We start from the raw sequence: 144,179 nt of genomic DNA, 5'->3' as shown, positions 1-144,179 counted from the left end.
CCTGCAATGTCCCCCGCAGCCCCCTGCAATGTTCCCCACAGCCCCCTGCAATGTCCCCCGCAGCCCCCTGCAATGTCCCCCGCAGCCCCCTGCAATGTCCCCCGCAACTCCCTGCAATGTTCCCCACAGCCCCCTGCAATGTCCCCCGCAGCCCCCTGCAATGTCCCCCGCGGCCCCCTGCAATGTCCCCCGCAGCCCCCTGCAATGTCCCCCACAGCCCCCTGCAATGTCCCCCGCAGCCTCTTGTTATGTTTCCCGCAGCCCCCTGTAATGTCCCCAACAGCCTCCTCTAAGAAGTTCCCCCCAGCCACAAATAATGTCCTCCTAAGTCCCCAGCCATGAGTAATGTCCCCACAGCTTCCTCCCTATGTCCTCAAAGCCCCCTGTAATGCCCCCAGCTTATAATGTAAAGTGTAAATGTAATGTAAAGTAATGTATCCCACAGCCCCCCCTTCCCAGGTCCTCTTAGCCCCCTGTAATGGTCGCCACAGTCTCCTCAATGTGCCCTCTCCCCCTCCACTGTATCATTAAAAAAAACAAACATACTCACCCAAGTCTTCTCTCTCACTTCCATCTGTCTTCTCGCAGGACTGAGGCGCGGCGACGTCATCACCCGGCGTCTCCTGCTCCCGGCAGCTTTAGTGAGCTGCTTGAAGCAGGAGACGCTGTGAGATCGCGTCTCCTGCTCCCTGTAGTGGAGAACGGAGCCGGCGGCTCTGTTCTCCACTACAGTGCTGAGATAATTTGCCCAGACACCGGGACATTCGGGGCACGGGCCAAAAGATCCGGGGCATGGGCCCCGGATCTTTTGACCTAGCGACGCCCCTGCTCCCAACTATGGATTAAAACCAAACCAGTACATCTATTCCAGAAGGAATAGATATACTGGTTTGGTTTTAATCCTGCATCATGTTATAAGGCCTCTTGTAGGTCATGCATGATGTCAAGGGAGATGCCTTACAAGGTAGCTAAAAGAGGCGTGGTTTTCCTTATCCCATTCTGGAAAACTTTGCATATTTTCCCATAATCCCCTAGTGTAGCACCCATGGCTGTAAGACTCCACACGCCTACATGGTGGCCTTAGTTGGCAGTCTCCGTAAGGAGAACTCTTACTTCCCAAAGCTATCACACTAATGCAATCTCAATACAGATCACACTTCTTTTCAAATAAGTGAGTTCATAGTCATGATGTCATATGCTATATAAAGAAGCTGACATCAATCTCTCATTAGCAGGATTTATCTTTGGAGTAATTCCAGTTCATTCACTTAAGAAATGCCAAAATTATTAAAAGCATGCTTAGAGGTTACAGAGGACAATGGTTGCTAGCCAAAATAAAAAAAAAAACTTTAGTCTTAGATCACTAGTCAGGGATGATCATGTGTCAATTTAACAGAAAACAGCTTAACAGAAAAAGCATTAACAATGCATAAAGGAATCAATAAAAATTTAAGTTTGCCATGAAAAATAATTCCTTACACGCCTTTGTAGCTGGATGTAAAAATATGTTTTTGGTGTAAATGTACAACATTACAGTTGTTTTATGATCAACATGGAGGAATCTGATGCAGAAAGGTTGAGCTCCAATCTCTAACAGTAGCAATAACACTCTGTATAAGTTCACCAGAAATTCAACTGAATAAGGCTGATTTTTATAAGCAAGGCCATGTTTTCTTTTATGTGTATATCAATTTATGTACAGTATGCTACATTTCACTTTAGAGTTCGGTAAACCATGGCTACTGTATATAAATCAGTACTTGAAATAACAAAAGAGTGTATTGCTAGCCACTTGACTGCAGATCCCCTAGAACTGTGCATCTCATAGGCTCATATAGCAATGTGTGCTCAAGCAGCAGCAGTGTGGTGTCTGTAACAAAAGCGTAATGTAGCATGGAGCTTGTAAAAGAGAAGCACAAATGGGTCTGCATTAGTAAGCCTTTGCTGTGCCTAGGGAAGAATGATCTGCGTAACCATAGTGGCAGACAAACTATTGCCAATGTGTACATTTCGCATGGTATGGTGAGAAAAAAGCATTTCAATGATTAAAAAAATAAAGCTTTTACATTTCAACAGCTAAAATACTGCATATAACAATGGTGTGACAGAAGGGTAACCATAGGAATCTGTTCCTGGTAACTCCTATGTATCCCAGCTTACATGCAAACGTATTAAGGTAGTGAACAATTCAGTGATATAAGTCTTATTCTGTTAACCTAACCAAGATTAGGACCAGGGCTGGATCATTTTGGCACTCTTTAAGCACCAGTGCCAGGTTCCGCAATCTGGATTGTTTCAGAGGGCCCCGGGCCCAGCTCCAATGATGAGCTGGTTCTGGGTTTCAGTATGTAATCATTTCCATAAATGTTTAGAAGAAACACATGCAAGTGATTCTGCCTCCCGCACCAGCAGTGGCATATACATGCCTCTACCATGCAGCCTCTTTAAGACACTGGAGCATGGCAACAGCACTATGTTCTGCATAATCCACATGAGGTTGCTCTGATTCACTCCTGTCTAGACTACTGTAACTCTCTACTAACCGGTCTTCCACTCACCAAACTCTCTCCTCTACAATATATTCTTAATGCAGCAGCCAGGCTTGTCTTTCAGACTAAACGCTTCACGGATGCCTCCAGTTCATGCCAGTCATGGCACTGGCTGCAGTCTCCTTTCAAATACAGTATAAAATAATAACCCTCATCCACAAAGCTCTGCATAATGCTGCACCCGGAAGTTGAAAACAGAGATTGTACAGAGATGTCTATATACTTGGTTATAGAGACTGTACTAGTAATTGCACCAGAGGATAGGTGCCCCATATGTTGATATGATCTATAGAACCTATGGTACCCCTCAGAGGGAGGGGAAAAGATATGAGGCAAGAAGCAATACAAAGATTGATAAAAGAAACAAAATTTTATTATATATACGGTAAAAACACATAGCCAAAGTTTGACATTTTGTAAAAGGGGTTGTATGACAGGGTTACAAAGTTACAGGGTGACCATGCAGCAGAAATAGAAAACAGTCATACCCGGACACAGCACGTTGCACAAAAAATTGGGCAATTTAAATGGGCTGGTAGAAAAATATACAGGTGTATTAATGGCATGGGTACATGCACATTAGTAATGGCATAGCAAAGCTCATGCCTAGTATAGAAATCGCCATGTAGGGCATATGAGTACCAGTCCTTACCGTGTGGATGAGTAGATGTGCAGGGTGTCCGGGGATGCTGCACCCCCCTACCCCTCCTCTCTTATCTCAGTCTATCGGCCAACTTGTGCTCTTAGATCCGTCAGTGATCTTAGATTAGCCACTACACTAGTGTGAACCTCCCACTCGCGTCTCCAAGACTTCTCTAGTGTTGCACCCATTCAGGCTAACACCTAACCTCCAAAGTTTCAAATGTGCTCTTAAAACCCATCTCTTTAGGCAGGCCTATCACACTCGCTAACTGCATGAAGTTTTAACTCTTTTTTTTTTAATAACCCATCCTGTGTCCTCCTCCCATCTATTATCCAGCAACCAGCAGGCACCAGGCTTCTCTGCAGTCCCATTCACCCTGGACTTTGTATATAAGATGACGGCTGATGACTGGGTCAAGCTACAGCACTTCTATTTATTATATTATATTTTGTTCTATTCTAAATGAATGGCCGGACCATTCATTTACCTCTTGTGTCACCTCACTCTTCCTCTTAGGCTACATTCACACTGCCGTATGGATGACGTATATACAGCCGATATACGTCCTCCATAGATGGCAATGGGCGCACGGCACCCTACCGCACGTGCGCTGCACCGTACCGCTCTGTACCCGGGAAAAAGATAGGACCTGTCCTATCTTTTCCCATAAAACGGCGCCGTGTGCCATGGATCTCTATGGAGAGGGGCGGAGGTGAGCTGCGCTCACCTCCTCCTCCTCTCCCCATGCACTGCCGTTGCCCGCTACAGTACGGTACGGGCGGGCAACAGCAGTGTGAATGTAGCCTTTGACTGTAAGCTCTTGCGAGCAGGGACATCACTCCTACAAATATTTGTGCTCTGTCGTGTTTTATTATATTTGTATTTGTCCCCTATGATTTGTAAAGCGCTTCGGAATATGATGGTAAATAAAGATGATTATTATTATTATTATAAGAGCTAAAGATGTGGGAGGTGAGTACTCACCTTGCGACAAAGAGGATGAGCCCCTAATGAATTACTGAAGGGGGCACCTGCCTAATTGATTACAAAGGTGGGTCCTGACTAATTGATGACTAAATGAGCCCTTTATAATTGATTACTGAGTGAAGCTCTGTCTAATGGATTACTGATGTACAGGTGGTCCCCTAGGACACCCGATTTACAGATGACCCCTAGTTAAAGACGGACCACTCTGCCCACTGTGACCTCTGGTGAAGGTCTCTGGATGCTTTACTATAGCCCCAGATTGCAATGATCAGCTGTAAAGTGTCTGTAATGAAGTTTTATTGCTAATCCTTTAATTGCTAATCCTTTCAAAACATTTTGAAACTCCAATTGTCACTGGGACAGAAAAATTTTTTTTGTCTGGATCTACAATTATAAAATATACAGTTTCGGATTACATATAAACTCAACTTAAGAACAAAGCTATGGACCCTATCTTGTAAGTAACCCTGGGACTGCCTGAAATATAATGCATTATATGGATTATTGACTTTGGCTACATTCAAATGAACGTATGGGTGACGTATATACGGCATATATACATCCCCCATACACTGCAATAGCCTTGCAGCACCGTAAGGGAGCGGTACAGTGCAGAACACCTGTGGCATCATTCCGTAGCCCGTAGAAAGATAGGACATGTCCGATCTCCCTACGGAATATGGCGCTGTGCGCTGTGTATTCCTATGGAGAGGGGTGGGGGTGAGCTGCCCTCATCCCCTGCTCCTCTCCGCAGTGCCCATGTATGCCCACCGTACTACTGTACGGCGGCATACATTGTATGAATGTGGCCTAAGGAGGGCTGTATATGACACGGATTACTGACTGGCTGTATATTAAACGGATTACTGACTGAGTGGATTGTATATGACATGGATTACTGACTGAGGGGCGCTTTATATTACACTGATTGCTGACTGCCTGTATATTACATGGATTACTAAGTGAAGGGGGCTGTAAATTAGATGGATTACTAAATGAGGGGGCTGTATATTACATGGATTACTGACTGAAGGGGGTTGTATATTAACATGGATTACTGATTGAAGGGGGTTGTATATGACATGGATTACTGACTGAAGGGGCTGTATATGACATGGAATAATGACTGGAGGGGCTGTATATTACATGGATCATACCTCCATGACCCTCCCCCTTTTTCTAAACCACACCCATTGTCCCACCCACAAGCATAGTACATAGTACGATGCCCATTACTTTGGACAACCTCTCCCCTCCCATGGACCCATAAAATACCCCCTAATGCAACTGTGCAACATACAAAACTGCTCTTTAACTTTATCCTCCCTCTACATTTGGTTTTGCACTTTTATTTATCTCCCCAAACTTACACATAATACTATTTGTACAGTCATGGCCAAAAGTTTTGAGAATGATAAAAATGTTAATTTTTTACAAAGTCTACTGCATCAGGCTTCATAATGGCAATTTGCATATACTCCAGAATGTTATAAAGAGTGATCAGCTTAACAGCAATTAATTACAAAGTCAATATTTGCCTAGAAAATTAACCTTTTCCCCCAAAACACTTTTCAACTTCATTGCAGGTCAGTGATTGCTCCATTAACACAGGTGTGGGTGTTGATGAGGACAGAGCTGGAGATCAATCTGTCATGATTAAGTAGGAATCACACCACTGGGCACTTTAACCCTTTCACGACCCGTGACTTAATAGCACGTCACAGGTAGGCTGAGGGTGAGTAAAGAGGGCTCACGAGCTCACGTAGCTAGCACCGATCGCGGGTGTTTACCCACACATTGCTGCCAGCAAAGCTGCCGTCGGTTTTTAAAAAGATGGCGGTGCATAGGTGCCGCCATCTTGCCGAGGACCATCGCTCCCCACCTTAACGTCTTCGGGGAGCGGCGATCCGTCACCATGACAGGCTCAGGTCTTCCGAAGATCTGAGGCTGTCACGTTTTTATCCTTTCATTACAATGTGCAGTATATGGTAGGATCAATCGGACAACCTAGGGTTAAAGTACCCTAGGGAATCAGAAAAATAGTAAAAGTTAAAATTAAAAAAAGTTTTTTAAAATGTATAATAAAAAAACCTAAAAATTCAGATCACCCCCCTTTCCCTAGAACTGATATAAATATAAATAAACAGTGAAAATCATTAACACATTAGGTATCACTGCGTCCAAAAATGCCCATTCTACCAAAATATAATAACGGTTTTTCAATGCATTTAACCCCATAACGGAAAATAGCGCCCAAAGTCAAAAATGGCACTTTTTTGCCATTTTGAAAAATATAAAAAAAATCAATAAAAATTGATCAAAAGGTCATACATTCCTAAATACGGTATCATTGAAAACTTCATCAGAAGTCACAAAAAATGATATCACCTACAGCTCTGTACACTGAAGTATGAAAAATTTATTAGCGCCAGAAGATGGTAAAATAAAAAAAAAAATTTCTGCATGAGTTTTTAATTTTTGTAAATGTATGAAAACATTATAAAACCTATACAAATTTGTCATCCCCGTGATCGTACCGACCGAAAGAATAAAATACACTTGTCATTTGTGGTGCACAGTAGAAAATGGCACTTTTTGCCATTTTGAAAAATATAAAAAAATCAATAAAAAGTGATCAAAAGGTCGTACAGTCCTAAATATGGTAGCATTCAAAACTTCATCAGAAGTCACAAAAAATGACACCACCTACAGCTCTGTACACTGAAGCATGAAAAATGTATTAGCGCCAGAAGATGGCAAAATAAACTCTACATGAGTTTTTAATTTTTGTAAATGTATGAAAACATTCTAAAACCTATACAAATTTGTCACCCCTGTGATTGCACCGACCCAAAGAATAAAGTGAACAGTGAAAGCCGTAAAAATCCAAGCCCACAAGAAAACGTTGCAAATGCGTTTTTTCACCATTTTCACTGCATTTTTATTTTTTTTTCGGCTTCCCAGTAAAGGGCATGGAATAATAAATACCATCTTTTTTTACGCAGAAAACAAGCCCTCACACAGCTCTGTACGTGTAAAAATAAAAAAGTTATAGATTTTTTATTATGGGGAGTGAAAAATGAAAATGAAAAAACAGAAGGGCAAGGTCCTGAAAGGGTTAAAAGGAGGCTGGTGTTTGGCATCATTGTTTCTCTTCTGTTAACCATGGTTATATCAAAAGAAACACGTGCAGTCATCATTGCACTGCACAAAACTGGCCTAACAGGGAAGAGTATCGCAGCTAGAAAGATTGCCCCTCAGTCAACAATCTATCGCATCATCAAGGAATTCAAGGAGAGAGGTTCCATTGTTGGCAAAAAATGCATCAGGGCACCCAAGAAGGACCAGCAAGCGCCAGGGCCATCTCTTAAAAGTGTTTCAGCTTTGGGATCAGGCTACCAGCAGTGCAGAGCTTGCTCAGGAATGGCAGCAGGCAGGTGTGAGTGCATTTGCACACACTGTGAGGCGGAGGCTCTTGGAGCAAGGCCTGGTGTCAAGGAGGGCAGCAAAGAAGCCACTTCTTTCCAGAAAAATCATCAGGGACAGACTGATATTCTGCAAAAGGTACAGGGAGTGGACTGCAGAGGACTGGGGTAAAGTCATTTTCTCTGATAAATCCCCTTTCAGATTGTTTGGAACATCTAGGAAACAGCTTGTTCGGAGAAGACAAGGTGAGCGATACCAGCAGTCTTGTCTCATGCCAACTGTAAAGCATCCTGTACCCATTCATGTGTGGGGTTGCTTCTCAGCCAAGGGAATCGGCTCTCTCCCAGTCTTGCCTAAAAACACACCCATGAATAAAGAATGGTACCAGAAGAGCAACTTCTCCCAACCGTCCGAAAGCAGTTTGGTGATCAACAATGGCTTTTCCAGCATGTTGGAGCACCTTGCCATAAAGCAAAGGTGATAATTAAATGTCTCAGGGAACAAAACATAGAGATTTTGGATCCATGGCCTGGAAACTCCCCAGATCTTAATCCCATTGAGAACTTGGGGTCAATCATCAAGAGACGGGTGGACAAACAAAAACCAACAAATTGTGACAAAATGCAAGCATTGATTGTGCAAGAATGGACTGTTAACAGTCAGGATTTGGTCCAGAATTTTATTGAGAGCATGCCAGAGAGAATTGCAGAGGTCCTGAAGAAGAAGGGTCAACAAAACTTATGGCCATGACTGTAACTCCTCATATGGTGTGACCCTCATTCTCTATCTTCCTCTACCTGTAGCTTCTTATCCTCCAGTGTCCTCTCATGGCCCCCTGTCATCCAGCCTCCTCCTCCTGTCCTCCAGCCTCCTCCTGTAGCCCCTGTCCTCAAGCCTCCTCCTGTAGCCCCTTTCCTCCAGCCTTCTACTGTGGTCTCCTGTCCTCCAGCCTCCTCATCCTGTGGCCTCCTGTCCTCCAGCCTCCTCCTGTAGCCCCTGCCCTCCTCCTTTTTTCCAGCCCCTCAGTACTCTACTCTCCTCCTGTCCTCCAGCCCCTCTGTACTCTATTCTCCCCTTGTCCCCCAGCCTCCTCCTCCTGTCCCCCAGCCTCCTCCAGCATCCTGCTGTTCTCCAGTCTCCTCCTGCTGTCCCCCAGCTTCCTCCCATCCTCCAGTCCACACTGTTCTCTATCCTCTTCCTCCTTCAGCATCCTTCTCCTGTCCCCCATCCTGCTCCTCCAGAATTCTCCTCCTGTCCTTCAGCATCATCCTCCTGTCCTCCAGCCCCTCTGTCCTCTTTCCTCCTCCGGTCCCACAGCCTCCTCCTCCTGTCCCCCAGCCTCATCCTCTTTTCCTCCCGACTTCTCCTGTCCTTCAGCCTCATCCTTCTGTCCCCCAGCATCCTTCTATCCTCCAGCCTCATGCTCCTGTCCTCCAGCCTCATCCTCCTGTCCCCCAGCATCCTCCTATACTTCAGCCTCATACTCCTGTCCCCCAGCATTCTTCTATCCTCAGGAACAAAGCATAGAGATTTTGGGTCCATGGCCTGGAAACTCCCCAGATCTTAATCCCATTGAGAACTTGGGGTCAATCACCAAGAGACGGATGGACAAACAAAAACCAACAAATTGTGACAAAATGCAAGCATTGATTGTGCAAGAATGGGCTGTTAACAGTCAGGATTTGGTCCAGAATTTGATTGAGAGCATGCCAGAGAGAATTGCAGAAGTCCTGAAGAAGAAGGGTCAACAAAACTTATGGCCATGACTGTAACTCCTCACATGGTGTGACCCTCATTCTCTATCTTCCTCTACCTGTAGCTTCTTAGCCTCCATTTCCTGTCCTCAAACCTCCTCCTGTAGCCCCTGTCCTCCAGCCTCCAACAGTGGTCTCCTGTCCTCCAGCCTCCTCCTGTGGTCTCCTGTCGTCCAGCCTTCTGTCCTCCCACCTCCTCCTGTGGCCCCGCCCTCCTACTACTTTAATGAATCTGGTGGGCAGGCTCCAGACATATAACTGTCACAAGGAGCCTGCCTAATGATAAATAACCCTCAATGTATTTAATATTTAAATGTAAATAACATATTTACAAGGGCATTGTATTATAGGGGGACTGTATGTATTTAACCCCTACGGGACTCAGCCTCTTTTGGCCTTAAGGACGCGGCCCCATTCTTCAAATCTGACCTGTGTCACTATAAGTGGTTATAGCTTTGGAACGCTATGAGATATCCAGGGGATTTTGAGATTGTTTTCTCATGACACATTGTACTTCAAATTTGTTTAAAAATTTGGATGAAATCTTTTGCATTTAGTTATGAAAAAAAACAAAATTTGGCAAAAATTTGGAAAAATTCTTTATTTTCAACGTTCTAAATTCTCTACTTTTGATGCAGATAGTCATAGCTCCCAAATAAATTCATAACTTACATTTCCCAAATGTCTGCTTTATGTTGGCATGGTTTTTTAAGATTCCACATATTTTACTAGAATGTTATGAGGCTCAGAATTTAGGTATCATTTTTCACATTTTTTGTAAAATCACCAAAACCCGTATTTAGATGGACCTGCTCAACTTCTAATTGACACTGAGAGGCCTAAATAATAGCGAGACTCGTAAATTACCCCATTGTGGAAACTACACCCCTCAACGTATGAAAAACCACTTTTAAGAAGTTTGTTAACGCTTTACGTGTTTTATAGGGGTTAAAAAAAAATGGAGGTGCAGTCTGCAAATTGTAATATTTTTTCACAATACACCCATTTTGGGTGGAAAATTAAATGGATTAAATGAATAAAGGCTCCACAAAGTTTGTTACCCAATCTCTCCCGAGTACACCGATACCCTATATGTGGTGGTAACCTGTTGTATGGGTGCACGGCCGGGCATAGAAGGGAAGGAGGCGCCATCCAGATCAGATTTGCTATGTCACATTGTACAGGCTATATTTTTTTTCTTTTTTTTATTGAGGACCTATAGGGGCTTATTTCTTTTGCCACATGAGATGCACTTTTCTGGTACAGAATTTGGGGGAATCTATAGGCTAATTGGTGAGATTTTATTAACTCTTTGTTGGTAGATGAAATGAAAATAATCACTTTTCAGGAAGATTTTTATGGGTTTTTTTTTGGCCGTTTACCATACCATAAAAATAGTATATTATTTTTATTCTATGGGTCGCCACGATTACAAAAAGACCTCATTTATATAGATTTTTTATTTTTTCCCATTTTTACTGAATAATTTGGCAAAAATGTTGTTAATTTTAGCATCACCGTCTTTCATATGCATAACTTTTTTATTTTTCGCCTCACAAATCTGTTTAATGGTTTATTTTTTGCGAGAAGGATTGTTCTTTTTAGTGGTCTTATTTTAGAGTGCATAACATTTTTTAAATCACTTTTTAGAGCATTTTTTATAGGGTATTAATTGAAAATGATCTTTTTTCTGGAGCTTTTTTTTGTTTTGTTTTTTACGGGGTTCACTTTGCGGATCTAATAACGATTCTGTTTTATTATGCAGATTGTTACGGATGCAGGGATACCAAATATGTGGGGGTTTTGTGTATTTTATTCAATTGTACTGAATAAAAAACAATTTGGAGAAAATCTTGTTCATTTTAGCATCACCATCTTTTCATATGCATAACTTTTTTATTTTTCGGCTGACAAATCTGGTTAGGGGCTTATTTTTTGCGAGAAGAGTTGTTCTTTTTAGTGGGCTTATTTTGGAGTGCATAACATTTTTTAAATTACTTTTTAGAGCATTTTTTATAGGGTATTAATTAAAAATTATCTTTTTTCGGAACGTTTTTGCGTTTTTTTTTCTACAGCGTGTACCCTGCGGGTCCAGTAACGATTCTGTTTTATTATACAGATTGTTACGAACGCGGCAATACCAAATATGCGGGGGGGGTTTGTGTTTTTGTGTTTTTGATACTTTATTAAGTGTTTTTATAGGAAAGTGACATTTTAGGGGCTTATATTTTAATGCATTTATTTTTTTATTTATTCTAATGTATTAACTTTAGTGTTTTTGACTTTTTTTTAATTATACATACTTGAAATTGAACCAGTGATGCTCTGATCACTGGTTCAAGTCCAATACACTGCTCTACAATACTATTTTATTGTAGAGCAGTGTAAACTGTCTGAGCAAGCTTGCGCATGCTCAGACAGTTTGCAGTCAGACCCGGAAGGGGTCTGACTGCCAGGGAGACCGGGCAGCTCCGGGGCACATGCCAGTCCTCGGAGCTGCCCAGAAGTGGATCGGATCCCCCGGTAAGCGGCACGGGGGATCCGATCCACAGCGCAAAAATCCTTACACGCCGCGGTCATGCTTGACCGCGGCGTGTAAGGGGTTAACACCCGCGATCGGAGCCGGCTCCGATCGCGGGTGTTAGCGCAGGCTGTCAGCTGTACTAGACACATGACAGCCGCTGCTTCTGGTACCGGCTCCGTTCGTGAGCCGGTGCCAGAAGCAGGACGTTATAGAACGCTAAGTATCTAGCCCAGGGATGTACTATAACGTCCTGGTGCGCCTAGGGGTTAATATAGGGGAATAAAATGAAAATATGGGGGGCCTGTGCAATAATTTAGTGGGTAATATTGATATTTATTCAGAAAATATACTGCACACCTGGCACAGTGTAGTCAGTTGTGATATAAGGGATATATATGACATATATGTATATGGGGTGGCACAATTATTCAGTCATTATGTAATGTTAATAGTCTAAGTCAGTGGTGGCGAACCTATGGAACGGGTGCCAGAGGTGGCACTCAGAGCCCTTTCTGTGGGCACCCGGGCCATCGCCCTAGCACACCAGACAGGACTCAAAGAATCTTCCTGCAGTTCCAAGTAACTTAAAAGATGCTATTTCAGTCATATTTTGATACTTACTTCGCTACTTGGGACTGTAAGAAGAGGGAGAATCAATAAACAGGGCCGAATTATCTTTGGAGGATCTCCTGCTGGCCCTCTGTGTACAGAGAGACTCTGGAAAGAAGCTAAAATGATGCAAATTTTCCATCTTTCTACTATGTTGCTGTCCTCAGATGGAAGAACAGGGAGCAATAAATTACTGCTTTAATTTTTGGTTGGCACCTCGCAATAATTAAGGGGGGTTTTGGGTTGCTATTTGGGCACTCGGCCGCTAAAAGGTTCGCCATCACCGGTCTAAGTTGTATTATTTTGGCCTTATACAGATGTTTCATTAATGAAATTGTCTTTTAAATGGTGGTGTTGATAGTTAATAAAAATGCAGTGGTAAAGGTCATTAATAAAGGAAGCTTAGATTTGGAATTTATTGGTAATACTAGTTTTTGTATAGAGTCTTTTGTTCATTATCAATAAGGTGGCATTTTCTTTATGTTGTGCTAATGATTTGGGTCGCAGTTTGGAGATATCATTTGGAAACTGTAGCACTTTAGAATATTGGTCTTATGGTAGTTTTCTTTGGTAACAGTATGGTGGTAATATATTTTGGTAATATTTGGTTGGTCATGCATGGAAATATGGTTAGTGAAGGTATGATTTTATGAACCAATCTAAAGATACCATTGTTTCTAATATCTCTAGTGCTCGGACTGATATTTGAAACTATAACTTTTAGATATATTGTTGGCAAAAGAAGCGGATTCTGCCAGAGGGGGCACACACCAGCATTTAAGTGTGCTTGGTTTACAGCTTGGTTTACAATCCAGGTGTTAGTTGTCCTTTAAATTCTAATGTCTCAGAAACCTCTTGAAGGCTGCGGATACACACTGTGGAAAAAATAGAAGATTAAGAATTTAAAGAGCCACTGTCATTTCCGATAATTTTTAATATTGTATGGAGGGGGGAAGTTGTTGCAAATTTTTTTACTTTGCAAAGTTTTCTAATATACTTCATTAACAAATTCTTCTTCGTTCGTAAAGAAACGGACTGCAATGTACCCCTTAGTTAAAATGTTACTAAGTTGCTATGCCAAATCTGTCTACCAGATTGAAGACATGTCTTTCTCCCCTGTTTGTTAACCCTTCCTGCTCTCCCCTGGCTGCATTATGCTGTGATCAAGCTGAAAGTGAGGTGGGTTAATCCTCCCATCTCAGAGCTGTTTAAACAAACACAGGGAGATTAGATGTGAGCTCATGCAGCCTCCATATACTGGCTGGACTGTGAATCTCTATGGGAGGGAGTAGCTTGAACTGAAGAAGAATGTGTTAATAAAATACATTAGAAAATTGTTCTCCACATCCCACCACACACAAAATAAAAAATTATGTCAAATGTGCTTTAACCCCCTAATGACCTGGCCCTTTTATATTTTATCCATTACATTTTTCACTCCCTACCTTCAAAAATCTATACCTTTTTTATTTTTACATATAAAGAGCTCTGTGATGGTGAAAAAAACGCATTTGCGCTGTTTTCTTGTGGGCTTAGAATTTACGGCTTTCATGCGATCATGGGGATACCATATTTGTATAAGTTTTATAATGTTTTCATACATTTACAAAAATGAAAACCTCCTGTACAAAAAAATTGGGGGGGGATTTTGCCATCTAGTACATATTTATGGCACTAGAGCCAAGTTCAATACATAAATACAGAACCAGAATTTTGACCAGATCAACAGTACAGCACGAGAACCAAATTCAGTAAATAAATGCAGCACCAGAATCTTGTTCAGTGAGTACATACAGCAGCGGGTGGAACCCAGCTAAGTTAAAAAAAAAAACTGAGTGTAAAGAATTATTGAGTATTGAGGGCAGATTTAAGAGCTCATGTGTAAAGCCAACACTTACTCCTTCCTTTTCTTCTTCTACCTTGTTGTTATTTGCGCTTCCTCCAGTCAAAACTTGCTCTGCAGACAATGACCCTAAGCACACAGCTAAAATAACAAAGAGGTGGCTGCAGAACAACCCTGTGACCATTCTTGACTGGCACAGTCAGAGCCCTGACGTAAACCCAATTGAGCATCGAAAGAATTGAAAAAGGCTGTCCACCAATGTTCACCATCCAACCTAAGGGGACTGGAGAGTGGATCTGGGGGGACTGGAGAGAGGATCTGCAAGGAAGAATGGCAGATGATACCCAAATCAAGGTGTGAAAAACTTGTTGCGTCATTCCCAAAAAGATTCATGACTGTACTAACTCAAAAGGTCCTTCTATTCAATACTCAGAAAAGGGTCTGAATACTTTCTGTACCCACTATATGTGTGGCCAAACAGGAGAAAAGATAAAGATATTATCCAAATTAACAACAACATATTGACCCAACAAATTCCAGAAATATAATTAACAGTGTTGGAAGATAGCAGGAGTAAATCTTTCAAAGGCTGGTTAATCCCAAGCGATCGCCTTGAAGGTCACTAAGGCGCTTGTAGTTCTTGTAGCTGGTCCCTTGCAAAAGCATGACCAGATTTTCCACAGTAGAAGCATAGCATGTTCTTCTAAAGCTATTCTCCTTATCAGAGCCGGATCATAGGGGAGGCCCCCACCACTTCGCTTTTAAAAGGGGCCCTGACCAAATTGAGGCGATTCGGGCGGTCACATGACCGCCCGAATCGCCAACAATGTATTTGGCATCGGGCTTCCCAGGCCGTGGCCAAATCCGCCGAGGTTTCTGCCTTTAGTCTATGGCAAAGCGAGGGAACAATAAGTTCCCTGCTCAGCCATAGACGATCCAATGTAAATAAAGATGGCGACGCCCTGCCGCTGGGTCAGGTCGCAGAGTGTGACATCACAGCATGTGATGTCACCGTGCCGCGACTCGCGGCGCGCCCTGCCATCTTTGTTTACATCCGTTGTCCACCCTGACACCGCGAGGGAGGATGAAGACAGAGCGCATCGTGGGAATGATGGAGGGTGAGTACAATTTTAGTATTTTATCTAGGACTGTATATATTTATTATGTGGGGGGGGTGTATAGCAATAATAGGATTGTGTATATAGTTGTTATAGAGGATTGTATATATTTATTTATAGAGGGACTGTATATAGTTATTATAGGGGGGTGTAAATAGCAATAGGGGAACTGCATGTAGTTATTATAGGGAAGGTGTATATAGTTATTATAGGGAAGGTGTATATAGTTATTATAGGGGGTGTATATAGTTATTATAGGGAGCTGTATACAGTGATTGCTGGGTTAGCTGTATACAGTGATTGCTGGGTTAGCTATATACAGTGATTGCTGGGGAAGCTGGATATAGTGGTTGCTGGGGGAGCTGTATACAGTGATTGCTGGGGGAGCTGTATATAGTGATTGCTGGGGGGGCTGTATACAGTGATTGCTGGGGGAGCTGTATACAGTGATTGCTGGGGGAGCTGTATATATTGATTGCTGGGTTAGCTTTATATAGTGATTGCTGGGGGAGCTGTATATAGTGATTGCTGGGGGAGCAGTATATAGTGATTGTTGAGGGAGCTGTATACAGTGATTGCTGGGGGAGCTGTATACAGTGGTTGCTGGGGAGCTGTATATAGTGATTGCTGGGGGAGCTGTATACAGTGGTTGCTGGGGGAGCTGTATATAGTGATTGCTGGGGGAGCTGTATATAGTGATTGTTGAGGGAGCTGTATACAGTGATTGCTGGGGGAGCTGTATACAGTGGTTGCTGGGGAGCTGTATATAGTGATTGCTGGGGGAGCTGTATACAGTGGTTGCTGGGGGAGCTGTATAGAGAGGTTGCTGGGGGAGCTGTATACAGTGATTGCTGGGGGAGCTGTATACAGTGATTATGGGGAAGCTGTATACAGTGATTGCTGGGGGAGCTGTATACAGTGATTGCTGGGGGAGCTGTATATATTGATTGCTGGGGGAGCTGTATACAGTGATTGCTGGGGGAGCTGTATACAGTGATTGCTGTGGGAGCAGTATACAGTGATTGTTGAGGGAGCTGTATCTAGCGATTACTGGGGAGGCTGTATATGGTTATTGCTGTGGGGGCAGTATATAGCGATTGCTGTTCCCTGTCTGGACTACATTCAATGGGGGCCTCCACCATATTTTGTGCCCAGGCCCCCCCCCCAACCTTAATCTGGCCCTGCTCCTTATGCTCTTGAGATGACATGGTCCAGATTTGCATAGGTTCTTTAAAGAGGACCTGTTGCCTGTAAAAAAGGCACTAAAGTAAGCAGATCCTAGTGCTACAACAGACGCAGCAGTGTTCCACTGCTAGCGTTATTGGAAACCTAGCAGACACTGCAGCTATGTACACTAGAAACGCCGGCCCGTGCTGGAAATGGTCCGGTGTATTCATGAGGGGGTGGGATTAGTGGCGGTGACTGCCGCATGACGCTTGGCAGTACCGTTTTTACAGGTGACAGGTCCTCTTAAAGATTTACCCGGTTCTTTTTAGGTGAGGTAGAGGATACAGAAAAAGAAGATAAATGAGCAAGGGTACAAAGACTGAGGGGTACAAAGAGTTAAAGCAGACATTCGTTCATGCTGACATATTCCATATAATGCCTGTTTTCTCTGACTGCAAGAGACATGGCCTGTTCCTAGGTCTTAGGCTCAGAATGCCCCACTAACAGATTTTTAGCACATCTGCCAGACCCAATCTGAATTGGTACCTGGGTGAACATCTCCTGAACTCAGAGCAATAGTCTTCCAACTTGGCTGAAAAACCTAACAGTGATGCGCAGAACAGCAGGCCTGTGGCTGCACAGCTTCGGCTTCGGAACAGTGACCGCACAGCCATCGGTTTGCTGTTCTGCGCATGCGCAGACGGCAGGTTTCTCGGACAAGGGTGTGCAGCTACAAGGAGCTGCGTGTTGAAGACATCTGGTAGGAGGGTCAAAAAGGATGGATAATCGGGCGTAAAGTAGCCACGCCTTGTAGCCTCAGCTCTGGCTACTCCACGCCCCAGGAGCCTCTTTACAAAATTTACATATTAGGGAATTAAAAGTTAGTAAAATATTGCAGGGACGTGAGGATTAGCCCTTAAAAGGCCTATCCTCACGTCCTATAGATGCACCTACCATCCAATATACCTTTATAGGTAGATCCGTGGTGGTAGGTTCCCTTTAATAACTGTTATAGCTGTTTATTGTAGCCTGGGGCTACCAAAGGTCCCTTTGTAACTAGGGGTTATCTGTAAGTCAGGTGTTCTTAAGTAGGGGACCGCCTGTACTGGGGACAGGGGCCTGTTGGCTAAATACTGGTGACATGGGCTACTGGCTATTTACTGAGGGCAAGGGCTGGATGGCTTTATACTAGGGGGAGGGGACTGACTAGCTATATACTGGCTGTGACCACTGCATTTGCCACCCTAGGCTTATACTCGAGTCAATAGGTTTTCCAAGTTTTTTGTGTTAGAATTGGCTTATACTCAGGTATATTTCCCTTGATATAAAGCAGTTAACTGAGCTTCAGCAAACCTAGTTTTATCAGGTTCCTTGTATAATAGCCCTAATGCTGAAAAAATGAATCCAGGACAATTCTGGAGCATCTGAAGCAGCAAAATAACCCATTCATGAGGACTTCCACATATTAGAAATACAATAATGCCTTCTTTCTGTGAGTCACATCCTGAGGTCTGAGGCGGAAATATAATTTACAACTATCCCTGAAGGAGAAAAACAGCTTCTTATTACCACTGAACAAATCATGTAGTTTGACCTTGGGCTCTGACACAGTGAGCCCTACATCTGAGCTTCCCCCCCAAAAGAAAGAACATGTCCATGTCTGCTCATTTGGTCTATCCTAAACAGTCGCCAATAACTGGGTGTCACTCCCTTCCTGCGCTGAAGTGAAAACACATAACAAGACAGACAAACAAATAACACAAAGGGAAGATCAAAAATCCAGGTCACAGCAAGATGGCAAGTAAAGTACAAAATCGATAACACAGAAGAATAGCTGAGGACAAAAGGTAATGTAAAAAAAAACAGAAGTATGCAGGAATATCAATAAACACTGACAGAGAGCTAGTGAGACAAACCAGCATGGGAAGATGGTGCACACGGAGCTTAAATCAGAGTACTTCAGGGGAGAGAGGCAGAAAGTGTGCGACCTTAACCCTTCCTGCTCCGGAGCGAGAGTTGCAGATTTCCAGTCCAGCAAACAGTGCGCTGTTCAGACTGCTGGCTGAAAAGCACCGAACAGAATTTTGCACCTTCTCAGTCATACAGCAGAAGACCAAGACACAGATGTAACACCACCATGATACAACAGTGACTAGGCATGTACAGGTAAAACACAATGGAGACCCAGCATGTTTGAGGTTCCAAGCTATTAAACATGTGAAGCCCCACAAGAGAGGGAAAACAGGATCCTGCAAAAAAAGTTGTATTGGATATACTGTCTTGATAGACCGGCACCCCTGAGGACCCCACGGATGTGTTTAGTGTTTAGCTAGTTTTTTATTTAGCGGACATAGAGTTCATAGTACTTACTGGAGCTATTTCAAGTGGCAGAATCAATGTGTGAATGTGAGGACAAGAGTGTTCCTTAGAATCTTGAATATCTGTGGTGGATGAGTGTATTGGTGAAAAAAATAAAATCGAAAAATTAAGAGAGACAGTGGTGTTATAAGGTGATAGAATCAAATAGACCATGATTAACAGACACTAGTGTTTACTAACAATGCTGCAACAAAGTAGCCCTTATTAACCCCTACGGAACTCAGCATCTTTTGGCCTAAAGGACGCAGACCCATTTTTCAAATCTGGCCTGTGTCACTATAAGTGGTTATAGCTTTGAAACGCTATGAGATATCCGGGGGATTTTGAGATTGTTTTCTCGTGACACAATGTACTTCAAATAAGTTTAAAAATTTGGATGAAATCTTTTGCGTTTAGTTATGAAAAAAAATTCTTTATTTTCAGCGTTATAAATTCTCTACTTTTGATGCAGATAGTCAAAGCACCCAAATAAATTCATATCTTACATTTCCCAAATGTCTGCTTTATGTTGCCATGGTTTTTTAAGATTCCACATATTTTACTAGAATGTTATGAGGCTCAGAATTTGGGAGCCATTTTTAACATTTTTTGTAAAATCACCAAAACCCGTATTTAGATGGATCTGCTCAACTTCTAATTGACACTGAGAGGCCTAAATAATAGCGAGACTCATAAATTACCCCATTGTGGAAACTACACACCTCAACGTATGAAAAACCACTTTTAAGAAGTTTGTTAACCCTTTACGTGTTTTATAGGGGTTAAAACAAAATGGAGGTGCAGTCTACAAATTGTAATATTTTTTCACAATACACTCATTTTGGGTGGAAAATTAAACATTTACAATGGATTAAATGAAAAAAGGTTCCACAAAGTTTGACACCCGATTTCTTCCGAGTACACTGATACCCCATATGTGGTGGTAACCTGCTGTATGGGCGCACGGCCGGGCATAGAAGGGAAGGAGGCGCCATCAAGATCAGATCTGCTATGTCACATTGTACAGGCTATTTCTTTTGCCACATGAGATGCACTTTTCTGGTAGGTAATTTGGGGGAATCTATAGCTAATTGGTGAGAGTGTATTAACTCTTTGTTGGTGGAGGAAATGAAAATCATCAATTTTTAGGAACATTTTTATTTGTTTACCATAACATAAAAATAGTATATTATTTTTATTCTATGGGTCGCCATGATTACGAAAATACTTTATTTATATATTTTTTTTATTTTTCCCATTTTTGCTGAATAAAAAGTAATTTGGCGAAATTGTTGTTAATTTTGCATCACCGTCTTTCATATGCATAACTTTTTTATTTTTCACCTCTGTTTAAGGGCTTATTTTTGTGAGAATGAGAGCTATTTTTAGTCGTCTTATTTTAGATTGCGTAACTTTTTAAAATCACTTTTTAGAGCATTTTTAACCTCTTAACGCTCAGCATCCGATATATCGGACGCTGAGCGCAGTGACTTAGCGCTCAGCGTCCGATATATCGGACGCTGAGCTGATGCCGGTTCAGCTCAAGATCTGAGCCGAACCGGCATCGGGAAAGACGGGGTGCCGGCTGTGACTGATAGCCGGCACCCCAGTGTAACACCCGCGATCGGAGACAACTCCGGCTTAACCCGTTAAATGCCGCGGTCAGCGCGACCGCGGCATCTAACATGTATCTGGGGGATCTTTCCCCCACGATCGACCCCCCCGAACCGTTTTCGGGGTGCGCCGATCGTTGCTATAGTAACTCTGGGGTCCGATCTGGACCCCAGAGTTACCTGCAAGAATTGCCAGTAAGATGGCGTCTGTGACGTCATCTTACTGGCACAGTGCCAGCCTATGCAAGTGCATAGGCTGACACTGATAATACTCTGCAATACATGAGTATTGCAGAATATTATCATGAAGAAGCAATCAGATGATTGCTTCTTCATGTCCCATGGTATAAAAGTGAAAAAGTAAAAAAAAAAGTTATTCAATAAAAAAATAAAGTCATAAATCACTAAAAATGCCCCAAACCCCCAAAACATATAAAGAGACATATAACTCAAAAAAAAGTCTAAATCATAACACAAACCCCACATATATAGTATCACCGCGTCCGTAACAACCCGTAGAATAAAAGTAAATCATTATTGAACCCGCACGATAAACGCCGTAAAAAAAACTGTTATAAACCCTCCAAAAATTATGATTTTTACCTTTTCAATCCCACAAAAAATGCTATAAAATGTGATCAAAAAACCATATGTACTGCGACATGATACTGGTGCAATGTACAACATGTCCCGCAAAAAACAAGCCGTCAACCAGCTCCGTAGCCAAAAACGTAACAAAGTTATGCCACTTGGAAGACGGCAATACATAAATGATAGATTTTTCCCCACATTAGGGTTTTGTTTGACAAATTTAGTAAAACGTAAGAAAATATATTCATGTTTGGTATCCCCGTAATCGTATCGACCCATAGAATAAAGATAACATGATTATTAGTCTATACGGTGAACACCAAAAAAAAAAGAAGTAAAAAATCCAGTACAGAATTGATGCTTTTCTACTCCTGTCCTCAAAAAACGTTCCTAAATTTTCAACAATAGGTGATACAAACCCCAAAATGGTAACATTGGAAAAAGCATCTCATCCCGCAAAAAAAATGGCATCACATGGCCCCAATAACGAAAAAGCTAAAATTTTATAGCCTTCAAAAGGGGCCAATGAGGAAACTAAAATCCTGGCAGCTGCAGCGCCCTCCTTCCCTTCTGCGCCTCGCTGTGCCCCCATAACACAAGTCACAGCCACATGTGGGGGGTCTTTGTACTCAGGAGAAATTGCAGAACAAATTGTATGGTGGGTTTTCTCTTTTTATCTTTTGGAAATGTGTAAATTTTAGGGCTAAATGAACGTATAAGGGAACAATTTGACCATTCTAAATTTCACCTCCATTTTGATTCAATTACTATGAAGATCTCAAGGGGTTAACAATCTTCGTAAAAGCTGTTTCTGATAGCTTGAGGGGTGCAGATTTGAAAATGGGTTGGTTATATAGGGGGTTTTGATGCTAAATATGTAAAATTTCATTCCAAACTGTATTTATCCCCAAAATAGTCAATTCTGAAAATCCGGAAAAGCGATATTCTATTTGCAAGCCGCGTGACATCAAAATAAATTATCCAGACATTTCAGAAATTATGAAAATGTAAAGTAGACAAATGGGAAATGTTATTCAGCAACTTATTTAGGTGGTAAATCGATCTGCCTGAAAACGCAATGATTTTGAATTTCGAAAATGGCAAATTTTTCCAAAAATTTATCATATTTTCTTTTTTTTTGTAAATAAATGCAAAACTTATCTGCCAAAATTTACCACTAAAATGAAGTACAACATGTGGGGAAAAAACAATCTCAGAATCGCTTTGATAAGTAACAGTGTTCAAAAGTTATAACCGTATAAAGAGACGCAAGTCAGAATCCAAAAAATCGGGCTGAGCCTTAAGCTACAAAATGGCTGCGTCCTTAAGGGGTTAAAGGGCATTAATAAAAAATCATTTTGTGTTTTGAGTTTTTTTTTTTTTTTACGGGGTTCACTTTGCGGATCTAATAACGATTTTGTTTTATTATGCAGATTGTTACGGACGCAGGGATACCAAATATGTGGGGGTTTTGTGTATTTTATTCAATTGTACTGAATAAAAACTAATTTGGAGAAAATCTTATTCATTTTAGCATCACCATCTTTTCATATGCATAACTTTTTTATTTTTTGGCTGACAAATCTGTTTAGGGGCTTATTTTTTGTGAGAACAGTTGTTCTTTTTAGTGGGCTTATTTTAGAGTGCATAGAATTTTTTAAATCACTTTTTAGAGCATTTTTTATAGGGTATTAATTAAAAATGATCTTTTTTGGAACGTCTTTTCCTTTTTTTTCCTCCGGCGTTTACCGTGCGGATCCAGTAACGATTCTGTTTTATTATGCAGATTGTTACGGACGCGGCAATACCAAATATGCAGTTTTTTCGTGTTTTCATGTTTTTTATACTTTATTAAGTGTTTTTAGGGGCTTATATTTTTATGTATTTATTTTTTATTTATTATAATGTGTAGTGTTAAGTGTTTTTGCATATTTTTACTTATACATACTTGAACTTAAACCAGCAATGCTCAGATCCCTGGTTTAAGTTCAATACACTGCTCTACAATACTATTTTATTGCGCATGCTCAGACGGTTTACAGTCAGACCCGGAAGGGGTCTGACTGCCATGGAGAACGGGCAGCTCCGGGGCACATGCCAGTCCTCGGAGCTGCCCAGAAGAGGATCGAATCCACCAGTAAGCGGCACGGGGGATCCGATCCATAGAGGGAAGACCCTTACATGGCGCGGTTATGCTTGACCGATCGCGGGTGTTACAGTGCGGTGTCAGCTGTACTAGACAGCTGACAGCTGTTGCTTCTGGTACCGGCACCGTTCGTGAGCCGGTGCCAGAAGCAGGACGTTATAGTGCGTCCTGGTGCGCTAAGTATCTAGCCACCGGGACGTACTTTAACGTCCTGGTGCGCCTAGGAGTTAATTATAAACAAGAAAAGTGAGTGCTCAAGAGTGACATCTAGTGGTTACTAGCACACCAATGAATACATCCACCAGCGATATACAATCTACTCCACTGTCCTGAAATAACACGGACTAAAGTAGATCCATTTAATCAAACACCAACATTCCACTTGGCCAACATTAAGGGGATTATATAAGAAGAAAATATAAGCAATGGCCCTATAAAATTGAATTGGAACTGAGGGAGAGAAAAATCCCCTCCACACTTTGTCCAGATGGAAGTACAGTGGCTATAAGCTAATATTAGCCACTCCAATAAAACACACAATCTCATCGCCACAACTCCTTCCACAATAATATTGAGAGACATTACCCCCTGTAGATTTTTAACATTATTTGCGAGTGGCACTAAATACAATTTTAATAGATTCCAATAAAGATTTAAATGGGGAATACGAATTTCCTTTTGTACCTCTTGACCAATGGGTCTTTTGTGAGGCCATTTTTGGGCCTTTTGTGTGATACAAGTTTAATTTGATGAGGACCCAGTCAAAGAAACTTACCCACAACCTATTTTGATGCTGATATTGATAATGAACATAGCATTTCATTGAAAAGGGATAGCCTTTGATCCTCTCCTTTGACCATTATCTATTACCTCTGTCAACAGGGCCGGGTATTGTTATGCTAAGGAGAGATTCTAAAAATTGAAATTTCAAAATTGCACGTAATTTTGTTTTCACCCCAGTAAAACAATTAAAGGGTTAACAAACTTTATAAAAGTTTTTTACATATGTTGAGGGGTGTAGTTTGTATATTCGGGTTTTACTATTATTTAGGCCTCTAAATGTGAAAAATCGCACCTAACGTTCAAAGCCCCATAATATCCTACAAAATGAGAGGACACATAAAATGTAAATGTTAGTTATCAAGTATTTTTGCTGTTATCACTATGTGTTGATAAAGTAGAACATTTAGAATTTTGAAAATCAAGAATTTTTCCAAATGTAGACCAAATATGTTTTTTTTTCATAAATAAAAGCAACTAACATGAAGTACAAAGTCTCCCGAGAAAACTATTTCAAAATCACTTAGATATGTTTAAGCATTCCAAAGTTATAACCCGGGGAGATTTTAAAAAATGGGCCATGTTAGGAAGGTGAAAAGTGGCTTTGGTGTTAAGGGGATAACCCCATACCACTGAATCCAATAGCCAAATCACTAGTATATATCAGCAGAAATCCTAGACCCCAGGGAACTATTTAATACTGGGTCTAATTCACTAAGAGTATACCCTTGACAAAGAATCCTACGTGAAACATGTGTCAGGGATCGGCTCCCTTGGTCTGTATACACATACTTAGATACTGCCTCTCGCTCCGCCCTGCTTGATTTTGTATACCTAGCAGGATTTTAGCTGATATTGGATTCAGTATAGTATGAGTGAGTCTCCAGATATATATTGGTAGTATACATTGTGACCTTATGTGGGCTCAGTATTTTCTGTGTGTTGTTCCTCTTTTTATGTGGTTTTTTGTTATCTAATAAACATGTTTTTACTAACAATATAATTTGTGCGCTGTCTTGGATTTCTTTGGTTAGGTACATTATTTAGTGTTGAAATCCTTGGGTCTATTCTAGGCTGAGTTATATATGTTTATTTCTCAGCATTGTTATAGGTATTGATTACACAGTAATGACGTGTAACTTCCATCACTGCCAATTACCTCAATGAGGTGATGTCTCACCACAACATTGGCCATACTGGATGCACTGCAACCTACCGTCTACAACCAAACATAGTGGTGATCACATGTAAGGCTACTAAGGGGAGCAAAATTTTAAATAACCACTAATTACATATTAGCTTATATTCAAATGACCCATTTGAATATAAATTATGCTTATTCCTGGAATACCCCTTTAAGGGATTAATGATCATTGCTGTCTGGTCCAGCATGCAGTGACAACTTCTTCCATCTCCATCTTGTATCTGCAGAGGTGTTAACACAGACATCTTAGGTTCTTGATTTCAATGTCACCTCTACATTACTCCCAAGTGGCTCCAACCACGCTACAGCAGAAATATTGTTGGGACACCAATATTAAATGAGACAATCAATCAGTATACCCCTCAGGTCCCTGACTTTTGGGCACACCTGGAATCACATTTGACACAGCAGGGCTCAGAGCTGTGGACTTTTTACTTTTTTTTTTATGAGGAGCTGTTGAATTTAATTGTAGTCCAGACCAATCTCTACGCTGCACAGCATATTGCCCAAAACCCCTCTTCGTTTTATGCACAACCCTACAAGTGGACCCCTGTCACTGCAGCAGAGATGGAGAAGTATTGGGGCATAATATTTCTTATGCGGATCATAAGGAAGCCTGCAATCAGGGACTCCTGGAGCACAGTCATTCTGTACCACACCCCGATGTTCCGCATATGCGCTTTGAATCCAGTTATTTTTGCCCTACACCAACAACACACAGTGCCCACCCAGAGATGACCCCAGTTATGATTGTTTATTTAAGGTTAGGCCCATATTAGATCATTTTAGTGCCAAGTTTGCCCAGGCATATACCCTCACCAAACACGTGAGCATTGACAAGTCCCTGGTACAATTTAAAGAGAGACTTCAATTCCGCCAGTACCAGCCCAATAAGAGGCATGAAGATGTACATCCGGGTACACCTACAAGTATAGGGTATATGAAGGGAAGGACTCCACTATAGTGCCCCCAGAATGCCCCCCCCCCTGGGTGTTACACGGAAAATAGTGTGGGATTTGGTGCACCCACTGCTGGACCAGGGCTACCACCTCTACCTGGACAATTTCTACACCAGCATTACGCTGTTCAAGTGCCTCGCTTCCAGAAATAATGCAGCATGCAGCATTGCACACAGAAATCAGAGAGGTCTCCCTAAGTCGCTGCTTGGGCAAAAACTTAAAAGGCACGATAGCCGGGCACCGTGCAGCGACTCTGTATTGTGTGTTAAGTACAGGTACAAAAGAGAGGTATTAACAACAATACATGTGCACACCACCAGTACGTGGTACCAGTAAAGAAACCCCAAAGCCGGACGGTATTTTGGATTACAATAGGTACATGGTGGGGGGGTGGACTTGTCGGACCAGGTGCTTCAGCCATAAAACGCCTTGCAGAAATCGAGGGTGTGGTACAAGAAGCTGGTCGTGCACATCATGCAGACAGAACTATATACTGCTTATGTGCTACATCGATGTGAAGGCCTGGGAGAACCCGCATCATGATTTTTGGGGTGTTTGTCTCCCGTGGCAGGAGCTAGGCACAAGATGACATTACTATACATTAGTATACTATTTTCATATACTATGCACTATCCATTATGCATTTTTTGAGGGGTCCACCTGTGGGGTTAAAATGCTAACTATACCCCTAGATTAATTAATGGAATTAATCATTAATTCATGCCCTTTCCAAAAATAGGGTCAGTTCTTAGGGGTTTCTACTGTACTGGTCCCTATTGGCATCTACAAATGCTTCATGATGCCAAAAAGCTTGCATAGTTAATGTGGGCCATTGTCTTTCTTCCATATAATACAAATCATTTTAAATTACATAGGGATCAATTTTGTGTGAATCACCTGTACAAGATTCATCCCAAGAGAACATACATTTTCTCTGTAAAGTCTTCGTTAAAGTTTTTCCCATTATCTGTCTTTGTTTCCTTTTCCAATCAGAGTAATAAAACTGCTTTACATGGGTCTATTTTTGCCGTTGGCAGCATACATATTTATATAATAGGAAAAGAAATTTCCAAGCATATCCTTTACAATACGCAATCAGCCCACCCTTGATTTCTTAGTATTATTGTATATACATCTTCATTTCTATTCCTGATGTAATTGCCTATCACACAGAGATTTTGTAATGATCAACTTTAGTGTTAAAAATAAAATTTATGGGAGGGCAGCAAATCTGAAACCAACAGCTTCCATGAGTATAATTAAATCTGATCTCTGAATTGTTGCTGCAAGAAAATGGCTATTTTTTTTGTTTAAGAACAGCAAGAAGCAGCAAGACTTCCCCAGATGCATTGGAATTTCATATGTAATACAACAATTCTAGGTTGCTATAGGGAGAGAGACAAGTTTATAACAAACACAGTATTGCAATACAAATGGATAGGAGACATTTACCTGGCTTACTATGGATGAAAGGGTTGAGAGGACTGTTTTAATATGGTAGTCCATATCTATACACCAAATAACTAAATAAATAGATATTGACTCTCTATAGACCCTTTGCTGTAAGCAAATCTGTCAGTTCAAGTCTATATAAGGGAGAGGTGGGGGAACAGGAGGGATGGGGGAGCCGAGCTGGCAGAGCTGTAATGACATAGGGTTATAACAGACAATCCATTTTGCTGACAGGGAGCCAGGTACATTCTTATATACTTAATAGAACTAAGAAAGTTAATTATAAAAGAAGATAATTAGCATTAAAAAGCCTGGGTGAAATTTGGTGAAAATTTAAAATCCTGATAACAGGTTCCCTTTATGGAATTTGTAGTAGATAAATTAGGAATACTTCAAATTCCTAGCTGTCCACAAAGGTGCATTGTCCTCCTTTGTTCTGCCCCCCAACCTTACCACAAACCTTTCCACAAGTTCAATGTATTTGAATATATTCATCTAATATTTGTGTATTTATCTTATATATTTAATCATAATTTGTTGTTTTCTATATATGTGAAGAGTCTAAAATGTCAGTAAATATTCATTTATTTTTTTTAAAGTCCTTTCAAAGGTTAAGAAAAATAGGTCTTCCAAAAGAAAATGGAGATGACATGATCAATCATTTAAATATATTTATATATACTCTACTCATGATGCGTATATGGTAAATTTCTGCTCCTCACAAAATCTATGCAAAATTTTAATCACTCCTGTCATATCGTATTAAATTCTATGAAAGGATAGCAGATAGGGAACACAACAGCGCTCATAGGGTGATATCGTTTTGATTCAGGGTATATGACGTGGTTGGACAGTCGCTTACCTGGTAGAGTTGTGCTTCAAAGTAAGGCACAACTCTCTTGTTGGCATGAAAGGGTTTTTTTAGGTCGAGATGCAGCCGGCGTCTTATTGTTTTCCAGGCACGAGTTGCGAGTTCGGCTGGAGTCAGAGAATAGGTGCAGGGAAGTCAAGAGCGGGTGGCGCACAACAAGACCGGGTGATGGTTCCAATAGGTTTTCTTTTTATTTAAATCATAAAAGGTACACGGAAGACACACAACGCGTTTCGGGGATCTGTGGTCCCCTTTTTCAAGTGGATTAGTGATCGAGCCCTGGAGAAGCGTGAGGATCGCTCCAGTACGCACTGGAGCGATCCTCACGCTTCTCCAGGGCTCGATCATTAATCCACTTGAAAAAGGGGACCACAGACCCCCAAACGCGTTGTGTGTCTTCCGTGTACCTTTTATGATTTAAATAAAAAGAAAACCTATTGGAACCATCATCCGGTCTTGTTGTGCGCCACCCGCTCTTGACTTCCCTGCACGTATTAAATTCTATGGTATGCAACTGTTGGACAAAACTTCTATTGTGATAGATTAAGTGGCATGTATTATGTAGCCCTCTCAATGTAAAATACATTACTAGTAACATGAAAATGATAGGGCATTTTTATACCGCCTACGTATAATATAGTGAGTTCACCTAATCCTGCACCTAGGCACCTTGCTACTCACTCAAGAGTGATGTAAAAAATACATTTCAGGACTTTAGTTTAATACTAAGATGTGCCAATAAAAAGTTGTTCGAAGCTTCACCCATATGGTGGAAATGACAACAGAGCAAACTGTAGTACCACTGACTTTTAATAAATACCTCCAAATTTGTGCTATACAAGAAAACATTGTGGTTGCGGTCACACATTGCAGGTAAAACTGCATCACAATCAGCTTTGAGGTGGTTTTAGGTGCAGTTTTGTAAACCCCTACGGGACTCAGCCTATTTTGGCCTTTAGGACACAGCCCCATTTTTCAAATCTGGCCTGTGTCACTATAAGTGCTTATAGCTTTGGAACGCTATGAGATATCCAAGGGATATCTTTTGTGTTTAGCTATGAAAAAAAACAAAATTTGGAAAAATTCTTTATTTTCAACGTTCTAAATTCTCTACTTTTGATGCAGATAGTCATAGCACCCAAATAAATTCATAACTTACATTTCCCTGCATGGTTTTTTAAGATTCCACATATTTTACTAGAATGTTATGAGGCTCAGAATTTGGGGCCATTTTTCAAATTTTTGGTAAAATCACCAAAACCTGTATATAGATGGACCTGCTCAACTTCTAATTGACTGGTGAGAGGCCACTTTTAAGAAGTTTGTTAACCCTTTAGGTGTTTTATAGGAGTTAAAACAAAATGGAGGTGCAGTCTACAAATTGTAATATTTTTTCACAATTAAACCACAATTTCCAATAGATTAAATGAAAAAAGGCTCCACAAAGTTTGATACCCAATTTCTCCCGAGTACACCAATTGGTGTATTTGGTGAGATTTTATTAACTCTTTGTTGGTGGAGGAAATGAAAATCATCAATTTTTAATAAAAATTTTATGTGTTTTCTTTTGGCCATTAACCATACCATAAAAATACTATATTATTTTTATTCTATGGGTCGCCACAATTATGAAAATACCTCATTTATATAGATTTTTTATTTTTTCTCCATTTTTACTGAATAAAAAGTAATTTGGCAAAAATGTTATTAATTTTAGCATCACCAACTTTCAAATGCATAACTTTTTATCCTTTGCCTCACAAATCTGTTTAAGGGCTTATTTTTAGAGACAAGGATTGTTCTTTTTAGTGTTCTTATTTTAGAGTGCATAACATCTTTTAATCAATTTTTAGAGCATTTTTTATAGGGTATTAATTGAAAACTTTTTTATATTTTTCAGCTGACAATTCTGGTTAGGGGCTTATTTTTTGCGAGAAGAGTTGTTCTCTTTAGTCATCTCATCTTAGAGTGTGGAACTTTTTTATCACTTTTACAGCATTGTTTTTAAAGGTATTAATTAAAAATGGTCTTTTTTCGGAACTTTTTTTGTGCTTTTTTTCTCCAGTGTTTACCGTGCAGGTCCAGTAACAATTCCGTTTTATTATACAGATTGTTTCAGACACGGCAATACCAAATATGTGGGGGGTTTTGTGTTTTTGATACTTTATTAAGTGTTTTTATGGGAAAGTGACATTTTAGGGGCTTATATTTTTATGTATTTATTTTTTTATTTGTTCTAATGTGTAGTGTTTAGTGTTTTTGCATGTTTTTACTTAATACACTGCTCTACAATACTTTTCATTGTAGAGCAGTGTAAACTGTCTGAGCATGCAGAGCATTCGCAGACAGTTTACAGTCAGACCCGGAAGGAGTCTGACTGTTTAGAAGAACGGGCAACCACGGAGCACTCAGCAGACTTCGGGGCTGCACAGAAGTGGATCGGATCCCCCGGTAAGCAGCACGGGGGATCCAATTCATAGCGGGAACACCCTTACACGCCACAGTCATGTCTGACCGCGCCGTGTTAGGGGTTAACACCCACGATCGGAGTCGGCTCTGATCGCGGGTGTGATAGACAGCTGACAGCCGCTGCTTCTGGTGCCGGCTCTGTTTGTGAGCTGGTGCCAGAAGCAGGATGTTATAGTACGTCCCCATGTGCTTAGCATCTAGCTGTGGGGACGTACTATAACGTCCTGGTGCACCTAGGGGTTAAATTAACAGGCAAAAGATATAGACTGAACGGGTGAATTTGACTTTGAAGGAGAGACCTGTTCCACAAATGTCTTTCACCTGGTAAATTAACAAAACTTTACCTACAACCACCTCAAAGCTGATTGCTATGCAGTTTTAGCTGCATCGTGTAACCGCACCCTGAACAAATCAGTAAACAAAGCGCTTCGCTTCGCGCTCTGCGCCGTACTAGCTCCTGCGGTTAGCACTCATCTGGGCCGATGTCAGATCAGCTCTGCACCGGAGCTGAGGCGGCATTAGGATTCGTGGGTTGTCAGTGGTAATCTACTGCTGACATCCCAGTGTAACATCCGTGGTATGAGTGAGCTCTGAACGTGGGTGTTTACCTTTGAATGCGACTGCGGCATTTAAATGGCTGCAGGGAGATTCCCCCTGCTCGATCGCTTCCCCCCTCCAGGGCCGGATTAAGGTTGGTGGGGGCCCCTGGGCGCAAAACATGGTGGGGGCCCCCATTGAATGTAGTCCAGACAGGGAACAGCAATTGCTATATACAGCCTCCCCAGTAATCACTATATACAGCTCCCCCAGCAACCACTATATACAGCTCCCCCAGCAATCACTGTATACAGCTCCCCCAGCAACCACTGTATACAGCTCCCCCAGCAACCACTGTATACAGCTCCCCCAGCAATCACTGTATACAGCTCCCCCAGCAATCACTGTATACAGCTCCCCCAGCAAACACTGTATACAGCTCCCCAGCAACCACTGTATACAGCTCCCCCAGCAACCACTGTATACAGCTACCGCAGCAACCACTGTATACAGCTCCCCCAGCAATCACTATATACAGCTCCCAGTAATCACTATATACATTCCCCCTATAATAACTATATGCCCCCTATAATAACTATATACACCCCCCTATAACAACTATATACAGTGCCCCTATAATAACTATATAGACCCCTATAATAACAATATACACCCCTATAATAACTGTATACAGTTCCCCTATTACAATATACAGTCCCCCTATAATAACTATATACAGTCCCTCTATAATAACTATAGAGTCCCCTATAATAACTATATACACCCACCTATAATAACTACATACAGTTCCCCTATTACAATATACACCCCCTATAATAACTATATACAGACCCCTATAATAACTATATACACCCCCCTATAACAACTATATACAGTGCCCCTATAATAACTATATACACCCCCTATAACAACTATATATAGTGCCCCTATAATAACTATATACACCCCCTATAATAACTATATACAGTTCCCCTATTACAATATAAAGTCCCCCTATAATAACTATATACAGTCCCTCTACAATAACTATATACACCCCCCTATAACAACTATATACAGTGCCCCTATAATAACTATATACACCCCCCTATAACAACTATATAAGAGTGCCCCTATAATAACTATATACACCCCCCTATAACAACTATATACAGTACCCCTATAATAACTATATACACCCTGTATAATAACTATATACATCCCCATAATAAATATATACAATCCCCCTATCACAACTATATACAGATTCCTATTATTGCTATACACCCCCCCCCCAACAATAACCATATACAATTCTAGATATAATACCCCCCCCCCAATAACAACTATATACAGTTCTAGATATAATACTAAAATTGTACTCACCCTCCATCGTTCCCACGATGCGCGCTGTCTTCATCCTCCCTCGCGTTGTCAGGGTGGAGATCGGATGCAAACAAAGATGTCAGCGCCCTGCTACAGCCTGCGCCGTGAGTCGCGCCGCGGTGACGTCACACGCTGTGACGTCACACTCTGTGACGTGACCCAGCGGCAGGGTGCCGCCATCTTTATTTACATTGGACCGTCTATGGCAGAGCAGGGAACTTATTGTTCCCTTGCTCCACCATAGACTAAAGGCAGAAACATCGGTGGGATTTGGCCCGCGGCCCGGGGAGCCTGGAGCCGAATATATTGCTGGCAAATTTGGTGGGGGCCCTCCTTAAAGGCGAAGTGGTGGGGGCGCCGGGGCTCGCTCCCCGGGAGCCCCCCCTATGATCTGGATCTGCCCCCCTCCCCCCCAGAGTCTTGATGGGGTTGTCGATTGTTGGGCCTAGGACTGTCCACAGTAAATGCATGTAAGGTCCTGTAACATTTGGAAGCTTACAGGTAGTGTGTGAGCTTACGCATCAGCATACTGACACTGCTAATACCCTGCAATACATCAGAATTGCAGGGTATTATAATGAACAAGCAATCGATCGATTATGAAACAAGTTACAAAGTAAAAGGAAAGTGGAAAAAAAAGTTTTAAATAAAAATAAACTAATTAATTAAATAAAAAAGCACCAAAAGCCCCATTACACATTACACTTAGATATACAATAAAAAAAGTGAAAATCGCCATACAAACCCCACATATGTAGTATCGCCACGTCAGTACTGACCCGTACAATAATACAAAAATCATTATTATACTCGCACAATGAACGCCGTAAAAAATTTTTTCAAAAAAACAAAAAATGATGATTTGTAACTATTTAATTCCACATAAAATGCAAAAAAAGTCATCCAAAAAAAAGTATCAGTACAAAAATGGTACTGTGGTAAAAATCTCATCGAGCTATAAAGAACAAAAATTAAAAGAGTTATGCTACTTGGAAAATGGTGTTGCAAACATTATAGCCACATTATTTTCCCCACATGAGGGTTTATTGTACAAAATTAGATAAACGAAAACAAAAATGTAGAAATTTGGTATCATACAATTGTACTAAGCTTTTCAATAAACCTAACAAATTACTTATGGTATATGGTGAACACCAAAAAAAAAAAAGTTGAAAATCAATTACAGCGTTTTTTCTACAACCCCCCACAAAAAATGTATAGATTTTCAGCAACAGGGCATAGCCACCCCAAAACTCAAAAAAGTGCACCATAAAACAACTAAAAACCACTAAATTCTATAAGGCAAAACTACCTAATGCATGGCCGTCACTCTCTTCTGCGCCTCCCTGTGCCCCCCTACAACAAGTAACGTTCACATGTGGGGTCTCTCCTTACTTCATAACACATTTTAAGATGGGTTTTCTCTTGTTATCTTTTGTGAACATGTACATTTAGGGCTAAATGAACGTATTACCAACAAAATCGGACCATTCTAAATTTCACCTCCATTTTGATTCAATTACTATAAAGATCTCAAGGGGTTAACAATCTTACTAAAAGCTGTTTCTAATAGTTTGAGGGGTGCAGATTTGAAAATGATATTATATATTTAAATTTTTAAAAGCAATAAGATCACCAAAAAAGTCAATTCTGAAATCTCCTTGAAAATACAGAAAATTGATGTTCAATTTGTAAGCACCAATACATTATCCAGACATTCCAAAATTTCTGAAAATGTAAAGCAGACATACAAATGTTATTCAGCAACTAATTTAGGTGATAAAACAGGTATCTGCCAGAAAACAAGATAATTTAGATTTTTTTTATATCAATAAATTAATAAATGTTTATTTTTTTTTTATAAATAAACACAAAACTTATCAGCCAAAATTTACCACTAAAATGAAGTATAACATGTGATGAAAAAACTGTCTCAAAATCGCTTTGATGAGTAAAAGTGTTTAAAAGTTATAACCATATAAAGCGACGCAAGTCAGAATACAAAAATTGGGCTTAGCCTTAAGCTATAAACTGGCAACGTCCTGAAGGGGTTAATGATGGTTCATCTATCTGCTTGAGTAATGTGTTGTGACACTGGCCTTTTAGCCATGATGTCATGTTGTTAGACTCCACTAGCCATGCTTGTTACAATAATCCTTGAGGAACCGTTAATAATTAATTTCTGTTGAATGATCATTTAAAGCTCCTTAGTTTCAGGATTACACGCTCTAATTAAATCAAATTAATGTGTGCATATTAAGCAGCAATATTATCCAGGACATAACAGATATAGGCTACATCCCATTGTAGTTGTCATTGAGGCACTAACACAAAATCTTGTAATAAATTCATGCAAAGAGTTGGTAACTTGTAGTCTTGGTAGAAAGGGTTGTAATTCAATCCAATCCTTCTAGAAAAAAAAGGTAAATTGTGTAAGAGCATCAAACAGTTAATGCTTCAAATTACATAAAGGCTGCTAGAGCTTTCAAGAGCAACAAGAACATACTAATAGTATGGCATGCAGGAAAACCTACTGCCAACTCAATAAGAAGACAATATTTAGGGCTCTTTCACGTCTGTGGTTCAGTGATTTCCTTGGATGTGCAACACCCCTGCCAAAGCATAGGCAAGGTGGTTGTTGTGAATAGTGCCTGCTCCATGTTAGGAGCTGTTAGGGAGACTGATCACCTCTCTAGGAGGTCTCTAAGTACTGGAGAACTTTGTGATTGCCGCTGTAGCCACTGCCTGGTAAGGCAAGAGTTAACAATTTGAAATGTTGTTGTCCAATAAGAATCTCTATACTATTGTGAAGAAAGCTGGAAGCTGATTGAAGGTGCTACCACCTGACCATGGGAGTATATAAATTCCTGGTGGGCAGGAGCACATGATCTTGGATATTAGTCAGTACAGAGAGAAGCAGGTCCAGGTTGCAGCTCCAGTAGATCTGCCATTCAGGCTCACTATCAGGAAGCAGAGGTGCCTCAGGCCACTGCCTAGTACCCAGGGCAGTCAGGAGACTTAAGCCCCAGAGCAGAGGTCCAACATCTGGTCTCAGCTCCATCTTTACCAGCCCAGCCTGAAGTTACTACCAGTCTTTGAGTAAACCTTCCTGTGGACCATCTATCTCCATCAGCCATCCAGCCTGCTGCTGATGTTTGGCAGTTGCCTTCTGTTTGAAGTTAAATAAAGAACTGTAAGTTAATTTACACAATGTGCCTCCTAGTAATCCCTGGATCAGGCTGTATCACCACCATGGCCTTCCCCATCCATCATCCAGGGACTCCTATATATACCTCAGGGGTTGCCCCAGGGCGAAACCTCCTTCCTCAGCTTCTCCCTCTACTTTTCTTGCACACTCCACCTGCTGTAGACCTGCCAGGCTGTAGGCCCATCCTCTGGTCCTAAGCACCAAGCACTGTGACCATAGTGTGCCCAAGGCAGCATATGCCAGCCACTCTGGTGTCTACACCCACCGAAGAAAGGCCAGGCTCCTGTGGGTGTTTTCACATTGGCTTGTATTTTCACTGATCTGTTGTCCGTGGAAAAAATTATGAAACATGTCCTATTTTTTTAACAGATGCAGATCACATAAAGCCAATAGAAGTTTATTGGTCTGAAAAAAAAAACTTATAAAACATGAGGATGTTTGCACTGATGGGGTTTTAGTACCCTATCAATTCCACGGCACTGTTTAAAAGTATTACTTATCCTTTGCAGATGATTTTTTTTTTTTTTTTGCTGAAGTGAATAGTCCAGAAAATTTGAATGGAAACAGTAGTCCTGTACCTTGCTTAATTACTGAATCTTTTTTTTTTAACTCTGCAAACAAAAACACCTGATGGTTTACATTAACCCCTTGCTGCATGATGATGTTCTCCAATGTCATGGTGCAGCAGCAAATGTATGAAGAGTCCACTTCATATACACTGGGGCACACTTACTAAGGATCCGCGGACTGCATTTCATTGGGTTTCCTGATTATTTCCATTTTACGCTGCATTTAACAGGGGTTTTTGGTGCACGCAATCGGATTTTGGCGCACCGGCGCCGGCTTTCATGCGACAGAAATCGGGGGAGCGGCCATCGGACAACCCAACTGATTCGGACTGAGCGCAGGATTTAAAATTGTTTCGCAAGACAATGCACTCACATACACCGGGAAGAAGGTGAACTCCAGCGGACCTGAGCAGGGAACAGCGACACATGCAGGATACCGGGCACACGATGCCTCTTCCTGCAAACCCTGATCCTATGCCTTAGGCAAAGCTCCCCAGCGGTATTCCTGCGTTCCTGTGTGTTCCCGTGTATCCTGCATTCCTGTTCCCGTGTGTTCCTGAGTTCCCGTTCCCATCTGTCTGGACCTCCCGTTGCTGACCCCAGATTGGACTTGACATTGCATCTCTGCCTCCTTCCCTGACCCTGTGCCTGGACCTGACCACGAGACTGTCTTCCGCTAAGGTACCTCGACCTTGGCTGCCACCGCGGGTTAGTCACACCTGTGGAACGACCCGCTGGTACACTGCCTCAGCAAGTCCAACCTGCTTTGCGGCGGGCTCTGGTGAAGACCAGGTGCCGCCAGACTCCGGTCCCAGGTATTGGCTAGTACCACCTCCCGTGGTGGTCCGGAGGATCCATTGATCCTGACACCTTCCATTAACATCATAATGGAAAATAGCCCCAAAATGTCCGAATTGCCAATTTTCACCATTTTTCCATCCATAAATATTTGAATAAAAAATTATCAAATGGGCATAAAAAGAAAAATAAAAAAAGTTAAGGCTTTTGGATTTAGGGGAGCTATAAACAGAAATGCAAAAAATAAAAGAGGGCTGAGTCTTGAATGGGTCAACATGTTTTTTTTAATTTTGGATATTGAAATAAATATATATTTTATTTTTGTAATACATAAGGATTATTTTGTGTTATTTTTACCTTAGGATTTCTTAAAACTTTTAAATACAAAGGATATATTAATGAGAAAGGAGTATAATGTTTTACATTTCCTCATGGCATATGAACCCCAGTTACATCCTGTGTTTTTTTGGAAACCGGTGATCACCAGGCTAAAAATAGGAAGGGCTAATACAGCCAGATAGATGGTGCATACAGTACGCATGGTAGCAGGGTGAATAATAAACCTTCTCTGCTGGTGACAGGGGTTACATACATAAAGTTGTAATCACAGGGAAGACATTTTCCATGCCAGTATTTTCCCTGAAGATTACTGCTATCCTCACCGAAGCTCAAAATGACTGCTCTTAGTACCAACATTAAACATTTACCTCATAAAAATTATTGCTTCATAAAGCAAAACAAGCAATACATAAATGATTGACAAAAATAGTAAAATCATGTAAGTATACAGATAACAAAAACAGCACAGCTACAGGAACCTAAGTTAGAGGTACCAAATTGAGTAAAAATCTCACAAGTTAGCAGGAGAGGGCGCTCTGTATATTTTATTTAAGCTGTTAATGAATGAAGTATTGTGTATAACTACGCTCTGGCTAGTTAATGATGTATTACTGCATATACTGAGCAAGGATTGTTGTATTAATAATGAATCATCTGGTATTATTCTCAATTTATTTCTCAAGTATTGTTATAACACAATGCAAAAGAAATACAAGCAAAGGTTCACAAGCTTGGTTCTGAAAGGTTTAAACATCAGTCACACAAGGGCAATCATACCAGGCCTGGCTTTAGTGCAGAATGTTCACATATCTCTATAGCGTCTGAGAGTGCAGTGGATCACATACATTGTACGGTGATTATCATTCTGTTCCCTATTTTGTATCATTTCTGGTTTCTTTCCTTTAAGTTGGACCTGCTCCCTATCCCAGCCCAGGCGGGTGGAAGTTTTCAGAGCAAACAGTATACAAACAGGGGCACGGCACCGGCATACAACAGGAGCGTCGGTGAAGGTAAGTACACGCTTATTTTTTAACCCCTCCCCCATGCCACCTCTACATTTTTAATAAACTCTGACAAATTCTATATATAGCATAAGATAGCTTGGATACGTAGACTGTCACATAAGCCATCAATAGAGGTGCAGCTATACCATGTGCCATGAAGTTGTCCCCCAGTAACAACTTCTTCCTTTGGAAGGACTGTGTACCTACATAAATACAGTACCAGAACCAGACTCTGTATAGAAATACAGCAGCAGAACCTGACAGTGTCCAGAAATACAGCACCAAGACTAGGCTCCATCCAGATATACCACAGAAGGACCTGCAGTACAGGACCTGATTTCGTCAAGAAATACAGACCCAGAAATCTGCCACAATTTTGTCAGCAAGGTTTTTCCAGAGAATATTCATTCAGTTTAGAGCAGGACTCAGGGCTGGTCATTTCTATTTCAAAAATCAGCTTTAACTGTTTTAATGTGTGACAGAGAATATTTCAGTGCCTGAAAATTGCTGGCCGATTGGGTGATGAATTCAAGGAAGGAACTATGTGTTGCTGAAGAAGGTTCTGATACATACTTCCATTCACTATGCCATGTAGCTGTGTAAGAGTTCCAGAAAACATTTCCCAAACCAGGATATTTCCTCCACCACCTGTCACTGAGTTCTTTACACACTTTGGGTTCAGTCTTTCCCTAGTTTGTTGACAAACATAATGTTTCCCATGAGACCCAAATAAATTAAACTTGCTTTCATCACTAAAATGAACTGTTGATCACTTTGCCTCAACATGCATACAACATGCTCCTCAGCAAAGGAGAGTCTAGCCTAGCCATTTGATTCTATTTGCTAATTAGAGGTTGAGCTTTCTTTCCATATGCTCTTAAAGGTTGTGACTATGTATGACAAGTCAGATCCATACCATGTTCAGTGTAGAACTGGCGAGCAATTTCAGCTGCAATGTTGAAACGATTACCTATGGAGATTCTCTGCATTATCCTGTCCTCTATTGCATTTGTCTTTCAGGTGAGCAGCCCTCTTTGGGGACTTGAATGAAGTTATGATATTGTTAAAATGCAATGTTTTAGAAATCACAGACTGGGAACTAAATAGCGTTTGTCAGATAATTAAGGACATTAGCAGCAGGTGCCTGATAGTTTGCAGGTATCTGAAAGTGTTCTCTAATTTTGATCAGGATTCCTTTTCATTTACATTTTATTCTGTGCTTTAGGTCATTCAAGAAATAAATAAGTAAACATTCTGCTATTTTACTCATGTTAGGATATATTCATATAGGACTACACAATGGCCTTGACATTTAAGAAATTGTGTGTTGTTCTCTGATTTTGATCTCCAGTGTATATGCAGTACCCCCTACAATAAATTAGGGCATATAGTGCTCCTTACAATTAGTACATACAGTACCCACAATAATGAATAATTGCATACAATGCCCCCTATGATGAGTTTATACATAAAATAAAAAAGACACTTACTTTTCCCACACTCCCATGGCATCCTCCTACTGTTGCTGCTCCAACTCCAATGATGACATCACAGTGCTCTGTCACAGAGAGCGCACCACACGTAGCCTCAGAGATATAGTCTGTACAGCCCTCTCATTAATAATGGCATTGATATATTAAAGATTTATAAAGTGCTGTGGGGAAAGTTTGTGTAAATTTGTTATCTATGGCTTTCTCCCTTCTAAAATCAAGTATTACAATTATACTAATGAACCTGTGTGGGCCAGCAGAGAAAGTTTCAACTTTCAGCACACAGGAGAGGGAAAGTACTGTAGCCCATTAGCACAGTGTAACAGCCTGTAAAGCTACTGCAGAGACAAGCTTTGGTAACGCCCCCCCCCCCCAGTTCTTCTCACTCATGAGCATAAATTTAAACATTGATTTTAGAAGGAAGGAGGCCATGAATAGCAAATATAACAATATTACCACAGTCACAATGCCTGGATCTATATGTGAGTGATGAATCTATATTAGCATGATGGATTTTTATAGTAGATTTCCTTTAAGCTAAAACTCTAATGATTTTGGGCTTGGTAATGAGTACTGGTCTGCTAACTTATTTTTTATGCATACACATATGTATCAGTAGACTCATGAGCTTAGAATTTACATTTAGATGAATAAATGACAAGTAATACTGAGATCAGACACCATGCTCCACAGAATAGACTGATAAGGAAGCTGTAGAGCATTTTAAAGCCTGTGAACTTGAAAGGAACATTTCTTGAAACATAATCGATTCGAATGACTTCACAATTATAGTGAATGGATCTGCTGCAGACAATCAACACTATCTATACAGATCCTGAATAAAGTTTATTTTCTCTCCAACACTTCTTGTGGTAATTTTCCAAACCAGTTAATTAGCCCCTGGCAGGCTGACATGCGGCTAATTGCATGAGCTGTTAATTAGCTCTCAGCCTTATTTCCCAGTCAATGTTACTGCGCCTCCTGTAAGAGAACTAGGGGAAGATGATGCAGATATGTATGTAGCGTGAATTCTTTTCTTACTGTGATATCAGCTCCCTGTCCTAATAGATACAGTTGTTACCTTTCCAGAATAATAACTATGTAAGTCCACAGCAAAATTCACAACACTTATCTCAACAACATCACAATACTGTATGTTAAAGGAAATCTACCATTTGTTTTTATGCATTGTGAACCAAACATACCTCGAGAATTCTGTAGCTACATTGATGTAGGAATGTATCTTGTTTAATCCCTGAACTAATTGGTTTTGTTAAAAAAACTATTATAAAATTATGATAATAATGCTCTCCTCTTACCCTAATTATGCACTGCTTCAGCCTTGTCCTGCCCAGCATAAGCTGAGAATACATCATCACAGTGTTGTCCCTGACAGGCAGAAGTATTCAATTGCTGCACCATCCCCCATAGGATATTGTATAAACACTAGGATACCAGTGGGTGGGTTCCCCATAATGTTCCTACAATTGTACATTTTGAAGGGTCTTGCTATCAGGAAATTGAGAAAATCTCAAACCACTTTAAGTTAATTCCTATGAAGCTGTTACTTTGGACAAGTAATATAGGTTTAGAAATGTATTATAGTACATTTTCTAAATTTATTGCTAGGGTGCTGTAGGAGGTGAGTGCAGTCCTTGTCATTTCCGACCTGCCGCTTTATTCATTTGGGGTGCAACATATCCCTGTTCTCATGATCCATCAGGGGTTTAGTATTCGGACCCCTACCAATTAGCAAGTTATCCCCTATCCTGTGTATAGGGGATAACTTGATGTAACCGGGCAACCGACTTGCTTTGGGCAGTACTCATCATTAAGATAAAGCCTACTGTATCTATTGTGCTTCTAGAACTCACCCCAAATCACTTCCTACATTTGCTTCTGGATCCTACCACCTTTCTAGAACCTTTTCCTCCTTTAAGTACTTTTGTTCTAAGGGAGAGCGGGTTAGTTTTCAAGATTTATGTTTTTGGTGTCCCTTACTCTTCAAATGAAAAGGGGAGCTGGACTCAAAGTTGTCCTTACCTATGCAAAATTCACTTACAGCTCCTCGATATCAAGCCACTTCCAGCAGGCCTCCTATAAATGCCAAACTCCACACTATGTCCCCACTCCCCCACCCCTCCCTCAGTTTCGACTATCTGTTGGAGATGCCCAATTGAGGAAGTCACATTTATACATGCTGTATTGAGCTCTCAGATCATACAGGCTACATGGAGAGTATTGGATTATTTCTAACTTATTCACAAACCTCACAATGCTGAGTTTTTCTGGCTCCATCTGAGTGACACCAGTCTCAAAGAGGTCCATTTGGTCAAAGCCCATTCTTGTATCCCAGCAATGTGGAGAGATCTGGATCCCACCTACCTACCTACCTACAAATGTGGCTCCAGAAAGTAGAAGACATTTCTTCATGGCGTCTTGAGAGGCAGTATTCTATTTATCTGCTTTCACTTAGGAATCGAAGAACTGAACTCTAGACCTCTTGGTGACCCAACGTAAGACTCCTTTGACTTACTATTCTGTATCTGTAGAGTGTAGAGGCTTTCCTGTTTAGAGGATTGCTGGTATTTCTCGGCATAAAGAATGCATTGATTTTATTATATACAAGATTAAAACAAACATTTTTCAATAAACACTTTGTAAATTAGGGCCAGTTCATATCTCATTTTTTTCATCATTTATTTTATGTCAAAATCAGGCAAGAAGACTACAATGAGATAAGGTAAGGAAAGATTTACATCTATTCTGTGTGTTCAGAAACTTTGGGTGTTGGCTAAAAAAATTATAATATAACTGAGGTATGACCATTATTGTGAAAAATGACAAGAAAATAAAAAAATCAAATCTTTGAAGTTTTATTTCCTTAATGGATACAGCACTGAAATAATTATAAAATTATTAAGATACATTAACTGCAACATTGCTTAAGATCATTGGCAAAGGTATAGTTTTATTTGTGAGTGAGTCATTTTTGTTTCTTTGTTGCTCATGTTGCCTTAGCTTTTGGCTTTAAAGTCTGTGCTATGGGAGACATTCAGGACAGACTTTAATAAGCAGATTTTAATGCTAAAATCCTAGTGAATTACATACTGTACATACAAAAAATGCTCTATTACAGTATAACCCCAGTACCCAACCCATTCTAGAAATTATTTTACCACTTACAACAGATGCTTTGTAAGAAATGCACTCACATTGTAACTGCAGGTTGACTGGCAGAGTAATGTACAGATTCTTGCAGGTTTTGATATGGATCTGTCAAGATTTTCCATTCTAGAAAGTTCTAGACGTGGAGTGTTTTCCATTGCAGAGAATTGCTGTATATGCACAGAATACCCTTTGACATATTACATTCGGTCTCTCCAGGGAAAATAGCACACACATAGACTGCCACAGGAATTACATTCAGTTTGGTTGAAAGAAATTCCATTTTTGGATATGATGTTCATCTTGTATGTCCTGCTTTATGTCCCAGTCATAAAAGCCTTTTGTCATTTTATCAGGTACATTTGGGAAAGGAAATAAGGCCTCATGTTTCCCTTCTTTGGAGCTCCATTTCATTTACTCAGAGGTTTGTACAAGACTGACTTTGACAGAACAAAATTAAGAAATGAAAACAAATGATATATTGAGCATATTAGAATATTAGAATTTGCTCAAAGTGGTGGCCTCCAGTCCTGTAGCTTTCCATTTCTTACATAGTTACACGTGCCATGACTACATGTAGCTGGAAATCCACAAGTCGCACACATCTTTTCTAAGGCTGGCCATACACGTTACATGTATTCTAACCAAACTCAATGAAGGTTGTGGAACTGGCCAACAATGTAACATGTTTTGGCTAGCCCCTGAGGGCAGTGAGCAGTTGGACATGTTGTTCTGATGATATATGATAGAAATGTATTTCGCTGCTATCTACCATCGCTCTCTGTTTAGAATGTATGCAAACCTGGCCAAGCTGAGCATACCTATATATGGAAGGATCAGGAGGGATAACTGTGGTCTGAAAACGCATATCCCATGTTTATGGCCAGTTTATGCCTTTTTCTCACAACTGTATCTCTGTTTCTGGAATAAAACTGCTCAGCATGTCCAGGTTCATGATAGCTTCCAATTAAACAGGTGGTGGGTGTATATATCTGTGTATATATATATCCCTTAGCTGTGGACACTTACCGTGTGGTTTTTAATGACCCTTTTACACCGCTAAGTAAATAATGCAGAGGTTACCGTTCACAACTAACCAGGATAAGAGCAGCCATCGCAAAGAGAATTGTACCTTATGTGGTTTCCAACCGTCGAGGCGTGATCATGTGGACTAAGTCCCTTTTTATGGCACCACATTTCACCAAAACAGCAATCACAACCCTTCACCACAGTACCATATTAGACGAATCCCTATTTTAGGCTTGTTTTTCCCCATCAAATTTGCTGGAGAATGTTTTGCTTAAATGTTTAAAAAAGTTTTTTTTTTCCCTATTAAGACTCCCTAAAATTTCTTAATTTACACAAGATCGTATTTACAGCTAAGTGGCGGAGCCTGTGGTCGGACTAGAAAGAAATTTGTATAGGTTTCATATAAAGATATATGTATAGGATTTTTATACAACATTCCAAACTCCTATTAGCAAGTACATAAACTTCCTACTTTGGAAATATTATTATAAAAAACCCTCCCGGGCTGCAGAAAATATTTCCTTGTAAATGCCAATACTGCAATATAAGTTGAAGTAAAAGGTATCACTTGTGCTTTTGTGGGTCCTGCATCTGATACGTGATGGCCACAACATTATCAGTCAAGCATCATAAAAGAACCCTCAAGGAAGCACCTGGCAGCGGTGGCCATTGACAGTGTACAAATGCAAAGAGGAATGGATGGTGTAGAAATCCCACAGGAGGAATATTCTTTGTTTCCAAAGAGCAGTGAGAGGTCCAGATCTTGTCACATTGCATGTGACCACACTTAAGGTAGTTGTGACTTAAAATGAAGAAAGTGCCCACATCCAGAGTCTCTGAACATGGATGCCATGAAAGGAAGATCCGTCCACAGGCTCATTGATCATCAGAACTGGAAAAAGGGGAAGAAGGACACATTCCCCCTACTATGCATAAAACTCCTCATGATTGTCCGGTTTTTGATAGGAAACGCTGGCCGGTTTGGGCTCCTCTAGGGCGTAACTCCCTTCATCTTTCTTTTTCATGCGGTAAATGAGTAGCATCACAAGAAATGCAGCAAAAAGAGCTCCAACCACTCCTCCTACTATGACCGCTAGAAAAGCAGAGAAAATTCAAGGGTTACATTAAAACTTTTTTAATAAAAGTAGCTGATCATCATTGTGGACTTATTCATAACAATATTTACAGGCAGACGTAAAAATTGCAATTTTACTTACCCTGCTTCGGCTCCCTATTCCAGTATTAATCCTGTCACCTGTTCACCAATACTCCCAGCAATCAAGTGTCAGCAGTCATCCACGGCTGCCCATCAGTCTGTGGGCACTGGTCATGTCACCATGGTACACTAGGACCACTTATTGGCCAACAGTAGGTCCCATGACTTCAGCCCAGACTTCTGTCCCAGCTGGGTGCATTGGTAAATAGATCACGAGGCTGGAAGGGGGATCCGTAGAATCTGTACACTTAAAATTGTTTCCTGTTTTTTTCCTCAAAATTTCTGAAAACCTCTTTAAAAATTCCTTTTTTTCTTGAATAGTTGCAACTGGTTTTATATTTTTTCCAGAATGCTGGGAATCATATGTCATTAAATCATATCCTTGATGTAACTATGTTGTCATGTACAAGAAAGATGAAGATCAGATGGTCTATATATAGTAAGAGTGTCTGAAATGCAGGAGATGAGATATAAAGCCTTAGGCCCATTCCGCACTTGCAAGTGTGATACGATGAACCCGTATCACACTCGCAACGCATGCTGCCCAGATCGCACGGCCTGAACGCTCAGATGAGGATCTGAGCTCCATTGGAGAAAACAACTGAAATCTCAATCCTTTAAAAATTCAGTACAAGAATAACCGTTGAAAAGTTTTACAATTAGTCCCTTGGCTCTACAGAACTTCACATTGTTCCAAAATCCTATTAGGACATGAATAGGCAGTTCCCTGCTCTCCTGCCAGGCTCCCTACCTGCTGCTAGTATTATGCTAGCAGAGTGCAGGGAGCTGATGAGTCTGCGGTAAACTCTTTAGATGGCATCTAAATGATTTCCCTGGCTGAGGAAACGTAATTCCTATGAAATCATACAGTGTTTGGGCTCTTTCCGGGAGTGGGGAGATGCAGATAGAGCTGCATACAATGATGCTGCAGATATCTGTCTGCTCCCTGCATTATTATTGAGCTTCTGCTGTGTCTATCAGTAGCAGAGGCCGGTAAGCGCAATGTGTTGACATCATGGCTCTTGCGGGTTTCAGTGCTGCACACACTGATAGCAGAGAAGGAAGCTTAACTGGGGGAACAAGGAGAGGTGAGTATGGGAGTTTTTGCCATTTCTCTGGGTGTCTGTAGTATTTGCTTTCTGCTCTGGGGGTTAACAGTGCTAGCTGTCTGCTCTGGGGGTCTCCTGTATTTTCATTATTTGCCTTCTCTAAAATTGCTTGTTTACTATCTAGTCTGTATTATCATATACTATTTGGTCTTTGGTCTGTAGATTTATTCATTGCCTGGTCTGGTGTCTTTATTAGTTATTGTCTGAATGCAGTATTAAGTTCCTGGTTTGGTTTCTATAGCTGTCCTGTAGTATTTGTTATTTCTAAAGTGCCGTTTTGTGCTGTACTGTGGATATTGAAGCATCTAGGGTGCTAGTTACTAGTGCTACCCCTAGTGTAACTAGATCAGTATGACAATGCAGCCCTCTGTAAAGGTTGTACACAACTTAAGTAGACCAACATTGTATACAGGGTGATTGAAAAGTCCTAGGATACCCTTTTTATTTCAGGAACAAAGGGGAAAAGGACGTAGCTGAATAACCCAGCAAGTAATGGTGAGGAAACTTTCTTTTAGGTTATGTTCAAAATGTGGTCACCATTTTGTGCAATATGTCTTGTTGTTTTCAACACAGGGTTTCTCCATAGATTCTCATGCAGGTTTTTTAACAAATGGATCCAATACCTTAAGCCGTGTGTCCAGCACCATGGACAACAAATATGTTGTTCCCAGTTGTTGCAACTGTCTTTGTTGATATCTTTTGAACCAGAAATTAAATTGCAAATCTGCATGTGGCAATTGATTTCTGACAATTCTTGATTTGCTACGTGACCAACTTACTATATAAATAACTTTCCCTCTATCCAATAAAGCAGCTTTCAAGATGACATCCATGTTCCACCGCCTAAAAGGTCTCTCACTTATTACTTGCTTGGGTATTCAGATCTTTCATTTTCCCTTTCATTTCTGAAATTAAAGAGTGTCCTGAGACTTTTGACTAACCCTGTAAATACCATAGTATACAATAGCATTATAAATGTAAAATGACGAAGCAAACAATACTTACAATACCATTTTTAACACTGTCAATTTGTGTAGATAGTAAGGAAATAAGTGTGTGCACAGACTGTAAGTAGTCACTCACCTATTAACACTTCTCTTCTTTCCAGGATATTCTTCTGAGGCATCTGTGCCAGGGTATTCCCAGAATCTATGGTGTTGTCAATAAGACTAGTATCTAATTTTCTTCCTCGACCATGATCAGTGGGGGTTGTGGTAGGTGGTAAAACTTCATTACCAAGGTCAGGAACTGTGGGTGGCTGCGTCTGAGATGCTTCTTCCTCTTCTCGGATCTCAAAGTCACCACTTGGGCCTCCAATTGCTGGCATCTCTACATCACCATCATGAACAGAATCTCTGGTCACCTCCCAGGTATCTGTCTGTCAGCGAAACACAAAAAGTATAACATTTCATATCCCTTACTTGTATCTCTCAATTTGCTGATGTCTGGATGAAAATGATTGACTTCCTCATTACATCAGCCCAAATGATTAAAATACTCTCAATGTATCAAATACTCTTTCTCATTTAGGGATTGTGTGAGAGAACCAGTTTGGTTGTGAAGGTAATGTTACCAGCTCCCTCACTGACAGCTGAAATAGCCACGTGGCCTTTGATTTTCTCACCATGTACAAAGTCCATTTCATGTTTCCTAGATCCTTACCTGTGGTTGTGGAGTGGCTGTAACCTTTTCCAAATCCTCAATTTCACTTTCTTCTGCTACAGGTGTCTGTAATGTTCCATCATCCTCAGTAGGCCACTGCTGGGTGCTTCCTTGGTCTGGAGTGGTACCAATAATTTCCATACTATTATCCCATTGCTTCCCTTCTTCTTCTGTAGTAGAAGGCATCAGTGTTGTTAAAGTGGACTCTATAATCACAGGCTGTAGCCGGCGTACCTCAGTTGTTCTGACTGTTGCAGTGGTTACAGCAGCAGTAGTTGCTTCTTCTTTGGTAGCAATAGTTGGTGTTGGTGCAACAGTTATGGATGGTGTTTCTGGTGCTTCAGGAAGAACCCATGGGTGGTGTCGTTGCACTAAAGTTGCTTCTGTTGTGGGAGGAAGCCAAGTTGTCTGTATGGGACCAATTGTGTCAACCGTAGGTGCTGGTTTTAGTGCCGTGGCTGTAGGAGGTGAAATGGGCGTTTCTGTAGTGAATCTAACCCCAAAATCCAGCCTAGACTCCATCTCGAAGTCTTAAAAACAGACAAACACAGTGATTATTTTATATCATACTTATATTAGAAATAAAGCAACTGAAAATAAATGAAGAGCAGCTAAGAAAACAGGAGGATGCACTTGATGACATTATAATCAATACATAAGTGAGCTGTAAAGTTACCTTTACCAAAAAATCTGCTGAAAAAACGGGGAACTAGTACGATGGTCTGATTTGGCGCGCTGCGGAATCAGCTATATAAATAAAGGAATTATTCCCACAAACTACATATAATATATATACATATCAATCTCAATCTGCTCAGCTCTTCCTACTTAGCATTTTCACGGTGACATGTTCACTTTTAGCCCCACGCTTTGGAAGCAGAGTAAACCAGTATTTTTGTGTAATGAAATAAATGTTAATAAACATGGATAGCAAGTTCTATCCAGCGCTCATATGCGATGCCCTTCACTCCCCCACTGCACAGTTGTCAGGATTGGTTTACCAGAACGTATGCTAGTAATGAGCTTACATTTACCTGCACAAAAGGAAAATAGTTTAAGTGAATACAATGTACTTGAGTTGACTGCATACACAGAATAAGAAACAGTAAAATGACTTTCCCTTCCACTGGTAGAAATATAGTAATGGTGCATTCCAACAATAGAAGAAACTATATTTGCCAAGGCGCCCTAACTACAGCTGGCAGATGGCGCTTGTGTCAGAGAATTGGATGTGATGCCCACAACTGCAATAGTCCTAATGTAATGCTATCTAATTTGACAAATGCATAGATTCCAACACAGCACTAGCTGAGAAGCACTAGCTAAGTAATCCATTAAATTATTACTTGAAATGATATTTCAGGTGCCCAGTTTATGCCAAGAAAATTTTCTTTGTTTCTAGTGGGTTCAGTAGTCAGAAGGCAATGTAGTGCAATTTGCAATACATATAGATTGTGAAGACATAATAGAAACCTGGTGTTAGTCAACATTTAAGTATTTAACCGGTTAAGGACCGGGCCCTTTCCTGTTTTTTCATGTCCATTTTTCACTCCCCACCTTCAAAAATCTATAACTTTTTTATTTTTACACGTAAAGAGCTGTGTGGCGGCTTGTTTTCTGCGTCACAAATTGCACTTCATAGTGATGGTATTAAATATTCCATGCCATGTACTCTGAAGCAGTAAAAAAATTCCAAATGCAGTGAAAATGGTGAAAAAACGCATTTGCGCCATTTTCTTGTGGGCTTGGATATTACGTCTTTCACTGTGCGCCCCAAATGACATGTCTACTTTATTCTTTGGGTTGGTACGATTAAGGGGATACCAAATTTGTATAGGTTTTATAATGTTTTCATACATTTACAAAAATTAAAACCTCCTGTACAAAATTTTTTTTTTTGATTTTGCCAACTTCTGGCGCTAATAATTTTTTTATACTTTGGTGTACGGAGCTGTGGGTGGTGTCATTTTTTGCGAGATTTGATAATATTTTCAATGATATCATTTTTAGGACTGGACGACCTTACTTTTTATACATTTTTTTATATTTTTCAAAATGGCAAAAAAGTGCCATTTTCGACTTTGGGCGCTATTTTCCGTTACGGGGTTAAACGCATTGAAAAACCGTTATCATATTTTGATAGATTGGGCATTTTCAGACGCGTCGATACCTAATGTGTAATGTTTATCAGCACATTGTAATGAAGGGGTTAAAACGAAATAGCCTCGGGTCTCCGGAAGACCCGAGGCTACCATGAGGACGGATTGCCGCTCCCCAATGACGTCACGGGGAGCGTCGATCCCAGGTAAGATGGCGCGCCCATGCGCCGCTATCTTTTTGAGGCTGCCGGCAGCTTTGCCGGCAGTCATCGCTGTGATAACACCCGCGATCGGTAACATCGATAACATCTAGCACCGGTAAACAATATGCAGCAAAGACTTACCGGCTATGGAGAGGGCTCAGCCCGTGAGCCCTCTCCATGCAGCGCAACCCGACCGCCGCCTTGAATACACGGCGGGCGGTCACGAACCGGTTAAAGGGAACCTGTCAGAAGAAAGTGACCTAATAAACCAATACCAGTATGCTATCAAGCAGCTTAACATCCTGAAAATCGGTTGTATAAAGGCGAGGAGGAAGAGTTTAGCATTTAAGTCAAGCTCTCCCAGCACAGAATGTCCCCTTCACTATAACTGATGACCCTTCGTCCAGGTCCATAATAACCGACTATTCAGAAGGTTGGTGCATGATCAGATTGGGAAGGTTTAACTTTAGTGCTAAACTACTGATTTAAATAACTATTTTACATCTCACTTCAAATGCAACTCTATGGATGATGTCCCTATGCATTAGTTTCAACTACTCAATATAAAAAATACAATATATAAAATATATTAAATTGTATAGCCTTGAAATTTACCACCAGATCCTGATCCAGAATAAATATCATCTGTATCATCCTCATCAAGGAAATCATCATCTCCAGAACCTTCTAGATCAATTGGTTTTTCATCTTCAAATTCCTTACGCCATCGTTGAGCCTATAAGAGAAGAGAAATTAACAAACTTCTAATAAAAATAATAAATCTTACTTTACACAGCGCAATCATATTCAGCAGTGCTTTACACATCATACAAATAAAATAATACAATGATATACCATTGCCAAAATGGTCCATTTAGTACCTCACAGTAAATCAGAGGTTTCCACAAACTAAAGTTTTAGACTGAATATAAATATACTCATGAAGGGGTAGACTTGAGAAACAGGAAGATAACTCTGGAGGCTGGAAGGTTTCTTTAGTAGCCATTCACTGGATTAATTAATAATATGGCCCCAAAAGCAACAACATCTGTAGAATATTTTAATAGCATGTCCACATACATGTACAATACAAGCAGGATTAGTCACACCATCTCTAAGTCTTGTTTGCCCAAGATTTGGCAACAATTGCTCCCTCATATGTTTTTTTTATCCATCTGTCAGATTCTTACACATGTCTATGACAAGTTTCGTGCACTGCAGTTCTCTCAAGTTCCCTAATGTTTTTAAGGCTCATGTGTCTATAAGCAGAACCCTGGACTATATGTCAAAGAGCTTGAGTTTGGTGCTCTAGAATATATTCCCAGAAGGATTGTGGTTTGTGTACATTTGCCAAAGTTCAGTTCTCTTTTTAACATCATGAGGCAAAGGGGTCCTTGAGATGCCTGATTTGTTCAGTGTGCAGTGTATACGATTGGGACTGAGGCAGCACTCTCCTGAAGACTTATTTTTACCCCTTGAAAAAGCACACGTCTGGGTTCTGTGGTGGCGTGTTTGCTTTTTGGCCCTTGCTCCAATATTCAGTCTGGCTGGTACTGTTTATAATTATATATTTGCACTGGCATTGTTATGTTGTCACTTTACATGGTTATGTGTCCAGCTGCTTTGGTATTATGTGTCTGATGTAGACTGTACTGTTATATGGTTGCGATATCTATTGCAAAATTTCACACCAACTTTTCTAGGGCTCTTTTATACTGTAAATGATCCCCTTTTCACTTGCCTTGAAGGATGGTCACTCAAAAAAAGTCTTGATAACGCCTGATAACTTGTTAGACTGCCCTTTTAAAAGTTTTGTTCCCTTAACAAAACCTGAAAAGGCTTATCTGACCAAGACATTTTTAGGAAATGTTTCTATGTAGCGGTTTAAGGGCTTTTTTTTTTGGCTGCGTACGTTTTGCGTTTATTTACAGAAAAAAAAGAAAAAAAATGATGAATTTTTTGAAAAATTTGCCATTTTCGAAATTCAAAATCATTGCGTTTTCAGGCAGATAGATTTACCACCTAAATAAGTTGCTGAATAACATTTCCCATCTGTCTATTTTACATTTTCATCATTTTTGAAATGTCTGGGTAACTTATTTTGATGTTGCGAGGTTTACAAATACTGTACAGGCAGTCCCCGGGTTACATACAAGATAGGGTCTGTAGGTTTGTTCTTAAGTTGAATTTGTATGTAAGTCAGAACTGTATATTTTATCATTGTAAACCCAGACAGAACTTTTTTGGTCTCTGTGACAATTGGATTTTAAAAATTTTGGGTTGTCATAAGAATCAGGATTAACACTAAAGATCCATTACAGACACCTGTGATAACTGTTACAGCTGTTTATTGTAGCCTAGGACTAAAGTACAGTAAATTACCAATATCCAGAGGTCCGTTTGTAACTAGGGGGTCGTTTGTAAGTCGAGTGTTCTTAAGTAGGGGACCGCCTGTATATCGATTTTCCGTATTTTCAGAATTGACTATTTTGGGGACAAATACTGTTTTGAATGAAATTTTAAATATTTAGTATTAAAACCCCCTATATAATCAACCCATTTTCAAATCTGCACCACTCAAACTATCAGAAACAGCTTTTAGGAAGATTGTTAACCCCTTGAGATCTTGATAGTAATTACATCAAAATGGAGGTGAAATTTAGAATGGTCAAATTTTGTCGGTTATACGTTCATTTAGCCCTAAAATTTACACATTTCCAAAAGATAAAAAGAGAAAATGCAGAAGTAAAGGAGCACCCTGCAGCTGCCAGAATTTTAGTTTCCTCTTTGGTCCCTTTTGTAGGCAATAAAATTTTAGCTTTTTCATTATTGGGGCCATGTGATGGCATTTTGTTTGCGGGATGAGATGCTTTTTCCAGTGTTAGCCTTTTGGGGTTGGAATCTTCTATTGGTGAAAATTTATGAACTTTTTTTTGAGGTCAGGAGTAGAAAAGCATCAATTCTGTACTGGATTTTTAACTTTTTTTTTTTTCTGTTCACTGAATAGCCTAATAATTATGTTGCCATAGCAATGATCAGCACCCCCGAAAACGGCACCGGGGGATGGGGGGGGGCAATAGTGGGGGAAATACTCCCCAAAGGTAAGTTAAATGCGCTGACCAGAGCATTTAACGGGTTAAACACCCGCGATCGGAGCCCACTCTGACCGCAGATGTTACACGGGGATGTCAGCGGTAATCTACCCCACATGCTGATGTAGAGCCGAACCAGCATCAGCTCAGCGCCATACTGGTACTGCACTGAGCGTTAATCGCGGAAGCACGCACAGTACTAGTATGTCGTAGAGCGCTAAGGGGTTAAAGCTTAACTAGTTAACAGGTAACTAAAGTTTAAAGATTTTTTAAAAATTGTTATTTCTTTTAAGGGTTAAATTTACAAAAAGTGGAAAAAGGCTTTTTTGTAATGTACAGTATATATATTTTTCAATTTTCAAATGAACTCAGAATGAACATTATACATGAATTCTTTTTTTCCTTTTTTTGTGTCGGGTGTTTTATATTATTTAAAGCCTCGGGCAAAATTGGTGAACATTGCGATGTAGCTGTTTTTTTTCTAGTTTATTAGGAAATATAAATGTATATTTCTAAATATTTATTAATATGTTGTGTGTGTCTTTACTTTGTATGTCCCACATGAGTTCATAAAACACAATCTTTTTTACAGGGGGAAACAACCCCCATGTGAGGGCAGATGTCTGGGTCAGAGATGTACTGGGTTTGATCAGCAGCTCTGTTTAACCCTTGTAGATCCGGTGATCAAACAACTGCCAGGACTCTAGAATGGTGGCACTGCCAGTTCCTGTATTCACTGCAAAGCACTACTTCTACGCTAAGCAGTAAAGAATAAGGAAGGCAGAAACCGTAATAAATTGCTTCAACCTTTCCCCTAGAGTCCCTGGCTGTCTCTGACAGCTGGAGACCTGCTCCTGCGATCAGCGCGGGAGCAGGAGAAACTGCAGCGATTCTGAAATAAGTTGCTGTAGACTCCGGACCTGTCCCAGCTGACATCTATAGTCATTGGGAGGTTAAAGGTTTTCAAACCATGTGCACCCAGTGACCAAAAGTCCCAACCGAGTATGCACTCAAGGAACCCATCTAACAATATAATTAGGAACCTCTACTGGCATCTGCCACATATTTATCTTTATTGGAATCACACAGAGACACTCATTTACAAGCATCTAAAAACAAATACCATTTTTTTTCTTCTACTTGTTTCTTGAATATTCTATTACCATGCTGATCACCTTTATTTCTTAAAAACTTTGGAAACCAATAAAAATGTGTGAAAGATAAATCTCCCTGTAGTAGGTCTCTTTCATTTTTCTCTTTACGTTCTGCTTCTGATCAGTCAGAAGATACCAATTACTTAATCATCATGTCTACATTACGGATTCACTTCCATATGTTTTTCATTTACTGCCCAGGATTATGATGGACTAGAGACTTAATAAAATGTGTGATCATTCTTCATAAGCTGTAGGATTGCTCTGTGAATGGAAGCAGCGCAGGAGGTGGGATGATGATTTCGCCTAAGGTGGTAGGTGGCAGACCCCTGTGGGGGACAGTAAATAGCCAGTAGTACGGACTTGCCATATACGGACAAGTCTGTACTACCTGAAAAATCTATTACATTGGCGCCTTAAAGGAAATCAACCGCAAGACGAAAAAGAAAGAAAGAAGTGGATTGGCTACTGCCTCAATTTTTGTGTATCAGAGGTTCCAATATGAATGTATATACTCTTCTATTTATATGACATTTGGACAGGTGGGAGCCTATAAAATCTCTGAGAACTGTGCGTGCTCTATTCCCCATATGTAGGACTTAAAGGGAACCTACCACCATGATTCTACCTATAAAGGTACATAGGGTGGTAGGTGGTTGAACGGGATGTGAGGACAGCCCTTTTTTGGGCTAATCCTCACGTCCCGGCTATCTTTAAGAAAACTTTAATCAGGGGATATGTACATTTTTTAAAGTAGCTACTAGGGAGAGGAGTAGCATAGTGAATCAGGGCACAGTACAATATCGTCGGACAATGTGCTTTCTGTGAACTCCAGCAGCCGGGTAAGTAAATGCGCCCCAGGGTGTGCAAAACATTTCTACCGGATTCTGCATGATAAATGTGGCGAACGGTCTGACTGAGTACCGGAACACCCATTTCAGAGCAGAAATTTGTATTGCATGAGGAATATTGCAGCCGTGCCACAAAACGGTCGCCTACGACACGAATGTGGCGCACACATTTCTTAAAAGTCTTCTACAAAGTCTTCATATTAATTATGGAGTTCAATTTTCGACCCTGAATGGAAGCATATATATTTTGGATGATATTACTCTCACTCTAACAAGTACAATAGTAGTATAATGGTCTTCTTACACAAAGAACTTAAAACCACACATAAAGATCCACTTGTATGGATACATCTTTGTAGTCAATGTTTGCAATAGGATTTAAAATGGGTAGTCTCTATATTTATATGTCAGAATCTTCCTCCAGGGAACCCCTAGGGTGGTTAGCCACAGTGGAAAGCTACTCTCAGAAAAGAGACCATCCACTACATTACCAGCTATTCACTTAACCACAATGAAAATTGTGGAATGATCCCCCACCAGACTTTCTTCTTGAAACAATTTCACTGTTTGACTATTATGAGCCTTTGGCACTATAATGTGTCCTCTCTATAGCAAAGCAGGGAATGATCACATAGATTCCAATGTAAATATCAAACACTAATCCCAGGGCAAATAATCATACACTGTATTAAAATTTATTTTTTCTCATATATGACAGATGTGTAGATATCCTGTATAAGTCACTTACCAACAAGTAGTACTGTATATTGTAGAAGTATCAATCTAGTTGAAATGTTACAAATTTTATTAAATATCTATTAAACATCTTAGCCATTCTGATTATATTAATACAGATTATGTGAAGATACTATTACACATTGTATATTAGGCTCTTCAAAGGGTTTCCTACTATAGAAGATTGGATGGTACAATAGACTTTACTTATTTCAGAGATTAGTGCCATGGAAACCGAGATGTGGCACATAATGTGAAATAGCGGGAACTCATTCTATGAGGGGGTATACATGAAGCTAAACAAAGAATGCTTAAATAATAACAGAATAATGTGGAAAGGATACAAAGTTCTTGCCCATAGGAACAGTAACTGTATATTTTACATTTACAGTGTTTTCTTTTTATGCTAAAGTGGAGAGAGTCTCAAACTATGGACTACACAGACGCAATGTGCTGTCTCTATTGTTTGTTGTGTCCACTTGATAGAACTGGTTTGAAGTTTTCATCAGCACCTAACCATACTGAGGATCTCTGGACTACTATATGGCACCATTAACCCACCTCAAACTCGGGGTGCATTCAGTATTGAATTTCAGCCTTGAGTTGGCGTCACACTACAGGTGCTTTTCCAACATTCCCACCTTTTTGTTTAGTTGCTCAATTTGGGCGCAGCTTAGTAATCCTGACACTTTTCATGTGGAAAAAGTACAGAAACTTTTCGATCATGCGCCAATTCATTAAGCCCTTGCGACATCCTAGTGTAAATTACCACATAATTGCATCAAGAAAAAGCACCACAATTTATGAATGCCCCTCATAGTGTTACTTCATATCTCAATATAATTCCCTATAGATCTATATGCTATATTTTGGAGGTGATCTTATGAAGGCCCAGATTGCCTGCCAACACAGTATTGGCACGCCCATAAGCCAGAAATTCACTGTGTGTATGGCAGTCTCTACTGGTGAAGAGATGAGAGGTGCTAGAGGAATGTAAGCTTTCATCAATGATTGATGTGACCTGTAAAAACACAAACACAGGAAATGCCAAAAAGAAATCCAATACACAGGAAATGCCAAAAAGAAAAGTGTTGATTCAGGTATCAGAGATTTAGAAGAAAGGTCAATGGGCTCTGAACTATTTTCTGGGCTGTGTAATGATTTCCAGATTCTTCTAGTCTTTCCTCAGAACATCATCAAATCCCCTCTTACCCTTTACAATTGCAACAACAAGAGAAGCAGAAATCCAGACTTGCTTATTCTATCCTCCTGTACTGCTCCTAATAAAGTTCAGCAAATTCTCATTACCAGAGCTATTCCAGGGCATCCCGGCACTGATTGGGTTAAGCAGATTAATTCTCACATGAACTAGAGACAGAAATCTAATCCCATCAACAGCGGGTGCCATATACATGCAGCAGAGTACAACAAATGTAACTAGCGTAGAGGGTACATTAATACATCCAGCCAGGTGTCTGGATCCTAGACAGGCCACAGCCTGGCAAAACCCCATGAAAGTGCTTCTTATAAGTGTGACCAAATCCATTATCACAGACTAGTCATAGTCTCCTTTGTCTGTGCTGAATAGTACTCCAATTATATTCAACAAATAAAGAGCAACTTCAGAGAAGTCATATTCCCCAAAATATCCCTGTCACTTATCAATAAGGCTACATGCACACCTCATTTTATGGATACATTCAGCTTAAACGCCACAAAAGCTTTAAGCATGTATGCCGAATCGCATACTGTGAGAAACACCATCCTGCTCTATCTTGCTGATCGATGCATATCCTCAGCAGAGGCCACTGGGGTCCATGGGGACGGATGCAACATCTTGGCCTCTGCTGATCAAACACTCTGGGAGGAAACACCAACCACTGGCTGCTGCTGATTGAATAGGTTGTTTTCCCCCACCCCACCGGAAATATCAAAAGGCTCTGGCATTGTGATAAATCCGTGAAGCGGTAACATTGGTCGAAATCCTACTCCAGGTCCTGTCTGGCATAGAGTTTTGCTATAACCTGCACCAGTTCCTGCTGCAGACTACAGGTAACGCGCAGGAGTGGAGCAAGAACTCCCTGCAGCGGTCCACTCTGCTCTTTCATGCCCCTCCACGGCCAGGGGGAAAATAATCGCAAATCCTATGTGCATAGGGGACTAATTAGGGAATCTGTCACCACATTTTTCAGAAATACGCCCTAAAACGCGATGTGAATGTAGCCTAAAACAACATTTTAACATCCGTGAAGCAGTTTATAAATTCCTATTTAATGAATATGCACTATTTTTATCAGGACATAAAATGATACACTTTGCAACACAATTTATAAATGTTTGCCAAAATGTTATAGGATTATAATCTACTCCATATTACTTTGTTAGACAAAGATTTCCAGGTCATGCAGTATGAAACAGCAGAGAAAGCCTATTAGTTGAGATAAATGCAGTGCAAATAGATGACTACAAGGTGCAATGTTCCAGCGGTGTGGGAGCGGATAGGAATGAGAACCAGCAGGCGGGGTGCGGATATCCATGATGTTGTTCACGGGGGTCATTTCCTCTGTGATACATAATCTGCTGAAGCTGCACATACAGAAAGAGCTGAAAGCAGCACATAATGATGTGATCTGCAGAAGGGAAGTCTATGCTGAACAGTCATAAAGGCATACATCTTCCTTAAGACCTGGCAGCCAGGTAATACACACATTTTATATGCTGCTTCAGCCACTGCTCCATGAATTCTATATGTGTCTCTACTAAGGGCATGTTGTGTAAAGCTGTAAATGGTATTTACATGATTCCAGGTATTTTTACTATGTTAACAGTATTAAAGAATCCCCACACAAGCACAATTGGAAGATCTTCTTTCTCCCCATGGGATCCATCTCTCTGCTGATGCCTCCTCCCTTCCTCTCAGGTGCCATTTCTATCTCTAGATTACGAGTTGAACATCCTTTTCTAGGCCTGGGTCCCTAGTGCCGTTTCCATAGTGACCAATACCATAGCAACCGCCTCCTGCATCCTATGAGTATGTGTATAAATGGGGGGGGGGGAGTTGCTCTTTAACCGTTTGCTTTCCCCTGTACCTGCCCATTACTGTTCTCACCTAAAATGGAAGCACAAATGAAAGGACAAATGACTGCCTCTCCCAAGGCTGCAAGCCATAAGAAGACATTCCCACCAGGTAAAGTTGCCACATGAGTACAAAGCACATGGATGGTTAACATGCAGCCATAGTTACTGCTGTATATGTAAGTGTATGGACTGTGGCTGCAGAACCTCTTACATCCAAAACCACAAACCCCAGAGAAAAGGAAGGAGAAATAGAAAACATTTAATAAATGCTATTATTTTGCTTTAGGGTCTGTCCAGACATAATTGAAGACCTCAGCAGGCAGTTATGCAGAAATGTGTAATGGTGCATGACACTTGATCTGAAATGTGACTCCACTTTCTACATCAACAATTCTTGTAACTTTTAAAATAAAATTTTTACACCAGCATTATGGAGTCCAAGGCTCATTATAAATCCTGCAGCAATATCTGTATATACTGACCTTACTGTGTATTCGCTGCACATTTGTCTTGGCTAAGCTGAAATCTCAAAATCACCTGCTACATATCCAAAAGGTGCAGTCCATTATGTATGAACATAGCAGCCGTATTGTCCCTGCATCATATTACACCATTCCATGCAGGTAGCTTCATCCCTCTATCCTGCAGCTGAATCTGTAAACATTTGCACATGGATTTCTATTACTGAAATCTATTCTGCTATTAGGATTGGATAGCACTAGGACTCAACACAAACTATTAGAGGGAATTTTATCAGGACGTGTAAGCCACAAGTCCTTATATAATCACAGTAACAACGAACCCCAAGTAATTGGGATTATTGGGATTATTCCACCATCAGGGGCCTTAAGGTGGGCACAGCAGGCAGTGGAGTGGGCTTAAGCAGGGCGTTCCTGCCTCTCCCACATTAGTTATGGCCTGCGAAAATTCAGGCCCAAAAGTTAGCAGGACCTGGCATTGAATTGTCCACCAGCTCATGAGGGGTGCGACCTACATCATACACCGGCAAATGTCCCCTTAAAGTCTATGTTCTTATTGTTTTTACTGCATAAATAAATTAGCGCGCACTAGGGTGAGGTTATTCTGAAATTTAAATTTCAAATTTTTTTTCAAACAAAAAGATTCTGAATTTACCTTTCTATGTAACAATTTTTCTAAGTTTCCCCCTTATCACTGTGCTCTCATTTCTTTGTGTTGCAACATATCTCTCTATGACCCCACCAATCTTTGCTGCATCCCACTGATCTTTTTACGTCTCCATTTGCCATTTTTCAGACATAACTTTTTCCCAGTGATACTTCTATGGGGATGTAAATAATTGTGGGTAATTTATCTTTAGTCTGGAACTTTGCACCAGTCTAATTTTTTGGGGGATAATATATTATTTTGAGTATGTTGGTTTTTTGTTAGTATTGAGCTACATATATAATTTTATTGCCGAAGACTGGAGTTTATTTGTACTAAAAACTCAAACTTTTTACAGCAATAGTGTATACCGTATTGCCACATCTGGATTTTATGACATTGGACGCAACACTCAAAAAAAGTTGCACTAAATTTAGCTGGGTGGGTAAAAAAGGCACAAAAATAGCTTTTGAGGGGCCTTACAGAATGATTGGAAATGACCTTAATTAAAAACATGGTTTGGTAGAACTACCTGATGTTACCAAAACAATTGGCAGAAATCCTGGAAAAAGCCATTGTGCAGTAATGGACCTGTCCAAGATGTATTAGGCATAGCTGATCGACAGTGTTTTTTTCTAATGGATGCTGATTCCATCAGGAGAAATCTATGAGGGAAGTAGTAGATATACATAGACAAAGCCTTATTTTTTTATGATGTACAATAGGAAATAATGAGTAGGTCTTGTATATATATCAAGCACTCCGGTCATCAGACAGAAGCTGTCTAGCATCTTTCTATAGATTTGTGAAGCTGGAAGGGAGTGGACAATGTATTGTATTGTATACATTGTTCTACCTATTAAAAAAACACACACACAAAAGCTGAATAAATAGTAAAACATTAAACAAAAGTACATCATGGAGTTCAGATTAGAAGATGTATGCAGAAAATCATAATCCCATGCATCTTATCTGTCGTTTTTTCCTGATGTTTAAAAGGGATTCATTACAAGTGTTTCAGGTATATACATTGACACATTCTCAGCGTTTCTAATATATTCTGTGCCTTATGTGTAGGATCTGTATAAAAGTCAGTAAAATGGAAATGGATGACATTGAGATGTTCGTTGGCAGACTTTAACCATTTCATTACCGGGCAATTTTCCAATTTCGCATTTCCGTTTTCTACTTCCCATTTCCCACAAGCCACATCTTTTTTGTTCTTCCATTTACAGAGACATAGGAGGGCTTGTTATCTGCGGGACAAATTATATTTTCTAGTGTCATCTTTTTTTAATTTGTTCAGTGTACAGGGAACCTGAAAAAAAAATCTAAATGTGGTAGGATTGCTAAAAATAAAGTCGTATAGCGGCAAGGAACTGGTTCTTTAACAGCAATCTTTGTAGACATTTGTACTGTCCTGTGATGGGGAGACATTAAGATGAAAAGGTTCTTTCCCTTAGAATAAGTGTTATCACAGGTATCAGAGCCTGTGTATCATAGCTACTTGTCTCTCTACCCACTAAAAAAGGTGTATGGATGTCATGGATGAGTTGTAGGATTGTTCTTTGGCTTAATTTGTAAAATACAGCAAATAAAGCAAATGGTAAATAACCAGCAAGCACTGTCAAATTTCAGGAAGAATAGATCCTTCCACCATTCAAAGGACATCTTCCACCAGGATAAAAGATTGTAAACCAAGCACACTGGCAGGATCCACTTCTTATGCCCTTGTTTTTAAGAATAAAAGGCTTTAAAAATTATGCAAATAAGCCGGAGGGGCTTTAAGCTCCATTAAAACCTAGGAAGATTTATTTACATAAATTCTAAAATCCCTTTTTTTGGGGCACACACCTGTATGTCAGTATGCTTGATCTTGGTGGTAGATATCCTTTAATCCAGATCAGTTTTCAGTGTAAGGGTTCAAACACTTCAGTATATCTAGTGTAAACACCAACCGAGCAGATGTGATAGGCACCAGCTTCCATTCCTTCGCAAAGGAGATGGGATGCTGTGTGCACAGTCAGTGCATAACTGACTCAAAATCTAACATATGCTGGTAATACTGTATTTGAGAAGAGTAACAAACAGTTCCCAGGATCTTACGTCAGGGTAGAAAAGGATATTACGAATTGAAACTCAATGAAATTCATTCTACCCTACTAATTCAAAGAAGATAGACATGTACCGGTAAGTAATAGAAGTCAAGGAGAATTAGAGCTTAAAGGGAACCTACCACCACGAAGCTACCTATAAAGGTAGATCAGGTGTTAGGTGCATGTATAGGACGTGAGGATAGCCCTTTTTAGAGCTAATCCTCATGTCCCTGCTATCTTTTTAAAATCTTTCTTGCCCTAGAATGTAAATTTTCTAAAACGGCTACTGGGGCGTAGAGTAGCCAGACATGAGGCTACACGTCGCGGCTACTCCATGCCCCAGTAACCTCTTTGTTCCTCCTACCCTGACAACTTCGGTGCGAAGCTCCTTGTAGCTGGGCTCCGCGTCCGAGAAGCCAGAGTTCTGCGCATGTGCAGTATCTCCACCTTCGGAGCAGTGGCTGCGGAGCTGCAGGCCTGCGCATACACAGAACGCCGGCTACAAGGAGCTTCGCACCGAAGATGTCAGGGTAGGAGGTACAAAGAGGCCACTGGGGTGTGGAGTAGCTGTGACGTGTAGCCTCATGTCCGGCTACTCCACGCCCCAGTAGCCGCTGTACAAAATTTACATATTAGGGCAATAAAGTTTTAAAAAGATAGCAGGGAAATGAGGATTAGCTCTAAAAAGGGCTTTCTTCACGTCCTATACATGCACCCACCATCCGTTCTACCTTTATAGGTACATACGTGGTGATAGGTTCCCTTTAAATCAAATGCCAAATTCTGTCCAACTAAAACATGAAAGAGTTTGTAAATGAACCATCAGGACAAGGCACACTTTTGTGTGCAGCCAAAACAGCGGGAAATCAGGAAATAGCATAGTGGGAAGCATGGGGGTGGTATCAGTAGGAGATGAGAAGATGAGCTTGATGAAACGCTCTTGACCTTCACTTTCTCAACACTCATTTATTTTTGTTCTGGTGTGAATGACCGATTAACCAAGTGGATCCCACAAATATTTGGGATAACAAACTCTGCTTGTTGTTCTGCAGTGATCATGAGGAAGTTTAAAATGAGCATTCAGTCAATTTTGGAGACTCAGAGGAAGAGGACACAGGCCAGCTCTGTCGTCTCGAGTGACTTTGTCACTCTTAGTAACAATGGCATGAAACAAAGACTGCATTGAAGCTGTGTGTTTGAAGATGGCAGGGAGAATGAAGGAGAGAAAAGACATGGGAAATGTTGCGCTTCAGACTCAATTTTCTCAAAGGATCTGTATAGAGAAGAAAATTTGAACATCATGAACTGGAGTGATGCAGAGCAAAGTGTTCTATATTAGCTGATGTTTGCATTTGTACAGAAGTACTATCTATGTATGATACACTTCCAGTATATGTACAAGCAAAGAATGCTGTGAGAGGCACTGGGTCAATCTCTTTTAAGACTAGTATTTCAGCAAGAAGGTGTCACATCTCAAAAGTCTTCGCTGTCAAAATGAACTGGGAAAAAACTGGCTCCATAGGGACTAGAAAAGAGGTTTCAGAGCTGCAGAAAAACCCCACATTCAAAGGAACTTTGGCATTTTGTACAAGAATGTGTAGCCTTTAGAAAAGAAGCTCAAAGTATTTCAACTTCAAATAGCAGTGCTGTGAGAAGTCAGGCACATCAATACATACTGGTAATGCCATGCACCCATCTAATATTAAAAGGACAGCAAACCCCCGAAAAAGACAGATTCTAAGCTGGATATATATTAACAAAACTGACCTTATGTTTCATTATGACCATATTTTTCAAGTGTTAAGACACTTTTTAAAGGTTTCGAGTTGTATAAAAAGAGACTTGGCTTACAGGCAAAGGGTTGTGTTATGTGTTAATGTGGGTGTGGTGTAGGTTGAAATTCGCAAAATACACAAATTTAAAATGCAGTAGGATTTGCAGTTACACTAGACAATCTAAAAGGTTAATTCAGTGAGAAACAGTCTTTGGTGAAGCAAACAGCTGCACTAAATGTAGTACTTTCTAATGGATCACCATGCCATGTGGGGCATTTATTATTCACTTTCAGACAGTTTTTGGGAGAACGTTTTTTTTTATGTTGCTATTTATTATATGTCAACGCCACAATATAGCTTATTTTCCAACACGCATGCCTTTTTTTAAGTCGGTCATTTTCGCTGCAGCTTTTAAATTCCAACACTTTTCCTTCTCTTCTAGTTTCCAGACACTTTTTTGACGCATTTTTGGTGCAAAATTACTGCAACAAAATGCAAGTCTGACAACTTCTAAACCCCTTCATGCATGCGGTTTCACATTTCTGACGCTCATTTGTTCTTGCAAATCACTGCTAAAATCGGGCACTAAAAATAATCAATGCCCCCCCAACCCCCTATGAGTCTGTTCTCTTAAAGCATGTAAGTATCATTGCAGAATTGTGAGCTTTCTGTCTTCATAACGTCTCACAATTGTCACTTCTGAGGATTTGTGTCAAAATACCGACTTCTTAAATAAAATGTTGCAAATCTACTGCAGATAGTGCAGAACAGCTTCTGAGCCACATTTATCAAGCTGTATACATCATTTTGACTCTCTTTGACCATGCTTTAAAAGGCTTCGATGACCGTACGTTTTAGCAATTTTTCAGAATTATTGTCTAGGGACCATACCTTTTCTTTTGTGCAATAGCTTAAAAATGTTTTTTTCATTTTTATGTTCCCCACAAGGTTTTCTTTTTTTTCATTTACCAGTTTTCACATGTAACTGGGGTATCTTTAAGAGCCGTAGGTTACAGGGGGCAATGACCTCCTGTGGGGGGTGATGTCTGATCAGAGCTGTACTGGGTCCGTTCTCTGCAAAGGCAGAGATCAAGTGATCCATGGGCCTGTATAGCTGGTACTGGCTCTTGTATTCACTGCATAGCGCTACCTCATTGCTATCCCGTGTAGAAAGAAAGGAGAAGGTAGAAGCAGTAATAAACCCTAGAGTTTCTTGCTGGCTCTTGGAGCTGGAGACCAGGTCCTGCTGCCACGATAAGTATGGGAGCAAGAAAAATTGCAGCAATGTTAAAAGAGGTCACTGTAGACTAGGGGCCTGCGCCTGCTGACGTCTTTCATCAGTGGGGAGATCGGATTGAGTTGAGTTGATGTGCAAAAGAGCATCTAAGACAGTCTAAAAAAGTGGAGTAATGCTAAATCTTCCCCTGTAAGTATAATTTATGGTCAGTGAAGGACAGATGCCACACTGATGCAACTTGCCACTGAAAACTGTGATGGCTGACAATGGGCTCAGTTGTGTTTGCATAGCCTAATATAAAATAAAATACATTTCTTTCTCTATGTCTTTGCTTCTAGTGATGCGGTGTAAGCACTCACTACTAAAAATACAAGGCAAGCCTTTACTAAAATGTCTCCATATGACAGAAAGGAGCCTGAGAATTGTGCATGAGATATCTCTTATGAAAGAAGCCATACGCTGGCTACCAAAGTGGGTAATCTAATGTCACTTATACAGAGGCCTGAAACACAACGGTCAGCTCTGTGACATTGCGGGGCACAGCTGTTTTCAGTGAAAGCATACTGTGGGTTATATATAATTCTTTGTGCATGTGTTACTATGATCTTCTTGTGTTGTTCCATGAGCTAATTATAGTTTCATTAGAATATACCGTATAAAATGATGGTAGATGGTTTCCATTTTTCTCATAAATCAGCTGTGCACATGGACAAGTGGTCATCAGTCTCGTTTCCTCCCCATGCACAATGGTCACTGCTATATAATACCTTCCATACAGCAGCTGCTATTCAATGTGCAGATATGCTCAAAAGTTTACATATCCCTGCAGAAGTTTTGCTTTCATGGCCTTTTTTCAGAGAATATGAATGATAGCACAAAAACTTTTTCCACTCATGGTTAGTGGTTGGGTATAGCCATTTATTGTCAAACGACTGTGTTTTTCGCTTCTTAAATCATAATGACAACCAAACCATCCAAATGACCCTGAAAAAGGCAATGAAAGCCAAAATTCAGCAGTGGAATGTAAACTTTTGAGCACAACTGTATATGAGAGAGTTATAAGAGCCGATCTTCTTGTCACATCTCTAAAGCTAGCCTAAATATAATCTGGATTCGTGGACAGGGAGTAAAGATTTTTAAAAAGGCAAAAACTTTTTGTATAGCGCCATAGCGTTTTACAAATCATCAAATACCTATACACATAAAATAAGGCCTCTTTCACACTTGCGTTTTTCACATGATTTGCCTAATTACATTACCGTTTACGTTTGTAAACACAATGTTAACACATGCGTTAACAAAACACATGTGTTAACGCACGCGTTAACATCGCGTTTACAATGCGTTTTGTAAATGAAAATGTTAACAGTGATGTAATTAGGCAAATCACCCCTCCTCAGCTGTTGTATATGCATTTCAAACGCAATGAAAACGCAGGTCAAAACGCAACGTGTGAACACGCCCTTACTGTTTGAAGCTATAGATGCAGAGGGTACAAGTACTTCTGAAAACTGTCACATATGTCTCCCTGCAGCTCCCTACAGCTGACACCTCAAACTGCTATATCGTCTAAACTGTAACAACTAGAAACACAATTTTTGTTTTATCTTAAAGAGGCGTTTAACTCTTTAATATAATACCAGAACTTCTTCTAAGTGCCACAGTTCAGAAGACAGTTTGCATTGTGCCCCTGCCATGATGTCTATACACTTGCTATCTGCACAAGGTATGTTGAATAAGCATGTATATAGCTGTATGGCAGTTGTGAAGGGGTTAAACACATTCAATAGTGTCACAAGAGGTTTCTTTTAGTAAAACTGCAGGAAACATGAATACTTTAAAAATGAAACCAAATGAACAATAAAAAAAAATGAAACTATGATGGAATGAAATGAGATCCACAGCCCCCTTCACAAGCCCCCACCCTTATATCCAGCTTTCAGAGGCCTACAATCACTTCCAGATGGGAGGCTAGGCCTGGATACAGAGGGGATACCCCCCTCCCCCGCCACACACAGATTAAAACTGTAACACACTGTGCAAGTAAGTAAGAAGAATAGACACAAGTGAGGGAGAATGATGACGAACACATAGAAATATGTCAGGAGTAGCAGTGACACAGAAATAGGAAAGAAGGAAGAATGGAGGTAAATAAGCAGAGGATAAAAGGAAGGACACAAGAGGAGGGGTAAAAGGGACAAATAACTGGAACATTCTCCATACTGATTCAAGTGTAACTAGAAAGGAGCATCATTCTGAAACAATTATATAACCTAGTGCTCCTCACCCTCCCCCCTCAATTAAAGCTGTTCAACGTCATAATATAGGACATGACCCATATTTTGCAATGCAGTCGTCTGGCTCGGTCACGGTTTGGTGAAACAGCATGTGCTCAACACACCGTCAACATCTATGGTGATGCAGCCACAAATTATGGGACCGTAGAAACGGCCCCATATGTTCATCTGCAAGGGTCCAGAAAGTGGTTCCCCATCAACGTTTTGTTCTATATAACCTGTATAACTAAGCAGATTTGGGTAAAAAGAGAGACCTTCCATAAATGCCACCTTGTATGAGTCACATTTCAGCTATTAGAATCATTGTAGTCCCTATTAACCCAACACATTTATCTATAGACCAAATCTGTACATATGAATAAGTAGACACAATTGCATGCTGTCTTCTCCACAGACGTCTGTACATTGCTGCTCACCATTATTGGCACCCTTTATATATATATTTTCTTTTACAGACTGGATGTAAAATAATTGAATGTAACAGCTGCCAACACCAATGTCACAGCACACTTTGGTTTTGCTATTTTTCCCTCCCATTGTTTTTTTTTTTTTTTTAATTATTGTTTTGCATTTGATTGTTTTGTGTTTAACATGAGTCTCAATACGTACTGTTACAACTGTTTCACAATATTTATTTTTTCAGGAGATATTCCACATTATATACTTAAACTTTATAGTGGCCCATAATGATGAGCAGGACTGTAAAAGCCACAAAAGGAGTTGCCTCCGCACAGCCATGTCTTTATTAACCCCTTAAAGGGCATCTACCACCAGGATGAAGGACTATATGAAAATGAGCCTGAGGGGCTCCAGGCTCCTAAGGTGTTAATGGAGCCAGAAGACCATCAGGCTTATTTGCATACAGTTTTTCATCCTTGTGGTAGATGTCCTATAAGGACGCAGGGTTTTTCATTCATTTTTTTATCTCCTCCCTCAAAAATACATAACTGATTTGTCATTTTTCTGTGTACAGAGATGTGTGAGGGCTTATTTTCTGCGTAACAAATTTTACTTCTCAGTGACTAATTTATTATTCCATGCCGTGTACTGGGAAGCTGTAAAAAATTCCAAATGTGGTGAAATCGACAAAAAATGCATTTTCGTCGTTTTTTTTTAAACTATTTTTTTTGATCCTCTAGGGTACTTTAACCTTGGATGGTCTGACCCTTCTTACCATATACTGCATACTACTGTATCTTCAGAAGCCGTGCAGCCTCGGGTCCGACGAAGACTCAAGGCTGTCATGGCAACCAATCACTGCCAGCGGCACCCACACACTGCCAGCATTTATACTCGCAATCAGTGCTAGCACCAATTGCGGGTATTAGCAGTGGGTGTTTGCTGCAATATGCAGCAAACTCCATCTCTGTATGAGCCCTCCTTATACAACCTCCCACCTCTGCGACGTACATGTACATGTTAAGAAGTTGAAGTATGCATCATGCATTGAAAATCTTTATTTCATATGATATAAGTATCAGATGGCCACTGACTACCTAACTGAATGCAAAGGAGGACGCGATCAGCTGAGCTTGCTGTGTTGCTGAGTTCCCATAAGGCTTCATGCACACTAACATTGAACTCATTTCTATGGGCTCATGCACAAGGAATGTTTTTTGCCATTACTGTTGTGGAAGCTTACTTCTCACACCAGTGACAATCAGGCTGGAAAAAAACGACCATGTATCTGTTGTATGGGGCCTGAGATGAGCACAGTTTGTGCACAGGTAGCCTTACTCCACTCACTAAAACAGTGTGACACAGCAAGTTACTGTATGTTGTCTTTGTAATGCCGGGTATCACAGCATTTGTCTGTTCCTACTTAGTAGCATCATCCAGTTCCCTTTTATGGAGTAAGGGCATGACAGGAAGAAGAGCTGAATCTGTAAGTTACACATCCTTCAAGAAAAAAGTCAGGAACGACGTTATGTGCTGTGGTTCCCCTTCCAAACCCTGTCATGTGCTATTGTCCTCTTATGTATGACTTCCCCTTTAGTCACAAGATGAGTTGTTTCAATTCACTAAATGCATGAACCGTGCATCGCCCCGCTCACAATAGTCACAATTTATTATTATTTTTTTATTTATTAATATTATAATTATATTATCGATAGACACTCAATATACATAGACAATGGAGTTTGGCCTCAATATATCCTAATAAAGCACAACATTATACATAAACAATAAATGAACAATATATGCACATATTCATATAAAACATCAAAAAGTACTAAATTTAAGAACCATCCAACTCCCCCATTTATTTCCCTCTTTTTTCATCTCCTTTTATTTTCTTTTTCCTCCCTTTCTATTTAAACCTGAAGTGGCCCAGAGCATTTCACTTTATGCTACTGGATCCATTTCCCATTAATGTCAATTCTTTTGATGATTCCAAATTCCGAATCTGGCAAAATTTGGGCCCTCCAATATTTAGCTATATGTGCCAAAATAACTGCACAAATTCTGTTCACTAGTCAAATATTTTCTATTGAGACTTTATCAGAGGATATTTTCAGTATAGATAACGCTGGGCAAGGGTCAATCTTCTGCTCACAGATTCTCCATAATAGAGCCACTTTGGGATATCTCCACCACATATGTAGTTGGGTGACGACATCCTTTCCAACATTTTCATGGATACTTTCTATACATCTTATTTTGTTTGAACGGAATTAAAAACCATTGAGATTGTATTTTATGTAGAGTTTCTATATTGTTTTTGCACAACAGAATTTTTGAAGAAGTACTAATAGCATGTCTCCATGTTTTGAGTTGGAAAGGGGTGGCCAGTTCTGTTTACCAGCTAATCATATACTGAAGTTTGACACAATAACGTGAACTGCAGATATTCCCTTATTAATTCCTGATCTTAAATTAGAATTTTCATATATTTGAACCAGTCGGTTAAGGGTAAAGCTTCCTAGCTATCCTGACTGCTGGATCCGTACAGATTTCGGTCATAAAAGACAACAAGCCATAAGTCCACAGCAGGGCGATTAAGAATAGCGAAATGAGTGCACATCTCCTGCCATTACTTTTTACACTAACCCTGAGGAATTCCGTCTGGACACTGGTTGATGCCAACACTAAGGAAATAGCTACATGTGGGATCACACAATTCCATAGGTTTGTTCTTAAGTTGAATTTGTATGTAAGTTGGAACTGTATATTTTATAATTGTAGTTCCAGACAATTGTTTTTTTTTTTTGCTCCACTGACAATTGGAGTTTCAAAATTTTTTGCTGTAATGGGACCAAGGATTATCAATAAAGCTTCATTACAGACACTTTACAGCTGATCATTGCAGTCTAGGACTATAGTAAAGAATCCAGAGAGCTTCACCAAATGTCACAGCGGGTCCGTCTTTAACTAGGGGTCGTCTGCAAGTCAGGTGTCCTTAAGTAGGGGACTGCCTGTACTATCATCTATACCAGTGGTTCTCAACCTGTGGGTCGCGACCCCGGCGGGGGTCGAACAATCAAAACACAGGGGTCTTCTTAAGCCATCGGAGCCACGATTTTATTGCATTTTTTGGCACGAATACAATATTCTTGTACATGGTTTGGGGTCACCGCAACATGAGGAACTGTATTGCGGGGTCACAGCATTAGAAAGGTTGAGAACCACTGATCTATACTAACCAACACACCCATATATGCTTCAAATACTTTACTTTGCTTTTTTACGTGACGTGCACTTAAGAGTTTGTAAGATGATTGTACATCAAATATTTTAAATCGTTATGGGGAAATATTATAATATATAGTACATTATCCTCCCCTTTGTATCCTATTATCCAGATTCAGGATTTATAAAAACAGATTTGCTATTTTTAACCCAGATGTAAGAAATCTTCTAGTCAGTAGAAGCCACCATTTCTAAAAAAAAAAAAAAAATTTAAAAACCTAAAAGTTAAAAATTCACCCCCCTTTCCTAGTACTGACATAAAAAGAAGTAAACAAATAAAATCAAACATTTTAGGTATTACCACATCCCAAAGTCCAGATATATAAAAGTACAATAATGGTTATTCCCAGCACTTAACCCTTACAGGACTCAGCCTTTTTTTTGTTTTTGTGTTTGTTTTTTACTCACCTCATTCCAATAGCAATAACCTTTTATTATTTTTACGTTTACAGAGATGTGTTAGGGCTTGTTGTCGACGGGAAAATTGTACTTTGTATTTGTACTTGGTGCCATTTAATATTCCATGCAATGAACTGGAAAGCTGGAAAAAAATTACAAGTGCAGTGAAATTGACAATAAAACACATTTGTGACTTTTTCTTGTGAGCCCGGTTTTTACAGGTTTTGTTCTGCGCTCCAAATGCCACTTTCTCTTTATTCTTTGGGTGGATACAATCACAGAGATACCAATTAAAAAAAAAAAAGTAAACTTATTTTTTACCAGTATTTCAGGGTACTATAACCCTGCAGTGTCTGATTGATCATACTATGTACTGCAATACTACTGTATTGGAGTATATAGCAATTTTACTGCTGATCTCTAATAGCCTGTCATCTGCTGGCTATTAGAGATCATTACACATGACAAGCCTACAAGTCTCAATGAGACTGTAGGCTGCCATGGCAACCGATCTTAGCCTTCTGATGACATCACGGGGCCGGCGATAGGCCATCCAAGAAATGTTGCCCATGAAATTGTAAGTTAGGTGTCGCAGTCAGGTTCGACCGCGGCACTTAACAGGTTAACTGCCACGATCGGTGCCTGCAACAGGCCGGTGTCAGCTGAATTAAACAGCTGACACCCGCTGTGTATGGGGAGAGCTCAGCCCTTGAGCTCTCTTCATACACCTCCCGCAACATCAGGACGTTATAGTACGTCCTGGTGCAAGAAGGGGTTAACCCAATAACAAAAAATAGCGCCCAAATATCCAAAATGGCATTAGCATATAAAAATTTGTGTTGCTATTTGCACATTGTAATAAATGATGTGGAAAATCCTTATATACTGCCATACTGTAGTATGGCAGTATATGATAAGATCAATCAAACAAAAAAGTTTAAACATTTTTACAAAAAAAAAAATATGTATATAAAACTGCAAATCATCCTCCTTTCCCTAGAACTAATATGAATATAGTAAAAATCATAAACATGTTAGGCATTGCCGAGTCCTCAAATGTCTAATCTAAATATTACAGTGGTTATTCCCAATGCGTAACCCCATAACAGAAAATAGCACCCGAAGTCAAAAATGCCACTTTTTAAAAAAATCACTAAAAAGTGATCAAAAGGCCGTACTGTCCTCAAAATGGTAGCAGTGAAAACATCAACAAGTCTCAAAAAATGACATCCACAGCTCCATACACTGAAGTATGTAAATGTTATTTGCACCTTATAGTATATTAGTAGTTTTTTTGTACAGGTTTTAATTTGTGTAAATGTATGAAAACATTATAACACCTATATAAATTTGATATCACCGTGATCATACCGACCCAAAAAATAAAGGAGACATGTCATTTGGGGCGCATAGTGAAATCCGTAAAATCCAAGCCCACAAGAAAATGGTGCAAATGCATTCTTTCAGCAATTTTACTGCATTTGGAGTTTTTCACTGCTTCCCAGTACATGGCATGGAATATTAAATACTGTCACTATGGGTGAGAGCTTGTTACAATGAGCAGAACATGTCTCACCCTCCACCTGCTCTCTCACTCCTCCCTATTTTGTGTAATCTAGCAGCAGCAGGAAGTGCATGGAAGCGAGACCTGCTCTGCCCATTGTAACAGCCTGTGATGCTGCAGCTCAGATGGGCTCTGGAAACACCTACCAGACCCCTCAGGTTCATTAGAATAATGTTAAAAGTTGATTTTAGAATGAAGGAGGCCATGGATAACAAATATAACAAGATTACCACAGTCACAGAGCGTGAATCTATTTGTAAGTGTCCCTGGTTTATCAAGATGGAATTTGATTTCCTTTAACAATATTTTAATGCTGAATCTTTACTTTGTATCATCTTTTTAACACCAGCGGCAAAACAGCTTGAAATTATGAATAATAGGGGTCTCAATAATATCATGTGACTTGTCTAAAGAAAAAGAGATTTCTTCAGGTGCCCCAGTCAGACATGAAGCATTACAATTACCAGTGTAACAGTTACCAGTGATTGCAACACTAGAGGAGGATGCATGCTCCCCGGATACCTCTCTTGACTGGAAGCCTAGAACAGCAGATCAGGAAACCTTAAACAGATCTTTTGCCAAATGATGTTCCTGTCAATAATAAACAAAGCTATACTATTTTAATTTATGGTTAATGGGACTATGTTACCAGGTCTCACTCCACTAAACTACCTGCACCCTCAGGTTGAAATAACCTTTCCATCTTTCATGTGAAATCTCATCCATTAACCTATAAGAACTGCCTCCAAAACTATATGCAAATGAGCTGAGAAGAGTACATTCTTGCCTGGGTTAAGTAATTTCTAGAGGCTAGAAAGGGAGGGAGGCATTTATTATGGCCTTTCAAACATATGTTCCCATGGCTTTCAAAGGACAATACTTCCTTCCATTTTGATGGACGTATTGCCCACCGTGCTATATGCTATCGGGGGGAAAGATAGAGCAGGCTCTATCCTCCCCCGTAAGAAGGGGTGCGCCAGACTTCTCCACTCATCGCTCCTCCTCTCCTGCTAGCTGCCCTATGAATGTGGCCTAACAGTAAGAGAGAACAGGACTCCTAGGAGAAAGTCTTTCCCTCAGAAAGAAGATTAGTGTATTTACAAGGAGGATGCTCAGTCCCTGTGTGTCACCTAACCATTCACTATAACAGCCAAGTAAATTCAGATACAAATGACTGAACCTATAATGTCCCCTAACCAAAACAGAATACAGAAAAATAGGTCAAATAGATCTTTTATAACATACATGGCTAAAATCACATTTTACCTATTATTTTACTGAGATTGTAGTTCAGGCAGTTCCCTCCTAGGACTGTTCATGTTGAACAAATAACAAGTTTTAAGTGAGAATAAAGGGGGCCTTAGTATTACCCTTAGTTTGATAATTTTTATATGACCTGTATGTCAATCCTCCACAGTATGGAGTATGGCACAGAACAATTACTTACTATAAACTATTCCATCTTAAGGCTACATTCGCTCGACGCTGGGGAGAGGAGGAGGGGGAGAGCGCCGCTCACCACCGCCCCTCTCCATAGAGAACATAGGGCCCGGCGACGCATTCCGTAGAAAGATATGACATGTCACACGTGTGGCACTGTACCACTCTCGTACGGCACCGTGAGGCCATTGCGGTGTATGGGGAACGTATATACGCCATATATATACGACGGCCGTATATACCTCCCCCAAACGTTTGTGTGAATGTAGCCTTACAAAAAGAATAAAAATCTGCTAGAATGGCATAAACAACTTGTTCAGTTTCAGCTCACACTTCCCTGGCAAAATACATACCATTCCTTGTTTTATTACAGAACTTCCACATGTGCGAACAGAAACATCTTTCTTCTACTCTGAACTGCAAGCCAGGGTGCAAAAATATTATGTAAATGTCCTAAAGTACACCCTCCAGCTCTGCAAATATTACAGCAAAACATATGTGAATACCGAGTCAAGGTCAGTTACCAGGATAGGCTATTTTTATTTCTTTACCCTTATTAAAACCAATACATCTGTGTTTACAGAATAAAGAGGTGGAAAAAAATTGGGCAACATGCTGTGTGATTTCTTTCAGCAAAATTTCGGAAACCATGGTAGAAACTCAATAGACCTAAATAGGAAATCTACCTTCAAAATCAAGCATGATAAACCTGGGGGCACTTACTCATAGATCCAGACACCGTGACTGTGGTAACGTTATTCTATTTGTCATCCATGGCCTCCTTCCTTCTAAAATCAACTTTTTACATTACGCTAATGAGCCACATGGTATTATTTTAAAAGTTGATTTTAGAAGAAAGAAGGACATGAATAACAAATCTATGATATGTGAGTAAGTGTCCCGAGTTTATCATGAGGGATTTTGATGGTAGATTTTCTTTAAAAGTGAAAAAAGAGCCATCTTCGGGGAACAAATACTTAGTTACAGGACTGTATGTTGGTACAATACTGAGGGGCCTATGTCATTAAAGGGGTTATCCAGGTTTTAAAAATTACTGAGGGCAGTGCTGGGGCGGGCAATTTAAACATAATAAACATGTACTCACCTCGTCCGGCGCTGCCGATGTCACGCGCCGCGGCCTTGTAATGAAACCGGCGCACAGAGAGCTTCCGGTCGTCCGGAAGCTCCCATCCGACACCATCTCCCAGCGCTTACAATGCTGGAGGATAGGGACGGATAGGAGGACCCGGCCACATCGCGGAGCGGAAGCTCCCTGTGCGCGGCTTCCGTGCCCCTGTAAACAAACAGGGGCACGGATCGAAGGGACTGCGGCGGAGGACATCGGCGCCGCCGGAGGAGGTAAGTGGATGTCTATTATTTTTAAATAGCCCTCCCCAGCCTGGCCCTCACTAGTTTTTAAAACCCGGAAAAGCCCTTTAACCTACACTATGCTTATCATACTTATATGCTATGTTAAGGCCAGCACGTCAGCAGACACAGTGTACAAAAAGTACTGTGAAGATGCACACATCTGCTATACTTAAAGTAGAACTGCTGCTTCATTTTGAAGTGTTAGGGATGGTTATGGCTCGATTCCGCACATAATAGCAGCACGCAGGGAAATTCTATGCTGTGGTGCTTAAAGGAAACCTACCACTTGAAGTGGCAGGTTTCCGATGTCAATACCGAGCACCAGCTCAGGGTGAGCTGGGGCCGGAGCTTATTTTAGTTAGTGTTTTAAACCGCGGTATCGCGGTTTAAAACACTTTTTAAACTTTATAGCCGGCGCAGGCAGGCACGCGCTCGGCGCTTACCGTGCACGCGGCTACATAGGAAGTGAATGAGAGCCGCGTGCACGGTAAGCGCCGAGCGTGTACCTGCCTGCGCCGGCTATAACGTTTAAAAAGTGTTTTAAACCGCGATACCGCGGTTTAAAACACTAACTAAAATAAGCTCCGGCACCAGCTCACCCTGAGCTGGTGCCCGGTATTTCCATCGGAAACCTGCCACTACAAGTGGTAGGTTTCCTTTAATTAATCCCTCCTTTAACCCCTTCCCGCGATTGTCCTTTACGCTTGGCAACCAATATAGTCGCCACTGAGCTTATGCCAGAAGTGTAACACCCCCAGTACGAGCGCCATTTAAATTCCTTATGATCGGCACCCCTGTACTCCTTTCGTGGGGTGCTGATCGTTGCTATGACTGTCCTGGGGTTCCATCAGGACTCCAGGGCTGTCCATTGTGAGAATCTGTGACAGGATGATTACAGTGATGTCTCATTTATATAATTTTATTTATATCTGTTTTAAATTTTACTGAAGAAAACCTTTTTTTTGTGTTGCCCTTTTTAAGGGGCATAACTTTAGTATTTTTGGTTGATGGAGCTGGTTGTGGGCTTATTTTTTGTGTGACAAGTTGTTCTTTCCAGTGGTACAATTTTGGTGCTTGTAAAATGTGCTAAGGAACAGGTAGGGTTGGGAAATGGATCTGAATTACTGCATTGCTTCTGTTGAGACTTTATATAAATACACTGGGGGGCATTTATCATGGTTTGTACCTCAGTTTTCTCTCATACCCTTTTTTTCTTTTGCTTTAATATGGTGAAGCTTTTGAATCCCAACACTTTTTGGCACAACTTTTGGCACATAATTAGACCAACCAAAAGCTAGTCTGTCAAGTTCTATTTCACCTTCATAATTTTGGAGTCATTTCAGACACTTTTAGGTTGTGCTACAATTTACTATGCCCTTGCACCACAATCTAAAATCCAGTCTCGTAAACCAAAGAATTTGTGCACCAAAAAAAATGGACCTTGTGACACAAAAAAAATGAATGCCCCTAATGTGGTAATCAATGTTGTCTGTTACATGCCAGACCCTGCACTCCCCTTTCCGCTCCTCTGACAGAAAAATGTAAAAAATGATGTCAATGTAAATAGAGCCTAACTGTACCAGCATTCCCATGACCTACAGCACCGTGTAATACCATATTTATATTTACCATAAAAAGCTGATATATTGTACTTTTGGATATAGACCTAATAAATGAATCACTGCATCAGTCTCTGTGTCTAACATATCCTTGATGCGCTCTCTCATACTTAAACACATCTGATTCCTCCGTGTGAGATGTAAATCCTCTAAATCTCCTTATAAAGAGTCCCTCCCTCTAGTCTCACCCTGAACACACAGCAGGCGGGGGGAGCAGAACACCCACTGCCATCATGTACTGGGAGGTCTGGTACATACAACGCAAAAGGAAAAAGAAATCTGAAACACACAATACTGCCAAGATCTTACAAAGCATTTCCAAATCACCTCAACATCTACCCCAGTGCACTACGACAATACCAACATAGAGGCAGTAACTGGATTTCTGTGGTGTCAGCCATATATTACAACACCGCAAAGGACTGTACAGCATTGTACATAAAACTAGTGGTGGCAATAGGGATTATATCCATGATACCAAGAATCTCAGTATAAGGCCACATACACATGGCACAATCATGTACAGGAGGCAAATTGAGAACCCGTAGTACCATCCTTATGATCCACACAGAGCTTCATTCTAAATACATTAGAACCTTTGTCTATATATGATATCAGAAGCATACAGATCTGTACACTTAGTCATAATACATATACATAGCCGAGCACAGGGTGGGGACACAGTGCTGCCCTTCAAGCTTGTTCCTGGGTCCTTTCTTTTCTTACCATAGCTGTTGTCTGTATTCTCCTATCATTTTAGGTAATCTTTGACCACAAAGCTAGAGTCGATTTAACACATCCATTTCTAAGTGGCTCCTAGTATGTCATATCTTGGAGCCCTAGAATCCAAACCCACATTCAGGAGACAAAGGCTGTAAAGGGAAAGAGATGTGTGGAAAATGGGTAGTGTCATATCAGAAATTAATCCCTTCTTTACCCTAATGTATTTCCAAAATCTTTGTCAAGTATGATTTACACATGACAGTCAGCCAAATCCAATGATTCTGCTAACCAAATCTAATGTGTTTTGGGCCTCCTGACTCTTCCCTATGTCGAAAAGAAAACCCCCATTTTATTTGCTATTATAAGTATCAGTAGCAGAATGCAATAGGATATTATCCTCCGCTGGATTCACATGTGCCTGCTGTGACATCCTTTTGTTCTACAACAGAGAATTCTGCTATTATCTGGCTTTTCAGAAAATCTGCACAAATCCTGCAGAGAAAGAATAGCCCATGAAGATGATCACATGATTCTGCCAGTTTTCCATCCCTCAAACTAAACCCTCCTCACAGCTAAGAGGAAGCACATTTATTAGAAATAGAGGAAAATGTGCATTCCATTACATCCCAGGAGGCTCTGTGTTTTCTCTCTCCAGCTCATCTATGTGTTGCAGTAGGAATATCACAGCAGTACAAGAAGATGCTGAACATGGGGAAATAAATGACCTGCCAAAGGCAATAGCTGGTCCTAGCGTTGTGGGAAGTGTAGGTATATGGGGATTAAGTATTAGGCTTCTGGATGTGATGTGGACTGCAGAGTAGATTATAATTTACTTACAGTAGGTTCTGCTACAGATCCTGTAGTCAATACCTGTCATATCTGCAACTAACATGTGTGAACATACCGTACATATCAACATGCCACAATAAAACTGTGATGCTTAAAACCCAAGGAAGATGTAAACATGCTCATACAACAGACACAGCTTAGAGGCAGTTTTAGGAGATTTGTAGGGGAACACAGGGAAATTGAAGATGCTTGCAATCTTGCATCCAATTGTACTGCAATAAACCATTATTTTGATACTTAGATTAAAGGGGTATTCTCATCTGGGCATTCACATTCAGTTTCACTAATCTTCCATATATAAACATTTCTTCAATTGGATGTTATTAAAAAAAATGTTCCTGTGTGAAGATAATTTCTCATAAATGTAGCCATGTTGTCCCTTAGAAACGAGATGGATTCCTCGGTTACGACCACGTCACACTCTGGCAGCGGTGGCCAGACATGCGCTATAGAGTCCTGCCTGACCTCCTGGATTCAGCAATCATGACTACAGTACGGGTGTAGGACATGCAGTAACTCCTGGACATTTCATATACAAAACCTTTTTGTTTATTTGTGTAATCTCTCAGGCAGAGGTGGCCGTATCCGGGGAAGATATCTCGTTTCTAAGGGATAAAATGACTACATTTATCAGAAATTATCTTCACACAGGAAAATTTTTCTAATTGAAGAAATGTTTATATATGGCAGATTTATCAAACTGAATGTAAATGCCCAGACGAGAATACCCCTTTAAGGACAGGTTCTGTTCCACAGGACTGGCCATAAAAAATGTGGTGGCAATATGCAAAAATAGGTAAAAAATTTATCAAAAGGGTAAAAAAGTACATTTATGTTCTAAACAATCAATTATTTGGTAAAACTTCAACAGAAAAAAAACTTGGGGGTATGTTGGTGGATGGTGAACTTAACTCACCAGAGCCAGGCAGCTACTGCTTAAGCAAATAAAATTATAGGATGTATCAAGAGAGGACTAGATTCTCCTGATAAAGAACAGGAACAGGTGAAGAGGAGAGCAACCAATATTATTACATTAATAGTGGGATTAGAATACAATAATAGGTTACTAAATTTGGGGTTAATCATCTTCAAAAAAGATGGCTGAGAGGAAACCTCACTACAATGTACAAATACCTAAAAGGGCCTGTGACCTGGACAAGGAGCATCCTCTACGTCTTCAGGAAAGATGGTTATACCATCACCATTGGACAGGTGTAGCTAGCCATATACAGTAATTACAATACAAGACAAAACCAGTAAATTAAACAATAGTAAGAATAAGTAGGACATGCAAAGAATCCACAGCAGCTGTTATTGGAAATCAGTGATGTAGAACAAAAGCCAGCTATCAGGAGGCAAGTCCTTACCTGACTGCGTCTGATTGTGCTCTCAGTTTGTGATCGCTGCCTTTCATTTCACATTGAGAGGTGATTTGTGGAATGCTAATGTAGTGCTGGTTATTTCCCCAGATATTTATTCTGATACCACACAACACAGCTCCTATGAATGAATTCCCAGGTATCAATTGAAGAAAAAGACGGCAGCATCCTGCAGACCTCTACCAGGATAAAAGTACTGGCATTCAGGGCAGGATTCACCCAAACCATAACCTGGGTACCAGGGGGCACACAGTTGTGAGATGTAGCTTTTCTATCCAGTTATTATAATAAGTAGTTTTTGTGAACATTGTGATACAGTTTCAAGCTCCGGGTTCTACCATTCAGAGAAACTGTACATTAGCTGGGTCCTGAGATATAACATTGCTTTTGCATTTACATACCGGTAATGGAAAAGGAGAAGTTTTTGAATATCCAGCAATAAAATAGAAAAAGTTAGCAACAGGTCCTTATAGATTCCTTAGTAGGTTGTGGATGCACTATATGTTGCTGTGAACCACAGTACAATGCATGGGGGAAGCCTGTTTGACCTCCAGGATAGGTCACAACAAAGAGGAAGATGACCCTTGCAAGTCCTAAGACTGAGGTTGCATTCACGTGTGGTGTTTGCATGGCATTTTGAAACTCAACAGAACAACTTGGGAGACGAGATTTGCCTAATTTCACTGCTGTTAACATACAAAACACAATGGATGTGATTTATTAATGTGTCAGTTGTTAGACCAGTGCAGTGTAAAACTGTCTAAAAATGGTCTAAATATTGCGCACAGCATTTCAGGTGAAAATTACTCCCGTATTCTGGTGTACACAGAGTGATACATCTCCCACAAAGTTTACACAGTGTTAACATGTGTGTTTCCATCATGTTAACATTTACATTTTGTAAACACAATGGTAACTACATTCGTTAACAGTGTGTTTACAAAATGAAAATGTTAACAAGAATGTTAACATGAAGCAAATCTCCTTGCCACAGCTGTTGTATTTAATTTCAAAACTCAATGTAAACGCCACATGTGAAAGCTGCTTAAGGCAAGAATCTGCTCAAAACATGTGAGCAAAATATGTACCTTGTCAGGGTACATAGATTTTTAACAGAAGGAAAAGTATGACATTTTTAATAATGGTGCTAGGATCATCTTCCTCTTTATGGCAAGTTTTTGAACATGTTGGGATACCTTAATCCTTTCTCTATTCTGGAAGCCCCCAGCAAGCAATCCAAGAAGGCAACTAAAGGGTCTGTTAGTGGTCCCTTGACTGCTTACAGGTATGGACATTGCTTTCATCACAAGGCATCCCTGTAATGCTTGCAAAGCAGGTGTAGCCTTGATTACTTCTATCAATTGAGAAACTTTCCCAATCCCGGCAACATCTGATGCTGTACTATTGCACTATGAGACAACAGCATAGTACAATATGTTTCAGTTCTGTGTCCCTTAAAGAGAACCCGTCATGCAAAATAACCCCCCTAAACTAAATATATTTTCATAAACTGCCATTAGAGAGCATTGCCTCTATCCCTTCCTTGTCCCTCTACATGCCTGTAAACCTAAGCAATGAGGTCCTAAAGCTGTATGCAAATGACCTGTGAAATGTCCAATGAAGCATTAGCATAATCAAGCTGTCCAGCTTATTCATGAGTGGGAGGCACAGCCACTCCCCCAGTGCATGACTGACAGCCTGTATAATGATGTGAGCCTGTATAATGATGTGCTTCCTGGTGCTGGTGGCCACACCCCCTGCAGCCTGTGTGTGCGCATGTGTGTGTGTTTAGGAGAGATACAGCAGCTATGTTACAGCAGAACATGTCAGATTCATGTGTAGCTGATGTCTGTGTCTCTCACCTGTATATTAGGAGGACGCAGCATGTCAGCAGATGCAGCACACACACTAGCCATGCTTTACTATACATTACACACAGACATGAGCAGGGGGAGGAGAGGGGAGGGGTAACACGGGTGACATCACTGCCTCTGACCATGTGTCAATGAATAATGTATGAAATAACTAGATAAAGGCTGGGATGGGATCCTTGTGAGCTGCTCCAACAGGTAGTAGTTACAGGACAAGTGACACAGACCTGATGACAGGTGTCCTTTAAAACACTGCAAATTGGAGCAACCAAAAATATTTACCTAAGGTTTGCCAAGACGTAAAATATGTTGCATTTCTTTTCTTCAACATCACAGGCATGACAAAATGGAGTAAATATAATGCACACTGCTGTAATCAGAGCGAAGTACTCACTACAAGGAATTGTCTGCCAAGATCAGAAGAAACTTTCAGATGAGATAAGTAAGGAGGTCACACCTCTAGGAGGTCACAGTGAACGCTATTATTTCCAAATGGAGAAGGCTTGGAATAGTAGGGAGTCTTCAAAAACATCCCAGAAGGACATATACAGAGATGTGACGCATATGTATATTTATAAAGTGTCCGCTACATATTTTTGCACTACATCCGACACAACACAAAATTCTGCACTGAAAGGGGCATTCCAGTGCTCAGTTGCATCGTGCCTCTTTTATCATGCAAAGTCTGACAGAATTGTGCCGTACGCTATATGTTAAAGATGTGGCACAATAAATTGATCCATTCTGTGGGAGCAGTGCAGGGGATGCATTGATAAATATGGGCCAATGTGCGTCTTAGGACATTTCTTAGACAATCTGAAGCATCACCATTACAAAGCAGCAATGCTGGGAACTGAATAGCAGATGCAGAGTTTTATACACACAATATGAGAGTGTATGTCATAGGCGTGATGTTCTGTACACAACAGGTGCAAAGATATACATCCATGTCATATGTAGGTGTATCAAGTAAACAAGTTTTCCCTTACTTTCCTCATTTAGCTTGATGTGTCATGTCACCCTCACCGAAGGTAGATAACTATTCACACGTGGGAGGAAACAAGTATATAACTGAAAAAATGTCTCATATCGCCATGTGGCTATATACGTATATAAACGTAATGACAGTGACCAACTTCAATAAACCTGTATCTCCTGAATCCTGGCACCTAGTAACACAATCTAGTTGTCATGGGGGGGGGGGGGTATGAAGCGGGCTCATGGGCTGAGCCCCTCATACTCACCGGGTGTTTTCTTCACAATGGAGCAAACAATCGTCACTAACACCCACGGTCAGCGCTAGCACCGATTGCGGGTGTTAACCCTTTGATTGTCAACGGCGGCATTGACAAGCCTGGGCGCCGCTATCTTGGTTCGGATCGTCACTCCCCGTGACGTCATCGGGGAGAGGCGATCCGTTGCCATGACAGCCTCGGGTCACACAAAGATCCAATGCTATCATGTTTTAGGCTATCTATTACGATTTGCACATTGTAAAAGATGGTGTGCAAAATCCCCATATACTGCCGTACTGTAGTATGGCAGTATATGGTAGGATCAATCAGACAACCTAAGGTTAAAGTACCTTAGGGCAGTGGTGGTGAACCTATGGCACGGGTGCCAGAGGTGGCACTCAGAGCCCTTTCTATGGGCACCTGCGCCATCTGGCAGAATTCGCCAGACAGGACTCAACGCGTCTTGCAGTCCCAGGCAGCCCAGAACCCTATAAGGAAGCTACAATGATAATCCAAACTTCTTCTCCTCCTTTCTACCGTATTGGTGTCCTCAGGTGCCTATACAATTTAAACCTGTGACAGAGCAGGTAGTAACAAGTTATTGCTTAAATTGTTGCATTGGCACTTTTTAAAAAATATGTGGGTTTTGGTTGTAGTTTGGGCACTCGGTGTCTAAAAGGTTTGCCATCACTGCCCTAGGGGGTCTTTAAAAATAAAAAAAAAGTTAAAAAAAAAATTCAAGAAAACCTAAAAATTCAAATCACCCACCTTTCCTTAGAAGTCATATAAATAAACAGTAAAAATCATAAACACATTAGGTATCGCTGCGTCCGAAAAATGCACAATATATCAAAATAGGTAAGGGTTTTCACTGCGTTTAACCCTGTAACAGAAAATAGCGCCCCAAAGTTGCAATTGACACTTTTTTTACTATTTTGAAAAACATTAAAAATTCAATTTAAAAAATCATCAGGTCGTACAGTCCTAAAAATTTTAGCATTGAAAATGTCATCAAAAGTCACAAAAAATGACACCACCCACAGCTCCATACACTGAGGTATGAAAAAGTTATTAGCGCCAGAAGACGGCAAAATGAAAAAAAATATTTTTGTACAGGAGGTTTTCATTTTCCTTATATCATATTAAAGGGGAGACTCTACTGTTTAATATGACAGGTGCCAGGGTTCAGGAGATATAGGCATTTGAGGTGTGCCCCCCACTTCAGCCTATCAGCCTATCAGCTGAAGGCAGAATATAGAAGTAGCTGCAGGAGACTTTTACTTTCAATTTGCAGAACTACATGCACCCTCTGAATCTGTATCTGAGCCTGGGAAATGGTGATGGAATTATGCTGTGAACATTTATAACATATTTTGGTAAAAGTTTATTAAGTTTTACTACTTTACTACAGAAAATTACCAAAAAGCTTATTTATTCACATTTGTAGTCAATTATTGACTATGTAGGCAAATTTTATAGAAAAATTTGTAATTAATAAAACTATCATACCAAGTTAAAGTTTCACGTGTCATGAAAAAAACAAAGTAAAAATTGTTTTGATATGTAAATCTTTTATATCTTCATTTAAAGAAGTGCATAGCAAAATGTTAAAAACTGACCTGGACATTCAGGCACCAATAACCCTCAATAACCTGAAAGATGGCGTCTTCTTTGCATGTGCATAGGCTAAAACTGCTAATACCCTGCAATACATCAGTATTGCATGATATTATCATGAACAAGCAATCAGTTGATTGCTTGTTCATGTCCAATGGTAGAAATAGTAAAAAAGTAAGAAAAAAAATGTTATTCAATTAAAAATGCCCATAAGCCCCAAAACATATAGAGACATATAACCCCAAAAAAAGTCTAAATCATAACACAGAGAGGCCTGGATGTTCAAGAGAGGCCTGGATGACTTTCTGGAGAGAAAAAATATCACGGGTTATGGGGATAAAACATTTATTTAATTCTTGAAGGTTGGACTTGATGGACTTGCGTCTCCTTCCAGCCTTATATACTATGATACTATGATACTATGATACAAACCCCACATATATAGTATCACCGCATCCATAACAACCCGTAGAATAAAAGTAAATAATTATTGAACCCGTACAATGAACGCAGCTAAAAAAACTGTTAAAAACAGGCAAAAAATTATGATTTTTACCTATTCAATCCCACAAAAAATGCAATAAAAAGTGATAAAAAAAACCCATCCCACATTAGGGTTTTATTTGACAAATTTAGTAAAATTGTAAGAAAAAATGTATGGTATCCACATAATCGTATTGACCCATAGAATAAAGATAACATGATTATTAGGCTATACAGTGAACAACAACAAAAAAATAAAAATTCAGTACAGAATTGATGCTTTTCTACTCCTGCCCTCAAAAAAAGTTCATAAATTTTCAACAATAGGAGATACCAAATGGTAACACTGGAAAAAGCATCTCATCCCGCAAAAAAAATGCCGTCACATGGCCCCAATAACGGAAAAGCGAAAATTTTATAGCCTACAAAAGGGAGCAATGGGAAAACTAAAATCCTGGCAGCTGCAGGTCCCTCCTTCACTTCTGCGCCTTGCTGTGCGCCCATAAAACAAGTAACAGCCACATGTGGGGGGTCTCTGTACTCAGAAGGAACTGCAGAACAAATTGTAAGATGGGTTTTCTTTTTTTATCTTTTGGATATATGTAAATTTTAGGGCTAAATGAAAGTATAACCAACAAAATTTGACCATTCTAAATTTAACCTCAATTTTGATTTGATTACGATGAAGATCTTAAGGGGTTAAGAATCTTCCTGAAAGCTGTTTCTGATAGTTTGAGGGGTGCAGATTTGAAAATGGGTTACTTATATAGGGGGGTTTTGATGTTAAATATGTAAAATTTAATTAAAAACAGTATTCACCACCAAAATAGTCAATTCTGAAAATACGGAAAATCAATATTCGATTTGTAAGCCGCGTGACATCAAAATAAATTATCCAGACATTTCTAAAATTATGAAAATGTAAAGTAGACAAATGGGAAATGTTATTCAGCATCTAATTTAGGTGGTAAATCTATCTGCCTGAAAACGCAATGATTTCAAATTTTAACATTTTATTTTACAAAAAATTCAGAATGTTTTCTTTTTTTTTTGTAAATAAACGCAAAACTTATCAGCTGTTATTTACCACTAAAATGAAGTACAACATGTGGGGAAAAAACAATCTCCGAATCGCTTTTATAAGTAACAGTGTTCAAAGTTATAACCATATAAAGTGACGCAAATCAGTATACAAAAATTAGGACTGAGCCTTAAGCTATAAAATGGCTGCGTCCTTAAGGGGTTAATAGTCTGGACTGTAGGACGAAGTTTATATACAGCCAGGGGGTTATTTGTTTTACAGAAAATGTCATACTCCTCAATAATGGTAAGAGAAGTATTTTTTCTCTTCGAAGAATGTTAGCAATTGAACCCCCCGGACCAGATTGTTAGGCTCCATCCCGTGGATAGCAGTTAAACTCAGTAGGACCTGTCTAAGATGCAAATGTGCCACCCTTTTAACTGGAGTATATGATAAATATGACTGGACAGGTTTACCACACCCACTTTAACATCCACATTTCAAAAGTCAAAGCGATGGAGTTGGAGTTGTGGAAAAATATATAATATAAATATATAATAATGAACTGGAAAATACTAATTGGAAAAACATATAATATAATATAAATATTTATATATAATATATAAATATTATTTTCATAAGAATTTGGGGAAATTATGGAATGTCCTATGAATGTTTGTTCTATTCCTTATCGAAGGCTTTTAGTTGAGATGAATGTGGATGCACTTTTTGCTCATGCCCAGGCAATTCCAATAAAAATCAGTGCTTAACCCCTTCCCGACATTTGACGTAATAATACTGCATGGCGGGAGGTGCGTTCCCGGAGCCGGTACCAGAAGCATGGGGTGCCATCTGTATGTTACAGCTGGCACCCGTCTCTAGTACCCGCGATCGAAGTTTCCTCCGATCGCGGGCATTAACCCCTTTCACGCCACGGTCTCGTGTGATCGCGGTGTGCAAGGGTCCCATGCGCCAAATCAGACACCCCCGTGGCGCTTACCGGGGGGGGTCCGATCCTCCGCTGTCATCCCCGGGGTCTGCCAGGGATACGCAGCTTCTTCCGGGAGCCGGGTCCTGCCTCTTGGCTGTGACACACTGAGCATGCGCAAAATTAATTAACCCCTTAACGCTCTGCGCCGTAGCTCTACGGCGCAGAGGTATAAGGAGTGTATGAAGAGGGCTCACTGGCTGAGACCTCTTCATACAAGGATGGGGGTTTTTGCATATTGCATATTGCTTGCACCGATCGTGGCTATTAACCTTTTCATTGCCGCCGGCAAAGTCGCCGGCGGCGTTTAAAAGTCGGCAGTGCGATCGGTTGCCATGGTAGCCTCGGGTCTTCGTTTGACACGAGGCTACATGGCTTCTGGAGATTAGTTACAATGAGCCAGTGGCTCATTGAAAATGTGAAAAAATGTGAAAAATTGCACCTAACGTTCAAAGGCCCATAACATCCTACAAAAATAAGAGTATGCATAAAAAACCATTTCCACATAAAGTAGACATTTGGTGAATGTTAGTTATTAAGTTCTTTTGCGGTTATGACTATGTGTGGAAAAAGTAGAACATTTTGAAGTTCGAAAATCGAGAATTTTTCCAAATTTTCAGCAAATATCTGATTTTCTCATAAATAAATGCAAAACATACCACCAAAATTTTTCAACTAACATGAAGTACGATGTGTCACGAGAAAACAATTTTAAAATCACTTGGATATGTTAAAGCGTTTCAAAGTTATAACCACTTGTAGTGACACAGGGCAGATTTGAAAAAATGGGCCGTGTCAGGAAGGTGAAAAGTGGCTTCGGCGTTAAGGGGTTAATAAATAGTGGAATTCCTTGGCAATCCTTACATAAGTTGAAGAATTCAGCATCAATAAAAGCCGGTCAGCCCCACCTGTATACAGCAAATCTAGTATTGAGCGTATGCAGCTGATCCTCTCTCAGGGTGGATGTAAGTTGTATTGATGTGCATTGTATTAGATCTGGTGGATGAATAATAATCAATATATATTTACATACTAGGAGTCAAAGAAAGGAGCTGATAATACTAAGCCATGATTTTCTGTTAGTAGCTACAATATGTATCTCCAGTGTCACAGAAACCTTATATACAGCAATGCCTAACCAATCAACAGTTTGCATTTACTTGTAGAAAAGTCTTCACTCTGCTCAAATGTGTGGGAAGGTAAAAACTGATACAAACACTAAAAGGGGATGTGTAATGGCAGGACACAAACAAGGACAGTGAGCCCTGGCACTGAGACCCCCAATCTGTCCCCCCTAAACGGAGGCCAATAAATGGGCGACGTTCCCTCCCTATACAAACACAATAAGGTGAGGTAAACAATCAGAGTCGGCAGCAGCGGGGAATAACAATAACCAAATCACAATCCAAATAGAGTAGTCAAGACACAGGCAAGAGATCAGAATCCAGAAACTAGAGAATACAAGAGAGCTAAAGAACACAGCAAGATAGCAGTTTGACCAGCAAGGAGTCCAAGCTAACCTGGACACTTATAGGGAAACTCTGCCCTGCCACAGATGGAAGGAGCAAGCAATTACAGGTCCACAGTGTTAACTCTTGCAAGACAGAATCAGTGAGGGGTGTGGCAGAATCAGATCAGACAGCCACTAGAACCTAGTTCAGACTGCAGGATGACGAAAACTCAGTGTCTCCTAATTCTACGGATAGTGGAGACAGCAGGCGCAGACGTGACAGGATGTTAAAGAAGACATGTCACCAGATTGTGAACCCCCCCCCCCCGACTAACAATGCCTGCTGATAAAGGGTTACAAGTCCTCCCCTTATCACCTAAAATTAGCTGCCAGTGGGGCCCTGTACCTTAAAGAGGACCTGTCACCCCCCCAAAAAGACCTCCACTAAATATGCCCCCCACCTCTCCTTGGCGCACAGTCCATAACACAGGGAAAGATGGGAAAAAAAATAGGACATATCCTGTGTACGGAGCGGTATGGTGGCAGACATCCCCCTATGGCCGTGTGAATGCGGCCTTAATATTATCCCTTATAAAAATTTAGTAACATGTAAAGTAAATATTTACATTACCTGGGAGGTGTGTGCAGCAAATTCTCCCTGAAGCCTGCCGGCTAAGAATGTGGAAGTGGAGGCACACTTCAGAGGCCTGTATCTCTGGCTCTGTGGAACCTAGAAACTCACTTTTTTCCTGTGAAAGAGGAGAATCTTCTCTTTCAGATGAATCTAAATTTGTGTTTCTAGGTGTCAGGAAACCGGTGTACTTGGTTTACAATCCTTCATCCTGGTGCTAGATGCCCTTTAAAAAGATTCTATTTTTCGGCTTTATAGGCATCCTAGGATGCTAGCAATGATTGCAGCAGTTAACGACAGGTATATGATATTTAATACATCAGAAACCTGCTCTGTATGGATAGATTTGGGGTAGACCAATGAAAAACTGGAGAACACTAAGGGATTTATTATTGCAAATTAATTAGAAGAATTGTGCAATTTGTAATAGAATACTGTGTTACGCCAAGTTTTTTTTACAGTTTCTCTGCTATTCAGTAACCCTGCTATTTACTGATGAGGGTCAAACAAGAATATAACAGACAAAACCTGGAGTTTTTTCACTGCTGTGTGGAAAAGGCATTAGAGATCTCAACTATGACATTCTCCATTCCTTGGACATCCAGCATGAAGCACAGAGGGTTAATGGGAAGTGGTAATTACAGTCCTGCTTATGTTTGCTTTCTGCCACACAATGAAGCAATTACAGCTTATCATACCCTCTCCAAGTCACCTTTTGTGATCAGGGCCTGCCTTTCCTCCATGACTGTCATTACGCTTAATGTTAACTCATGGTAATTGCCCATCTTCTATATATTGTGCTTCCCATTATGCTCCAGTATATATATGAAAGGAGTCTAGCACTGACATATCATCAAGGCATCACGTTATTGATTCCCTTGTATTGTTTGAGGTAGCCTGCTTTGACATTAACACAGCAGACAGTGATTATTATAGAAGTTTTATAACACACAAATCGAATATGTATAGATCTCATATCTGCGTTATACAGACAACTGAGAAATGGTAACATCTCCATTCTGGATTACACACATACACTGAACATAGACACAGCGTAATGTACAGCCAAGTAGAGCCAGGGAAGTGGTTTCCATTTACAATAATAACATTTTTCTGGCAGTATTAGGCCAAGAACACCAGGCAGTCACCTTCCTCGCTCACCTCAGCGCAGCTCTGTGCAGAATACTGATTCAATGGCGTTTTCCTATTGTTGTATGTGACAAAGCAATACAGGGATGTCTCTGAGGACACATGGGCGTCAGGCGTTGAGACTTATTTCTTCACTTGTGGGATATTTTGGAGTAAGCCCAAGTACTACAGCTAATTTATAAAAATGTTTCACCCCTCTTCTAAAATGTGGTGCCCATTACAGGCATACTCTCCAAATAAGATTAAATTAGAGGCTTCCTCAGCCTTGTATATCTTTTCTGCATTATCCAATTAAACTGCGTATGGAAAATGTACACACAATACACAGCATGTAAATAGCAGAAGTAAAATGCAGCTAAATCTGTAGGCATTTATGCAACGCTGTATTAACCACACCTCTGCCACTATATTTGAAGAGTACCCAAGTACCCATAGGGAGCCCTGATCTCACAGTCATCATAGTCCTAACCTGGGGCCTAGTGGATTAGACATGGGATCTTTCAGTTTCTTAGGCTTTTGTTGTATGCAGCAGTATTCTGGTTACTATTAAAGGAAACCTGCCACTTTAAAATGCCACTTATAACCCACAAATACCTTGCACCAGCTCAGGGTGAGCTGATGCCGTTGCATATCTTCACTATTTGCAGAAACCGCTGTAGTCCATTTAAAACTGTTTTATTCTTTATATTCCAAGCCCCCTCGTTGCACCACGATAAGTGCTCAGCGCACCATGCGCAAGACCATGCGTGCGCCTTATCATGAGGTGCCGGAGAGCACGGCCACCAACAGTATTTGAACATCAAAAATCAGGAGAGCAAAGGTATAATAGAGATTTGTACGTCTTCTGTGTTTTGGATCCATTTCTGATTTTGTCCCTCAAAGTGCTGTTTAACACTCGGTTGATAAAGCCTGTGATCGCGAACCGAGTCCTGTGCCACGAGATGACCACAATGTTGGATATCAATCATGTACTGTAATTGATTACTGTGTCAGTGATGCTTACATATATTGCTATGATGTAAGAAATCCTGTCCCCAGCAGTTTAGTCACCCCATGGCACAGGACACTGCACAGTCCGTGATCACAGGCTGTATTACTAGCTAGTGTCATACACCCCAAATACTGCTGTGTGAAACATGCCTTAGGCCTATTGGCCCACAAACAACAAGCTCATGGTCTGTTTTTTGTGGCCTCCGTGTCACACACCAATGACAGTAGAGGACACTGCCTGAGCCGCAAAATTGGACAGGATTGACTGTCCCTAATTTGCGTCTCAGGCAGGGCCATGTGTATAAGCCCATTGAAATACATGAGGACGTTTACTAGCTAGCATATTTCCAAAAAGAATGTATGCACAAAGCCTTAGCGTACAAATTGACAATCCGTTCATAATGCGGTTGAAAGCTGACAATTAAAGCTACATTCACACTGCTGCACAAGGGGCGTATATACGGCCGACGTATATATACGCCGATATATATGTCCCCCATAGATGGCAATGGGCGCACCGCGCCCTACAGGAGCGGTACAGTGCCGCACACATGTCCAATCTTTTCACGGCATACAGCGCTGTGCGGCATATATCCCTGTGGAGAGGGGGTGAGCAGCGCTCAGCTCTTCCTCCTCTCCCTGCGCGCTGCCGTGTGCCCGTGGGTAACGGCAGTGTGAATCCAGCCTAACACAGTTTTCCTCCAATCTTTATTTTGATTTTGTAACCTGCACATAAGGTTATATGATTTATACATAAATATTTATATTTATTATTATCTCAACAGCATTTTTTTCGCATCAGAGAGGACCGTGTACTCCTACCCTTGGGCTCTTTTCAGACAAACATATTGAAACAGCAACATTCACTACAACGGGCAATATGGTCTTCCATTTACATGGCCATATTGGCCACTATACCCAACAGTACCGGGAGCAAGACATTAAAAAAATAGAGAGCATGTCTATACCACACTTAAATACATGACTGAAAAAAAAGCATATGTTCATGTGAAAGGGTGGAGTGTTTTTACAAATGCAGAGCGCATACACTAGCATAGAACTATTCCATTCTGCATGGTAATTGCTAACTATGGTCTCACACAGCAGGACACTGCTACAGTACAGGACCACCCTAGCTTCAATGACTGAGATGCTTTATCATAAATATTGGGCTACAATTCACGCACAGGACAAATTGCTGCTAGAGACTTGTAGAAGCAATTTCCATGCTGTCCTCTGCAATAGATTTATAGTTGGACTGCCTAAAAAAGGAGCTCACTAGCTGGGACTTCAGCCCATATCAATCGCTATGTATAGGGATCACTAGCCCTGGGCTTAGAAACTCCCTTTTCAATGTAAGGAGTGAGATAACATTTTTGCATTTTGAAAGAGAAACATGTGTAGTAAGATGTTATCTAGCTACACTAAAAAGACTTGGAATATGTTCTGGAAGTAATTACAGATAATTACCCATTATGACTACATTGATTAACAAGTGTCAAAACCTCAAGTGAGGTGTGAAGGCTGAAAGAGAAGAGTGCTGCCAATGATCCTCGAGTCTGAGAGAACGAAGATCACATTAGTATAATGAACTAGATGATGGCAAGTGGTCATCTGAAGAAGACAAGCCTCTATTCATGGCTGCAGAATGAATGAAGTCAGAGCCTGGGGCCGCTCCAAAGTCAATCCCATAGAGAACACTTCGAGAGGTCTTCAATGATGATGAACATTGAAAAGAAGTTTTCAACACAGGATATTACAGTAGGCAACTTTACACTGATCTCTTAAAATATATAGGACTTGGCAAACAGAGTCACGGCACAGAGCTCTGCCATTCCAGTCCCCAGAAACAGGATGAATTCCATGGATCTTCTGTTGTATGCCTGGAGAAATAACTTACAAAGACAGATGATAACCTAAAGGTCCAGGCTAGAAGATCAAATTGGTGAAGTTCCTGAGGTTAACCCCTTTATGACCAGGCCTTAAAGGCTTTAATGACTGGGGTATTTTTAACAAATTGTCATACTTATTGGTTTAAGGGCCATAACTTTCTTGTTTTGTGCAACACCTTATAATTTTTTGAACTACCGTATATACTCGAGTATAAGCCGACCCAAGTATAAGCCGAGACTCCTAATTTCAACACAAAAAACTGGGAAAACCTATTGACTCGAGTATAAGCCGAGGGTGGGAAATGCATTGGTTACAGCCTCCCAGTATATAGTCTGCCAGCCCCTGTAGCATACAGCCTGCCCAACCCCTGTAGCATACAGCCTGCCCAGCCCCTGTAGTAGGAAAAAAAATAACACTGTACTCATCTTTCCGACGTCCCCCATAGGTCCTCTTCTGTCTCAGACAGAAGAGGACCTATGGGTGACGTCAGAAAGGTGAGTTTTGTCTTTATGTTTTTAGTTGACTCGAGTATAAGCCGAGTTAGGGTTTTTGAGCACAAAATTTGTGCTGAAAAGCTAGGCTTATACTCGAGTATATAAGGTAGTTAAGAATAAAAAGGGACCTTTTAACATTTTTAGTTTTTTGGGGGGGCCAAGTTACAAAAACTAGAGAAATATATATATATATATTTTTATATTTATAGTATATATTTTTTCAGTTTTCAAATGAACTCAATTAATTCCCTAGTGTGTGACAGTCATTTTGATATATACTGTATAATATGTATAGTTCTAGGGCAAATATTAATGTTTTTATAGTAGAGCAGTGGATTTTTTAACTTTAGGCCTGTCCCACACTTGCGAGTGTGATGCGATGAACTCGCATAACACTCGCAACACTTGCTGCTCGGATCACACGGCCCGAATGCTGCAAACCGGAACTGAACTCAGCATGTCAGTTCACTCCCGGTGTGCAGTGTTCAGGCCGTGCGATCCGGGCAGCTTGCATTGCGAGTGTGGAACGGCCCTTATATGTTACTCATAAGGCCATAAAAGATCCTTGGGGGACATTTCCAATTTTTTTTTTTTTATATTTTTTTTCTAGTTTCACCTGAAGAGCTCCAGTTACAGAGGAAACGACCCCTATTAGGGTAAATGTCTGATCAGACCTCGCAGCTCTGATTAATCCCTACAGACCCGGTGGTCACATGACAGCCCCGAGACCTGATTAGGGTGGAGAAGAAGACCCACACCGGCTGACATCTTTCGTCAGTGGGCATCAAGTTAAATCACATACTACTTATAAACTGGTCTTTACACTAGCATTGCAGAAATTATTATTTTCAACAGTGATAAACTGAAGAAACTACGTTCAGTTATCACATATGGAAATCCCCTAATTGATGCCTCAGTGCTAGGAGATCCCTTCAAGGGTGCTGCCACACGTAATGTTTTTGGACCATTTTAAAGCAAACGTTTTCAGTCTGATTAAAAACGGCCGCAAAGAATTTTTCACTAATCATTCTCCTTTTGGTGACAATGACACGCCCCAGTTTATGGACTGTCAGCTACCTGCACAGGTTTAGAATAGGTAAAACCCACTTAAATCTGTAGGATACGGTCTACTCGGTGCCCACTTTACTGCCTGTCGGGCCCCTGTGACTGACGGCTTATTAGGGCCACCTGAAGTCTGATTTATCAGTATTTGGGGAGCACTAACACAGTAAGTTAAGTGTGGAAGGGGCCTTAATAGGTAAAAGGTTGAAAGCAGCCAAACACAAGGTAAACAGTAAAAAATGGATGTGCTTTAAAAACGCATTTCCTAAGGGTGGTTACACGTTCCACAAGCATTGCGCTCAAAACGCAACACTAGTGCACATGGAGCGGCCTCGGTCTAATCGCATAAGCGGTTTCAGGGAAATGCATGCAATTGGTAAGCGGACCCCGGTGTCTTGTATTGTTTAAATGTAAGACACTGGGGCCTAGTTAACAACTGCACGTCTTTCCCTGGAAACGCTTATGTGATAGGGCTCAGGCCTGTAGCCCCCCCTCCCCCATGCGCTACCGTTGCGTTATGAAAGCAACACTAGCGGAACGTGTGAACACAGCCTTTTCTTGGTTTTTGGGTCTTGGACTTGTTTGATTTATCTTAGATGTTGATATATCAGGCAGCTGAGTCTGTAGGGTTTTTGCGACTTTTAACTAAAAAGTCACACAAAAGCCTCAACTCTTCTGCAACCACTTCTAAAGTTGGATTTTAAAGATATGTTAGACACAATACTGAAAAAGTCGCAAATTTAGCTGCAAATATTTCAAATGTGCCACAAAAGTCACAAAAATAAGAGAAAAAAAATTTCGAAGATAAATAACCCCCATTGATTAGCTTCAAAATCTCAGTAAACTGGTTGCACTGTGAGTCTTTGGGCTAGTTCACACTGCAGTATTTGGCATGGATTTTCCGTGGGGAAAATAGGTGTCAAAATATCACTTTTGTTGAAGTAAATGGGAGGCCACCCAGAGGCGAAGTGCCCTAAATACCAAGAGGATTCAGCTCGACCTATAGGGCTGGTCTATTATAATACACATTGGGAAGCCAACAAAGAATTTCTTCATATGGAATACCTGTATCACATAATGCTGGGTGAACTTTGTGTAGGTACAGTAACTTGCAGTGGCTTTCCAGCATGCAGCTCCAGGTTAACAGGCCTAGACTGTAACAATTTCATTGCTAGGAGTAAAAATGGTGTAAATCATTGCTTTGTTCATGTTACTCTATGGAGGGAAAAGTAGCTATTAAAAGTGCTTTAAAATGCCATGATGTAGTGATGGAAATACACTGCTTTATGTAATGTAATAAATATAACATCCATCATATACAATTTTGCATTTAGCACATAAATTGATCCAGAAGACTGCACCTTTAAGAAATTCCACGCTCCTCAGTATATTCCCTATAGACATTGATTTTTGTAGAGGATCTCTGTTGCAGATTCCATCAATAATATCGGTCTAAAAGTGACAGAAACCACAAACCCTTACTATGGTCCAAAAGGCCTGTAGGGGATGTTGGTGTCCGAGGTATGATGGATCTGTCTCTGTCCTTATGTTTTTTTCTCTAATCCTGGAACAGATCAGAAGAATGGAAATAACAGCGCAGATGTGAACACAGCCTTAGATCCATTCTCCTTTTGGTGACAATGGCACGCCCCAGTTTATGGACTGTCAGCTACCTGCACAGGTTTAGAATAGGTAAAACCCACTTAAATCTGTAGGATACGGTCTACTCGGTGCCCACTTTACTGCCTGTCGGGCCCCTGTGACTGACGGCTTATTAGGGCCACCTGAAGTCTGATTTATCAGTATTTGGGGAGCACTAATACAGTAAGTTAAGAAATATTTCTGTTTTGTTTCTTATCATATAGATGCCAGAGCCCAACAGACAATACTGAAACTTGTGGTGGTCTCTGCTCCCATTGTGTGACGGTTACCCCTGACATGGGTAAAGGATAAAACCACCTTCCACTTCAGCATCTATGCGAGAAGTCGGTGTGCAGCCATTTTTATCGGCCTTACATTAGTAATTCACATTCCCTGTACGGCCTATAAATACATGCTCCTCAGTGCTGTATGGATGGCACCGCAGACCTGCATGGCAATAGTATGTGACATATTCCAGCACTTTACAGGACTCCATCTTGTCAGGAAGCACAGCACTCACAGTCACTGACAGCCATTCACTATGGAGACCATTGAAATGGATGTAGCCTGCGATATATTAGGAGCTGGACTTTCCACACACACACACACACACACAATACATGAGGGTGATGGGAGTACAGCAGTGCAGGGGTTAACCCCCAGGGTACTTGAGGGATGAGATCTTACTCACCAGAGCAGCCTGTGAGATGAGGAGCAGCAGCCCTGCGCCATGTATCATTCCAAAGGCAAAATGCATCCTCCTTGAGCCTGAGCAGCTGCCTACGAATAGCCGGTTGTGTAGTCCCCCTTGTGCTCTACTATTCTCTCCCTATTATTCCTCCATGGGGCAGGATAGCGCCTTCACTACAACAAATCCTTCTCCTCCACCCTTCTCTACCTCAGCCTCTTGTCCCTCTCCTCCTCTCACTTTCCTCTTCCCTTTCACCTTCAGGATTCTCTTCTCCTTCTCCCACCCGCTACGGTTTTCCTCCCTCTCCTCGTTCTTGTCTCTACCGTTCAGCAGGAAATGTCTCCCCTCCCTCTCTCCCTGGCGATCAATGTGAAGAAGGTACATGGAGAAGAGAGAGGCGAGGCGTCCTGGGCGCCATCTTGTGGCTACACGCTAGTAATGCACCAGTACGCGCCATTAGTCATGATGATACAATACCTGTCCCTCACTAGGTTGACCTCATCCCCGGGACATAAAGGAGCGTGTTCCTCAAGGGAATCTGGCTGCTTAATATGGCATTTCATGTTCAATGGGCCAGGCTTCTGTGCAAAGAAGCACAAGCATGTAGGCAGTGACAGGAGGAATGTGTGCTGTATACATTATATAGAAATTCTAGGGTGAAATATTCATTCTAGGGTGCTATGACACAGGGATGTGTGCTGTATACATTATATAGAAATTCTAGGGTGAAATATTCATTCTAGGGTGCTATGACACAGGGATGTGTGCTGTATACATTATATAGAAATGCCAGGGTGCTATATTCATTCTAGGGTGCTATGACACAGGGATGTGTGCTGTATACATTATATAGAAATTCCAGGGAGCTATATTCATTCTAGGGTGCTATGACACAGGGATGTGTGCTGTATACATTATATAGAAATTCTAGGGTGAAATATTCATTCTAGGGTGCTATGACACAGGGATGTGTGCTTTATACATTATATAGAAATTCCAGGGAGCTATATTCATTCTAGGGTGCTATGACACAGGGATATGTGCTTTATACATTATATAGAAATTCTAGGGTGAAATATTCATTCTAGGGTGCTATGACACAGGGATGTGTGCTGTATACATTATAGAGAAATTCCAGGGAGCTATATTCATTCTAGGGTGCTATGACACAGTGATGTGTGCTGTATACATTATATAGAAATTCCAGGGTGCTATATTCATTCTAGGGTGCTACAACACAGGAATGTGTGCTGTATACATTATATAGAAATGCCAGGGTGCTATATTCATTCTAGGGTGCTATGACACAGGGATGTGTGCTGTATACATAATATAGAAATTCCAGGGTGCTATATTCATTCTAGGGTGCTATGACACAGTGATGTGTGCTGTATACATTATTTAGAAATTCCAGGGAGCTATATTCATTCTAGGGTGCTACAACACAGGAATGTGTTCTGTATACATTATTTAGAAATTCCAGGGAGCTATATTTATTCTAGGGTGCTACAACACAGGGATGTGTGCTGTATACATTATTTAGAAATTCCAGGGTGCTATATTCATTCTAGGGTGCTACAACACAGGGATGTGTGCTGTATACATTATTTAGAAATTCCAGGGTGCTATATTCATTCTAGGGTGCTATGACACAGTGATGTGTGCTGTATACATTATATAGAAATTCCAGGGTGCTATATTTATTCTAGGGTGCTACAACACAGGGATGTGTGCTGTATACATTATTTAGAAATTCCAGGGTGCTATATTCATTCTAGGGTGCTACAACACAGGGATGTGTGCTGTATACATAATATAGAAATTCCAGGGTGCTATATTCATTCTAGGGTGCTACAACACAGGGATGTGTGCTGTATACATAATATAGAAATTCCAGGGTGCTATATTCATTCTAGGGTGCTATGACACAGGGATATGTGCTGTATACATTATATAGAAATTCCAGGGTGCTATATTCATTCTAGGGTGCTACAACACAGGGATGTGTGCTGTATATATTATTTAGAAATCCCAAGGTGCTATATTAATTCTAGGGTGCTACAACACAGGAATGTGTGCTGTATACATTATTTAGAAATTCCAGGGAGCTATATTCATTCTAGGGTGCTATGACACAGGGATGTGTGCTGTATACTTATATAGAAATTCCAGGGTGCTATATTTATTCTAGGGTGCTACAACACAGGGATGTGTGCTGTATACATTATTTAGAAATTCCAGGGTGCTATATTTATTCTAGGGTGCTACAACACAGGAATGTGTGCTGTATACATTATTTAGAAATTCCAGGGTGCCATATTCATTCTAGGGTGCTATGACACAGTGATGTGTGCTGTATACATTATATAGAAATTCCAGGGTGCTATATTTATTCTAGGGTGCTACAACACAGGGATGTGTGCTGTATACATTATTTAGAAATTCCAGGGTGCTATATTCATTGTAGGGTGCTACAACACAGGGATGTGTACTGTATACATTATATAGAAATGCCAGGGTGCTATATTCATTCTAGGGTGCTACAACACAGGGATGTGTGCTGTATACATAATATAGAAATTCCAGGGTGCTATATTCATTCTAGGGTGCTATGACACAGGGATTTGTGCTGTATACATTATATAGAAATTCCAGGGTGCTATATTCTTTCTAGGGTGCTACAACACAGGGATGTGTGCTGTATACATTATTTAGAAAATCCAAGGTGCTATATTAATTCTAGGGTGCTACAACACAGGAATGTCTGCTGTATACATTATATAGAAATTCCAGGGTGCTATATTCATTCTAGGGTGCTATGACACAGGGATGTGTGCCGTATACATTATTTAGAAATTCCAGGGTACTATATTTATTCTAGGGTGCTATGACACAGTGATGTGTGCTGTATACATTATTTAGAAATTTCAGGGAGCTATATTCATTCTAGGGTGCTACAACACAGGAATGTGTTCTGTATACATTATATAGAAATTCCAGGGTGCTATATTCATTCTAGGGTGCTATGACACAGGAATGTGTGCTGTATACATTATTTAGAAATTTCAGGGTGCTATATTCATTCTAGGGTGCTATGACACAGGGATGTGTGCTGTATACATTATATAGAAATTCCAGAGAGCTATATTCATTCTAGGGTGCTATGACACAGGGATGTGTGCTGTATACATTATATAGAAATTCTAGGGTGAAATATTCATTCTAGGGTGCTATGACACAGGGATGTGTGCTTTATACATTATATAGAAATTCTAGGGTGAAATATTCATTCTAGGGTGCTATGACACAGGGATGTGTGCTGTATACATTATAGAGAAATTCCAGGGAGCTATATTCATTCTAGGGTGCTATGACACAGTGATGTGTGCTGTATACATTATATAGAAATTCCAGGGTGCTATATTCATTCTAGGGTGCTACAACACAGGAATGTGTGCTGTATACATTATATAGAAATGCCAGGGTGCTATATTCATTCTAGGGTGCTATGACACAGGGATGTGTGCTGTATACATAATATAGAAATTCCAGGGTGCTATATTCATTCTAGGGTGCTACAACACAGGGATGTGTGCTGTATACATTATTTAGAAATTCCAGGGTGCTATATTCATTCTAGGGTGCTATGATACAGTGATGTGTGCTGTATACATTATTTTGAAATTCCAGGGTGCTATATTCATTCTAGGGTGCTACAACACAGGGATGTGTGCTGTATACATTATTTAGAAATTCCAGGGTGCTATATTCATTCTAGGGTGCTATGACACAGTGATGTGTGCTGTATACATTATATAGAAATTCCAGGGTGCTATATTTATTCTAGGGTGCTACAACACAGGGATGTGTGCTGTATACATTATTTAGAAATTCCAGGGTGCTATATTCATTCTAGGGTGCTACAACACAGGGATGTGTGCTGTATACATAATATAGAAATTCCAGGGTGCTATATTCATTCTAGGGTGCTACAACACAGAAATGTGTGCTGTATACATAATATAGAAATTCCAGGGTGCTATATTCATTCTAGGGTGCTATGACACAGGGATATGTGCTGTATACATTATATAGAAATTCCAGGGTGCTATATTCATTCTAGGGTGCTACAACACAGGGATGTGTGCTGTATATATTATTTAGAAATCCCAAGGTGCTATATTAATTCTAGGGTGCTACAACACAGGGATGTGTGCTGTATACATTATTTAGAAATTCCAGGGTGCTATATTTATTCTAGGGTGCTACAACACAGGAATGTGTGCTGTATACATTATTTAGAAATTCCAGGGTGCTATATTCATTCTAGGGTGCTATGACACAGTGATGTGTGCTGTATACATTATATAGAAATTCCAGGGTGCTATATTTATTCTAGGGTGCTACAACACAGGGATGTGTGCTGTATACATTATTTAGAAATTCCAGGGTGCTATATTCATTGTAGGGTGATACAACACAGGGATGTGTACTGTATACATTATATAGAAATGCCAGGGTGCTATATTCATTCTAGGGTGCTACAACACAGGGATGTGTGCTGTATACATAATATAGAAATTCCAGGGTGCTATATTCATTCTAGGGTGCTATGACACAGGGATATGTGCTGTATACATTATATAGAAATTCCAGGGTGCTATATTCTTTCTAGGGTGCTACAACACAGGGATGTGTGCTGTATACATTATTTAGAAATTCCAAGGTGCTATATTAATTCTAGGGTGCTACAACACAGGGATGTGTGCTGTATACATTATATAGAAATTCCAGGGTGCTATATTCATTCTAGGGTGCTATGACACAGGGATGTGTGCCGTATACATTATTTAGAAATTCCAGGGTACTATATTTATTCTAGGGTGCTATGACACAGAGATATGTGTGCTGTATACATTATTTAGAAATTTCAGGGAGCTATATTCATTCTAGGGTGCTACAACACAGGAATGTGTTCTGTATACATTATATAGAAATTCCAGGGTGCTATATTCATTCTAGGGTGCTATGACACAGGGATGTGTGCTGTATACATTATTTAGAAATTTCAGGGTGCTATATTCATTCTAGGGTGCTATGACACAGGGATGTGTGCTGTATACATTATATAGAAATTCCAGGGAGCTATATTCATTCTAGGGTGCTATGACACAGGGATGTGTGCTGTATACATTATATAGAAATTCTAGGGTGAAATATTCATTCTAGGGTGCTATGACACAGGGATGTGTGCGTTATACATTATATAGAAATTCTAAGGTGAAATATTCATTCTAGGGTGCTATGACAAAGGGATGTGTGCTGTATACATTATATAGAAATTCCAGGGAGCTATATTCATTCTAGGGTGCTATGACACAGTGATGTGTGCTGTATACATTATATAGAAATTCCAGGGTGCTATATTCATTCTAGGGTGCTATGACACAGGGATGTGTGCTGTATACATAATATAGAAATTCCAGGGTGCTATATTCATTCTAGGGTGCTATGACACAGTGATGTGTGCTGTATACATTATTTAGAAATTCCAGGGAGCTATATTCATTCTAGGGTGCTACAACACAGGAATGTGTGCTGTATACATTATATAGAAATGCCAGGGTGCTATATTCATTCTAGGGTGCTATGACACAGGGATGTGTGCTGTATACATAATATAGAAATTCCAGGGTGCTATATTCATTCTAGGGTGCTATGACACAGTGATGTGTGCTGTATACATTATTTAGAAATTCCAGGGAGCTATATTCATTCTAGGGTGCTACAACACAGGGATGTGTGCTGTATACATTATTTAGAAATTCCAGGGAGCTATATTTATTCTAGGGTGCTATGGCACAGTGATGTGTGCTGTATACATTATTTAGAAATTCCAGGGTGCTATATTCATTCTAGGGTGCTACAACACAGGGATGTGTGCTGTATACATTATTTAGAAATTCCAGGGTGCTATATTCATTCTAGGGTGCTATGACACAGTGATGTGTGCTGTATACATTATATAGAAATTCCAGGGTGCTATATTTATTCTAGGGTGCTATGACACAGTGATGTGTGCTGTATACATTATTTAGAAATTCCAGGGTGCTATATTCATTCTAGGGTGCTACAACACAGGGATGTGTGCTGTATACATTATTTAGAAATTCCAGGGTGCTATATTCATTCTAGGGTGCTATGACACAGTGATGTGTGCTGTATACATTATATAGAAATTCCAGGGTGCTATATTTATTCTAGGGTGCTACAACACAGGGATGTGTGCTGTATACATTATTTAGAAATTCCAGGGTGCTATATTCATTCTAGGGTGCTACAACACAGGGATGTGTGCTGTATACATAATATAGAAATTCCAGGGTGCTATATTCATTCTAGGGTGCTACAACACAGGGATGTGTGCTGTATACATAATATAGAAATTCCAGGGTGCTATATTCATTCTAGGGTGCTATGACACAGGGATATGTGCTGTATACATTATATAGAAATTCCAGGGTGCTATATTCATTCTAGGGTGCTACAACACAGGGATGTGTGCTGTATATATTATTTAGAAATCCCAAGGTGCTATATTAATTCTAGGGTGCTACAACACAGGAATGTGTGCTGTATACATTATTTAGAAATTCCAGGGAGCTATATTCATTCTAGGGTGCTACAACACAGGGATGTGTGCTGTATACTTATATAGAAATTCCAGGGTGCTATATTTATTCTAGGGTGCTACAACACAGGGATGTGTGCTGTATACATTATATAGAAATTCCAGGGTGCTATATTTATTCTAGGGTGCTACAACACAGGGATGTGTGCTGTATACATTATTTAGAAATTCCAGGGTGCTATATTCATTGTAGGGTGCTATGACACAGTGATGTGTGCTGTATACATTATATAGAAATTCCAGGGTGCTATATTTATTCTAGGGTGCTACAACACAGGGATGTGTGCTGTATACATTATTTAGAAATTCCAGGGTGCTATATTCATTGTAGGGTGCTACAACACAGGGATGTGTACTGTATACATTATATAGAAATGCCAGGGTGCTATATTCATTCTAGGGTGCTACAACACAGGGATGTGTGCTGTATACATAATATAGAAATTCCAGGGTGCTATATTCGTTCTAGGGTGCTATGACACAGGGATATGTGCTGTATACATTATATAGAAATTCCAGGGTGCTATATTCTTTCTAGGGTGCTACAACACAGGGATGTGTGCTGTATACATTATTTAGAAATTCCAAGGTGCTATATTAATTCTAGGGTGCTACAACACAGGAATGTCTGCTGTATACATTATATAGAAATTCCAGGGTGCTATATTCATTCTAGGGTGCTATGACACAGGGATGTGTGCCGTATACATTATTTAGAAATTCCAGGGTACTATATTTATTCTAGGGTGCTATGACACAGTGATGTGTGCTGTATACATTATTTAGAAATTTCAGGGAGCTATATTCATTCTAGGGTGCTACAACACAGGAATGTGTTCTGTATACATTATATAGAAATTCCAGGGTGCTATATTCATTCTAGGGTGCTATGACACAGGGATGTGTGCTGTATACATTATTTAGAAATTTCAGGGTGCTATATTCATTCTAGGGTGCTATGACACAGTGATGTGTGCTGTATACATTATTTAGAAATTCCAGGGTGCTATATTTATTCTAGGGTGCTATGACACAGTGATGTGTGCTGTATACATTATTTAGAAATTCCAGGGAGCTATATTCATTCTAGGGTGCTACAACACAGGGATGTGTGCTGTATACATTATTTAGAAATTCCAGGGTGCTATATTCATTCTAGGGTGCTATGACACAGTGATGTGTGCTGTATACATTATATAGAAATTCCAGGGTGCTATATTTATTCTAGGGTGCTACAACACAGGGATGTGTGCTGTATACATTATTTAGACATTCCAGGGTGCTATATTTATTCTAGGGTGCTACAACACAGGGATATGTGCTGTATACATAATATAGAAATTACAGGGTGCTATATTCATTCTAGGGTGCTATGACACAGGGATATGTGCTGTATACATTATATAGAAATTCCAGGGTGCTATATTCTTTCTAGGGTGCTACAACACAGGGATGTGTGCTGTAGACATTATTTAGAAATTCCAAGGTGCTATATTTATTCTAGGGTGCTACGACAAAGGGATGTGTGCTGTATACATTATATGGAAATGCCAGGGTGCTATATTCATTCTAGGGTGCTACAACACAGGGATGTGTGCTGTATACATTATTTAGAAATTCCAGGGAGCTATATTTATTCTAGGGTGCTATGACACAGGGATGTGTGCTGTATACATTATTTAGAAATTCCAGGGTGCTATATTTATTCTAGGGTGCTACAACACAGGGATATGTGCTGTATACATTATATAGAAATTCCAGGGTGCTATATTCATTCTAGGGTGCTATGACACAGGGATGTGTGCTGTATACATTATTTAGAAATTCCAGGGTGCTATATTTATTCTAGGGTGCTATGACACAGGGATGTGTGCTGTATACATTATTTAGAAATTCCAGGGTGCTATATTCTTTCTAGGGTGCTACAACACAGGGATGTGTGCTGTAGACATTATTTAGAAATTCCAAGGTGCTATATTTATTCTAGGGTGCTACGACAGAGGGATGTGTGCTGTATACATTATATGGAAATGCCAGGGTGCTATATTCATTCTAGGGTGCTACAACACAGGGATGTGTGCTGTATACATTATTTAGAAATTCCAGGGAGCTATATTTATTCTAGGGTGCTATGACACAGGGATGTGTGCTGTATACATTATTTAGAAATTCCAGGGTGCTATATTTATTCTAGGGTGCTATGACACAGGGATGTGTGCTGTATACATTATATAGAAATTCCGGGGTACTATATTCATTCTAGGGTGCTATGACACAGGGATGTGTGCTGTATACATTATTTAGAAATTCCAGGGTGCTATATTTATTCTAGGGTGCTATGACACAGGGATGTGTGCTGTATACATTATTTAGAAATTCCAGGGTGCAATATTCATTGTAGGGTGCTACAACACAGGGATTTGTGCTGTATACATTATTTAGAAATTCCAGGGTGCTATATTTATTCTAGGGTGCTACAACACAGGGATGTGTGCTGTATACATTATATGGAAATGCCAGGGTGCTATATTCATTCTAGGGTGCTACAACACAGTGATGTGTGCTGTATACATTATTTAGAAATTCCAGGGTGCTATATTCATTCTAGGGTGCTATGACACAGGGATGTGTGCTGTATACATTATTTAGAAATTCCAGGGAGCTATATTTATTCTAGGGTGCTATGACACAGGGATGTGTGCTTTATACATTATTTAGAAATTCCAGGGTGCTATATTTATTCTAGGGTGCTATGACACAGGGATGTGTGCTGTATACATTATTTAGAAATTCCAGGGTGCTATATTCATTGTAGGGTGCTACAACACAGGGATTTGTGCTGTATACATTATTTAGAAATTCCAGGGTGCTATATTTATTCTAGGGTGCTACAACACAGGGATGTGTGCTGTATACATTATATGGAAATGCCAGGGTGCTATATTCATTCTAGGGTGCTACAACACAGGGATGTGTGCTGTATACATTATTTAGAAATTCCAGGGAGCTATATTTATTCTAGGGTGCTATGACACAGGGATGTGTGCTTTATACATTATTTAGAAATTCCAGGGTGCTATATTTATTCTAGGGTGCTATGACACAGTGATGTGTGCTATATACATTATTTAGAAATTCCAGGGTGCTATATTCATTGTAGGGTGCTACAGCACAGGGATTTGTGCTGTATACATTATTTAGAAATTCCAGGGTGCTATATTTATTCTAGGATGCTACAACACAGGGATGTGTGCTGTATACATTATATGGAAATGCCAGGGTGCTATATTCATTCTAGGGTGCTACAACACAGTGATGTGTGCTGTATACATTATTTAGAAATTCCAGGGTGCTATATTCATTCTAGGGTGCTATGACACAGGGATGTGTGCTTTATACATTATTTAGAAATTCCAGGGTGCTATATTCATTCTGGGGTGCTACAACACAGGGATATGTGCTGTATACATTATATAGAAATTTCAGGGTGCTATATTCATTCTAGGGTGCTACAACACAGGGATGTGTGCCATATACATTATATGGAAATGCCAGGATGCTATATTCATTCTAGGGTGCCACAACTCAGGACTGTGTGCTGTTTACATTATATAGGATGCCACAACACAATTATCATTCAGCAGTTTCTAGGCTATTTTGGATAGCAGAATGGATTTTGGAAAAGTGCTCCCCAACACATATTTCTTTCTATGTTAAAATTATACATAACAGTAGCACATCATAATGCACACCTCAGCTGCTGCAGAACCTCATCATACCCCCCTCTGCTGTTGTGACCACTTTTTTCCACATTCAGTGCAACCCACCTCGTTGGCATGGACTACATTCACACACGGGGGCACATGAACTAACCCGTCCCTGTGCGTTCCTGGATCTGGAGTGTCCGACGAGAATGCACATCTTCCGCGATTCATATAGATCGTTCGCCCGATATCCTGCATGTGTCGCTTCCCCGCTCATGTCCGCCGGAGTTTATCTTCTTCTTGGTGTATAAAAGTGCATGGCTTGAGACACAATTTTACTGTTAAATCCAGCGCTCTGTCCAATCAGTCGGATAGATGGCCGATGGCCCGCCCCCCCAATATCTGTCGCATGAAGCCGACAGCGTCGGACTGGCCCACCGGATTACCGGAGAAACCTCCAGTGGGCCCTGAGTACCAACACTGAATTCAGAAGTCAGAACAGAAGGTGAGCCGGGCTACCGGGGCCATCGGGCGCTGGTAGACGCTGTTTCCGCCAGCACCCGATCACAGCCGGGAGTTGTACACTCCCCAGCAGGACAGCTAGCAGAGACGCACTGCGCACAGCAGTGTTGTACGCGAGTGCCGCCGCCCGCCAGCATCAGAGTGCAGGCGCCGCGGCTCTTGTGAGAAATGCGGTGCCTTATAGAGGCACGCGCACATAACAGCCTCCAGCCAGAGGTGAGTGGCCGCTCTCGGCCCAGTGATGGCATCATGGCAGCTCTGGGAGGGGAAGGGGGCTTTGATGGCTCCTGTAGGGGAGGGGGGGGCTTTGATGGCTGCTGTAGGGGGGGGGTCTTTAATGGCTGCTGGGGGGCTTTGATGGCTGCTGTAGGGGGGGGAAGGGGGGGCTTTGATAGCTGCCGTAGGGGTGGGGGGCTTTGATGGCTGTTCTAGGGGAGGGGGGGCCTTTGATGGCTGTTCTAGGGGAGCCTTTGATGGCTGCTCTAGGGGGTCCTTTAATGGCTGCTCTGGGGGAAGGGGGCCCTTTGATGAAAGCTCTGGGGGAGGGATGGGGCCCTTTGATGGCAGCTCCGGGGAAGGCCCTGTGACTATACTGGGGGGGAAGCACTGTGACTATACTGGGGGGGTTGTGACTTGGCCCTGTGACTATACTGGGGGGAAGGGGAGGTTTGACAAAGCGCGAAACAGCCTGTTACCTTTTGGACCTCGGCGTCCTCACATGTCTGCTTGCCTGTACGCTAAATAAAGATTGTGGATTGTATCAGCGAGTGCCGTCCTATCCTTGGATCTGAACTGGGGGGAAGGGCATGTGACTGTACTGGGGGTAGGCACTGTGACTGTAAGGTGAAGGAGGCCCTGTGACTGTACTGTGGGGGAGGCCTTGTGACTGTACTTGGGAGAAGCCCAGTGACTGTACTTGGAGAGAAGCCCTGTGTCTGTACTGTGGGAGAGGCCCTGTGACTGTACTGTGGGAGAGGCCCTGTGACTGTACTGGGGGAGAGGCCCTGTGACTGTACTGGGGGAGAAGCCCTGTGACTGTACTGGTGGGGAGGCCCTGTGACTGTACTGGTGGGGAGGCCCTGTGACTGTACTGGTGGGGAGGCCCTGTGACTGTACTGGTGGGGAGGCCCTGTGACTGTACTGGGGAGAAGCCTTGTGACTGTGCAACATCCCCCACCAGGGCCTAGACTTTTCTTGGGGCCTGGAGACAGCCGGGCCCCCAGTACCTGAGTGGCTGGCGGTTGCGGCCTAGACACGTTAGTGTCACGGTGCTTGGTATGGGGACCGGAGGGCTGTCCTACAGCCTGGCAGGTCTCCAGCAGGGTGGTGTTGGCAAGAAATGATGAGGGAGAGGCTGCTATAGCGGTTCTCCCTGGGGCAACCCTTTGGTGTCTGGAGTATGAGTCTCTGTGTAGTGGATAGGGTGCCCGTGATGGTGACAGCCGTAGTAACAGGGACCAGACGGAGGCAGACGTTGAACAAAAATAACTTACAGTCCTTTATTGGAACCGACAGGAACAGTAGCAACGTGCCTTGACAAAAGGTAGAATGCTGGAGATGCAGTTGGAGGGAGCCACAGGAGTAGATCTCCAGCCTGGATGCAAAGGGCAGGCTGGGGGATAGCTGTGTCTTAGTAGGATGCTTCAGCTTGTCCTGGGTTGCTTCAGATATCACCCTTGAAGGTAGGATGATACCTCTTTCCTCTCACTAACTAACTCACTACACTCTTCTGAGTCTGACTGAGCTCTTCCTCAGCTAACTCTGATCTGTACTGGATTAACTCCAGTCTTCTTCTGAACTCTAGAACTTTCCTGACCAGGGGTTTTATTACTCCCACTGGTCAGGTGGTGGTTACTCCAATTGCATCCCAGCTTACAGATACAAGGTATGAACACATGTAATTGGCTGACACATATTACATCACATTTAATACTTAACTCCTGCCTTACCAGGCAGACTCTACCGCTGCAGGGTTCATCTGTGTTATGTAGTGACATGCTGTGGGGCTGATCAGACCCTACAAAGGCTACAAGCTACATGGTGGGACGTATTCGCAACAACCCCTCTGCCTTGCATCGGCAGGGGTGTTGCAACTGTACTGTGGGAGAGGCCCTGTGACTGTACTGGAGCAGAAGCCCTGTGACTGTACTGGGGGGAGGCCCTGTGACTGTACTGGGGGAGAGGCCCTGTGACTGTACTGGGGGAGAGGCCCTGTGACTGTACTGGGGGAGAGGCCCTGTGACTGTACTGGGGGAGAGGCCCTGTGACTGTACTGGGGGAGAGGCCCTGTGACTGTACTGGGGGAGAGGCCCTGTGACTGTACTGGGGGAGAGGCCCTGTGACTGTACTGGGGGAGAGGCCCTGTGACTGTACTGGGGGAGAGGCCCTGTGACTGTACTGGGGGAGAGGCCCTGTGACTGTACTGGGGGAGAGGCCCTGTGACTGTACTGGGGGAGAGGCCCTGTGACTGTACTGGGGGAGAGGCCCTGTGACTGTACTGGGGGAGAGGCCCTGTGACTGTACTGGGGGAGAGGCCCTGTGACTGTACTGGGGGAGAGGCCCTGTGACTGTACTGGGGGAGAGGCCCTGTGACTGTACTGGGGGAGGGATTCTGTAACTGTACTGGGGGAGAGGCTCTGTGACTGTACTGTGGGAGAGGCCCTGCGACTGTACTGTGGGAGAGGCCCTGCGACTGTACTGTGGGAGAGGCCCTGCGACTGTACTGGGGGGAGGCCCTGTGACTGTACTGAGGGAGAGGCCCTGTAACTGTACTGAGGGAGAGGCCCTGTAACTGTACTGGGGGTAGGCCCTGTGACTGTACTGTGGGCAGGGCCCAGGGGGGGCTGGAGGCTACAGGAGGAGGACAGAGTGGGCTGGAGGCTACAGGAGGAGGACAGGGGGGCTGGAGGATACAGGAGGAGGACAGGGGGGCTGGAGGCTACAGGAGAAGGATAGTGGGGGCTGGAGGCTACAGGAGAATGACAGGGGCTAGAGAATACAGGAGGAGGACAGGGGGGCTGGAGGACAGGAGAAGGCTGCTTGGTGCTGCTGGAGGACAGGGGGAGGCTGCTGGGTGCTGCTGGAGGACAGGAGGAGGCTGCTGGGTGCTGCTGGAGGACAGGAGGAGGCTGCTGGAGGACAGGAGGAGGCTGCTGGGTGCTGCTGGAGGACAGGAGGAGGCTGCTGGGTGCTGCTGGAGGACAGGGGGAGGCTGCTGGGTGCTGCTGGAGGACAGAGGGAGGCTGCTGGAGGACAGGGGGCTGCTGGAGGACATAATGAGGCTGCTGGGTGCTGCTGGAGGACAGGAGGTGGCTGCTGGGTGCTGCTGGAGGACAGGGGGAGGCTGCTGGGTGCTGCCGTAGGACATGAGAAGGCTGCTGGAGGACAGAAGTGGCTGGAGGACAGGAGGAGGCCGGAGGACAGGGGGTTACAGGAGGAGGCTGGAGGACAGGAGGAGAAGGCTGGAGGACAGGGGGCTGCAGGAGGAGGCTGGAGGACAGGAGGAGGAGGCTGAACATAAAAGTAAAGTTATTAAAGGAGTTGTGCCACAAATGCTAATTCTTATTTTAGTATTATTCTAATAAAGTAAAGAATAAACTTAGAGAAAAGGGGAGGCACGAGGGGGGTGAATTCACTGACTAAAGAGGAGAACATGGTCGCTTGAAGGGGGAGGAAATCATAAGGAGGGCTCCCTGAATGAAGGGGGGACATGAGGGTGGGTTCAACTAAGAGGAGAAAGGGGGGCATGAGGAGGGGCTCACTGAATGAAGGGAAGGAGCCGAGAGGGGTTATTGAAGAGGAGAACATGGGGGTATAAGGGGGAAACCCAAGGGGACTCACTAAATGAAGAGAACATGGGGACAAGAGGTTGGAACATAAGTGCCGTTCACTGAATGAAGAGAACATGAGGGGAAACATAAGGGGGTGCTCACTGAATGGAGGGGGACATGAGGGTGGGCTCTCTGAATGAAGGGGAAACATAAGGGGGTGCTCACTGAATGGAGAGGAAACATAAGGGGGTGCTCACTGAATGGAGGGGGACATGAGGGTGGGCTCATTGAATCCAAAATTGAACATTGGGAAACATAAGTGTGTCTCACTAAATGAAGTGGAGAACATGGAGGGCATGAAGGAGAACATAAGGGATACTCTCTGAATAAACAGGGGGGCATAGTGAATGAAGGGGGGGGGAATCACCGAATAAAGAGGGGAAAAACAAGTGGAGAGGATAACATGAGGGGCCTAACTGATGGTAGACCAGTTCCTGAGCAACTATTTCCTTAGGACTTCTTTTATTATAATTGTATATGCTGAGATTTCAGCAAAATAGAGTTAAAAAAAAATTATGCAAATCAGTCTGGGGAGCTCCATCTACAAGCACATCAGAGCGCCTCTTTTTTCATTTATTCACTCCCCCATTCACTCCTGCCTTGTCCCTGCCTTGATCTGCTCTATGCATTGTGGACGGGTAGGACCAGGCGAGACTTATAGAGTAACAAGAAAGTGAATAAATTATAAGTTGTTCTGACATCACCAGAGTGCCCAGACTGATCAGCATAATATTTATAACTCTACATTGATGAATCCCTGCATGTACAGTTATAATAAAAGAAGTCCTGAGGAAAATAGTTCCTCAGGAACTGGTTAGTAGGGCTTAACTACCATCAGTAAAACTTATAACAGATGCCCTTTAACCCCTTAGTGACCACCCATACAGATTTCTCTATTGTTCACTAAGGGATGGGGACGGGTTTCTCCATCGGCCTAACCCAAGGACTGAACAGGCACAGCCAGTCTTATGAAAGCTGGGACCCTGCTCTAACAGTCCGGATCGGAACTCTGTTCTAATCCGGCTATTAACCCCTTCAATCCCACGGTCAATGCTTTGAACGCGAGATTGGAGTACCTGCAGAGGTACCAAACCCCGGTACCCCGCGATACAATTGCGGGGTACCGTCTTCAGTGCCGAGCATCCTGGGACCTAATGAAGGTTCCAGGGTCTGCCTTCGGCCCCTGGCTGTACCGAGTAGCTGCCTGTTAGCCTATGCATCTGCATAGACTGACACTTCTAATGCACTGCAATAAACACAAAAAAACCCCACAAAAAATAAACATAAAGTGATCGAAAGGTCGCACAGTCCCCAAAGTCATAGCAATAAAAACGTCAGCTTGTCCCAGAAAAAATGACACTGTTAGCGATTTTTATCTAGGACTCAAAACAGTCCTTCATGTTGTAAAGGTGACTTTCAAATTAATTCTTTCATAGCTCCAGGTACCAGGAGGAGAGAACAAACCCAAGACACAGACACGGTCTTCAGCTGCACTCAAACTACACTGTTTATTTTTTAAAAAACACAGTCGTATATCAAAACAGAAAAAGCAGCATTGGGGGGCGTGAAAAAGGAGATAAGAATACTGTAATGCTGTTGGCCATAATGAATATACCAGCACATTCTCGGAAAAGGTTAATAGGCCTTGTTCACAGACAGAAATGGCTTCTGTTTGGTTCTCTTGCTCCAAGATGGCTGCCGTGGAGGAATATATCATTAACAACACCTTAGCCAACTCTGTTCTGAAAAAGAATTAAAAAGTTATCGGAGCCAGAATGTGGTAAAGGTAATAATTTTTTTTGGTACATAAGTTTTTAATTTTTGCTAAAATCTATTAACACCTAATAAAACCGATATATATTTGGTATCCCTGTGATCGTACCAATATAAGTGATGCCATTTGAAATGTACAGTGAGAGGCGTAAAAACAGAGCTCACCCGAAAATTGCGCAAATGCAGTTTGTCAATTTTACCTAATTTTTAATTGTATTTCCACTTCCCAGTACAAATGATGGAATACATAATATAGTCACTAGGAAGTACAATTTGTTACACAGAAAATAAGCCCTCATACAGCACTGTACACGGAAAAATAAAAAATTTATTGATTTTTGAAAGCGGGGAGCGATAAACAGAAAGTAAATTGGAAAAAGTCTATCAGTGGCAATGGGTTAAAATGCCCCCTATACCACATGATAAAAAGTTTACAAATTCTCTGGAATTAGGATTTGATGTACATGAGGCCACGTTTCCATGTGGCATTTTGGTTACGTTTGGAAACCGCAATCCAAAGGCTTCACTCATGATAACATATTTTGGCAACATTGGGGGTCATTTACCCCGAATATTTCCGATTTCCCCTGAATTGCCCTGGGATTTTGGCATGCATGCGACGGAAATCGGGGGGCATGGCCGAACGAAAACCCGACGGATTCGGAAAAACCGCCGCATTTAAAAAAAAATGTGTCGCGAAAATTGCACTTACCTTCACTCAGCCCGGCTCTGTGTATTCCAGTGCGTTCCGATGCTCTTCAGCGCAGCAGCGCCACCTGGTGGACGGCAGAGGAACTACCTTATTGAATCCCGGCCGGACCCGAATCCAGCGCAGAGAACACGCCGCTGGATCGCGAATGGCCGGGTAAGTAAATCTGCCCCATTGTGTTTCCAACTTGTTAACTAAATGCAAAGTAAATATAATCTTAACTCAAGGAGCCATCGCAGGTGGAGCCTTTGGATTATGTTTCAAACGCAACTAAAATGGCACGTGTCAAAGTGGCCTCAGGGTCTCTACAAACACATCATGGCACCTGAAAACTATTCTGCCCTACAAAATCTCAATGGCACTGTGCAGAGAAAGCTAAAAATTAAACACATAAAAAAATGGTAGAATTCATCTTTCTATGTAATCGACTTTATATGTAATATAATAAGTAAGACTTTAAAACCCCTGTAAAAAATATATTTGTCAAAAATTATTTATTATAAATTATTTGTGAAATTTTGGAAAACAGCTCTACGATTTCTAAGCCACCTAACTTTCTTATAAAATAAAATAAGAAAAAAAATGTAAAGCAACATAAAGCAGAAATGTGGTTAAAGGACACCTGTCATCAGGTCTGTGTCACTAGTCACCTCTACCTGTTGGAGCAGCTCACAAGGATATCCCATCCCAGGCTTTATCTAGTTATTTCATACATTAATCATTGTAAAATCATCTATTCTTTATCATGTAAATGAGGCTGGTCACATGGTCAGAGGCAGTGATGTCACCCCTGTTACCCCTCCCCTCTCCTCCCCCTGCTCATGTCTGTGTGTAATGTATAGTAAAGCATGGCTAGTGTGTGTATGCTGCATCTGCTGACATGCTGCATCCTCCTAATACACAGACATCAGCTACACATGAATCTGACATGTTCTGCTGTAACATGGCTGCCTGGAGCTGCTGTATCTCTCCTAAACACACACACACAGGCTGCAGGGGGCGCCAGCACCAGGAAGTACATCATTATACAGCCTCACTCCATTATACAGGCTGTCAGTCATGCACTGGGGGTGTGGCTGTGCCTCCCACTCATGAATAGAGTGGACAGCTTGAATATGCTAATGCTTCATTGGACATTTCACAGGTCATTTGCATACAGCTTTAGGATCTCATTGCTTAGGTTTACAGGCATGTAGAGGGACAATGAAGGGATAGAGGCAATGCTCTCTAATGGCAGTTTATGAAAATATATTTAGTTTAGGGGGGTTATTTTGCATGACGGGTTCTCTTTAATGTAAATTGGTTACAACTTTTAATGGTAGGACAATCTGTCTGAAAAAAGAAAACATTTAGAATTTTTGAAATGGCTAATGTTTTTAAAATGTCATCAAATTTCCAATTTTTCCCTGACTCATATCGCCCCATCTCACTCCTTAATTTTTACATTAAAATACTTGCAAAAATCCTGCACATGAGGTTAAACAAAATTATCTTGTCATTAATTCATCCAGATCAAACAGGCTGGTAAGGGGACGGATATTAACATACAGCGGCTCATTTCTCAACATAGCAATGGCTGATGGTTTAACCGACCCTGGCTTTATTCTTTCTTTAGACAATTGTAAGGCTTTCAGCTCCATCGAGTAGCCTTATTTATTAGCTCTCCTGCTAAGAATGGGAATGGGTCCGCACTTCATGGCTTTGGTTTAGCTTTTATACCATGCTCTCCAGGCAAGAGTCAGAACAAACCTCAACATATTGACCTCAACATAATGACCGAGGGTACCAGACAGGGGTGCTCACTGTCCCCGCTACTCTATGCACTGGCCATTGAACCCCTTGCAGTGGCTATATGCCGACGATACTCTGGTATCATGCTGGCGCCTCTCTTGGGTCCCTGTTGGCACTGATAGACTACTTTGGTTCCCTTTCGGGACTCTGGGTCAACTGGGACAAATCCGTACGATTTCCCCTTTCTGCGACTGAATCTGCTGACCTCCCCCTTCCAGTCCCTGTCCAGGTGGTGTCCCGCTTTAAATATTTTAGTGTCTAGGTCTCTCGTAAGGTTCAGGCCTACCCTAAGCTAAACATTGAACCTGTAATATCCGACACTGAAATTCATCTACATGCTAGGTCAGTGCTCCCTCTTTCACTGTATGGGCTGTGGGGATTTGGCCCAGTAGAGACCGTGGTAGCGGGGTGCTGTGATGCAGTTCAAGACAGTGACACCAAAGTACAGTCCAAAACAGGTCTCGCCTGCGTTTATTGTAGCAGCAAAATAAAACAGCCTTTACATTCAGGCATTAAATAAACAAAAATCCTACCCGTCAGGGTGCTAACTATACAGGTGTTCACTAACTCACCACTAACAAAATCACTTGGCTGCTCCAGGCACAGAGGTCAGGGCTGTGTGCTCTCCAGCCTCCTTCCAGAGAGAGACAACAACTTCAGCTCTGCTGAGCGGGTTTAAAAAAAAACTGATTGGGCTGCTCCCATCACCTGTGTCCAAGGTGCTGGACACCCAACCTCAGCACTAAGGCCTTGCATAATAGCAAAACCTAGGGGAAACATACCGCCCATCCACAGTTAACCCCTTCAGTGTCTCACATACCCTCCCCCTCTGTTTGACCCTGTGGGGGCGAACACTTTTGGCCATCAGACAGTGGGTACGAGACAGGGCATCGGCATTCCCATGCAGCTTTCCTGCTCGATGTTCTACCGTGAATTTGAAATTCTGCAACATTAGGAACCACCTTGTGACCCTGGCGTTCCTCTCTTTGGCCTGACTCATCCAGGTGAGGGGAGAGTGATCGGTCACTAGTGTAAACTGTCGCCCTATCAAGTAGTATCTCAGGGATTCCAGAGCCCATTTGATCGCCAAGCACTCCCTCTCAACTATGCTATAGTTCTTCTCAGGAGGTGTGAGCTTGCGGCTCAGGAAGGTCACGGGATGTTCCTCACCCTCCACTACTTGGGACAGGACAGCCCCTAAGCCCACGTCCGAAGCGTCAGTCTGCACAATAAAGGTCTTGGTGAAGTCAGGGGTGATCAGTACCGGTCCCTCGCACAAAACCGTCTTAAGTCGCTGAAACGCCCCCTCAGCCTCTTCACTCCACTTTACCATCACCGCCCTGCTACCCTTGGTCAGGTCAGTCAGGGGTGCCGCTATGGTAGCAAAATCGGGGATAAATCGGCGATAATAGCCCACTATACCTAAGAAAGCCCTCACTTGCTTCTTGCTCATAGGTCGTGGCCACTGCTGGATCGCCTCCACTTTATTTACTTGGGGTTTGATGACACCTCGCCCAATACGGTACCCCAGGTAACGGGCCTCTTCCAGACCCAGTGCACATTTTTGGGGGTTCGCTGTCAACCCTGCTGCCCTCAGGGAGTCTACCACTGCTTGTACCTTGGCCAGATGACTCTCCCAATCGTTACTATAAACTATGATGTCATCCATGTAGGCCGAGGCATATCTCCGGTGAGGTTTTAGCACGAGATCCATTAACCTCTGGAATGTGGCGGGAGCCCCATGTAGCCCAAAGGGGAGTACCACGTACTGAAAAAGCCCATCAGGAGTAACAAAAGCGGTCTTCTCTTTGGCCCTGTCAGTAAGGGGTACCTGCCAATATCCTTTTGTCAGGTCAAGGGTGGAGAAGAATCTAGCCTGTCCAAGTCGTTCTATCAACTCGTCAACCCTGGGCATGGGATAAGAATCAAATTTGGACACCTCGTTCAACTTCCTAAAGTCATTGCAGAACCGTAGGGAACCATCAGGTTTGGGAATCAACACAATAGGACTCGACCAGTCACTTTTAGACTCCTCGATAACCCCCAGGTCTAACATCTGCCTGACTTCTTCGGATATGGCAAGCCGGCGCGCTTCAGGGACCCGGTAGGGTTTTTGGTGTACCCGGATGTGGGGTTCGGTTATGATATCATGCCTGATGACTGAAGTACGTCCCGGTACCTTAGAGAACACATCCACATTTCGGAGCACAAACTCCTTCGCTTCCTGAATCTGGGCCCTGGAGAGGAACTCCGAGATCCGTACTTCAGGCACCTTGGCATCGGGTACACCTACCTCCGGTGTCCCCTTCTTGGGGACAGACGCTTTTTCTACTCCCACGGCCATCAGGGACTCTCTTTCCCTCCATGGCTTTAGGAGGTTCACGTGGTATATCTGTTCGGGTTTCCTCCTCCCCGGCTGAGATACCTTGTAGGATACCTCCCCTACTTTCTCCATGACCTCATATGGTCCTTGCCATTTTGCCAAGAACTTGCTCTCAACGGTGGGCACCAGAACTAGCCCTCTGTCGCCTGGGTTAAAGGTCCTGAGTCTGGCTGACCTATTGTAGACCCTAGACTGGGCCTCTTGTGCCCTTGTCATGTGCTCCTTTACAAGGGGCATTACCGCCGCTATGCGGTCCTGCATAAGGGAGACGTGTTCTATCACACTACGGTGGGGGGTCCTCTCCTGTTCCCAGGTCTCCTTGGCTACATCCAAAAGCAAAAGCCCACGTGGGGAACGGCCATATAACAGCTCAAAGGGTGAGAAACCCGTTGAGGACTGGGGAACTTCACGTATGGCAAACATCAAATAGGGCAACAAACAATCCCAGTCCTTCCCATCCTTGCTGACCACCCTCTTTAGCATCCCCTTCAAGGTCTTGTTAAACCTCTCGACTAGGCCATCTGTCTGAGGATGATACACAGAGGTGCGGAGCTGTTTAACCTGCAGTAATTTACACATCTCCTTCATTACTCTAGACATGAATGGGGTACCCTGGTCAGTCAAGATTTCCTTGGGGAGGCCTGTGCGTGAGAATACCTGAAACAGCTCCCTAGCAATATTTTTGGAGGAGGTGTTCCTTAATGGAATCGCTTCTGGATACCGCGTAGCGTAGTCCAGGATAACCAGGATGTATTGGTGCCCCCTTGAGGATTTGACTATGGGGCCAACCAGATCCATTGCAATCCGTTCAAATGGCACCTCTATGATTGGTAGCGGGACCAAAGGACTCCTGAAGTGGGACACCGGGGCAGTAAGTTGACACTCAGGGCAGGAGCTACAATACCGGTTTACCTCCTCCCACACCCCGGGCCAGAAAAATCTCTGCAGGATCCTCTCCCGGGTCTTCTCAGCACCTAAGTGCCCTCCCAGCACATGTTTGTGTGCCAACTCTAGCACCAGCCTACGGTGAGATTGGGGTACTACAAGTCGCTCAACCTCCTCACCCCGTATCTGGTCGACCCTGTACAACAGCTCCCCAACAATCACCATTCGGGGGTATATTTTGTCAGCCCCTGGTATTTGGAGTACCCCATTTATCACCTTAACATTCTCCCGTGCTTTAAACAAGGTAGGGTCCTGTAGCTGTGCAGCCCCAAAATTCTCACGGGAAAACTCAAGGTCCGGCATGTCGGCCACCTCCTCGTGGCCCTCGACCTCACCAGCTAGGACCTCTAGGGGAGAGAATTCATCACATGGGGTCACCCCTACTGCAGGTATGGGTACATCGGCCTCAAAAGGGTTCAGGGGCCAAGGCCGGACATACCTGACGTCCATTATCTGCAACAGCACCTGAGGTGGGTCTTCGTCTCCAGAGGTCCCAAAACACCGGCAAGTCTCTGCCGATAATAGCCTCATGAAACAGGGTCCCCACCACCCCCACTTCATGGGTAATAGTACCACAAGGGGTATGTAGGTTGATGACAGCAGTGGGATATTCGCGAGTGTCCCCATGTATACATAACAATCCCACTTTACGCCCACTGTACAGTCCAGGATCAACCAAATTTCCCCGCACCAGGTTAACCAGACTCCCTGAGTCTAGCAAGGCTTCCACCGTGTGACCACCGATTGTGACCATACACACTTGGGGTTCTGCATCCGTGACTGACTCGGCAGCCAGAACCGGCCGGGCAAACAGTGACATTCACCGGGTCTGGTTGCAGTCCATTGGCTCCACTGACAGGGGACAGTTGGCAGCAATATGGCCCATTTCATGGCATCGCCAGCACTGGATACGGCTATGACCTCTGTCACGAGCCTCACTGGGTTTCTGTGTATCCAAGCCCCCCAGTGTACCCCCTCCCAACCTGACCTGTTTCCCTTTTTCTGCAGTAGCAGTCTTACCAGATGGTTTAATGGCCTTGTCACTGGCACTGCTTCGTGTGGGAGGGATAAGTAGAAGATCCTCCGTAGCCCGATATCTCTCTACTAGGGACACGAGTTCCTCAGCATTTGTGGGACCGGCCTGTCCAACCCACCGCTGGAGCCGAGAGGGCAGAGAACGGGTGAACTTGTCAAGAACCACTCTCTCGACCATCTGTGCTGGGGTGCAGTCCTCTGGTTGTAGCCACTTCCGGACAAGATGGATCAGGTCATGCATTTGGGAGCGCGGGGGTAGTTTTTCAGAGTATGCCCACTGGTGGACCCGGCTGGAACGAACTTGAACGGTGACCCCAAGACGAGCCAGAATCTCCGCCTTTAGCTGGGGGTACTCACGGGCCTCCGTTTCACTCAGGTCGTAGTAGGCCTTCTGCGATTCGCCTGTCAGGAACGGCGCCAGGACATCTGCCCACTGCTCAGCTGGTAACTCCTCTCGCTCAGCTACTCGCTCGAACACAGTGAGATATGCCTCCACGTCGTCGGTCGCCGTCATTTTTTGTAAAGCCTTCTGCACTGCAGCCCGTGCGGAATGCTGGACAACCAGGTACCCTTGCAAACCAGTATGGGACCCCACATTAGTCGTCGCTTGCGGTGCTGCCATAACGCCAGAAAACTTTTCCATCATCAGCTGGAACATGGCTCGGGACTCTTCCTGCTGTTGCTGGAGCATGGCTTGCTGCTGTCGGGACCTCTCCTCCTGCTGCTGGAGCATGGCTTGCTGCTGGCGGGACCTCTCCTCCTGCTGCTGGAGCATGGCTTGCTGCTGGCGGGACCTCTCCTCCTGCTGCTGGAGCATGGCTTGCTGCAGCTGTCGATTAGCCTGGGACTCTTCCTGCTGCTGGCGGGACCTCTCCTCCTGCTGCTGGAGCATGGCCTGCTGCTGCTGCCGATTAGCTCTGGCCTCCTCTTGCAGGTATTTAATAAAGTCCTCCATCTTGGCTTTATCCTGCAATTTGCCTGCTGCTTTCACCCAGGCCATGCAATGTTGCAGGATGTAGCGAGCCTTTCAGGTGTGTGTCTTATGAACTGCCCGCAATCCGAAGCACCATATGTGGGGATTTGGCCCAGTAGAGACCGTGGTAGCGGGGTGCTGTGATGCAGTTCAAGACAGTGACACCAAAGTACAGTCCAAAACAGGTCTCGCCTGCGTTTATTGTAGCAGCAAAATAAAACAGCCTTTACATTCAGGCATTAAATAAACAAAAAACCTACCCGTCAGGGTGCTAACTATACAGGTGTTCACTAACTCACCACTAACAAAATCACTTGGCTGCTCCAGGCACAGAGGTCAGGGCTGTGTGCTCTCCAGCCTCCTTCCAGAGAGAGACAACACTTCCAGCTCTGCTGAGCGGGTTTAAAAAAAAACTGATTGGGCTGCTCCCATCACCTGTGTCCAAGGTGCTGGACACCCAACCTCAGCACTAAGGCCTTGCATAATAGCAAAACCTAGGGGAAACATACCGCCCATCCACAGTTAACCCCTTCAGTGTCTCACAGGGCATATCATCATATTTAAAATGATATTACTTCCCAAATTCATATATTTATTCCATGTCTGCCCTGTATTGCTTCCTAGGAGCCTCTTCAGGCGCATAGATGGTATTCTCAGATCCTTCTATAGGCAGTGTGGTTCCCCAGCTTTGCTAAAGGCACCTAAATCTCGTGACAGGTTAGCTGCTCCCGATTTTTTTGTACTATTTGGCTTCTCGGTGTAGATAGAAGCAATGCTGCCACAGCTCTTGCGGGGGCCCTTATGGGATCCTATGAAGCTCTTACCAATCTTTTTTATTGGTACAAGTCTCCTTCTTCTACCTTTGCGAACTGTTGTGGTGTCCTGGCATTGAGCACAAGTACTGGTTGGTGGTCCCAGCTACCCCCCCCCCCACCTTGTCTCCTCGCCATCTCCCCTGTGGATCAACCCCTGGCTTTCCCAATTTCTCTCTCTGCCTGGATGGACGATGTGGGACGCTGCTGGGGTCAAATTTCTAATCCAAATCCTGTCTTCCAACTCTGAGTTGCTCTCTCACCCAGTTGTGTTTAAAATTTACTCTACCTGCCATACCCTCTTTTCACTATTCACAATTGAGACACTGTCATTTAGGGCTCAGTTTGGCTCTACCACCCTAACAGTGGAATTCTCTAAACCTGAGTACCCTCTGGACCTCCCTAAGCCGCTCACCCAGGTCTATGCTCTCTTGCAACAACAGGGCTGTAGACCCTTTGACAAGGCTCTCCTGCGCTGGAAAGCAGACATTCCTGACCTGTCTGATGATGACTGGAGGGAAGTCAGGCTGTCCTTTTTTGACTCGGTGGTGAGCGCTAGGGATCTTCTGATACCGTTTAAATTTCTACACCGCATCTATTATACTCCTGCGAAACTTCACTGCGTGGGTGTGATGCCAGGTGACTCCTGCTTTTTCTGTCAGGCTGGTACTGCCTCCATCCTACATTGTGTATGGGATTTCCCACAGAATAGCGTCTTTTGGTCAGAGGTACAGGCGGTCCCCTACCTAAGAACACTCGACTTACAGACGACCCCTAGTTACAAAGGGACCTCTGGACGTTGGTAATTTACTGTACTTTAGCCTTATGGTACAATAAACAGCTATAACAGTTATCACAGGTGTCTGCAATTAAGATTTATTGATAATCCTGACAATGACAATATTTTTAGAATCCAATTGTCACAGAGACCAAAAACATTTTGGCTGGGGCTACAATTATAAAATATACAGTTTCGACTTACATACAAACTCAACTTAAGAACAAACCTACAAAACCTATCTTGTACATAACCCGGGGACTGCCTGTACTGAACTTTCTTCAACTTTCTGAATACACACTTTGACTTCCAATGCATTATGTCCCCACAGCTCTGCCTTCTCAGTATACTAAATGAGATAGTCCACGGTCATTATGACAAGATTTTCTTCGGCTTCGTCCTTTACTATGCCTGCAAAATGGTAATTATGTCCTTTAAGGACCAGGAGCCCCCTCCTCTGAGGCGATGGATCCTGCTTATTAGTAGCGTTAGCCCCCACTATCGTTCAGTGTATATTAACAGGAAGTGTCCCCATAAGTTCAAGGTCATCTGGTCATGATGGTACCTGAACTCTCATACGTCAGTTTATATCTCAGCATACCCATATGTCTTAGGGTATGCTGAGGAGGGTCTGTTTGTTTATGTTGTCTTGTATTAGTGTAGTCATGTGGGTGCATCTGGTTGCGTATATATGTGTGTAGTTGTGTCTACGGTACACTTATCCTCTTTGATGAATAGCATGCAACTTAACATATCTCCTGCATCACATGTGTTATTGGTGCTGGAAATTGTCCATATGTTTGCTTACTGTGGTACTGTATGTCAGTTCCTGACTTCGCTCCTGTGCTGCCTGCCCTGCCATTTTCATGGAAGATGAAAATGGTCCTTAAATAAAAAAATGGTCCTTAAAGAACAACTATAAAGTTTTTTCTCCCACAAATCTTGGGATGTAAAACAACTTTGCCTTTTATCTTTGTTACCTACATCCAGCAGTTTCTTTGCTATAGCCTTCAGATTATCTGCTGCAGTAACTGCTTCTTCTGCCTGTGCCGACAAGCCCTGTGAATCTGTTCTTTGGCCTGCTGCTTATTGCTCACAGGGGAGGAGGTCATGTGACAGATCTCTCTCTGTGTATGTAGCAGGACTGGATGTGTTCATAACTGTGGAAACAGATGTCTCCTACCTAGAAGAGTGAGGTACAAGATCTCCCCAGTATGTGCAGTGTTCAGTGGATTTACTTGTGGGAAACTAAATGGATTTAATGCTAAATTACTTTGAGAGAAAACACAAGGCATCATGGGATCTGTCGGCTCAGCTTGAGGGCATAGACAGACAGACATTAGTCTCCGCCCACTTCAACTCTGGTAAGAAAGATTTTTCGCAGACACTTTCAGAACAGGGGGAATCATATATGATAATTTTGTAAAATACTTATAACTTTACAGTTACACTTTAAAGAATATCTACCACCAGAATCAAGGATTGTAAACCAAGCACACTAACATACTGGTGTGTACCAATAAATGTACCATCTACAGCAGAACCAAACTGTTATCATGCTAACAGAACGGTTAGGAAGCAGAGACTCCTTGTATATCATTATATCATTATGAGGTGTGCGAAACAGATCATTGCATGCTCTGTGTTTCAAAGACTGACCACAATCGTATGAAACAGCCCTTATAATGAACCAAAAACATGGTTGAACACATAAAACAGGTGCAAAGCTAATTTATTCATAATTTGTAAAAATTTAGGTAGGATTTAAAGGATTGTGTGAGAGATATCATATTTCTCTCCAGGCGCCATCTTGTTCACTGTCACAGCCATCTCATGATTCAGCTGTCATGTTGTGTAATCTGCCTGCTTGTCCCCATCTCTTGTCTTTTTCTACAGCTCCTGCCTGAAGGTCATGTTTAGTGGGAGATGCTGTTTCCCTTGAGAACAAGGTTTCTAGAAGAAACAATACATAGAGTTCATCAACCTTATTTTGGGAAAAGTTGACTAAAGGGAGGTGCTCAAAATATATTAAAGCTAACCTATAGCATTTCAATATTTTATCACATTTTCATGCCATCTGCAAATCTTTTCTGTTTTCTATATACAAGACTGCATGCCTGGAATAAAGTGTTATTTTGAGTACAGTTATGACTGTAGTGGAGTTGTGTCTGTTATACTCTGTCATCCGGGTACCGGTGGCCAACTTATCCTCTTTTAGTAACAAATAATTTGGAAATCACCTTAAAACTAAGGGCTGTTGGAGTTGGATAAAAATCTCTTACAATTGTTAAGCTGGATAAAATTTTAGTAAACAGGCTGGTGTAAAATAATGAAAAAAGTGAAAATCACCTTTAAAACTCTGTACTCTCTCTACTATCCTTGATTCACATGACATGCTGCTCAGCAGGGATTGACTAAGATGGGACATCTCCGTGGCCAATGATTGGCTGAGCTGCCATTCCATCTGTGGTAAAATCATCATGATTGCAAAATGTCGAAAATCAATAAAAAAAAAATCTAAACAGCCATATTTGGAATTTTCACAATTCCAAACAACCCTTACAATAAAACTAAATCATAATAAACACAGTAAAAATACAAAAGTGATGATTTTACAAAAAAATTAACAATGTACTCACCTTTCCCACGTCCCCCGCAGGTCCTCTTCTGCTTCCAAAGCTTCGTCGCTGCCTCGGTTCCATCGGATCCTCTTTGGAATCTTCTGCTTCTTTTCAGGAAGTTCCACTCCTCTTCGGGTCCCCTTGCGATGCCGGCGGCTCACAAACAATGACGTCATTCTGTGTGGCGACAAGCGTCTGACGTCATTCTGTGTGGCGGCCAAGTGTGAAGACCCGAAGAGAAGCGGCAGGCTATATACTACAGGGGCTTGCTGACTGGCTATATACCGCAGGGGCTGTCTATATACTAGGGGCTGACTGGCAGACTATATCCTACAGTGGCTGGCTGGCTATACACTACAGGAGCTGGCTGACTATATACTACAGGAGCTGGCTGACTATATACTACAGGGGCTGGCTGGCTATATACTACAGGGGCTGGCTGACTATATACTACAGGGACTGGCTGACTATATACTACAGGGTCTGGCAGGCTGTATACTACAGGGTCTGGCAGGCTGTATACTACAGGGTCTGGCAGGCTGTATACTACAGGGGCTAACTGTCTATATACTAGGGGCTGGCAGGCTATATACTACAAGGACTGGCAGGCTTTATAATACAGGGGATGGCAGGCTGTATACTACAGGGGATGGTTGACTATATACTACAGGGGCTGGCAGGCTGTATACTACAGGGTCTGGCAGGCTGTATACTACAGGGCCTGGCAGGCTGTATACTACAGGGGCTGACTGGCTATATACTAGGGGCTGGCAGGCTATATACAAGGACTGGCAGGCTGTATACTACAGGGTCTGGCAGGCTGTATACTACAGGGTCTGGCAGGCTGTATACTACAGGGGCTGACTGGCTATATACTAGGGGCTGGCAGGCTATATACTACAAGGACTGGCAGGCTGTATAATACAGGGGATTGCAGGCTGTATACTACAGGGGATGGTTCGCTATATACTGGGGCTGGCAGGCTATATACTACAGGGGGCTGGCAGGCTATATACTACAGGGGGCTGGCAGGCTATATACTACAGGGGGCTGGCTGGGTATATACTACAGGGGCTGGCTGGCTGTATACTACAGGGGCTGGCAGGCTGTATACTACAGGGGCTGGCAGGCTGTATACTACAGGGGCTGGCAGGCTATATACTACAGGGGCTGGCAGGCTATATACTACAGGATGCTGGCTGGCTATATACTACAGGGGGCTAGCAGACTATATACTAAGGGGGTGGCAGGCTATATATTACAAGGGGCTGGCTGGCTATATACTGGGAGGCCGGGACCAATGCATTTGCAACCCTCGACTTATACTTGAGTCAATAGGTTTTCCCAGTTTTTTGCATAAGGTACCTCGGCTTACGTTCGGGTCGGCTTATACTCGAGTATATACGGTATGTTTTTCTTTAGCAAAGTAATCATAGTGACCTATAGAGGGAACATTATCAATACTGTAATGAGTCAACAAGGATCCAGAATATAAATGGTACATATTGGGGAAGATTTACTTACCCAGTCCAGTCGTGATCCTGCGGTGCGTTGATCGACGAGGATTCGGGTCTGCCGGGATTTACTAAGCCTGCTTCTTCCCGATGCATGTGAGTGCTGATCTTGTGACACAATTATTTTTTTCAATTCCACGGTTTGTCCGAATCCGTCGTGTTGTCGACGGCCACGCCCCCCCCCCCAATTTCTGTTGCATGCATGCAGGCGCCGATGCGCCACAATCCGATCGCGTGCGCCAAAAACCAGGGGCAATTCGGCGCACATCGGAAATATTTGCGAAACCCGATGGAATCGCGGTCCCATGACCCTTAGTAAATGAGCCCCATTATGCTGCTTGATGAGCACCAAAGAAATTATTAAATCTACAATTTGCCCTTGTGGTAGAATAACCCTGCAGCGTTAATAGAAATATATGTTTATTAGCAGCATTGTTCCTGTAGATGACAATAAAAAAGAACTTTTATTTTTATGCAAATTAATCAGAACGTGAGAAGGATCAAATGAAGTAGCAGGGAGGCATGACCAGAGCCCCCGCAGAACACATTCATTTGCATAAAAATGTATTTTCTTTTAAATTTCATCTACAGGAGCAATGCACCAATACATTTCTATTAACGCTGCTGGGCTCTGGATTAATAGTTAATCTACTACAAGGGGAAGTGGTGGATTTTGGAAGTAGAATTGTATAACAGTCCTTTCACTGTGCAATGTCCTGGAACACCCCTTTAACCCCTTTCCGCTATGTGGTGGATATATCCGCTGCTGAGCGCAGTGACTTAAAAAATAAAGCAATAAATAAATACAAATGCCCATAAGCCCCATAACATATAAAGAGACATATAACACGAAAAGTCTAAATCATAACACAAACCCCACATATATAATATCACCGCTTCCGTCAAAAAACCCATAGAATTATAGTAAATCATTATTGAACCCGCACAATGAACGCCGTAAAGAAAACCTATTTAATCCCACAAAAAATGCAATTAAAAGTGATTAAAAAAAAACATATGTACTCCAGAATGATATCGTTGCAAAGTACATGTCCCGCAAAAAACAAGCCACTAACCAGCTCCGTAGCTAAAAAAGTATAAATGTTATGCCATTTGGAAAACAGCAATGTAAAAATTATAGATTTTTACCTACATTAGGGTTTTAATTGGCAAATTTAGTATGGTATCCCGTAATCGTATTTGCCCATAGAATAAAGATAACATGATTATTAGGCTATACGGTGAACACCAAAAAAAAATAAAAGATCCAGTACAGAATTGATGCTTTTCTACTCCTGACCTAAAAAAAATAGTTCCTAACTTTTCAACAATAGGAGATACCAATCCTAAAATGGTAACACTGGAAAAAGCCTCTCATCATCTCATCCCACAAAATAAATGCCAATAACGAAAAAAGCTAAAATTGTATAGCCTGCAAAAGGGGCCAATGAGGAAACTAAAATCCTGGCAGCTGCAGGGCGCTCCTTCCCTTCTGCTCATTGCTGTGCACCCATAAAACAAGTAGCAGCCACATGTGGGGGGTCTCTGTACTCGCCAGAAATTGCATAACAAATTGTAAGGTGCGTTTTCTCTTTTTATCTTTTGGAAATGTGTAAATTTTAGGGCTAAATGAACGTATAACCGGCACAATTTGACCATTCTAAATTTCACCTTCATTTTGATTCAATTACTATGAAGATCTCAAGGGGTTAACAATCTTCCTAAAAGCTGTTTCTGATAGTTTGAGGGGTGCAGATTTGAAAATGGGTTGGTTATATAGGGGGTTTTCGATGTTAAATATGTAAAATTTCATTCAAAACAGTATTTATCCCCAAAATAGTCAATTCTGAAACTAAACATAGAAGCTTTTAGAGTTACAGCAAGCAGAGATCTAGAAAGCTGTGAGTAATTGATACAGAAATTATATTGGAAAGTAGTATAACTTTTTATAATACATACAATAACATTTATTTGCTGAAATGGGAATATCCCCTTTAAGCTATAAACTGGCTGCGTCCAGGGGTTAATGACTTCTTTAGATGTACAGATCACAGACTTACTCCGTGGATATAGTAAAAAGTACATTTTTAATCTATCCATCAACATGGCTGTTCATACCGTAGACACAGCTACACTAGATGACACAGCGAGGCACAAGCCTCCGTTCAGGGTACACACAGGGTATAAATACCACGCATGCGCTCAAAAGACTTTCTGATTCCTACTGCGCACGCGTTAAAGTTCGTCATAAGCGTGAGCCTGACATTGACATTTCTGATTACCCTCCCATAATCCTCCGCGTAGACGACAAGGTCAGCATTAGCTGAAGATGGCTGGTCATATGCGACTGTTGCAGGGAGGTCTCAGAAACCTGGTGTATGTGCAGATGCGCCGCTCTTCTGATCAGGTAACGCGGGATGAGTGCCGTCATGTCTGACCATGTAGGAGAGGGCGGCCATGAGCGCGCACATTCGTGTAGTCAGGCGGGTAATGGGCGCAGAGGGCAGAGCCCTGGTTCCCTGTGCGTGCCGCTGGCACCTGTACTGCGCTTCATAAGGAGGCCGGGTGTTTGCTGAGTCATTGCTGGGCAGCACAATACACCGGGCCATGCTCACCCGGAGGGAGAGGTCACATCTCTCCTCTAGTCAAGACGACCACTACACTGCCCCCAGTATAGAAGATGTGGGCGTTGTAATGCTCCCTTAAATGTTCTAACTGCATAGATGTGTCCTCATACGTCTACAACAACAAGTGGAACCTTGGCCAAGAAAAAGTAAATATTTGCGGTTTTTCCATGGTTTTTGTTGCACTCCTGCTTTTCGTTTTAACATATCCTGGCCCATACAACATACAGTGTGACAAGGTGCCCGGTTGTAGTTGTCAACAGTCTCCAGAGCCCAAACAAAATTCTCTAATAAAGACTACCTGGATGGGAAAAGTATAAAGCTGTATTAGAACGACTCTGTGTAAAAATACCTATATATATTGCCTGTCTGGCAAAATGTCACAGTAGCATCCAGAAATGATCATACAATGTAATCATAAAATAGGATATCGCCAGGTGGTTGGGAAATGGGAGTCAATCGCCACACGCTTTCTGCTTAGACTATTTATACAGTAAATATATTTGTGGCTCACCTGTTTGTAGGAAGCGATTACCAAGCGGGACGCCTGGTGCACGCACTCGGGCCCGCAATGCATGCGCCCACCCAGCAAAGACACGACCGACACAATTGGTCATGTTGTCCAGCTGTGCATACGGGAAAAGATAGTGTGCTCTATAAGTTGAGACACCTATACGGCCGGATATCAGGGCCTTACTTACAGTAGATACTAATAAAACTGCAGTCTAAATGGGACCTAAGGCAATATACCAGTGCCACCAATGATTTGCCAAGCTGTGACTTCCTATGTGCTTAGACAGACCAGCAATTGGAGATTAGGCAAGGCCTAGGAGATGGCATAAATGTATGAGATTTGGTCAAGTGGTTATAACTACTATATTTTTGTGTTCTATGGTTGCCTATGCAAGATGCAAATCAAGCTTAAAGGCTTGATTTCATGCATTATGAAGCAAACATACCTTGGGAATGATGTAGCTACGCTGATGCAGAATCTTATCCTGTTTAATTGTTTGATCCCTGAGCTGAGTGGTTTTGCTTAAAAACATTCAGGACCATGGGAAAGCTGGATTGCCGTCAGCCTGTCATTGATAAACACATTACTCAGAGTTTTCTGAAGATTCTAGACGGGACTAATCAACCTGAGCTGCATCACTCATACGCAGCAGCCGGGGAATGGTGCAGCAACTTGATCACTTCTGCCTGGCAGGGAGAACAGTGATTATAGTGTTCTCTGGTGCGGTGCATAACTAATGTGAGAGGAAAAATGCTGAGCCAGGCAAAGGAGCTAGATAGCTTCATTATCATAATTTTATAATTGTTTTTTCAGCAAAGCCACTCAGCACAGGGATTAAACAAGATATGATCCTGCATCAGTGTAGCTACAGCATTCTCATGGTATGTTTGGTGCGTATTGCATTAAAATGGTAGGTATCCTCTTAAATCAAATTTTTTTTTCCCCCTGTAAGTGATGATGATTCTTATCATGTGTAAAAGGCCCCAGGCATATGGGGTGACTTTTGTAAATCGTGGGGCTGGTCTGATGCTATCTGTAACTTTTTGTTTCCATTCTTTCCAGTTAGGAGAGTTGGGTAAAGGAGCTGGAAAAGGTGGCGGGGGTGGAGGTGCCATAAGAGAAGCTGGAGGAGCTCTTGGTAAACGTGAGGCGGCTGAGGAAGAGAGATATTTCAGGTAAGTTGGGCCTTCACAAATGTAAAGCGCCTTTATTAATGGTGTAAAACTAAAGACCATGTAAATGAAGCTTAGTTTTTTTGGTTTGTACTTGTGTAAAAGGATAAGGCTGAAGGAACCCTACAATGTCCTAAGACCCAAGATCTGCAAACTTCTATGTAGGTGCCAACCTCTTATGATGCAAATGCAGATAATTTCTCTAATCTTTGATGACTTTGTTCCTATCTATGAAGGGACTCTGTCTTCCAGCAAGAAGTACACACAACATTGTGTGGGCACTTGGGGAGTTTTCCATCTTGTGTATTTGACACATCCACAGGATATTTCATACATACTTGGAAGTGTGTGGGTCCCACCACTGAGTAATGTGAGGACGTGCTGCCTGGAAATGTACCATATACAGTTGAAACCAGAAGTTTGCAAAAACTGTATAAAAAGACACATGCATGATTTCCTCACTATTTGATGTGAAGTTAAAATAAAACTTTTCTGCTTAAGGTCAGAATTACCAAAATTAGTTTTTTTGCCAAATGCTTGAATGAGAGAGAGAATTTTGTAAGGCATTTTTAGTCGTTTCTGTAAAGTTAAAAGTTGACACCACGAATACAATGCTTTTAAACAGTTTGGGACAGTCTATATGATGATGTCATCTCTTTGGAAGCTTTTTTAATGGCAACGTGGGAGTTAAGAGACACACCTGTGGACGCATTTTGAGGCAAGCCTGAAACACACTGCTTCTTTGTGTAACCTCATGGTAAAGTCTAAAGAAATCAGCCAAGATATCAGGAAGAGAGTTGTGGACTTGAACAAGTCTGGTTCATCCTTGGGTGCAATGTCCTGAAACATGATGGTTCCTTGTTCTTTTGTACAAATAATTATATGTACTAACTACCGTATATACTTGAGTATAAGCAGAGACCCCTAATTTTACCACCAAAAGCTGGGGAAAAACTACTGACTCTAGTATAAGCTGAGGGTGGGAATACAGCAAGCCCCTAGTAGTATACAGCAAGCCCCTAGTAGTATACAGCAGCCTGCCACCACACCCCCTTAAAAACATAAACTTAAATACTCACCCTCCGATGTCAGCGCGGCTCCCCGATGTCGGCGCGTCCCGTCTTTCTTCTCCGCGGCTCCTCTTCTTTCTTCCGGCATGGACGCGGCTATGTTTTCTTCTAGCATGCGCATACTATGACGCGGCCGCTGCAGACGTCATAGTATGCGCGGCCACGAAGAAAACATGGCCGCGTCCATGCCAGAAGAAAGAAGAGCCGCGGAGGGTGAGTATTTAAGTTTATTTTTTTTTAAGTCGGTAATTTTTTTTTTTTTATGTAATAGACTTGTGTATAAGCCGAGGGGACGTTTTTCAGCACATTTTTTGTGCTGAAAAACTCGGCGTATATACGGTATATGGGAATGTCCAGCCTTCATGCCACTCAGAAAGAAGACTGGTTCTGTGTCTAGTGATAAACATGGTTTGGTCCGAAATGTGTTGTTATGAGTATTGTATCGACATGGGCTGAAGGGCAACTCTACCTGGAAGAAGCCATTGCTCCAATAGAAACATGAAAAAGCCTGATAAATGTTTGAAAATGTACACAGGAACAAAGACCTTAAGTTTTGCAGTCCTCTGATCTGATTTAAATTAAAATTTGAGAAAAAGGGAGAAGCTTGCAAGCATCAGAACATCATCTGAAGTAAGAATCAGCTGAAACACTTATGTGAACGCACAAAGCCCCTCCCCATTCCACTTGATTTGAGTTTCTTAACACAAGCCAACTGGAATGCATAAAAGCAGCCTAAATTGTATTCGCTTTAACCTGTAACCATAAAAGTGATAGTGATGCAATAGTAAACATGGGCAGGCAGGCTATCCTTGTCAGCTAATGGCTGTCACTTTTTTTCTATTTATTTATTTTTTTTTTAACCTGGTTCTGCCGAATTTCCTGAGGAGCATGTGTTGCTGTAGTGTGGCAGCTGCACAAATTGTTAAAACACTTGCAGACTCCAGTGCACTCAGCGTGAAAGGAGCTTTGTTATTGGTCTTGTGGACACTACATGTGCTGAGCAGTGCCCTTGCACTGCGATTCCAGTGATACTTTCCTGCACGATCCAGCACTTTACACGGGATAATTGGCGAGCATACATTTACACAAGACAATTATTGTGGTGAAGCTGTTTTGCTGCAGGAAGGACTGGCACACTTCACAAAGTAGATCACATCATGAGGAAAGAACATTGTGGCAATACTGAAATAATATCTCAAGACATCAGCCAGGAAATTAAAGATTTGGGCACAAATCCAAGTGGAGAATAACCTGAAGCAAACTGCTTCCAAAGTGGCTTAAAGGGGTTGTCCTTTTTCAACAAATAATTGACATTGTTCATGTGAGTAAAAGTTATACAATTTTATAATATTCTTTCTGTATCAATTCCTCACAGGTTTCTAGATCTCTGCTTGCTGTTCTGCTATAGAAGGCTTCTATGTTTTACTTCCAGTGGATAGAAATCTGTCCATGGTCTTACGATGGACCTGCAGGTGCACGAGCCATTAGTATCACTGAGAGTAATAAGAACTGTGTGATAATAAAGGATCGTGCACCTGTCTGTCCATTGCATACCATGGACAGATTTCTCTCCACTGGAAGAAAACACAGAAGCTACCTACAGAATGACAGCAAGCAGAGATCTAGAAAACCATTAGGAATTGATACAGAAAGTATATTGGAAAATTGTATAACTTTTCATTACACAATCAATATCAATTATTTGGAAAGTGGACCACCCCTTTAGCCGCTTCATGCTCAGCGTCCGATATATCGAATGCAGAGCCGTTGCCAGTTCGGCTCAAGATCTGAGCCAAACTGCCATCGGAAAACACTGGGGTGCCGGCTGTAACATATAGCCGGCACCCCAGTGTAACACCCACGATCGGAGTGTGCTCCGATCGCAGGTGCTTAAGCTGTTAAATGCCGCGTACAGCGCGACCGCGGCACCTAACATGCCTCTAAGGGAAGCCGAACATGTTTTCGGGGGGCGCCGATCGTTGATGTGGCATCACTGGGGTCCGATCTGGACCCCAGTGTTGCCTGCAAGAACTGCCGGTAAGATGGCGTCTGACGTCATCTTTCAGGCAGTGTCAGCCTATGTGTGTGCATGGGCTGACACTGCTAATACCCTGCAATACATGAGTATTGCAGAGTATTATCATGAACAAGCCATCAGATGATTGCTTGTTCATGTCCTATGGTGGAAAAAGTGAAAAAGTAAAAAACAATGTTATGCCACTTGGAAGAATTAGATTTTTCCCCACATTAGGGTTTTATTAGCAAAAAAATGCCATCACATGGCCCCAATTTTATGGCCTAAAATTGTATAGCCTGCAAAAGGGGCCAATGAGGAAACTAAAATCCTGGCAGCTGCAGGGTGCTTCTTCCCTTCTGCAACTCGCTGTGCCCCCATAAAACAAGAAACAACCACATGTGGGGTCCCTGTACTCGGGAGAAATTATAGAACAAATTGTATGGTGGGTTTTCCCTTTTTATCTTTTGGAAATGTAAATTTTAGGGCTAAATGAATGTATAACCGGCACAATTTGACCATTCTAAATTTCACCTCCATTTTGATTCAATTACTATGAAGATCTCGAGGGGTTAACAATCTTTGTAAAATCTGTTTCTGATAGCTTGAGGGGTGCAGATTTGGTTATATAGGGGGTTTTCATGCTAAATATGTAAAATTTCATTCAAAACTGTATTTATCCCCAAAATAGTCAATTCTGTAAATCCGGAAAAGCGCTATTCTATTTGTAAGCCGCGTGCCATCAAAATAAATTATCCAGACATTTCAAAAATTATGAAAATGTAAAGTAGACAGATGGGAAATGTTATTCAGCAACTTATTTAGGTGATAAATCTATCTGCCTGAAAACAATGATTTTGAATGGCAAATTTTTCAAAAATTTAATTTTTTTTTTTTCTTTTTTGTAAATAAACGCAAAACTTATCAGCCGTTATATACCACTAAAATGAAGTACAACATGGGGAAAAACAATCTCAGAATCGTTTAGATAAGTAAGTGTTCAAAAGTTATAACCATATAAAGCAGAATCCAAAAAATGGGACTGAGCCTTAACCCCTGAAGGATGCAGCCATTTTGTAGCTTAAGGGTGAAGACACACATGGCGTTTTTGGGCCGTTTTTACTAAGTGCGTTTTCAGATCGGCCCAAAAAACGCCCAAAAAACGCCATGTGTGTCTTCACCCTAAGGATAACAGTCAGTGTTTTGGAGTGGCCATCACAAAGTCCTGATTTCAACCCTATCGAAAATTTATGGACAAATCTGAAAAGGCAGGTGCGCAAGCAAGGCAGCCTACAAACATGGCTCAGTTAAACTAGTTCTGTCAGGAACAAAGGCCCAAATTCCTATGAACTATGGTGAGAAGCTCGTGAAAGGATATCTAACAGTATGACCCAAGTCATACCAAATATATGCAAACTTCTGACTTGGCCGAACGTAATTAAAATACCTTTAAAAAAAAAAATAAAAAAATCTATCATTGTTATAGCATTTGGCAAATATCCTAATTGATCTAAAACTGAAAGTTTTTTATGATTTTATGTCGGATAGTGAGAAAACATGCAAATGTCTTTTTAAATGGTGTATTTCAGAGGTTGCATTAACACATTTACAAGCATCATAGACACTTGTACAGACAATTTTACTCCTTCAAAAAACCCTATGCAGATAAATCCATATGAGTTTTTGCTTCTCCCTCCATTAGTGTGGGACAGTACAGGATTGGGATGTTGCACTAAAGGAACCTTATTCAGGATCCTGTAGTGCCAGACAGTTCCTTTTTTTGTAGCAGTTGCTGTTCTAGAGGTCATGTGAACAGCACATCAGGGTCTCCTGCTGCAGTCTGGTCACATGACCTTCCAAAGGGCCATGAGTTGCAGCAGTGAAGGAACATTAAGAGGCTGCAACTTGTAGCCCCAAGGAAGGTTATGTGGCCGGAGCTCTGCAATTTAGTATAGCATTGGTCACACGAAGGCTGTGTCCACTACTGGAAGGACCTGCAAACGGTGACCGCAAATTAGGTTTTCACACTGACAGCCCAGTCTTGTACTGTGGTGGAGGTCGATACCATTGTATCACTGCTACTTGAGATCTGTATAGTAAAAACAACAAAGTATCTCATACAGGCAAAAGAAAGACAAAAAGTCGCGGCACTCACCCAATCAATCTTCTTTATTCAAAATGGTGCATAGGACAGGGAGGTGTAGCACGGAGAAAGCTTCGGCTAGATGAAGCGCAGCCGCTGCCTAGTTTGAGGAGGCCCGGGGGTCGGGTACTGCCTGGTTTTGGGGGCATGTGGCATGGAGTTTTTGTATAAGGCTATATTCACACAAACGTATGGGGGACATATATACGGCGCTCATCAACCCCCCCCCCCCCCCCCCTCTTCGTTTCCTTGGCGCAGATTTATTCCTGTGAGCATTTTTGAGGAATATTTTTACCCTCCTGGAAAAACCTTCAACTCTAGAAGGGCCATTCTGCACAGCTGGAGCTGTACTTTATTACTGTGGGTTGCTGTATTTTATATCAGCAGATATAGGCAGTTTTCATAATCAAAAACTGTAGCTAACTTTATGTACCAAAAATATCCAACAGGCAGAAAGAGAAGGAGCAACTGGCTGCCTTGAAATGTCACCACGAAGAAGAGATCCATCACACCAAGGACCAAATTGAACGTTTGCAGAAGGAACTTGAGAGACACAAGAGAAAACTCAAGCAACTGTATAAGGATGATTAATTCAACCCATCTTCACTCCTTGGTTTGCCTGCTCTTCTGTTTGTGGATCATGCATTATAACATGCCAGATGTTGCATAAATACAGGTTGTAATGTCTTGAAATATACTGAATAAAGATGACTATTAAACTGTATTTTACTCATACTTTATATAGAGACCTGTTCATATAACTATTAGAAATTTTGAAAGGGTTGAAGGGCATGACATAAGATATGGTTATCTGGATAACGTCATCCTAATATGAAACCAGGCAGACGATATGCAGTTAATTAAAAAAAAAATGTTTTTTTTTTTACATTAAATTGTAGATGTGTGTTTGTTGTTCTTTTTTTTTTTTTTTTTTTTTTTTTTTTTTTTTTCTCCCCTTCTCTCTTTAGATCTTTTACAACAATCAGTAAAAAGTCCCTGAAGGGATGGATGAGATATAAGGGCAAAATTTCCCAGTGTCATGTAAGGATTTTTTTTATTTTTGCCCCCTCCTCCTAAAAGACAGAACTTTGGAGGCTAACTTTCTACAGGCTGTGATGAAATGGTTAAAAAAAAAATGCATCTGCACTGTTTCCTTACTGGCTCTGACATCCTTAAAAGACCATGATGTCTCTGCAGCGATGATGTGTGACTGAAAGATCTAAGCATGCATATCAACAGTAATTGTCATATATAATTGCTATTATTTTACAAGTGATTCCCTGAATTATGTTTGTTATCCATGGCCTCCTTCCTTCTAAAATCTACTTCAAATTATGCTAACAAGCCTGAATGGCTACTGGGGCGGTTCCCAGACCCCATCAGCTTCACAGGCTGTTACACCGGAAGTTTCGGTACAAAGTAGGAGGGGGAAGCTCTCCTTGCACACCCTATCAGCCTGTGAATCTACAGCACGGAGGCACTCTGCAGAGCCCCAGTACCCCTCAGGCTCATTAGCATAACTTGGGGTTAAAAATAACTCTATAAATAATGTTTGTATGCCTGTATATATGAGTAAGTTTTGATGCATTGTGCAACTCTACCTCTTACTTTGGGTGCATGGAGAGGAATTACGGGCTGAGCCCTCTGCATATTACAGCAAACACCCACTCTTAATACCCGCAATTGGTGCAAGCATGACGTGGGCGCAGATATGTTGCCATGTATGGTTTCTGAACATTTGTAAAAATCCCCATATATTGCTTTACTGTAGTATAGCAGTTATATGGTAGGATCAATCAGACAACCAAGGGTTAAAGTACCCTAGGGGGTCTGAAAAATAGTAAAAAGAAAAAACGTTAGAGACTGTAATACAGAAACCGTACACTATACTGCTATACAATTGTATCTATTAAAACATAATAAAGTTGAACTCTGTAACAGAAAATAGCGCCGAATGTATGAAACGCTACTTCTTTGCCATTTTACAATTTTAAAAAAAGTTATAAGATCATATAGTCCCGCTAAATGGTAGCAAAGAAAAACAGCTCTTCCCGCAACCCTGACACGTCACACAGCTCTGTACACCTAAGTATGAAAAAGTTGTGCTAGAAGATGGCGAAACCGGATGTTCAACAATTCTACTGCATTTTGAATATTAAATACCATCAGTACAAATTGCAATTTGTTAAACCGAAAACAAGCCCACACACCGCTCCTTACATGGAAAAATAAAGTTATAGATTCTTGAAGGCGGGAGTTGACCCTCAACCGCCATCGGCCAGTTCTTCATTTAGACCATGACTTGGAACCTTTCCTAGGTGAACAAGCATCAAGCAGATACAGGAAAAGGAACACAATAGGCAACCAATCCGCAAGTGGCCATTTCACATGAGATGGCAAGATAAAACTACACAAATACCCAGAATTCTTCCTCTGTGTGTACTGCTTTCCAGATTCTGGTTAAAAAAATTTTTTTGAGCATAACAATGGTAACGTGTATATATAAAATAAAAGAACACATTACATGCGATTTATAAAGGGTGATTTATGCACTACAATGTCCCTGTCACTTTGTTTTTTGTTTTTTTTTTTACATTGGACAAAAAAACGTAAGATGATGATCAGAGAGCACTTTTTTCCAGCATAAAAAAAAAATTACGTTCAAATGTATGAAGCTGTAAAGAACAATAAAATGTTTCAACCAACACCTATTGCAGAACACTTTAAAAGAAAGCATAACTAAAACCCAAAAGGTCTAAAAGGATGAGCTATCACCAAATCAAAATGGGCATCCATGTTGGAGATTTGGACAATCACAGAGCAAATGGATTTATACACTGAAATCATTGAAACCTAATAGTTAAATACCTTCAATTGTGGATGTCTTTTCTTGATGCTTTGTAAATTTATACTTAACTTTTTAGCCAGGTTAGGTTTCAATGACTTGAAATAGTCGGGAGAATCACTGTTTATTTAATTACATTTACCCACCTGAGTGAAGTTGCCCCCGCCTTGTTCAAATCTAACTAAATTGGTGTCAAACGTTTGTGCAGCAAAAATTTTCGTTTGTGCTGCTATCCTTTTTGAAGATATTAATAAACGTTTCCAGAGGTCAACTAACCCCCCCCCCCCATACACACATTACCTAGATCAAACAAAACTGGTGCCAATCAATTCTGCTACGTTTGTGCTGTTCAAATTTTTGTTTGTGCTGCCTTTGTTTTGAAGATATTAACAAATTTTTAAAGTTCATAAGGTCAACCAGCCGCTATCGTTTTTTAAGGTATGTTTAGGTGTTTACATAAGTAAAGGTGTTTAGGATGAACCGCTAAAAAAACCTTTTGAACAAAAAAAATTTGAGCAGAATAAACCAGCACAAATATAGAATTGATTGGCACCAGTTTTGTTTGTTTTGAGTAATGTGGGGAGGGACTGGTTGACCCCTGATAACTTTTATTAATATCTTAAAAACAATAGCGGCACAAACAAAAATTTCTTCTGCACAAAGAGCCATAAAAATAGCACAAACGTTTGACACCAATTTTTTAGATTTGAACAAGGAGGGGGGCCAACTTCAATCAAGTCTTTTACCCAAATACAGCTAATCATCACATTGTTCATTATATAATTTTTCATTTTAAATTCTTTAGCTTTATTCTCCCCTTTCCCCTTTGCATTGTTATGCGAGTTTTCTCATTTTTAACAAACTAAAAGGGACTGGTTAGACAAACTGTCAATTAATAAGGCCTCTTTAAATGTCTCACCCAGCGGCTTCTGCTAATAGAAGAACTGAGGTGACACTTTCTGTACTGCAGAGTAGCCAGAGAAAAGGTGATCCTATTGAGGGATACAGCAGTCAGACTAATGTATTTTCTACACCATCGGTTTAACTCCTCACTCTCATACTCGCATACTCCTTGCAATCGTGGGCACATCCGGATCTCTCCAACCCGATCAAAGATGCATCGCGCCCGAAACATGAGACCTTAGCGAGAGCAACATCGCACCATGACAGGGTGCCATAAGACAATCATGGGGAATTAAAGAAATTGTGTGTCATTAGGTACCAGGTGACTTCCTTGATGAAGAGTTTGCAATTTACACTATAGTCACTATATTTATCTAAATGACAGGAAAGAGCATCCATAGCAACATGATGGAGGCATAGAGGCATATGAAGTCAAGGCTGACCCAATGTGAGTCAGCTGTCCACTCAATACCCCGTATCCCTCGTAAAACATCAGTTGTGTCCTGGTAACCCTGTATACGTTTAACCAATGGCTGTAGATGGATGTCAAGTCACTGGCACAAGCGTTCGTTCAGGGAACCAATGCGAGAGACTATTAGTCTCATTGGGGCAGAGTCGTGACATGACATGCAGTCCTCGATAAGTTTATATAGAGATTTTGCTAAATTTTTAGTGGGGTTTCAGGGGAGTATCCTATAAGTTGTTGTGTATTGTAACAATTCCTCTATTTGTGTTTTGTACATGTCTCTACTCATCGCCACCACCGTGCCCCCCTTATCTGCCATTTTGAAAATCCTTAGTTCGTCCTCCTGTAATTCTTTTAGTGCAATTCTTTACTGAGTATTCAAATTCGCTCTGCTAGTAGGCATATTGTCATGTAATTTCAACAATTCCCTGTCCATTACCTCTTGAAACCTGTCCATGGCTTCCACTACAGGGTAGAAGTCAGGGTTTGGTACTACAAACATACAATTTTTCTCATTAATTTTAGTTTTGTCCTCCAAATGACTATTTATCTCAGACAACATGGAAACTAGATTTTGATCTGAAAAGTTAAGGTCACAATATCTATTTTCATTAGGTACATTCTCATTTTGTTGGAGAGACATTTCCTGAGACAAAAAGTGTTTTTTTTTTACTGTTAATCTTTGAAAAAAGATATTGATATATTTTAAAATAGAAAAAAAGATCAAAATTAGATGATATAGAAAAATTCAAACCCAGAGACAGAATTTCAATCTTTCCCAGGGTGAGTGGTATTTCAGACAGGTTTAAGACATCTATTCCACGAGCAGAGGAGGTCGTTGACAGAAAGGAGCCCCAGTCTATGTTGAATAGAAAGAAATTGGGTCATACTACAAGAAATAGTGAAAATGATGCTCCCTTTCTAATGTTACAATTCTCTGATCAATGTTATCAGATTAGGAAGCTGATTCACAAACATATACCTATTCTTTTTGAGGATGAGGTATTGTCCAAAATTTTACACAAAGGATGCAAGCTGGTGGTATGGAGATCTAAGACCATTGGCAATTGTGTGTCATCCAGTATGTTACAAGAGGGAACAGTGGTCGTAGTTGGGTACAGTAGAAAGGATTTTTCCAAAGTGGTACTTACCCATGTAGAACCTGTAATTTTGTTTCACCCTCAAACTTTTTCCAAAAATTCCAATTCCAAAATCCATGTTGTGAGGAGCTTTTAAAACTGTAATAGTGATTACGGTATGTGGTCTACCAGATTAGATGTACTAGCTGTTTTAAAATCTATATTGGCAGCACTATACATAAGTATAAAAAACGGTTATTGGAACACATCAGGGATATTACTAATTGGTGTAAAATCAGTTTGATGGAACAACAAGCGAAAATAAGAAACTTATCGGGGGTGGCGAGACATTTTATTGAACACCACCAGGTCAGGTTAGCAACATTATCAGGCATGGCAATAGAACAGGTCTACCCACTAACGAGGGGAGGTGACCAAATGAAAATCCTACACAATCGAGAAGCGTATTGGATATTTTGCCTAAATAGTAGATTTCCAGCAGGGATGAATTTTAAACATTAAATAATGTTCCACTACTAGCTAAGCAGTGTGATTTATAGAAGTTTGTGTCCTATATTTACCTGTGTTTTTGCTTGTTCTTTTTGGTTTCATACAGACGGGTTATGTGTTCCCTAGTGAATTTGGAGCATGCGCATAGAAGGTATAGCTACAGAATCCAGACCGTTTGTGTCGAAGAT

The 144,179-nt window shown here is 41.5% G+C and overlaps 2 protein-coding genes and 1 long non-coding RNA gene across 3 annotated transcripts; 1 reads left to right on the top strand and 2 right to left on the bottom strand.

The window, feature by feature from the left end:
- Nucleotides 1-43,254: 43,254 nt before the first annotated feature.
- Nucleotides 43,255-98,950, bottom strand: LOC140118682 (syndecan-3-like). The gene is made up of 5 exons (XM_072136880.1): nucleotides 98,571-98,950; nucleotides 51,496-51,616; nucleotides 48,579-49,108; nucleotides 48,000-48,294; nucleotides 43,255-45,684 (listed from the first exon to the last, which is right to left on the bottom strand). The coding sequence occupies exons 1-5, from the start codon at nucleotides 98,634-98,636 to the stop codon at nucleotides 45,518-45,520; spliced, it is 1,179 nt and encodes a 392-aa protein (XP_071992981.1). The 5' UTR covers nucleotides 98,637-98,950; the 3' UTR covers nucleotides 43,255-45,517.
- A 27,287-nt stretch (nucleotides 98,951-126,237) lies between these two features.
- Nucleotides 126,238-130,885, bottom strand: LOC140118681 (uncharacterized). The gene is made up of 3 exons (XR_011853238.1): nucleotides 130,770-130,885; nucleotides 126,866-126,980; nucleotides 126,238-126,469 (listed from the first exon to the last, which is right to left on the bottom strand). It is a non-coding gene; the product is annotated as an uncharacterized lncRNA (long non-coding RNA).
- Nucleotides 130,886-130,916: 31 nt separating this feature from the next.
- Nucleotides 130,917-138,912, top strand: ATP5IF1 (ATP synthase inhibitory factor subunit 1). Its single transcript, XM_072136879.1, has 3 exons — nucleotides 130,917-131,058; nucleotides 132,852-132,964; nucleotides 138,638-138,912. The coding sequence occupies exons 1-3, from the start codon at nucleotides 130,981-130,983 to the stop codon at nucleotides 138,777-138,779; spliced, it is 333 nt and encodes a 110-aa protein (XP_071992980.1). The 5' UTR covers nucleotides 130,917-130,980; the 3' UTR covers nucleotides 138,780-138,912.
- The last annotated feature ends 5,267 nt before the right edge of the window (nucleotides 138,913-144,179 follow it).

This window comes from Engystomops pustulosus, chromosome 2 (assembly GCF_040894005.1).
Source record: "Engystomops pustulosus chromosome 2, aEngPut4.maternal, whole genome shotgun sequence".
Lineage (NCBI taxonomy): Eukaryota > Metazoa > Chordata > Amphibia > Anura > Leptodactylidae > Engystomops > Engystomops pustulosus.
Note: the sequence above shows the minus strand (reverse complement) of the source record. Positions and strands in the feature narration are given on the sequence as shown.

Excerpts from the sequence above, each read along its gene's own strand:
- LOC140118682 (XM_072136880.1), bottom strand. The coding sequence starts at position 98,636 with ATGCATTTTGCCTTTGGAATGATACATGGCGCAGGGCTGCTGCTCCTC. Across the intron at positions 51,617-98,570 it reads TCATCTCACAGGCTGCTCTG|GCTCAACGATGGCGTAAGGA; the intron begins GTGAGTAAGATC and ends CTTCTCTTATAG. Across the intron at positions 48,295-48,578 it reads CAGCCACTCCACAACCACAG|ACAGATACCTGGGAGGTGAC; the intron begins GTAAGGATCTAG and ends TTTCGCTGACAG.
- ATP5IF1 (XM_072136879.1), top strand. The coding sequence starts at position 130,981 with ATGGCTGGTCATATGCGACTGTTGCAGGGAGGTCTCAGAAACCTGGTG. Across the intron at positions 131,059-132,851 it reads TGCGCCGCTCTTCTGATCAG|TTAGGAGAGTTGGGTAAAGG; the intron begins GTAACGCGGGAT and ends CATTCTTTCCAG. Across the intron at positions 132,965-138,637 it reads GAGGAAGAGAGATATTTCAG|GCAGAAAGAGAAGGAGCAAC; the intron begins GTAAGTTGGGCC and ends AATATCCAACAG.